This window comes from Scylla paramamosain, chromosome 39, assembly GCF_035594125.1.
Source record: "Scylla paramamosain isolate STU-SP2022 chromosome 39, ASM3559412v1, whole genome shotgun sequence".
NCBI classification, from domain to species: domain Eukaryota; kingdom Metazoa; phylum Arthropoda; class Malacostraca; order Decapoda; family Portunidae; genus Scylla; species Scylla paramamosain.
The window spans coordinates 7,890,336-8,034,514 of record NC_087189.1 but is presented as its reverse complement, the minus strand read 5'-3'; the positions used below and the strand labels follow the sequence as shown (position 1 = coordinate 8,034,514).

The 144,179-nt window shown below is 40.0% G+C and overlaps 2 protein-coding genes across 3 annotated transcripts; one reads left to right on the top strand and one right to left on the bottom strand.

Annotated features, from left to right (window-relative positions):
* The first annotated feature begins 33,282 nt into the window (after positions 1 to 33,282).
* LOC135092152 (piwi-like protein 1) lies at positions 33,283 to 74,683 on the top strand. The gene is made up of 21 exons (XM_063990416.1): positions 33,283 to 33,367; positions 37,529 to 37,701; positions 38,402 to 38,524; positions 48,288 to 48,417; positions 49,717 to 49,827; positions 50,485 to 50,578; positions 50,870 to 50,987; positions 51,929 to 52,134; positions 52,528 to 52,663; positions 53,224 to 53,379; positions 53,602 to 53,850; positions 54,227 to 54,377; positions 55,272 to 55,413; positions 60,179 to 60,335; positions 60,854 to 60,973; positions 61,081 to 61,249; positions 61,768 to 61,889; positions 70,504 to 70,658; positions 71,355 to 71,502; positions 71,614 to 71,720; positions 72,718 to 74,683. Exons 2-21 carry the CDS (start codon positions 37,540 to 37,542, stop codon positions 72,725 to 72,727), a joined length of 2,766 nt encoding a protein of 921 aa, XP_063846486.1. The 5' UTR covers positions 33,283 to 33,367; positions 37,529 to 37,539; the 3' UTR covers positions 72,728 to 74,683.
* A 21,427-nt stretch (positions 74,684 to 96,110) lies between these two features.
* LOC135092153 (zinc finger protein OZF-like) lies at positions 96,111 to 105,140 on the bottom strand. 2 transcript variants are annotated; one of them, XM_063990417.1, is made up of 2 exons: positions 104,920 to 105,140; positions 96,111 to 100,266 (listed from the first exon to the last, which is right to left on the bottom strand). In XM_063990417.1, the coding sequence occupies exon 2, from the start codon at positions 100,055 to 100,057 to the stop codon at positions 98,462 to 98,464; it is 1,596 nt and encodes a 531-aa protein (XP_063846487.1). In that variant the 5' UTR covers positions 100,058 to 100,266; positions 104,920 to 105,140; the 3' UTR covers positions 96,111 to 98,461. The 2 variants fall into 2 exon arrangements, with proteins under 2 accessions (XP_063846487.1, XP_063846488.1); XM_063990418.1 differs by lacking the exon at positions 104,920 to 105,140 and adding an exon at positions 103,535 to 103,862.
* Between the last annotated feature and the right edge of the window lie 39,039 nt (positions 105,141 to 144,179).

Below are 144,179 nucleotides of genomic sequence, written 5' to 3'. Positions count from 1 at the left end.
CTTGGAGATACGCCCAACATTCTTGACCTTTTCCTGGCCTCTAATCCTTCTGCTTATGCTGTCACCCTTTCTTCTCCGTTGGGCTCCTCCGATCATAATCTCATATCTTTATCTTGTCCTATCACTCCAATCCCTCCTCAGGATCTCCCTAAGCGAAGGTGCCTCTGGCGTTTTGCCTCTGCTAGTTGGGGGGACCTGAGGAGGTATTTTGCTGATTTTCCTTGGAATGACTACTGCTTCCGTGTCAGAGACCCGTCTTTGTGTGCTGAGCGCATAACAGAGGTGATAATGTCTGGCATGGAGGCGTACATTCCTAACTCTTTTTCTCGTCCTAAACCTTCTAAACCTTGGTTTAACACAGCTTGTTCTCGTGCTATACATGATAGAGAGGTGGCCCATAAAAGGTACTTAAGCCTTCCATCACCAGAATCTCATGCACTTTATATTTCTGCCCGGAACCATGCCAAGTCTGTTCTCCAACTAGCCAAAAACTCCTTCATTAACAGAAAATGTCAAAACCTTTCAAGATCTAACTCCCCTCGTGATTTCTGGCATCTAGCCAAAAATATCTCCAATAACTTTGCTTCTTCTTCTTTCCCTCCTCTACTTCAACCAGATGGCACCACTGCTATCACATCTATTTCTAAAGCTGAACTCTTTGCTCAAACCTTTGCTAAAAACTCTACCTTGGACGATTCTGGGCTTGTTCCTCCCTCTCCTCCACCCTCTGACTACTTCATGCCACGTATTAAAATTCTTCGCAATGATGTTTTCCATGCCCTCGCTGGCCTAAACCCTCGGAAGGCTTATGGGCCTGATGGGGTCCCTCCTATTGTTCTCCGAAACTGTGCCTCCGTGCTTGCACCTTGCCTAGTCAAACTCTTTCAGCTCTGTCTGTCAACATCTTTAGTGCCCACGTGGGAGTGATGTTCCCTTGTGGCACACGATAATTACTAAATCCTATCACCGGATTAAAAGAAATACAAATATTGACACTTTTATAGATTTTTAATTGATAATGGAATAATCCGAAAAATAATAATAATAATAAACGAATTCAGAAATACAAAATAAATGGTAGCGTATTCTTCATTTACATAAAAACTGCGATGGAGATATTTTCGCGACTACTGAGTTGCGGGGGAGACCAGAGAATAAATAAATAAATAACAAATATAACCAAAAAGTATGTATAGACCTGAGGACAGTCTCACACGGTGATCTCGAACCAGGTGGTTTCACTAGTCACGTGGAGAAAACCAACAAAAAAAGAACGAAAAAATGCGAATATCTATCCACTCAGAACAATAATTTATCAACAGGAATATCTGAGGAGAATCCAAGAGGGTCTGAGGAGAATCCGAGAGAGTCTGGCTTTAGTAAAATTATTGTTAAAACAAACACTTACTTAATATTACAGGAAATGGAGGAGGAGATTATCAGACTGCATGCTCACCTGAGGAGAATCCGAGAGGGTCTGGCTTTGCTTGTGAGGAAATCGGCGGGAAACTAAGGATAAAGGTTTCCAATGGGGAAATTTATTAAGAGTTATAATTTTGTTTTTAGTGGGGGGGGCGACTAGGTTGTGAGTTCAGGGATGAAAAATATGAATAATTAAGTTACTGTTTACTTTATAGTTGTTACTTTAAGAAGTTTAATTCAATGGACTTTTGAAATCAATTGGGGAATTAGTCAAAGTCTGGTATCTCTTCCTGGCTTGCGTAGCAACAGGGGTAAGAGGACGGCGAAGCAAAGAAGACTTATTAGATTCGTCAACCTCATTGGCGCGGCGTAATTATCTGGGATTTGTTTGAGCTGGCTTAAGACCTTACCATTATAGAATTAATTTTATCGTATTAAGGGCTCCCCATTCTCTGGGATTAGGTGAAAAATTCGCCTCTATAACCTGGCCAAGCAAGAGAAATTACGTTTATTCACGGGGTAAATTTATGATAGAAGTGGTCAACACAGTGACGCTGAGAGGGGGGGGGGGAAAGCAAGGACAAAAGGACACTGAGGAGAGGAGGGGAAGGGGGGGGGGTTAGTCACATGGTACTGAGACTCTGGTCATCCCCGCACATTACATGGGCCTTAGCCTAAAAAAAAAGTAGAAATATACATAATTATTTTTCCAGCAATACACATCTACCTTTCCTTCTTGCTGGAAGTTTGCCTACATTCAACCTGTTCCTAAAAAGGGTGACCGCTCTAATCCCTCAAACTACCGTTCTATTGCTTTAATTTCCTGCTTATCTAAAGTTTTTGAATCTATCCTCAACAGGAAGATTCTTAAACATCTATCACTTCACAACCTTCTATCTGATCGCCAGTATGGGTTCTGTCAAGGCCGCTCTACTGGTGATCTTCTGGCTTTCCTTACTGAGTCTTGGTCATCCTCTTTTAGAGATTTTGGTGAAATTTTTGCTGTTGCCTTGGACATATCAAAAGCCTTTGATAGAGTCTGGCACAAAGCTTTGATTTCCAAACTACCCTCTTACGGTTTCTATCCTTCTCTCTGTAACTTCATCTCAAGTTTCCTTTCTGACCGTTCTATTGCTGCTGTGGTAGACGGTCACTGTTCTTCTCCTAAATCTATGAACAGTGGTGTTCCTCAGGATTCTGTCCTGTCACCCACTCTCTTCTTATTATTCATTAATGATCTTCTAAACCAAACTTCTTGTCCTATCCACTCCTACGCTGATGATACCACCCTGCACTTTTCCACGTCTTTTCATAGACGTCCAACCTTTCAGGAGGTAAACATATCACGCAGGGAAGCCACAGAACGCCTGACTTCTGATCTTTCTAAAATTTCTGATTGGGGCAGAGCAAACTTGGTATTGTTCAATGCCTCAAAAACTCAATTCTCCATCTAACAACTCGACACAACCTTCCAGACAACTATCCCCTCTTCTTCAATGACACTCAGCTGTCCCCCTCTTCTACACTGAACATCCTCGGTCTGTCCTTTACTTATAATCTGAACTGGAAACTTAACATCTCATCTCTAGCTAAAACAGCTTCTATGAAGTTAGGTGTTCTTAGACGTCTCCGCCAGTTTTTCTCACCCCCCCCCCAGCTGCTAACTCTGTACAAGGGCCTTATCCGTCCATGTGTGGAGTATGCTTCACATGTCTGGGGGGGTTCACTCATACTGCTCTTCTAGACAGGGTGGAATCAAAAGCTTTTCGTCTCATCAACTCCTCTCCTCTAACTGACTGTCTTCAGCCTCTCTCTCACCGCCGCAATGTTGCATATCTAGCTGTTTTCTACCGCTATTTTCATGCTAACTGCTCTTTTGATCTTGCTAACTGCATGCCTCCCCTTCTTCCGCGGCGTCGCTGCACAAGACTTTCTTCTTTCTCTCACCCCTATTCTGTCCACCTCTCTAACGCAAGAGTTAACCAGTATTCTCAATCATTCATCCATTTCTCTGGTAAACTCTGGAACTCCCTGCCTGCTTCTGTATTTCCACCTTCCTATGACTTGAATTCCTTCAAGAGGGAGGTTTCAAGACACTTATCCACCAATTTTTGACCACTGCTTTGTCCCCTTTATGGGATTGGCATTTCAGTGGGCATTTTTTTTTATTAGATTTTTGTTGCTCTTGGCCAGTATCCTTCCTACATAAAAAAAAAAAAAGATCCTACTACTCAAGTGAAATTGAAATGCAAGCACTGTGACAAGGTTGTTAGTGGTAACATTCCACGGACTTCAAATTTCCATACTCACATGAAAGTAAGGTAACATGTAATTGTATCATATCGTCACCTTCATAAACAAACTACCTAATTCATTTTGTCAACTGTTCGGGAAACTGAAAAATAACTGCCCTTTCTTATTTTCACAATAATTCAGAGTTTATCTGTTTATAACTTCAGAATAAAAGGACAAAAACTGTCAAATGTTTTTTTTTTCACGTAGAAAGTAATATTTGTCGAAAGAAAATGGAAGTAAACTGACTTAGGTAAATTTGTTTATAATGTTTACACACGACTTAAGCATAATGTTAAAACACCAGTACATTAAAAATTACAAAACAAAATACGTAGACCATATGATAAAGAAATTCATCAAGAAACTCAGACCTTCTAAAAGAGAAACTCAAGGAAAACAACTGAAAACGTTATGATATTCTTCTCCAAACATTATTTCCTTGAATCTTTTCATCACTAAGATTTAGTGATTACTCGTGAGGCAAGGTGTCAAAAAACTATGGCAGTAAACTCGCATAACTGGCTTCATGGATTTAGGCAGAAGTTTCGGTGAATTTTAGACCACTTAAACCATTGGTTCTTAACCTGGGGGCGCGCCTTCCTAGGGAGGGTGACAGTAATTCCCAAGGGGAGGACGCGAGCCCTGGGAAAAAGGAGAAATTTTCTGATTATATTGATTAAGCTGGCGGCGCATTGGGAAAAATTTCCCTAACTGATGTTGGTTTTTGCTACTCATTCTGAGATCTGCCTTGAAGACAAACTAGTTTTACCTTCACACAGCGGGACGCCCAATAGCTGCCCATATCATTTGTTTTTTTATGACTATGACACTGTAGATGTATTGGCAGTAGTAATATTGTGAATGTTGTTCATTTAAAGCTTTGCTAATTTCAGTCTTCCACCAAACGGGCGTGGCTGACAGGTAGGAATGTTGGCTGTCTTTGGTGGTTTACGTCCCGCCGCCGCGCGTCTTGAGCTCTCAGTTATTTGCTATATATGCAATGTTACCAGGGGGAGCGGGAGCGAAACCTCTCAGGTTTCTCTCTCTCTCTCTCTCTCTCTCTCTCTCTCTCTCTCTCTCTCTCTCTCTCTCTCTCTCTCTCCTCTCTCTCTCTCTGTCTCTCTCTCTCCGTAAATTAGAAAGAAAGAGAGAGAGAGAGAGAGAGAGAGAGAGAGAGAGAAAGAGAGAGAGAGAGAGAGAGAGAGAGAGAGAGAGAGAGAGAGAGAGAGAGAGAGAGAGAGAGAGAGAGAGAGAGAGAGAGAATGCAAACCTTGATTTATACCTCATTAGTCAAGTGATTTGATGCAGACGAGGCCCCAGGTGTGTTGTTATGACACTCCCAGGCTGGGTTTAGTTAGGCTATGTTACGTTAGGTTTAATTATAGGTAGGGTTAGGTTAGACTTTATCCAAATTATCACCAGAAACTTTGCGTGGGAATCATAATGAGAGCATTTAAAAAAATATTACATGGTTATGTAGGAGCTATAACCGAGAGAGAGAGAGAGAGAGAGAGAGAGAGAGAGAGAGAGAGAGAGAGAGTCTTAACGAGACAGAAATCAAAGTTTGCGCTCTAGAGAAACTGTGAGACAGACAAAGATGTTTCGCTCGTAACATTGCATATATAACAGCTAACTGGCAGGTTCTAGACGCACGGGACGTAAACCACCGATGATAGTCGGAATGCTTAATGAAATGATATAATTACGAATATTTACAAATAAAGCATTTGAATATGTAACAGGAACAAAATTAGAAATAAATCATGCTACATCTTAATTTATCTGTAGAGTAAAACATACAAATATAAGATATATTTGAATCCTGATGTGAGCAGCAACATGCTAGACCAAACTGTTATCTGTACTCCTCAACAACCAAACTCCCCCAACGTGCCACTCATTTTGAATAGTGAAACAGAAAAGCAGTAGCAAAAACAACTAACAGTCAATTGACATTGTCCTAGTGTGCCGCCGCCATTATCTGTTAACCAGACCGTTGCTTCATAATGAAAAGTATTTTTCTTTCTTAATATAATGCCATATATATGTGTGTGTATATTACACCAAAAAATAACAATAGAAATAACAAAAAAAAACTCACTACCCCCCTCCCCTCAGGCTTCAAGATAAATCAAGATATATATATATATATATATATATATATATATATATATATATATATATATATATATATATATATATATATATATATATATATATATATATATATATATATATATATATTATGTATATATATATATATATATATATATATTATATATATATATATATATATATATATATATATATATATATATATATATATATATATAATATATATATATATATATATAATTACCGCAATGTATTGAGTTGTTTCTACTTTGAGAAACCTCATCCAGATGTCAAGGTGGATAGCAACGTGGAGGCAGTAACAACAGCAGCTGGTGGAGCCCTTGTTCCAATAACTGACTTTGGAATATCTATTACAAGGAAAAAAAAAAAAAAATGGTGCAATAGTGATCGCCGCCAAAAGGAAATGGACAAGTTACTCCTTCGCTTCATTGCCGGCTCTCTCCAACCTCTTTCAAGGGTTGAGGATGCTAACATTCAAGTTCTTCTTAACAAGGCCAAGCCCAGCTACAGCAGCCCAAGCCGCAAGGAGCTCAGCAGCAAGCTTATTCCTTCGCAAACTCAACAACTACAGGAATATCTCAATAAGAGGTGTTGTTCTGTTGGTTACGTCTGTATTACAGTTGCATGACCTTTGGACAAACAGACAGATGCGGTCGTACATTTGGGATCACATGTCACTTCAATGATAACTTCCAGCTCCAATCAACACTGTTGGCATGCACAAGATTCAAAGGGTCCCACACTGCACAAAAGATCCATGCCACGTTCACAGAAATCATCACTAGCTTTAACCTACAAACAAAGATTTTTGACAATTGTAACCGACAGTGGCACCAATGTGCTTAAAGCACTCGTGACACTTCCCGGTGTGGACGATGCGGACACTAATCAAGACAGTGAAGGCGAAGAGGAGGATGACACCTTTCACATTCCTGATAACAATGACAACATCCTGCAGCTATTGCCTGGCCATGTCAGATGTTTTGTTCACACTTTACAAACTACTATGAAGGATGGGCTCCAAGAAGCAGGGCCTGCCTCAGGAGTCACTGGAAATGCCTCACGTCTAGCGTCACACATTCGTCACTCTTGCACTGGCATCTGACATTTTCGAAGTCAATGCAGACTTCGGGACAAAAATGCAACGCTATGGCACAGCAGTAATAAGATGCTTCGCTCCCTTCTGAAGCCAAGCTTGATCAGCTAAACTGTCCAGTAAAGATTACCAAATATGAACTTAATCTCATCAAGGAAGTAACAGACATCTTGACGCCATTTGAAGTAGCAACTCTAGAGTGTCAGGGAGAGAATATTGTAACGTCAAGTAAAGTAATTCCATGCATTCGTGGACTGAAAGCTGAGCCTGAACAACTGTCACAGACATACAAGTCAAAGATGATTACTACTCTCAAAAGCTTCATCAAGAAAACACTGAAGATCTATGAAGACAAGGCGATGTTTCAGCTGGCTTCACTCCTAGACCCACGCTCACCACACAGGTGCTAGACACAGGTGCTCACCACAACAAGTCATGTTCATCACATCCCTACTGAAGTCTAAAGTACATCTAATTATGTCCACTACCACTGAAGAAAAGGGTTCCCTTCAGGAAAATAAGGAGGCCCCTACAAAGAAGTGCAGGCTGTTCAGATTCATGACACCATCAGCATCAACGAGCTCTTCCCTCTGTACATTAACATCAACTTTATCACAAGTACAATCCTACCTGAGTCAGCCAACAACAGAGGATGACAGTGACCCCTTTCTCTTCTGGGAAACAGAATCAGTCACCATTACCTCAACTAGCTATACTGGCTCTCCCGATATCTGTGTATCCCCACCATCATCAGCTCCAGTTGAGACACTTTTCTCTGTTGCTGGGAAAGTCTTTCGTCCTGAACGATGCAGAATGAACGATGTTCGCTTTGAGGAGTTGATGTTTATCAAGTGTAACCAACACTTAGTAAATTACACATCACATGACAAATAATCTAGCCTATAAGAAATCATGTGTATAAATATGTAATGTATGTATGTATGTATGTATGTATTTATGTATATATGTTTGTTTAGAAATAGATGTGATAGCAGTGGTGGCCTCTGGATGAAATAAAGGAGGGAAAGAAGAAGCAAAGTTATTTTAGATATTTTTGGCTAGATTCCAAAAGTCACGAGAGGAGTTAGATCTTGAAAGATTTTGACACTTTCTGTTAGTGAAGGAGTTTTTGACTGTGACTGCCCCTCGTGTTGTGAGACACAAAGGGAAACGGTCAGTGAGGTCACAGCTGGGTTTAATGATTAGTTCACAGCACCCCCCTGATCCATTGCTTTAGACCTCACTGGGAGTAATTATCGTTTTGGCAGGTGCCAAGTGATCTGTTTAGTTTTACTTTTTGTATGTATTTCTCATTTTTGCTATTATTTTCTTTCAGCTTGACAAGTTTATGTTATGTATGTTATGTCCGTGGGAGTTCCAAGTGTCACTGGTTGACTGTTTTATTATTTCATTTAGCTTATCAATGCAGTGCTTGGTGTAGCTATTTAGCATTATTGCTGTATTATTATATTATATGCTTTATTTACCTATGTTAATAAAAATAAAAATAATATTAATAATAATAATGATAATAATAGTAATAACAATGATAATAATAGTAATAATAATAATAATAATAATAATAATAACAATAATAATAATAATAATAATAATAATAATAATAATAATAATAATAATAATAATAATAATAATAATAATAGTAATAATTATAACAATAATAATAATGATAATAATAATAATAATAATAATAATAATAATAATAATAATAATAATAATAATAATCATAATTCTTCTTTTTCTTCTTCTTTTTCTTTTTCTTCTTTTTCTTCTTTTTTTTTTTTCTTCTTCTTCTTCGTCTTCTTCTTCTTCTTCTTCTTTATTTATTTTTTTATTTATTTTTTTATTATCATTATTATTATTAGTAATGGTAATAGTCTGACACATTTAATACCGCACACACCCACCCACACACACACCCACCCACAGACATTATCATGTAAAGAATAGGCTTAGCACGTAAATAATTCATAAAGTCAGAAAAAAAAATCTCTCAAAGTAAGTTGGTGCTCTCCTTCAAAAAATCCTGGACGAAATTAGGGGATGAGAGAGAGAGAGAGAGAGAGAGAGGAGAGAGAGAGGAGAGAGAGAGGAGGAGAGACGAGAGAGAGGAGAGAGAGAGAGGAGGCAGAGTGAGGCAGGGTAGGTAGGGGAGCGAGTAATATTCTGTCAACGATAGCCAGTCTTCGGCGAGTTACTGCGTCATGGGTAACTTTCCCTGTAGAATCATGAGTGCTGCATCTCAAACGTGCACTTTTATGGCCGGATTCTCTGTTTTGGATGCTGCCAACGCCTCCTGTTATCGTCCTCTGTTGGGATGCGGTCAGGGAGGCAGTGAGGGTGAATGTGACCGAGAAGCCCAGTGAATGGGGCGGTGAGAGTGAGAGGATCCGGTAGTTTTAAGCTTCAGAAGTATCACATCACTGACCTCTTTCCTACTCTTCTCACTCTCTTTCTCCCTCTCCCCCTCTCTTTATCTCTTTCTGTCTATGTTCTCTCCTCCCCCCCTCTCTCTCTCTCTCTCTCTCTCTCTCTCTCTCTCTCTCTCTCTCTCTCTCTCTCATCTCTCTCTCTCTCTCTCTCTCTCTCTCTCTCTCTTCCCTCTCCCTTTCCCTCCTGCGTGAAGTGGAAGTATTATTGGGCCAAAACTCCACACGATACGCCAGGTCACTTCGTTTTTTTTCTTTCTATTATTTTGACTTTTTTTCAGGCATCTTTTTTTTTAGTTCTTACCTTTACAGGAATGTTGCGAATATTTTGATTTTTTTTTTCTCAATTTTGGTTTCTTTTCGCTCTTATTTCATTTGTAGTAAAACGTGGATAGATAAAAAACGTGCGATAGATTAGATTTTTTTTTGTATTTTCTTTTATTTTCTTTATTTGTTTTTTTTATTTTCTTTCTGTTTTCTTTAATATATATATATATATATATATATATATATATATATATATATATATATATATATATATATATATATATATATATATATATATATATATATATATATATATATATATATATATATATATATATATATATATATATATATATATATATATATTATTTTATTTATTTATTTATTTTTTTCTTGCAACCTCTTATGCCGCCAACCTATGTTAGTCGCGTGTTGTTGCTGTGGTCGTTCTTGTGATGGTGGTCGTGGTGATGGTGGTGGTGGTGGTGGTGGTAATGATGGTGGTAGTGGCGTTTGTGGTGCGTATATGCCGGGTAGAAAGGAAGGGTTAAAAAGATTTATCCTAAAGGATAAACATATTCCTACAGAGGCAAAGAAAACTATATTTGAATCAGTCCTGGTACCAATTTTAATATATGCTTCAGAAAGTTGGACATTAATAACAAGAGACTGGAGGAGAATTCAATCGGCAGAAATGAGAACCTTAAGAGGAATAATAAATAAAACTAGAAGAGATCGAATCAGAAATGTTGAAATAAGAGAAATGAGTAACGTCAGTTAGAAGCAAAATAGAAGCTAAGCTAAGATGGCTTGTACATGTGGAGATAATGCATGAAGAAAGAATTACAAAGAAAAGATGGAACTGGAGGCCAGAAGGTAGAAGATCTAAAGGGAGACCGAAGAAGAGATGGAAGGACGGAGTGGAAGAAATCCTGGAGGCGAATGGGCTGGGGACGTTGGAGGAATTGAGGGAGGAAGAAAGTTTTGAGAGGACTAACTGGAGAAGAGTTCTGGCCCGCCTGACAGGCCGAAAGCCTACCTGGGAGCAAAATTGAATTGAATTGAATTGATTTTAATAGTCTTTTCCTAGTGTTGAAATGCTGCGGTGTGGATGTTACTCTTTTATGATTGCTTTTGCTTGTTGTTGTTGTTGTTGTTGTTGTTTGGTCTTATTGCATGTGATTGCAGTGTGATTGTAAGGGTTGTGATTTTTGTTGTGTTTGGTTGTTGTTGTTGTTGTTGTTGTTGTTGTTGCTGTTGCTGCTGGTTTTATTGCACTCGTTTTTTGCTGTTGCTTCCTTTGCCGTCGATGTTTACGCTACCGTTCTCGTTCTTGTCACTGACAGCCGGTGCAGCATTTCCAACATCTTATAGGAATGACAAACACAACATGTTCTTACTTGAACAGTGATTCATTCAGTCGTATGCAATGCACAATGCCTTGTTGAAGTGTTCAAAATTAATTAAAAATTTTTTAGGTCTGTTGGTTTATCTGCAAAATTTGTTTCATTGAGCAGAGTAGTTTTCAGAAAAATATTATATCATAGTTATTGCTGAATTAAAATAAATGATCAACGGGGAATATTTTTAGGGGAATATTTTATGTAATTTATTATGTGGCATTATTAAAAGCTTGTTCCTTATATATTATTTCATATCATGTTAAATATTTAATCAACAGGTCACCAGCACACAGTAAACAAGAATGTGACCCTAGTTTCAGGCTCTCATAAGAAATTATAATATAAAAAATATATATCTGTATATAAGCACAGCCTTTGCTCCTTTAAGGAACATTTCAGTCCCTCGTCCCTGAATACTATTTTGTATATAATTCTTAGTCTAAACTCTTTTCTTAACGTAATGACCTTCATCCAAGGAATGTCTTTAACTCACTGTCCTTAATCAAGAATACCTTCTCAATCTACTGTCCTTAATTCAGGCTATTTTCTTAACCTGCAATCTCTAGTCCAAACAATTACTTCATCCAGTATCTTTAATCCAGACTATTTATTTAGTCCAGTGTCCTTAATCCAGAATATTTCCTGAATCTAACATCCTTAATCAAGACAATTTATTTATTCCAGTATCCTTAATGCAGATTTTCGTAATTTATTATCCTTGATCCATACTATTTCCGTAATTTAACATCCTTAATTTAACATCCTATTTCTTTTATCCATCCTTTATCCTTAATCCAGGCTACTTTCTTAATCCACTATCTTTAATCTTTAAATTGCGCACAGAAAGAGACATCACAATACAACGCGAAAATCTAAATACAAAGGTATACAGTGTAATGAATGACAAGACGGTGATGGGAAATGTTACAGCACATGAAAGTGGTACATTATGTATTACAGCAAACTTAACAAACTCCAAAAAGCACGCCAAGATTTGACTTGCAGGAGAATGATGGCTCTGGCCAGGAGAAGTCTCTCTCTCTCTCTCTCTCTCTCTCTCTCTCTCTCTCTCTCTCTCTCTCTCTCTCTCTCTCTCTCTCTCTCTCTCTCTCTCTCTCTCTCTCTCTCTCTCTCTCTCTCTCTCTCTCTCTCTCTCTCTCTCTCTCTCTCTCTCTCTCTCTCTCTCTCTCTCTCTCTCTCTCTCTCTCTCTCTCTCTCTCTCTCTCTCTCTCTCTCTCTCTCTCTCTCTCTCTCTCTCTCTCTCTCTCTCTCTCTCTCTCTCTCTCTCTCTCTCTCTCTCTCTCTCTCTCTCTCTCTCTCTCTCTCTCTCTCTCTCTCTCTCTCTCTCTCTCTCTCTCTCTCTCTCTCTCTCTCTCTCTCTCTCTCTCTCTCTCTCTCTCTCTCTCTCTCTCTCTCTCTCTCTCTCTCTCTCTCTCTCTCTCTCTCTCTCTCTCTCTCTCTCTCTCTCTCTCTCTCTCTCTCTCTCTCTCTCTCTCTCTCTCTCTCTCTCTCTCTCTCTCTCTCTCTCTCTCTCTCTCTCTCTCTCTCTCTCTCTCTCACACACAAGAAAAAAGAAAAAGAGAAAGTACTAACTATAGTAGAGTAGAATAGAGAAAAGGAGAAGAGAGAAGAGAAGAAAAGAGAAGAGAAGAGGAGAGGAGAGGTGAGAAGGGAAGAAGAGAGAAGATAGGATAGAGGAGAGGGATGGGGAGGAGACATAGGATGGGAGAGAGGAGAGGAGAGGAGAGGAGAGAGTAGAAGAGAAAGGATAGTAGAGGAGAGGAGAGGGGAGGAGAGGAGGAAGGAGAGGAGAGGAGAGGAAAGCAGAGGAGAGAAGAAAGGAGTGGAGAGGACATGAGAGGAGAGGAGAGGAGAGGAGAGGAGAGGAAAGCAGAGGAGAGGAGAGAAGAGGAGAAAGGAGTGGAGAGTGGAGGAGAGGACAGGAGAGGAGAGAGGAGAGGAGAGGAGAGGAGAGGAGAAGAGAGGAGATAAGGGAAGAGACGAGAGAAAATGTAATTTAATATGAAGGCAAGGAAAGGGAAGAGAAGATAAAAGGAGTGAAGGTAAGAGGAGAGAAGTTATGAGGAGAGAAGAGGAAAGGAGTGGAGAGAAGAGAAGAGAAGAGGAGAGGAGAGGAGAGGAGAGAAGAGAAGATAAGAGAAAAGAGAGGAAAGAGGAGAGGAGTGGAGAGGAGAGGAGAAAAGAGAAGAGAAAAGAGGAAAAAAGAGGAGATGAGATAGGAGAGGAGAAGAAAGAATAAAGGAGAGAAGATAAGAGAAGAAAAGAGAAGATATGAGATAAAAGAGAAGAGAAGAGATAAGAGGAGATAAAAGGGGAGAGGAGAGGAGAAAGGAGCGGAGAAAAGAGAGGAGAGAGGAGAGGAAAAAGGAGAGGAGAGGAGAGGAGAGGAGAGGAGAGGAGAGGAGAAAGGAGACGAGAGGACAGGAGAGAGGAGAGGAGAGAAGAGGAGAGGAGAGGAGAGGAGAGGAGAGAAGAAAGGAGAAGAGAGGAGAGACGAGAGGAGAGGAGAGGAAAAGGAGAGGAGACGAGAGGAGAGGACAGAGGAGAGGAGAGGAGAGAAGGTTGGAGATGGGAGGAGAGGAGAGGGGGAGAGAGGAGAGGAGAGGACAAAGGAGAGGAGAGGAAAGAGGGGAGAAAAGGAGAGGGGAGGAGAGGAGAGGATAGGAGAAAGGAGAGGAGAGGAGAGGAGAAGAGAGGAGAGGAGAGGAGAGAGGTACTGCCGGAGCCAGAGCGAGCGAGAGCTTCCTGCTGCCCAGAGTCATCATTCTACCTGACAAGTGAAATTTTATCGCGCTTTTTGAGTTCCTTGTGTTGCCCTAATATTTTCTGTACCACTTTCATGTGACGCAGTATTTCACATCACAATCTCCTCATTCATTATATACTTTTACATTTAGATTTTCGCCTTGCATGATGATGTGTATTTTTTGTCCGCAGTTTAAGTGTTAATGGGGACTACTTTCTTAATTCATTATCGTTAATCCAGACTTTTTTAATCCCCTTTCATTAATCCCGAGCATTTTTAACATTCTATTCTTAATCCAGAGTATTTTCTTAATCCACTATCTTAAATTCCGAGTATTTTCTTAATTCCGTATCCTTATTCGAGAATATTTTCTTAATCCACTAGCCTTCATTATGACTATTTTTCTAATCCAGTATCCTTAATCCAGATGATTGCTTTAATCCGCTATTCTTAATTCTGACTATTTTCTTAATCCATTATCCTTAATCCAGACTTTTTTCTTAATTTACTATCCTTATTGTGAATTTCTTGATTCTACTATCATTGTTGCAGTCTATTTTCTTAATCCATTTTCCTTAATCCATATTATTTTCTTCATCTAATATCCTTAATTCGGAACAATTTGTCTAATGTCCTTAATCCAGACTGTTTCTGTACCCAGTTCACTACTCCTTTTTTCTTTTTTTTTGAGCTAATTAATTTTTCCCTCTCCTGATCTCCATGATACATAAAAAAAAAAAAAAAAAAATATGAGGGCAGTGAGGGAAGATGTCGAGGCTGAATTGTTTTCTGTTGAGCTTGAAGGTCATAGTCGAATCAACATAATCTATGGCAGCTCGTAATTGACAGAGCAGCGGTCGTCCAAACACGAAGTCGAAGTCGCTAACCCCCTGGTTGGTGTTCATCTGCAGTGTGAGTGTGCCGCTGCCAAGCTGCAGCATGACTCGTGTCGGCAGCGGAGTCTCGCTTCCTGTCCTGCGCCGCACCTTGTCCCGGCCGATCTTGGTGATAGAGAATGGTATACTAGAGCAGGTGTCCAGCAGCACCGTCAGCGGCTCCTCGATGCCTGGTGCTTGTGCGGCAAACGCGAATACTTTCCCTTTGCGCCCTGGCTGAGGTCTCCGCCGCAGACGTTCCGGGTGACGCAGGAACAAGGTGCTGCTGCCGTCGGAATGGAAGTCCTGCCGCATCTCAGCCTCCTGCAGGCTGCTCATGGACACCACTATCAAGTGGTTGTAAGAGGTGACCTCCGCCTCCTTTGGAAACACCAGCATGGGCGTGTTGACCGCAAGGCCGTCCTTCAGCACCACCTGCACCTCGGGCAGCATGATCACGTCCAGCAACAGGATGCCATTCCAGGTAGAGAGGAGTATTTTTTCTGTCTTCTCGCGGCCCGTGAGGAGGCCCGCTCTCTGGGCCAGTGACAGGAACATGATGCTGGCTGAGGCGCCGGTGTCAAAAAAGACAAGACACGGATGGCCGCACACGGTCGCATCCGTCATGATTCCTTTCTCAAGATGAACACGGCAGTACTCGCTCACACTGCTCTTCTTGTTGACTCTTTCGGCCTCCACCTTCAGCTTCAGCACGTTGTTGCTGTCCCGCCCTCCCCTCTTCCTGAGGTGATCAAGGATACGCTTATAATTCTCCAGCGGCCTCCTCTTCTTTGGCTCTTTCTCTTCCCTCTTCCTCTTGTTGGCCTGGGTCTCATGTTCCTCCTTTTTCTGCTTCTTCCACTTCTTAGCCTGGGTGTCATGGTCCTCCTTGGCCGGTCTCTTCCTCTTCTTGGCCTGGCTGTCATGTTCCTCCCTGTCCTTCATTTTCTTCTTCTTGGCCTGGGTGTCATGGTCCTCATTGTCCTGCCCCTTCCTCTTCTTGGCCTGGCTATCATGGTCTTCAATACTCTTCCCTTTCCTCTTCTTGGCCTGGCTCTCACGTTTCTCCGTGCTCCTCTTTTTGGCCTGTTCCTCGTAGTCTTCATTATTCTGCTTGTTCCGCTTCTTGATGCAGTCCTTAATCCGTTTACAGCACTCCATATTCCACCCTTTCCTTCGTTCTTTCCTGGCTTCTCCCTTGGTCTTTTTGTCTTGATTCTCGTGGTCTTCCCTGTCCTTGGTTATCTTGTCCTGCTTCTCGTGGTCCTTGGTGTCCTTCTTCCTCTTCTTGTCTTGGTTCCTGTGGTCCTCCGTGCCCTTCCTCTTCCTGTCCTGCTTCTCGTGGTCCTCCGTGTCCTTCTTCGTCTTCTTGTACTGCTCTTCGTGGTCCTCCGTGTCTTTCTTGCTCTTCTTGCTTTGGTGTTCATCGTCCTCCGTGTCCTGCTTCTTCCTCTTCTTGTTGGGGTCCATAATCGTAAACAAATATTCCATCCTCATCCGCGTCTTGGTTTTTAAGTTATTCGCCTTCCTCTGCATTTTGGGTTCCGTAACCCCTTGAGTGTTGGTTTTCTTGTGGCCGGTGGAGTCTTGCAGGTTTTCCAAGCTCCTCGTCTTGCTGTGGTGTTTGGTCTCTTTCCTTTTCTCCGTGTTCGTTTTCTCACCGTTGGTCTCGTGAGCGTCCATTGACTGTTGTTTCTTCTTCTTGTTGAATGTTGTAGTATTCAGCGGTGCGCCAGTCTTCTGTAGAAAATCCAGGCATTGGCCAGTCTTACTGAAAACCTGATGGGACTGTTAGTATACCCCAGCGCTCGCCTCTGCAACCACTCAGCAGCTTGGAGCTAAAGCACTGCGGCACCCACCAAGTGGACCAATCAAAGACCTTGGTTGTAGAATGTGATAAGGTCTTTAGCCAATCAGAGACAAGAATGAAAGAAGACAAAGAATTAAGACGTAATATATATATATATATATATATATATATATATATATATATATATATATATATATATATATATATATATATATATATATATATATATATATATATATATATATATATATATATATATATATATATATATATATATATATATATATATATATATATATAATACATTTATATAATTCAGTATATTTAATTCTCTTAATATTAATTTCTCTCAGTCAGTTATCTCTGCTATCTGAGTCTCTATCGATACATGAGCACCTATGCACTAATATCCCACTAACATTTTCACGCCACCACGGTATGACAGCCATTTACAGCCTTGGAAAACCTCGCCACAAATAACAATTCACACAACGTAACAGACGTTTAGTTTTGGGGTCAGCTAAAATGACTTACACTGCGACATTCTCGTGTCACTGTGTCGCCTAGCGCCGAGTCACGCCTAAATAGATGATCACCGCTGTTTAAGGGTTAAAATGAAAAGCTAGAGCTCTTACAGTTAAGATATTATAAATAAAAAATTGCAAACTAAGCAGTGTTGATAACGTTAGTAATAAAATAAAGCAAAGAAATAAACTTCACATATCCCTAACACTTTATTTAAAGGCTATGGATATAATATATATATATATATATATATATATATATATATATATATATATATATATATATATATATATATATATATATATATATATATATATATATATATATATATATATATATATATATATATATATAAAGGACCATCAGAAGTGTTTCCAGGTACAGTGGCAGGGAGGAAGGAACTTCATTCATTCATACTGAAAAAGAAAAGATTTTTGTTATACTATTATGCACCTCACACCTTCCTAAAACTGACACTCATTCTATATAAAGCATATTAAAACACATCTACACTTCTCTCCTTGCAATAACCTTACTTATCTCAGCTTTCACCTCAATATTTCTACCTCGCAACATAAACCATCATTCTGAAGTTCTCTCTCACTGACTGACAGTAAAACTATCATTAACAATTAGACATGTTACCACAGCTTATTCCACTGCATTCTCTTTCAACCATGCACCAACTTTTCCTACTTTACCTTGCATCTCTCTCATACAGCCATCTGTTAATGTACTAAACTTCCATAGAAACATGATATATTTCTACCTCAGTATTGTTCCTATAACATCCCTCTCTCAAGTTTCCCCTCCACCTTCACACATGTACTGCCATCCATGTAGCAAGACTTAATTCATTGTAATAATGCTCCTTCTACACATATTTTAATAACCTCTCAGATGGCTTTCTATTCATCCTATCATATGCTTTCTTTAGGTGAATGAATGCAATTAATGCTAAGGATTATATAAGTCATAGCTCCCAGTAGTAGTAGTAGTAATCAATTACTAAAAAAAACTCAAATAATTGACAGCAACCATACTGAGAATACAGAAGCACTTACCTGAGGCGGAGATTGGCAATGTAATGCCGGAATGGATGACCATTACGTCTAGCAGGTCTGGGTGGATTTTGCTCCACTTCATCTTTTTTTTTTTTTTTATGTAGGAAGGATACTGGCCAAGGGCAACAAAAATCTAATAAAAAAAATGCCCACTGAAATGCCAGTCCCATAAAAGGGTCAAAGCAGTGGTCAAAAATTGGTGGATAAGTGTCTTGAAACCTCCCTCTTGAAGGAATTCAAGTCATAGGAAGGTGGAAATACAGAAGCAGGCAAGGAGTTCCAGAGTTTACCAGAGAAAGGGATGAATGATTGAGAATACTGGTTAACTCTTGCGTTAGAGAGGTGGACAGAATAGGGGTGAGAGAAAGAAGAAAGTCTTGTGCAGCGAGGCCGCGGAAGGAGGGGAGGCATGCAGTTAGCAAGATCAGAAGAGCAGTTGGCATGAAAATAGCGGTAGAAGACAGCTAGATATGCAACATTGCGGCGGTGAGAGAGGGGCTGAAGACAGTCAGTTAGAGGGGAGGAGTTGATGAGACGAAAAGCTTTTGATTCCACCCCGTCTAGAAGAGCAGTATGAGTGGAACCCCCCCAGACATGTGAAGCATACTCCATACATGGACGGATAAGGCCCTTGTACAGAGTTAGCAGCTGGGGGGGTGAGAAAAACTGGCGGAGACGTCTCAGAACACCTAACTTCATAGAAGCTGTTTTAGCTAGAGATGAGATGTGAAGTTTCCAGTTCAGATTATAGATAAAGGACAGACCGAGGATGTTCAGTGTAGAAGAGGGGGACAGTTGAGTGTCATTGAAGAAGAGGGGATAGTTGTCTGGAAGATTGTGTCGAGTTGATAGATGGAGGAATTGAGTTTTTGAGGCATTGAACAATACCAAGTTTGCCCTGCCCCAATCAGAAATTTTAGAAAGATCAGAAGTCAGGCGTTCTGTGGCTTCCCTGCGTGATATGTTTACCTCCTGAAGGGTTGGACGTCTATGAAAAGACGTGGAAAAGTGCAGGGTGGTATCATCAGCGTAGGAGTGGATAGGACAAGAAGTTTGATTTAGAAGATCATTAATGAATAATAAGAAGAGAGTCAGTGACAGGACAGAACCCTGAGGAACACCACTGTTAATAGATTTAGGAGAAGAACAGTGACCGTCTACCACAGCAGCAATAGAACGGTCAGAAAGGAAACTTGAGATGAAGTTACAGAGAGAAGGATAGAAACCGTAGGAGGGTAGTTTGGAAATCAAAGCTTTGTGCCAGACTCTATCAAAAGCTTTTGATATGTCCAAGGCAACAGCAAAAGTTTCACCAAAGTCTCTAAAAGAGGATGACCAAGACTCAGTAAGGAAAGCCAGAAGATCACCAGTAGAGCGGCCTTGACGGAACCCATACTGGCGATCAGATAGAAGGTTGTGAAGTGATAGATGTTTAAGAATCTTCCTGTTGAGGATAGATTCAAAAACTTTAGATAAGCAGGAAATTAAAGCAATAGGACGGTAGTTTGAGGGATTAGAGCGGTCACCCTTTTTAGGAACAGGTTGAATGTAGGCAAACTTCCAGCAAGAAGGAAAGGTAGATGTTGACAGACAGAGCTGAAAGAGTTTGACTAGGCAAGGTGCAAGCACGGAGGCACAGTTTCGGAGAACAATAGGAGGGACCCCATCAGGTCCATAAGCCTTCCGAGGGTTTAGGCCAGCGAGGGCATGGAAAACATCATTACGAAGAATTTTAATACGTGGCATGAAGTAGTCAGAGGGTGGAGGAGAGGGAGGAACAAGCCCAGAATCGTCCAAGGTAGAGTTTTTAGCAAAGGTTTGAGCAAAGAGTTCAGCTTTAGAAATAGATGTGATAGCAGTGGTGCCATCTGGTTGAAGTAGAGGAGTGAAAGAAGAAGAAGCAAAGTTATTGGAGATATTTTTGGCTAGATGCCAGAAATCACGAGGGGAGTTAGATCTTGAAAGGTTTTGACATTTTCTGTTAATGAAGGAGTTTTTGGCTAGTTGGAGAACAGACTTGGCATGGTTCCGGGCAGAAATATAAAGTGCATGAGATTCTGGTGAAGGAAGGCTTAAGTACCTTTTGTGGGCCACCTCTCTATCATGTATAGCACGAGAACAAGTTGTGTTAAACCAAGGTTTAGAAGGTTTAGGACGAGAAAAAGAGTGAGGAATGTACGCCTCCATGCCAGACACTATCACCTCTGTTATGCGCTCAGCACACAAAGATGGGTCTCTGACACGAAAGCAGTAGTCATTCCAAGGAAAATCAGCAAAATACCTCCTCAGGTCCCCCCAACTAGCAGAGGCAAAACGCCAGAGGCACCTTCGCTTAGGGGGATCCTGAGGAGGGATTGGAGTGATAGGACAAGATGAAGATATGAGATTGTGATCGGAGGAGCCCAACGGAGAAGAAAGGGTGACAGCATAAGCAGAAGGATTAGAGGTCAGGAAGAGGTCAAGAATGTTGGGCGTATCTCCAAGACGGTCAGGAAAACGAGTAGGGTGTTGCACCAATTGCTCTAGGTCATGGAGGATAGCAAAGTTGTAGGCTAGTTCACCAGGATGGTCAGTGAAGGGAGAGGAAAGCCAAAGCTGGTGGTGAACATTGAAGTCTCCAAGAATGGAGATCTCTGCAAAAGGGAAGAGGGTCAGAATGTGCTCCACTTTGGAAGTTAAGTAGTCAAAGAATTTCTTATAGTCAGAGGAGTTAGGAGAGAGGTATACAGCACAGATAAATTTAGTATGAGAATGACTCTGTAGTCGTAGCCAGATGGTGGAAAACTCGGAAGATTCAAGAGCGTGGGCACGAGAGCAGGTTAAGTCATTGCGCACGTAAACGCAGCATCCAGCTTTGGATCGAAAATGAGGATAGAGAAAGTAGGAGGGAACAGAAAAGGGGCTACTGTCAGTCGCCTCAGACACCTGAGTTTCAGTGAGGAAAAGAAGATGAGGTTTAGAAGAGGAGAGGTGGTGTTCTACAGATTGAAAATTAGATCTTAGACCGCGAATGTTGCAGAAGTTAATGAAGAAAAAGTTGAGGGGGGTGTCAAGACACTTAGGGTCGTCGACGGAAAGGCAGTCCGACCTGGGGACATTTATGGTCCCCTCCCCAGATGGGGACTCCGAGGCTGGTGTAGGAGTCGCCATGATTTTAAAATTTTTGGAGTGAAGGGTGTGTGTGTTATTAGGTGCTTGTAGTTTTGTGTGGAGGAAGAGAGTTGTCTTTAGAGGGCAGGCTGTGACTGCCCCCTTGTGTTGTGAGACACAAAGGGAAACGTTCAGTGAGGTCACAGCTGGGTTTAATGATAAGTTCACAGCACCCCCTGCTTTAGACCTCACTGGGAGTAATTATCGTTTCGGCAGGTGTCTACTGCCTCCTCCACCATGGGAGTTGAGCATGGGGTTGAGCTACATTCTCCATCTCATCATCAGGCAGTGAAAGGTTTCGCTGCTTGCAGATACTGTGGAGACAGACAGACAATCTTGCAAGTCTTCTTTAGGCTCAGCCGCATTTCACCATGAAGAACGTGAAACCTGCACTGCAGCTGCCCAATGGTCATCTCCACAACACAGCGTGCTCTCTTGTGAAATCTGAAGCATTCACAACTTGTTAAGGAAGCAATCAGCAACACCCGTTATGTGTCATTCGTGTTAGATGTTGGATCACAGCAAACTCATAATTATCCTAACTTGTAATGGAAATACAGTTTTAGCAAAAGGATGTATTTACTTCTAGTTGTATGTGATGTATGGGTCACACAACTCTGTATTTATTTATTTTAGTTCATTCTAGTTAGGTTAGGTTAGCCCGGCAGAGTCAGAGTCCCAAAGAGTTAGGTTAGGTTGGCCCATGCAGGGTTATAGAGCTATATGCTCTATATATGCTTTATAAACAGATCAGTAACATTACATTGACACTGGTTGGTTTGCATTTCCTTACCTGTTATAATTAGCTTGTGAGCCAGGAAGAGGATTCAGATAGGATGGATAGCCACTATACCCCAGCACTATACCCTCTTGGAACTTCATTCTGCTCAAATAGTCCTTTGAGGCCTGATTCATCCAATATCCTGGCATAATGCACTGATCCAGGCCACCTTGCCAAAATGTCAAGTAATCTATACTTGGCATCACACACGACTTGAACATTTATGCTGTGGTAGCATTTTTTATTGATATATAAGTGTTCATCAACAGTGGGAGCCACAATTCTTATGTGTGTGCTGGCTATTGCTGCCTCAACGCCTGGAAAGCCACTGATTTCTATGAGTTCTTCCTGCTTCCATTGTACGTCTTGCCGTGTGTGTGGGAATTTCACGTGCTGGCGAACAATGTCTGGGTGAGACAATGCATCTGTCGTCTGGGTGATAACATGGCTGATTGTAGGCTGTGATATCCCAAAGTCATCACAGCTGCACTGATGCATTTTACCAGCGGCTAAATAGCCACCTTCATCTCAGGACTCAGCAATCGATTCCTTTCTGTCCTGTTCTGAAGCCGTTCTCTCAACAAGTTTGCCACTGCTATAATCCCAGCGCAATTGAGCCAAAATCTCTTGATAAGTTCGGCATCATTGTATTCTTCAAAGATGTCTCTTCTTGGGAAAAATGTACACTGCTTCCTTGGGTGTTGTTGTCCCTGTTCCGGCATCTTTATGCTTAACAACTGTTTGTTAAGAGGTAAAAGTCCTCCCAAAGACTTCTAACTTAACAGAACTTTTAAGGCATTAACAGGTTTCTGTTAGTGCTTAACAGGAGAATGTTAAGCTTCACAGCCCTTAATAAATGTTTGCTATGATTAACAAGTTTTATGTATACAGCCCATGATGATGCCTCCCTCTCTGTGGGAGCATCCATCGAGAGGGTGGCTGTGGCAGAAGCTCCTCCACCTCACCTGCCCTGACACTCCTTTCTTGAGTGTTCAGTGGCCGAGCCTCTGCTGAGGAGGAACATCTTGTCATAAATAAAAGATGGTTACTGTTTGTCACCATTTAAGATTCTGTTTTTTAAAGCTGGAAATTTATGGTCAATTTGTATTTTATTTCATTATTTATTTTTGTTTTTTCATTATTTATCTATTCTTCTTTCAGACTGTTGCTGGTGAGACTGAAGTAAAACCTTTTTCAAAACTAACTATAAACCCTTTTGGAAAACCTGCTACATTAATGAAAGTCTTAATGAAACACAAGTACAAAGAACATATCCTCATGAAACACAAGTACAAAGTGCATATCTCCAGACCACGTCTGTACCAATCCATCAAGAGTACAAAGCAGAAGGTTTACCTGTCACCAGTAGAACAGTTTGTGAGACTCAGAGGGCAAGGTGCTCCACCAGACTGGCCACCAGAATAAGTCTCCACAAAGCATTGCTCAAAAAAACTCACCAGAAACCAAATCTCATGGTGAAGCTACAACTGCATGAATGAATGTGGTCACCATTCATTCATGGGGGATGTTACTGTTTTTGCAAGCTAATGGTACAGTTACTGGAGCAAATAATGACTTAGACTGTGATTCCTTTTTCACTAGCAAGAAATGTGAAACCACTCAAGTCTTCTTGGAACAGAATCTTAGTACAGTCAACAGATGTGAGCAAAATTTGACACCTGAAAAAAAACCTACAGGCATTGATACCTGAAAAAAAAAAAAAAAACCTACAGGCAAAGATTTTGAAGAGTGGAAGCCCTTTTAGCAACCCGAGATTCAGTGTGTGTGGGGATTGACTAGCGAATGGTAGCTATGTGGGGGGAGAGAGAGAGAGAGAGGTGCGTCGTCCTACCGGATCGTTCCATTCCATTTCAAACCGGCGAGGGTGCAGGTGTGGATTCTGCCGGCGACTGCGTGACAAAGAGAGCTTTGGGTAAGTGCGGAATAGAATTCTACTAATTTGCTGCCAAATGCCTGTTGGTTTGTAGCTGGACTGCTCTCTCAACCATCACCTTTCCTAATCGCATCTGCCGGTTTGTTCTTATGCTGTTATATTTACTTGTTCAATTATTCATTTAGATGTGTGTGTGTGTGTGTGTGTGTGTGTGTGTGTGTGTGTGTGTGTGTGTGTGTCGATTCTTATTCTTGATTTGTTTTTGCTGTTGTTTTCTTCTCTCTCTTCCTCCTCCTCAGTCCTCTCTGTTCTCATTTCTCCTTTTTTCCTCCTCCGTCCCTCTTCTTCCGTCTCCTTTTCACGCCACCACCCTCTTAATTCCTCCTCCATTCTCCTGTTCCTGCTCCTCCTCCTCCTTCTCTCGTACTACGCTACCGCCCATTGTTAAAATCTAAACATGTTTGGGGCAGAGAATGTTATTACTTTATTTGTTGTTACAAATTACAACTTAACAGCGATAAACAAACAATGCGAGTAGTGTTTGCAAGTGTTATGACAAATTGTGTGGTGCTGGTGGTGGTGGTGGTGGTGGTGGAAGCGGCGACAGGATCTCTCTCTCTCTCTCTCTCTCTCTCTCTCTCTCTCTCTCTCTCTCTCTCTCTCTCTCTCTCTCTCTCTCTCTCTCTCTCTCTCTCTCTCTCTCTCTCTCTCTCTCTCTCTCTCTCTCTCTCTCTCTCTTTGTGTGTGTGTGTGTGTGTGTGTGTGTGTGTGTGTGTGTATGATTAACAGGTTATTGTGGAAGTTACTGAATTTCCATGATTGTCGTGATAGTTTAACAAAGAGAAACTGGGAAAAATTAACATCCTTGATTAATCATTTGTGGCCTTTCAAAAAAAAAAACCAGGAATGCTTTACCGCACGCACGCACACACACACACACACACACACACACACACACACACACACACACACACACACACCTGGCAAGAGATGAGTGTGTAGGAGTTACTAGAGAAGAAAGAGCAAGTTATGAGCAGGATGTTATGGACAAATGTACAGAGGAACCAACACTATTCTTGAGATATGTGAATAGGAAAATGAAAAACAGAGAAGGAATAAACAGGTTGAAGATGAACAGTCAAATGTGTGAGAATCTGACTGACTTGGCATCAAGTGGCCCTTCTCGCATTAAAAAAAAAAAAAAAACTCACCCACCGCTATTAGGCACACCTTATCTTAATTACTAACATAGTTGTGTGTGAGTTACACAGTTACTTACAAGAAAATTAGGTGGTGACAAAACAACAATTTGGATTTAGAAGAGGGAGGTTATTTGCTACAAACTTGCTGAGGTTTTATTCAGGAGTAGTGGATATAATAAGAGAGAGGGATGGATGGCAGGGTGTGTATTTTCAGACCTGAAGAAAGCCTCTGATAGAGTGCCACACAGGAGATTGTTGTGTGTGGAAGTTGGTGGAGCATGACGATGGTCTAAGGGGTGCCCTGCTGAGATGGATAGATAACTACTTGACTGACAGAGAGAACAGCAGTGAAAAATAAGGAGTCATCGTGGAGTAGCCCAAAGTATTGGATGTGTGACACTGGAGAGGCAATATGTGGGCAAGTTGAGAGAATCGGCAGGGAGGAAGTGGAGAAAGTGTGAAAAAACAGAAGAATGGGAAGGTAGCGGGGCCAGATGAGATACTCTGAGCTGTATGTATAGGAATGGAGGGAAGTGACTGATAGGACCAAGTTATTTCACCAGGTGTGGAAAGAAGAGAGTGCAGAGAATGTGTAATGAATGCTGGGTGACTTGCATAAGGGAGGTTACAAGAGTAAGAATGAACTGGGAAAACCACAGAACAATTGCATTAATGAACACAGCAGATAGTGTTCAGTGAAGTGTTGAATGAGAGATTGTGTGAATAGACTGAGAATTGGAGTATTAGGTGAAGAACAGAATGGATTCCGTGTGGACAGGAGAGCAGAGGATAACATGTTTGTGGTGAATGAAATGATTGAAAGAAAGAATAAGGTTGATTGATAGTGTCATGACAAAAGGACCATAAGGACACACTATTACTGCAAGTAGTCTGTATTTTAATGGACTGTATTATTCCTTGTAGCCACGAAAGCAGTTGTATTTTAGTTTATTTCTGTGTATTCTAAAGAGTTCAGTTTTGAGTTTGTTTCAAATCACACAGATGAATGTGCTAAAAGAGTAGGAGTTGACAAGTTTTGGGGAGACTAAAAGATGAATTTGGGTTGTTTGGTCTCCCACACTTATAAACTTAAGTCTTTAAAGATAAGATACAGTTGTTAATATCTTGTGTGGAATAGTAATTTATGATTCAGTATGGTCTCCCACACTTATAAATTGAAGTCTCAGGAGAATAAGATATAATTGTTAATATCTTATATGGATTAGCAGTTTATGATTCAGTTTGGTCACACACACACAGACAAACTTAAGTCTTCAGAGAATAAGATAGAATTCCTGATATCTTGTGTGGATTAGTGGTTTAGGCTTCAGTTTGGTCTCTCACACACAGACAAACTTAAGTCTTTAGAGAATAAGGTATAATTACTAATATCTTGTGTGGAATAATGTTTTGGATTCATATTAATTAAGTCATCCTCGCTCATAAACAGACTTGAGTTAAGAATATGATAAATAAATTAACTTCAGCCATTGACAACACTTGGAGAAAAAGATTGAAATGTGTTAGTCGTGAATACTGTAAAATGCATTGAAAGTATAAGTAAAGATGATTTTTAAAGCCAGGAATGCTCCAGAACAAAAAAGTTTTATCTTAACTAAAGGCACTGGGAATATTTGAGTCTAATGAAGATTTGTAAAGCCAGAAGTGCCCTAGAAGAAATAGATGTATATAATTGAACTGCTTTATCATTTACATTTACTAAAGGCATTACTAATATGAATATGATAAATTAATAATGTGATTTTACTGTTGCCTTTTAACAATATTGGTAATTTGAAGAGTTGAGGCTGAAAAAAACATCATTAATTTGCTGTGTAAGTTCTTATTTGTCTTTTGAGTTTTAATATTAAGTGTTTAATCTCTCTCTCTCTCTCTCTCTCTCTCTCTCTCTCTCTCTCTCTCTCTCTCTCTCTCTCTCTCTCTCTCTCTCCTCTGTCAAGATTTAAGTGTCTCTACATCACCATCTGTCATTTTCTGAGCTTCATGGTAGATATCATAACACCATCCAAGGGTTCTGTCTCCACTCACCACCAAACCTCCGCTCCATCACAGGCATACCGTGGAGGTTCTTGTGGCCACAGGAATGATGGCGTACTGACTCCATGCTGTCGTTGGAGGTGAGGCTGAGGGAGCTGCAGCCAATCCAGCATCCTGAAATGACCAGTAAGTGCTGTAATGCTGCCGCACCTCACTGTCTCACTTAATTTCCTCTCCCACTCACTCACCACCACGGGAGACGCACCAAAGGAATAAATAAGAAAAAGATCCATTTCTAGTTCATATTTAGCTGTCTGACGCACAAGGAAAGTCAGACAGTTCCCAGTTTACTGAATATCAATAAATGCTGTCTTTTAGTTAGATTAAATATATATACGAGAGAGAGAGAGAGAGAGAGAAAGAGAGAGAGAGAGAGAGAGAGAGAGAGAGAGAGAGAGAGAGAGAGAGAGAGAGAGAGAGAGAGAGAGAGAGAGAGAGAGAGAGAGTAAATAAACTAATAAATAAGCAAATAAAGCTAAACCAAGCCATCTCTTTATACAAGATACTGAAATACTTAGATTCATAATGGGTACTATCCGTGTTTCAGCCCCTCCAGTCCCTTCCCTCCTCCCTCCGCCCTCTCCACAGCCTCACTCGCTTGGTCTCTCCAGTCTCTTCATGTAGCGCCTTTCCCGGTCGTGCCTCTGGAAGTAAAACACAGCTGATGGTACATAACAAGTGGTCTGACACACACACACACACACACACACACACAGAAGGACCACACTGTTCTGAAACACTTCCACATCCGCATCCTCAGGTGTTTCTCCTGTTAATAATGTAGAGATCTCTTTGTCACTGAGCTACTTAACTTCCAAAGTGGAGCACATTCTGACCCTCTTCCCTTTTGCAGAGATCTCCATTCTTGGAGACTTCAATGTTCACCACCAGCTTTGGCTTTCCTCTCCCTTCACTGACCATCCTGGTGAACTAGCCTACAACTTTGCTATCCTCCATGACCTAGAGCAATTGATGCAACACCCTACTCGTATTCCTGACCGTCTTGGAGATACGCCCAACATTCTTGACCTCTTCCTGACCTCTAATCCTTCTGCTTATGCTGTCACCCTTTCTTCTCCGTTGGGCTCCTCCGATCACAATCTCATATCTTTATCTTGTCCTATCACTCCAATCCCTCCTCAGGATCCCCCTAAGCGAAGGTGCCTCTGGCGTTTTGCCTCTGCTAGTTGAGGGGACCTGAGGTGGTATTTTGCTGATTTTCCTTGGAATGACTACTGCTTTCGTGTCAGAGACCCGTCTTTGTGTGCTGAGCGCATAACAGAGGTGATAGTGTCTGGCATGGAGGCGTACATTCCTCACTCTTTTTCTAGTCCTAAACCTTCTAAACCTTGGTTTAACACAGCTTGTTCTCGTGCTATACATGATAGAGAGGTGGCCCACAAAAGGTACTTAAGCCTTCCTTCACCAGAATCTCATGCACTTTATATTTCTGCCCAGAACCATGCCAAGTCTGTTCTCCAACTAGCCAAAAACTCCTTCATTAACAGAAAATGTCAAAACCTTTCAAGATCTAACTCCCCTCGTGATTTCTGGCATCTAGCCAAAAATATCTCCAATAACTTTGCTTCTTCTTTTTTCCCTCCTCTACTTCAACCAGATGGCACCACTGCTATCACATCTATTTCTAAAGCTGAACTCTTTGCTCAAACCTTTGCTAAAAACTCTACCTTGGACGATTCTGGGCTTGTTCCTCCCTCTCCTCCACCCTCTGACTACTTCATGCCACGTATTAAAATTCTTCGTAATGATGTTTTCCATGCCCTCGCTGGCCTAAACCCTCGGAAGGCTTATGGACCTGATGGGGTCCCTCCTATTGTTCTCCGAAATTGTGCCTCCGTGCTTGCACCTTGCCTAGTCAAACTCTTTCAGCTCTGTCTGTCAACATCTACCTTTCCTTCTTGCTGGAAGTTTGCCTACATTCAACCTGTTCCTAAAAAGGGTGACCGCTCTAATCCCTCAAACTACCGTCCTATTGCTTTAATTTCCTGCTTATCTAAAGTTTTTGAATCTATCCTCAACAGGAAGATTCTTAAACATCTATCACTTCACAACCTTCTATCTGATCGCCAGTATGGGTTCCGTCAAGGCCGCTCTACTGGTGATCTTCTGGCTTTCCTTACTGAGTCTTGGTCATCCTCTTTTAGAGACTTTGGTGAAACTTTTGCTGTTGCCTTGGACATATCAAAAGCTTTTGATAGAGTCTGGCACAAAGCTTTGATTTCCAAACTATCCTCCTACGGTTTCTATCCTTCTCTCTGTAACTTCATCTCAAGTTTCCTTTCTGACCGTTCTATTGCTGCTGTGGTAGACGGTCACTGTTCTTCTCCTAAATCTATTAACAGTGGTGTTCCTCAGGGTTCTGTCCTGCCACCCACTCTCTTCTTATTATTCATTAATGATCTAAATCAAACTTCTTGTCCTATCCACTCCTATGCTGATGATACCACCCTGCACTTTTCCAAGTCTTTTCATAGACGTCCAACCCTTCAGGAGGTAAACATATCACGCAGGGAAGCCACAGAACGCCTGACTTCTGATCTTTCTAAAATTTCTGATTGGGGCAGGGCAAACTTGGTATTGTTCAATGCCTCAAAAACTCAATTCCTCCATCTATCAACTCGACACAATCTTCCAGACAACTATCCCCTCTTCTTCAATGACACTCAACTGTCCCCCTCTTCTACACTGAACATCCTCGGTCTGTCCTTTACTTATAATCTGAACTGGAAACTTCACATCTCATCTCTAGCTAAAACAGCTTCTATGAAGTTAGGTGTTCTGAGACGTCTCCGCCAGTTTTTCTCACCCCCCCCAGCTGCTAACTCTGTACAAGGGCCTTATCCGTCCATGTATGGAGTATGCTTCACATGTCTGGGGGGGTTCCACTCATACTGCTCTTCTAGACAGGGTGGAATCAAAAGCTTTTCGTCTCATCAACTCCTCTCCTCTAACTGACTGTCTTCAGCCCCTCTCTCACCGCCGCAATGTTGCATATCTAGCTGTCTTCTACCGCTATTTTCATGCCAACGGCTCTTCTGATCTTGCTAACTGCATGCCTCCCCTCCTTCCGCGGCCTCGCTGCACAAGACTTTCTTCTTTCTCTCACCCCTATTCTGTCCACCTCTCTAACGCAAGAGTTAACCAGTATTCTCAATCATTCATCCCTTTCTCTTTTAAACTCTGGAACTCCTTGCCTGCTTCTGTATTTCCACCTTCCTATGACTTGAATTCCTTCAAGAGGGAGGTTTCAAGACACTTATCCACCAATTTTTGACCACTGCTTTGACCCTTTTAAGGGACTGGCATTTCAGTGGGCATTTTTTTTATTAGATTTTTGTTGCCCTTGGCCAGTATCCTTCCTACATAAAAAAAAATAAATAAATAAAAACACCCTTAAAAACCCGTGTGTATAACTTCTATCAGTTGATGCCCCGCCCCGCCCCATCTGGCGCCGCCCCGCTCACCGCTACACTCTAAACTCTCCTCACACCATAAATAATCTTCACAATCAGTAATAATTCATGCCCTCACTACCAAGCTAGCACCTCTTCACTATCATTATTAGAGGAGAAACTCAAGCGGTGCACGTACAAGCGGTGAAATCGTAAAATAGTGAAATCTCCATTCATAATGTAGTCTCCCTTGTAGCTAAGCTCTTCTAATATCTCAAATTTTCCAGTATTACCGTAAATATACGTTATTAATATAAAATTGTACCGTAGATGAGTTAAAATCATCAAAATATCGGAGATTACCACCACCATCACCACTTCGCCGCCATCTTGGTCTTGCCTCTCACCGATAATCTCTCGTCACAGCTTAACTAACCTTATAATCCAGGATTCCATGTGACTAACAGTAAGATAGTATATTAATGCAAGTAATTCGAACAGTCAAACTCACGCGATGGGAAAAAAAAAGATGCAAAAATGTACATATAACGGAGATTACCACCACCACCACTACCTCGCCGCCATCTTGGTCTGGCCTCTCACCGCTAATCTTGCCTCACAGCCTAACTAACTTTATATTTCAAGATTCCATGAGAGAAGCACTAAGCTAGTACATTAATTCAAGTAATTTGAGCAGTCAAACTCACGCGATGGGAATAAAATATGCGAAAATGTACAAATAGCCACCACCACCACCTCACCGCCATCTTGGTCTGACCCATCACTATTAATCTCTCCTCACAGTCTAAATAGCCTTATATTCCAGGATTCTATGTGACTTATTGTAAGCTAGTACATTAATGCAAGTAATTAGAGCAGTCAAACTCACGTGATGGGAATAAAAGATGCGAAAATGTACAAGTAGCAGAGATTACCACTACCATCACCACCACCACCACCTCGCCGCCATCTTGGTCTGACCCGTCACCCCTAATCTCTCTTCTCAGCCTACCTAACCTTATATTGGTATTCTACGCCAATAATAGTAAGATAGTACGTAAATACAAATAATAATAGTAGTAAGAATCACGTGATGGAGGTGTAATAGGTGAAATAGTACAAATAGCGAAGACTACCACCACCATGTTGGATTTAACGAATGGAGTTAGGGATTTATTATACTTATTCAATTAATATATAAAAAGAAAAAAAAAACTTGACTAGAAATAAGAAAAATACAAGCTAGATTGATATATAAAAAAATAATAACATAACCAATAAATAAAAGTCAGCCTGTTATTTGCCTTAATCTCTGAAACTAACCGCGTCTAATTATAACACTACCATGACGGAGGAGTCGCTGCTGCAGCCGCCAACCTGCCGCGCCACACTACTAGCCATTGGCACCGCCAGGGTTGGATTCTTATGCCGCAGAGATTCATTCTCCCATTCTGAAGATTTTCGAGAGACAGGCGTGAAAGGCGTTTGATTTTCGGTTCCCGCGGTAACGGTGATTTTTTTGTAGGAGTGGTTTTCTTATTTGTTTTTTTGCCATGTTATCTAAAGTAAAGGTTACAGCGTATTAAAATTTTGTATATTTTTGTATATGACTAAAATTGTTTTCCGTTACCTTTGTAAAGGGAGAAATCGAATTGAAATAAGGCGTATAGATAGATAGATAGATAGATAGATAGATAGACATATTGATGAGAGAGAGAGAGAGAGAGAGAGAGAGAGAGAGAGAGAGAATAAATAATAGACGGATAGATAAAAAAATAAATAAATAAATAAAAATAAAAAAAATAGATGAATAGATTCCATAGACTTTTGTAACATCAGCAATTTCAAACACGGTGTACAAGGAAATTAGTTTATTGATCATCGTCACCTATTTTTCTCCTTGACCAATAACTATTTTTCCCTCATCAATTTTTAGCAATTGATTAATACACCATTTTCATTAGTCTCCTATTGAGAATTATATACATTACATATTCGAAAAATTACAAAATTGTGATATTGACAAATTAATTTATTGACAACTAGCTTAATCTCAGGACTTTTCAACATGCTAAAATATGTATTGTTTTATTAAGAATTTACTAATAGTTCTTCATCTTGTAAAGTAGGTTCGGTAAGTGATTTAAAAACAAAGGAGTTAATTTCTCTCTCTCTCTCTCTCTCTCTCTCTCTCTCTCTCTCTCTCTCTCTCTCTCTCTCTCTCTCTCTCTCTCTCTCTCTACAATTAGAATTTTTTTACTTGCCAGAAAGATTTATCATGAATATATATATATATATATATATATATATATATATATATATATATATATATATATATATATATATATATATATATATATATATATATATATATATATATATATATATATATATATATATATATATATATATATATATATATATATATATTTTTTTTTTTTTTTTTTTTTTTTTTTACCAAGAAATTATTTGTAATTCTTGTTCTTTGTGTATGTAGATAGTTTGGAAGTGAATTAATATATTTTCTAGTTTTTCTCTATAACCAGAGCTTTTCAACATACCAGAAAGATTTACCATGAATTTAAATTGCGTTTTTATTAAGAATTCATCATCAATTCTTGTTCTTTGGATATGTAGATGATTTAAAAAACAATTAAATTTCACTACGCTTCTGTCCGTCAGTCGCCATTATCAGGGCAACATTCAGCACAGTGAAGTGTAGAGGTCACCGCTTTCTTGTCCTTAAACCTTCAAAAATCACGGTAAATATCTTCTCCTTCACAAAGGAGTTAGTTTATAGATTGAAATTAAAGCTGAGGTACTTGTAGAGCGAGTGTATGGGCGGGAAGTTAGTGAAATAAGGGTGTAAATAGGGTAGGTTGTCAGCCGGCTTAGAGTTAATGGCGTCAGTGGTTTGAGTATATATATTATTTAAGGATAATTTAAATTTTAGCTTTTGGAATCGGTTATTTTGTGAATATATGATGTTTTTGGAAGGTTTTGGCAATTACTGTTGTGTTGATTAGTTAGTATTGAATAGTTAGGGTTTGTTAGATTACGTAAAGATGGGTTAGGTTCATGCCTGACAGTTAGAGGTGATTATTCTGCGAGCCTATAGGCCAGTAGTGTTTTCGGAAGGATGTAATAGCGCCTGGTGTGTTGTGGCCTGCTAATATTGGTGGCGTGGCCAGTCTTGTTAGGTTGATAGCAGTAGAAGTCCCGTTGTTAGGTTCTTTTGGGTCGTAATAATTGCATGTGTGTTGTCTGGTTAAGGATATTGGTGGTGTAGTTAACTTTGGCCAGGTTTAGTTACGTAAAATTAGGTTTTATTAAGTTAAGTAATATTGCATTATATTTTCATTTTTCTCAAGATTATATTAGGTTAAGTAGGGAAAGTACTGCACTAATCCATATATATATATATATATATATATATATATATATATATATATATATATATATATACTTTTTTTTTTTTTTGTTTTATTATAGTTTGAGCCATCACACACTACGTGGTAATAACCTACCTCATTTTGTTCTCACTATTCACATCATTTCTAATGATTACACTACTTGTCGGAAATTAATAATAACGCCACAATAGGCCTGGGAATGCACAGCGCTCTCAACTTTTTCCAAGTCCACAGGTAAACATAAATGGTGTATTGTTGCCTGAACTTCATTTGTTAGGTTAGGTTAGGTTAGGGTTTTATTATAGTTTAAGCCATTACACACTACTTGGTAATAACCTACCTCATTTTGTTCTTCTCACTATTCACATCATTTCTGATGATTACACTACTTGTCGGAAATTAATAATAACGCCGTGGGCCGTGGGTAGAGATTGGGGACATTGGCTTAAACTATAAATTTACCTTTTTTTTTCACCATTTTCCCCACCATTTCTCCTCTAACATGTCAGATAGTGAATGGCAAGGATTATTAAACTATTTTTTTTTTTCTTTTTTACCATTTTAGTTTTTCAATATTTCTCACCGCCATTTCAACTCCCATGTGTCAGACAGTGTATGGCAAGGATTAATACAAAGCTAATCCTATTTCTTAATCACCATTACTCAGTTTTTTTTTTTTTTTACCTTCGTTGTATATTTCAACGTCTAACCATATTTTTTTCACATTTCTCACCCATTTATCTATATTTTCACCATTTCTCACCTATTAATCCTCCTTGTTTATTTCAATGGTATTTAACCATATTTTTCCCCATTTCTCACAAATCAGTAAGCTAAGCCCATTTCTTATATTTTTCACCATTTCTCACTAGTTTTCATCCCTCCTTATATATATATATATATATATATATATATATATATATATATATATATATATATATATATATATATATATATATATATATATATCAACTGTCTAACCATATTTTTTCCTATTTTTCACCAATTAATAAACCAAACATCTTCATCATCATCATCGTTATTTTCGTTTAACGTCCTTATTTTCCCATTAGGGTGGGGGTTGGACGGGTGATGACTGCTTTTCACAACTGGCGATCTTGTGCCATATGTTCTTCTATTCCCAACAAATTCATATCCTCTGTCACACACTTCTTCCACTTTTTTCCTTCCCACTGGCCGTCAGCCTCCAACCCTCACCTCCACCTTGCTCAACACCCCTCCCTCCGCCCTTCTCATGTGTCCAAACCATCTCAGTCTTCTCATCTTCAGCCCAACAGAAAGGTCTTCAACTAAACACATCACCACCTCACTGCTAGACCTCTCGTCTTGCCACCTCACTCCTGCCATGTATCTCAGCATCCTGTGGTCACAGCTACGTAGAATATCTGTCAGTCTGTTTGTCAGTGCCCATGTTTCTGCTCCATACAGAAGAGCAGATCTGACACAGATCTGACACAGATCCCTTGACCCACAGTTTTATGCTGCAGTTCACCAATAAACTGGCAATTTCTCACCATCTTCCTCATGCAGCTGATGCTACTCGCCCTTATTGCTCTCTCTACACCCGCTTCACAGTCCAACATATCTCCCAAGTAGCAGAACTGTTGTACCTTCTCCAACACACCTCCATTTACCTCCAACCCGACATCCTCATCATTACCACCACCACCACCACCCTCATCACCACCACCACCACCACCACCACCACCACCACCCTCCTCCCGCACACATCTTGTATATATAAAGTTCTGCACCCCTCTGAGATTCCTCAGGCCTGAGCATTATTGATGACACCATTTATTACACCTAGTACACAGCACTGAGTTTGCTCCCACTCCTCTTCGACAACATCCACATGGCCATTTTCCTGACTGAATTCTTTCTGTAGCTTCATTTCTGGTCACCATTAGTTTTGTCTTCTCCATGTTTATTTTCAGTCCCCTCTGCTCCATCCCCTTCTTCCACCTATTAAATATGTCAAGTCACTTCTTCCCTTGATTCTGCTGTCAATACCAAATCACTGGCATAGAGTAGCTCCCACAGGCCATCTCCTCTTGCCAGTTTAGTAGCCTCCTCCAGCACTGTGATAAAGAGTAGTGGACTAAGAGCTGATCCCTGGTGTACTTCCACTCTTATGTCAAAGTCCCTTGATGTTCCTGCCAATGTTTTCACCTTTCAACATGATTCCACATACAAAGACATGACTGCAGTCACGAGCCTTTCGAGCACTTTTTGTCTCTTTAGTGCCCACTCAATTGCTCTCCTTGGCACTCTGTTATATGCTTTCTCTAGATCAACAAAGACATGGAATAGCTTCTTCTTCCTTTCACTGAACTTCTCTTGTATTTGCCTCATTATAAAAATTGCATCTGTTGTTGATCTTCCTGGGCAAAACCCAAACTGTCAATTATCCATTTTTTATCAGTTCCTCAGCCTCTCCTCCAATACCTTTTCAAACAGTTTCATTCCATGTTGCAATAGTCTAATTCCTCTATATTTTCTGCACTCCAAGGCATCTCCTTTCCCTTTATAGATTGGCACCATCATACTATTTTTTCAGTCTTCAGGAATGTCTCCCTTGTCAATTATGCCTCTAAACATCCTTGTTAATTCTCTTATAACATCTGCATTCTTTATTAAGTCACTGGTGATTCCTGTTGGACCTGGCTCTTTTCCACTTCATTCCTTTCAATGCTCTGTTCACCTCTTCCTCTGAGATTTCTTCTATTGGAATTTCCACCATATCCACCTCTTCCATGTTGTGTTCATTTTCCTCATTTAACAGGTTTTCAAGGTAGCACCTCCACCTCAAGTATTTCTTCCCCCTTTATCTTGATAATTCCTTTCATCCTTTATATATTTTGCTCCAGTTACACCTCTTCTCTTTCTTCATTTGTTTTGCAATTTTGAACATATCTTTTTGCTTCTCACTACTATTCCACTCTACATCCCAATATTCTCATACCAGCCTCTTTGCTCTGGCTCTCTCTCTTTTAGTCTGCCTTGCTTTCTCTGTATTCTCTCTTATCCTCATCATTCTGTGTTCTCTGTCATCTTTTGTATGCCCATTTATTTTTTCACCATTTCTCACTAGTTTTCACCTTGTATATTTCAATGCTATTTAACTATATTTTTCCCCATTTCTCACCAATTGATAAACTAAACCCATTTCTTTATTTTTTTGCCATTTCTCACTAGTTTTCATCTTCCCTATACGAGTATATTTCAACCCTATCTAACCATATTTCCCAAATTTCTCCCCAATTAATAAACTAAACCCATTTCTTTATTTCTATCACCACTTCTCACTAGCTTTCACCTTCCTTGTATACTTCAACTCCATTTAATCATATTTTCCCATTGCTCACCCCCAGTATACCCTACCCAAGAGAAAAGATTGTAAGATAAGAATTAACACAAACTAATCTTTTTACTACTTCAAATCCTATTGTATTTAAACTCAATTTACGACTATCCTTATTTTTCCAGTGTATTGCAGCATGGACAGCTCAGGCAAGGGGTCAGGGGTGGGTCGGGCACGGGGAAGATCCCGGGGCCAGCAGCAGCAGCAGCACCAGCAGCAGCAGCCTCCCTCAACAGATGCGCCTGGGGTGGGAAAGCAGCCCACGCCACACTCCCGCCCCATTACACCGTCCACCAAGGTGAGAGAGAGAGAGAGAGAGAGAGAGTTTCCTATCCTATTCTTATTCTGATATGTAAATTCCTTTAAAATGTGCATTACCATTTGTAAATACATGCAGTATAATATCACTTAAATCTTCCTTCCTTCCTGTTCTTTTTATTCTTAAACTATTTTATTTTTTACTTTTCTATTCATTTTTGCATCTCTTGTCACTTAGTTATTTACCATACCATTACTGTTATTACTATTACCATCTTCATTTTATCTGTTCATTTGGTTTAGTGAATTATTTGTACAGTAAAATGCAAGAAAAACTATGGGATAGTGTAATGAGAACCAATCAACACATTTCGACCACTCCATTAAGGCTGTTGATGTTTTTACGCCCTATACAAAGCATGTGGGTGAAAGAAACATTGGAGCATACAACTGTAAAGCAGGGACTGTTTTGGTGTTCATGACAGCACGTGCTTTGCTAACTCCACCTCTTCCTCCCTCTTGTTTGAATTCAATGCTTGAGATCTAGGAATTGACTGACAACCACATGCCTTATGACTCAAAGTGCAATGTTGAGGCATTTTGTATCTCCCTCTCAAATAATCTTTCCAGCCATCCTGAAAGTAAGAAGGGACATGCTAAGAGAGAGAGAAAAATCAGTAAAGGAGGGATAGAAAAAATAAACAAAGATAGGCTGAACTGACTAATACCTCCTGTTCCAGTTGATCCAGCCAGGCTCAGTTGCCCCTCTCCAAGAGGAGGGGTATGGGACGGGCCGGGCCAGAGGACGCAGTCGAGTGAGCCAGGAGGACAAGGGGCTTCAGGCTCATGCATGGGGAGGACAGGTGAGGGAGATACACACATACACGCACGCACGCACGCACGCATGCACACACACACACACACACACACACACACACACACACACACACACACACACACACACACACACACACACACACACACACACACACACACACACACACACACACATGATCTCCTTAAGGGCTAAAATGTTGAATATGGTTAAGGAGCAAGAAACATTGAAAAATGTGTCCACAAGGGAGGGGAGCATTCTTGCATGGTTGCACAGTGGGGGTAGACCTGTAGTTATAAACTGTCCTGATGACTTAGAAAAGGTTGGTATTTCTGCTCCTGATTGGAAAAAGTTAAATCTAGATCACTTAATAAGGGCCTAGGATGGCACTGGGACACATCACATACTTAGTTATGATAATGGTGTTAGTGTAAACAATATTAACTGTTCAGTTTGTTCCTCCTCTGGACTATATTAATGTGTTGTCTCTTAATGTCTGTGGTATCAAGTCAAAGTTTTTATCTATGGATTTTGTTAACCTTATTAAAGATTATGATGTGATTTGTTTATGTGAAACTAAGTGTGATGATATTAATATGATTAATGTAAAAAATAATATGGAAAAGTATTGGCTTTGACATTGTCTTTAAGAACAGAAGCAAATTAAGCAGGTTGAAATCTGGGGGTTTACTCATAGCCATCAAGAAAAATGTTAGTTTTTAGTGGAGACATGTTAGTAACACTTACAATTCTTTACTTTCAGTTAAAGTTGATAGAAGTAGTGTAAATTTTGGTAGGAAACTGGTAATAAGCTGTGTTTACATTCCCCCCTCACACTCTTGATATGGTAATGAAGAGCACTATGATGAGCTGGATGACTTATTCTTATGAGGATTATGTGCATGTTCTTTGTGGCGGTTTTAATGCTCACACTCTCACTATGTTTGATTTTCCTTCTGATACTGCTGAAGACCCTGTGTCTGTGGAAGTACCTCAAGTAAGTTTAACTGATTTTGAAATAGCTGAGACTAGAGTAAACCAAGACTTAACCCCAGATAGGAATTCATATGGGAAAAAGTTGTTGGATGTTTGTAAGAATCACCAAGTATATATATTTAATGGAAGGTTAGGGGAGGACTGCAGCATTGGCAAACCTACTACCACACACAATACAACTATTGACTATTTTTTTAGGATCACCAGTGATTATGAGATATGTTGTAGTTTTTAAAGTATTAGATTATGAACCTTTGTGGTCTAATGTACACTGTGGACTACATGCAAGAATTAAATGTAAGACACAAAGTACAGTGCCTGTTGTAAACCGAGAGGCACAAGAATCAAGACAATCAAGTGTGAGGCTAAGTAAATGGAATGTTGAAAAACAATTCTTATATGTGAGTGATATTGATGAAACTAAGATAAATGAACTGATTGTAAAAGTGGATGAATTACCCATGAATGATATTAATCTAATTAATTGTTTGAGCCAGCACTTGCAGCTTTCCCACCATATAAGAAAAGAACATTCATTAAAAAGTCCAATAATGCCACCTCAGTGGGATATGATAGAGTGATGGGCATCTAGAAAAGAATACCATAAAGTTAGACATTTGCATAGAAGTAGTGTAAATTTTAACAACATTATTGAGAAAACAGGAAATATAAAGCAAATCTAAAAAGAGTGAAGAATAAGGAGAGGGATAACTTAATAAAGGAACTTAGAAAATATAAGAGTGATGACCCTAAAGCATATTGGAAAATTTTAAATAGTCAGAAAAGAACTTATCAGACCCCCATAACACTAAATTAATTCTTTGAGCATTTTAAGCAGCTAGTGGGTGATGAAAATTCTGACAATAGCGATGTGAATACTACAAATGATGAAGACTGTGCAGATGCTGAAATTTTATCAGTACTTAATGATCCTATAAGTGAAGAAGAGGTAGTTAAAAAACAACAAATCCCCAGCATCTGATATTAAGTGAACATATTAAAAGTGCTAAGAATCTTTTGTGTCCCCTCTATGTTAAAATGTTTGATAAAATACTTGATACTTGTGTCATGCCAGCTGAATGGTTGGTGGGTACAATAGTGCCACTATAAAAACAAGGGAGAAATCCAGGATGTTAGTAATTACAGGGGCATCACCTTACTTAGCTGCATGGGGAAGCTGTTCACCTAAATACTTAATGAAAGACTTAATGATTATTCAAACACCATATATATCATTAATGAAACACAAGTGGGCTTCAGACATGGATATTCCACTCTGGATCATATATTTTTGTTGAAATGTGTAATTGATATATTTAACTGGAAGAAGAGAAAGCTATTTTGTTTATTTGTTGATTACAAGAAAGCCTTTTATATGGTATAGCATGAAGGTTTATGGTGTAAGCTTGTGAAGGAAAAGATGCAAGGGAAAATTCTAAATGTAATCAGAAATATGTACAATAATATCAGATCATGTGTCATGCTTAACCAAGAGATTTCAGACACATTTGTTTGCAATGTAGGGGTAAGACAGGGGGAAAATTTATCACCTTAGCTTTTTGCATTTTATGTGAATGATATTGAAAGTAAATTAATTGAATATAATTGCAGTTATGTAAATTTTGGTGATATTTTCTTAAACATGTATCTTAAACCATTTGTTATTATGTATGCAGATGATAGTTATTTTGTGTGACAGTGAGGATGGAATGAAGCAGGCATTGGTTGCTCTGAATTTGAATTTATATTGTAATGAATGGAAATTGAAGCTAAATTGTAACAAAAGTAGTAGTGTTTAGTAGGGGAAGACAAAATTTATCAAATTATGAATTTGAATTTGGTGGTGAAAATATTGAAGTAGTGACAGAGTATAAGTATCTTGGAGTGTTATTAAATTATAATGGGAGGTTTTGCAAAGGTGAGCTGGAGCTAAAAGAGACAGCCACAAGAGCAGTGTACTCAGTAAGTAAGTGTAGGAAGTTTGACTTGCCAGTGGATATACAACTCAAATTATTTACCACCATGGTGTTACCTATATTGACTTGTGCATCTTTTTTTTTTTTTTTTTTTTTTTTTTTTTTTTTTTTTTTTTTTTTTTTCTATATGTAGGAAGGACACTGGCCAAGGGCAACAAAAATCTAATAAAAAAAATCCCCACATAAATGCCAGTCCAATAAAAGAGTCAAAGCAGTGGTCAAAAATTGATGAATAAGTGTCTTGAAACCTCTCTCTTGAAGGAATTCAAGTCATAGGAAGATGGAAATACAGAAGCAGGCAGGGAGTTCCAGAGTTTACCAGAGAAAGGGATGAATGATTGAGAATACTGGTTAACTCTTGCGTTAGAGAGGTGGACAGAATAGGGGTGAGAGAAAGAAGAAAGTCTTGTGCAGCGAGGCCGCGGAAAGAGGGGAGGCATGCAGTTAGCAAGATCAGAAGAGCAGTTAGCATGAAAATAGCGAGATATGCAACATTGCGGCGGTGAGAGAGAGGCTGAAGACAGTCAGTTAGAGGAGAGGAGTTGATGAGATGAAAAAATTTTGATTCCACCCTATCTAGAAGAGCAGTATGAGTGGAACCACCTCAGACATGTGAAGCATACTCCATACATGGACGGATAAGGCTCTTGTACAGAGTTAGCAGCTGGGGGGATGAGAAAAACTGGCGGAGATGTCTCAGAACACCTAACTTCATAGAAGCTGTTTTAGCTAGAGATGAGATGTGAAGTTTCCAGTTCAGATTATAAGTAAAGGACAGACCGAGGATGTTCAGTGTAGAAGAGGGGGACAGTTGAGTGTCATTGAAGAAGAGGAGATAGTTGTCTGGAAGGTTGTGTCGAGTTGAGAGATGGAGGAATTGAGTTTTTGAGGCATTGAACAATACCAAGTTTGCTCTGCCCCAATCAGAGATTTTAGAAAGATCAGAAGTCAAGTGTTCTGTGGCTTCCCTGCATGATATGTTTACCTCTTCAAGGGTTGGACGTCTATGAAAAGACGTGGAAAAGTGCAGGGTGGTATCATCAGCGTGGGAGTGGATAGGACAAGAAGTTTGGTTTAGAAGATCATTAATGAATAATAAGAAGAGAGTGGGTGACAGGACAGAACCCTGAGGAACACTACTGTTAATAGATTTAGGAGAAGAACAGTGACTGTCTACCACAGCAGCAATAGAACGGTCAGAAAGAAAACTTGAGATGAAGTTACAGAGAGAAGGATAGAAACTGTTGGAGGGTAGTTTCGAAATTAAAGCTTTGTGCCAGACTCTATCAAAAGCTTTTGATATGTCCTAGGCAACAGCAAAAGTTTCACCAAAATCTCTAAAAGAGGATGACCAAGACTCAGTAAGGAAAGCCAGAAGATCACCAGTAGAGCAGCCTTGATGGAACCCATACTGGCGATCAGATAGAAGGTTGTGAAGTGATAGATGTTTAAGAATCTTCCTGTTGAGGATAGATTAAAAAATTTTAGATAGGCAGCAAATTAAAGCAATAGGACAGTAGTTTGAGGGATTAGAACGGTCACCCTTTTTAGGAACAGGTTGAATGTAGGCAAACTTCCAGCAAGAAGGAAAGGTAGATGTTGACAGACAGAGCTGAAAGAGTTTGACTAGGCAAAGTGCAAGCACGGAGGCACAGTTTCGGAGAACAATAGGAGGGACCACATCAGGACCATAAGCCTTCTGAGGGTTTAGGCCAGCGAGGGCATGGAAAACATCATTGCGAAGAATTTTAATACGTGGCATGAAGTAGTCAGAGGGTGGAGGAGAGGGAGGAACAAGCCCAGAATCTGTCCAAGGTAGAGTTTTTAGCAAAGGTTTGAGCGAAGAGTTCAGCTTTAGAAATAGATGTGATAGCAGTGGTGCCATTTGGTTGAAGTAGAGGAGGGAAAGAAGAAGAAGCAAAGTTATTGGAGATATTTTTGGCTAGATGCCAGAAATCACGAGGGGAGTTAGATCTTGAAAGGTTTTGACATTTTCTGTTAATGAAGAAGTTTTTGGCTAGTTGCAGAACAGACTTGGCATGGTTCCGGGCAGAAATATAAAGTGCATGAGATTTTGGTGATGGAAGGCTTAAGTACCTTTTGTGGGCCACCTCTCTATCATGTATAGCACGAGAACAAGCTGTGTTAAACCAAGGTTTAGAAGGTTTAGGACTAGAAAAAGAGTGAGGAATGTACGCCTCCATGCCAGACACTATCACCTCTGTTATGCGCTCAGCACACAAAGACGGACATGGAAGCAGTAGTCATTCCAATGAAAATCAGCAAAATACCTCCTCAGGTCCCCCCAACTAGCAGAGGCAAAACGCCAGAGGCACCTTCGCTTAGGGGGATCCTGAGGAGGGATTGGAGCGATAGGACAAGATAAAGATATGAGATTGTGATCATAGGAGCTGAACGGAGAAGAAAGGGTGACAGCATAAGCAGAAGGATTAGAGGTCAGAAAAAGGTCAAGAATGTTGGGTGTATCTCCAAGACGGTCAGGAATATGAATAGGGTGTTGCACCAATTGCTCTAGGTTATGGAGGATAGCAAAGTTGTAGGCTAGTTCACCAGGATGGTCAGTGAAGGGAGAGGAAAGCCAAAGCTGGTGGTGAACATTGAAGTCTCCAAGAATGGAGATCTCTGCAAAAGGGAAGAGGGTCAGAATGTGCTCCACTTTGGAAGTTAAGTAGTCAAAGAATTTCTTATAATCAGAGGAGTTAGGTGAGAGGTATACAGCACAGATAAATTTAGTATGAGAGTGACTCTGTAGTAGTAGCCATATGGTGGAAAACTCGGAAGATTCAAGAGCATGGGCACGAGAGCAGATTAAGTTATTGTGCACATAAACGCAGCATCCAGCTTTGGATCGAAAGTGAGGATAGAGAAAGTAAGAGGGAACAGAATAGGGGCTACTGTCAGTTGCCTCAGACACCTGAGTTTCAGTGAGAAAAAGAAGATGAGGTTTAGAAGAGGAGAGGTGGTGTTCTACAGATTGAAAATTAGATCTTAGACTGCGAATGTTGCAGAAGTTAATAAAGAAAAAAGTTGAGGGGGGTGTCAAGACACTTAGGGTCGTTGACAGAAAGGCAGTCCGACCTGGGGACATTTATGGTCCCCTCCCCAGATGGGGACTCCGAGGCTGGTGTAAGAGTCGCCATGATGATATTAAAATTTTTGAGTGAAGGGTGTGTGTGTTATTAGGTGCTTGTAGTTTTGTGTGGAGGAAGAGAGTTGTCTTTAGAGGGCAGGCTGTGACTGCCCCCTTGTGTTGTGAGACAAAGGGAAACGTTCAGTGAGGTCACAGCTGGGTTAAAAGATAAGTTCACAGCAACCCCTGAACAGTGCTTTAGACCTCACTGGGAGTAATTATTGTTTCGGCAGGTGTCTACTGCCTCCTCCTCTGTCAGTTGCCTCAGACACCTGAGTTTCAGTGAGGAAAAGAAGATGAGGTTTAGAAGAGGAGAGGTGGTGTTCTACAGATTGAAAATTAGATAGATCTTAGACCGCAAATGTTGCAGAAGTTAATGAAGAAAAAGTTGAGGGGGGTGTCAATATGGTAACCCCAAATCTGAAATTTGGGGTTACGATATTGCTAGGGAGTTAGAGTATATGTACATGAAATTTTTTAAACATGTTTTGGGTGTTCATAAGAATACTTGTAATGACATGGTGTATGGTGAACTGGGTGTATTTCTACTTGATATTTATATAAAGAAAAAAATTATAGGTTATTGGTCTAGGTTAATTTCAGATAAAAATACTAAATTGTGTTATGTAATGTACCAATGTCTATTACAGCTGGATAGGTTAGGTCTTTATACTTCTCCATGGTTAACTTGTATAAAGATAATTTGTAATGACTGTGGAATGTCTGGTATGTGGTTGTTGCAAGATGTTCTTAATTCAAGATGGGTGAAGAAAGCTGTGGAACAGAGATTGAAAGATCAGTGGCTTGTAACTTGGCATCATAATTTAGAAACAAAATCATTAAATAGCAATTATAGGGTATTTAAGACAGATTTTGGCAGAGACCAGTATTTAGAAAAGTTAACAAGGGTGACAGATTATTAGTGACTAAACTTAGAACTTGTAATAATAGACTTCTTGTAAATGTTGGTAGGTATCAAGGTGTCAGGATAGGGTATGTAACAAGTGTAATGTTGAGGTGGTAGGAGATGAATTTCATGTTCTTTTTGAATGTATAGGTGTGAAAATTGTGACTTTTTTTATATGTAGGAAGGACACTGACCAAGGGCAACAAAAATCCAATAAAAAAGATGAACACTGAAATGCCAGTTCCATAAAACGGTACAAAGCAGTAGTCAAAAATTGACGGATAAGTGTCTTGAAACCTCCTTCTTGAAGGAATTCAAGTCATAGGAAGATGGAAATACAGAAGCAGGTTGGGAGTTCCAGAGTTTACCAGAGAAAGGGATGAATGATTGAGAATACTGGTTAACTTTTGCATTAGAGAGGTGGACAGAATAGGGGTGAGAGAAAGAAGAAAGTCTTGTGCAGCGAGGCTGCGGGAGGAGGGGAGGCATGCAGTTAGCAAGATCAGAAGAGCAGTTAACATGAAAATAGCGGTAGAAGACAGCTAGAGATGCAACATTGCGGTGATGAGAGAAGGGCTGAAGACAGTCAGTTAGAGGAGAGAAGTTGATGAGACGAAAAGATTTTGATTCCACCCTATCTAGAAGAGCAGTATGAGTGGAACCCCCCCAGACATATGAACCATACTCCATACATGGATGGATAAGGCCCTTGTACAGAGTTAGCAGCTGGGGGCACCGGGCGGTGAGAAAAACTGGCGGAGACATCTCAGAACGCCTAACTTCATAGAAGCTGTTTTAGCTAGAGATGAGATGTGAAGTTTCCAGTTCAGATTATAAGTAAAGGACAGAACGAGGATGTTCAGTGTAGAATAGGGGGACAGTTGAGAGAACAGTGACCATCTACCACAGCAGCAATAGAACGGTCAGAAAGGAAACTTGAGATGAAGTTACAGAGAGAAGGATAGAAGCCGTAGCAGGGTGATTTGGAAATCAAAGCTTTGTGCCAGACTCTATCAAAAACTTTTGATATGTCCAAGGCAACAGCAAAGTTTCACCAAAATCTCTAAAAGAGGATGACCAAGACTAGGTAAGGAAAGCCAGAAGATCACCAGTAGAGTGGCCTTGACGGAACCCATACTGGTGATCAGATAGAAGGTTGTGAAGTGATAGATGTTTAAGAATCTTCCTGTTGAGGATAGACTCAAAAACTTTAGATAGGCAGGAAATTAAAGCAATTGGACGGTAGTTTAAGGGATTAGAACGGTCACCCTTTTTAGGAACAGGCTGAATGTAGGCAAACTTCCGGCAAGAAGGAAAAGTAGATGTTGACAGCCACTGAAAGAGTTTGACTAGGCAAGGTGCAAGCGCGAAGGCACAGTTTTGGAGAACAATAGGAGGGACCCCATCAGGTCCATAAGCCTTCCGAGGGTTTAGGCCAGCAAGGGCATGGAAAACATCATTGCAAAGAATTTTAATAGGTAGCATAAAGTAGTCAGAGGGTGGAAGAGAGGGAACAAGCCCAGAATCGTCCAAGATAGAGTTTTTAGCAAAGGTTTGAGCGAAGAGTTCAGCTTTAGAAATAGATGTGATAGCAGTGGTGCCATTTGGTTGAAATAAAGGAGGGAAAGAAGAAGAAGCAAAGTAATTGGAGATATTTTTGGCTAGATGCCAGAAGTCACAAGGGGAGTTAGATTTTGAAAGTTTTTTTGACACTTTCTGTTAAGGAAGGAGTTTTGGCTAGTTGGAGAACAAACTTGGCATGGTTCCGGGCAGAAATGTAAAGTGCATGAGATTCTGGTGATGGAAGGCTTAAGTACCTTTTGTGGGCCGCCTCTCTATCATGTATAGCACGAGAACAAGCTGTGTTAAACCAAGGTTTGGAAGGTTTAGGTCAAGAAAAAGAGTGAGGAATGTACGCCTCCATGCCAGACACTATCATCTCTGTTATGTGCTGAGCACACAAAGACGGGTCTCTGACACGGAAGCTGTAGTCATTCCAAGGAAAATCAGCAAAATACCTCCTCAGGTTCCCCCAACTAGCAGAGGCAAGATGCCAGAGGCACCTTCACTTAGGGGGATCCTGAGGAGGGATTGGAGCAATAGGACAAGATACAGATGCGAGATTATGATCAGAAGAGCCCAATGGAGAAGAAAGGGTGACAGCATAAGCAGAAGGATTAGAGGTCAGGAAAAGGTCAAGAATGTTGGGCGTATCTCCAAGACGGTCAGGAGTACGAGTAGGGTGTTAGGTTACGTAATATGTATATACCAAATTATTACATAAATAGGCCAACACAATTCAAATATGATTTGTTCATGCAAAGTACAAGTTCAAGTGTGATGAAGAAATTATCTTTGTTTTTGAGGATGGTGCTACGCATGTTTAGATAGTGTGCAAAAGAGGTCAATAGTTTTTTGTAATTTCTTAATTAGTAATAGTATGTATCATTATATATGTATACACATTTTTCATTCATTTTTTGCCATTGCTTACATTGTATTTCATTTGTATTTTTTTTTATGTAATATTATGCACATTCTGTATATAATTTATGGTGTTTGTATTCTTTTGCTGGAGAGCTGTGCTCCATATTTTTATATAAAGTCTGAGCTTAATAAATTCAATTCAATTCACACACACACACACGCACACACACACACACACACTCAAACTAAATATATGAGAGAGAGAGAGAGAGAGAGAGAGAGAGAGAGAGAGAGAGAGACTGGAATACCTATACACCACACATCTCTCCTTCAGGGCGGTCAGGAGGGCAGGGCGGCCTACAGGGGCAAAGAGAAGATGGTGAAGGGCTCATCAAGCAAGCAGAGGGAGGTATCTGAAGCCATGGGTGCTATGAAGATCCAGGGAGGCAGCTCTGATGATAGTGGTGAGTGAGAGAGAGAGAGAGAGAGAGAGAGAGAGAGAGAGAGAGAGAGAATGGATGTATTTGTTTGATTTTTTATTGATTTATTTATTTTTATTTATTTATTTATTTATCTTTAGTACTGTACTCAATTCCTGATTCTTTCTTTTTATTTGTTTATTTTATTGTATTTTATTTTTTTTATGTTCATGTCTGGTTCATATGGGAGTTTATTATTATTATTATTATTATTATTATTATTATTATTATTATTATTATTATTATTATTATTATATTATTATTATTATTATTATTATTATCTATTTTGCCACTATACTCTTTGTTTTAATATTTTTATATGTTTCTCTTTTCTTTGTGTGTGTGTGAGAGAGTTTTTATTTCTTATTTCAATATTCATGTTTTTTGCTTCTGCTTTTTTTCTGTTCACTTTTTTTTTTTTTTTTTTTTTTTTTTTTTTTTTTTTTTTTTCTCTCTCTCTCTCTCTCTCTGAATGTTCTTTGTGTTTGCTGTCTCATTTTTTGTTTTTCTTTACAGGATTTGCCAAGTTTTGTAATAATGTGTTACAAAGTTTTATAATTGTCTTTTATTAATTCCATATTATTTTGTTTTAGATTTACATATGTACACAATTTTTTACACACACACTAGTAATGCATTCCATTGATTTATTTATTTATTTATTTACTTATTTATTTATTTTTATTTATTTTATTTATTTATTTTTTGTGAACTGATATTTGTGTGTTTCCATGTTTTACTATTTTATTTTCAGGTTTTATCATTGCTTGTATTGCTTGTATATTTTGTGTTTGTTTCTTCTCCCTCTATCATTGTGCTTCTATATATTTTTGTGTGCTTTATTTGCAGGATTTTTTTTTAATTGTCTTTAGTAAACGAGAGAAAATATTACTTATGATAGAAAGCCAACTTAATATTATTCTTGTACCCATAGTTAGTCAGTAATTAAAGTAATCTAACCTTTCATACAAATCTTGCCATTTCTCAAACGGTAACCACAAAGATGAGAGAAAATATCTACAATCATTCATAACCAACCTAATTAATCTCACTCCATCTCAAATTAGTCAGTCCAATAAGTATGTAACAATTTCCCTTTTCCACTAATCATTATCTAATTAATCTTTCCAACCCAATTCTTTCCCTTTCCACTAATCATGATCTAATCTAACCTTTTCAACCCAGTCCTTTCCTCTTTCCACTTCTCATTATCCAATCTAAATTTCTCCTTTCCACTGATCATTATTTAATCTACCCCTTCCAACCCATCTTGCCGGTGAACAGAAGACAATGGCAATGGAAACGGGCAGTCGGTGGGTCGTGGTGTGATGCGTGGCAAGAGGGACATCGGTCAGATCGTGTGGACCAAGCCAAGTAGCATTACAGTGAAGAAAGGTGAGGATTTACCTTAGCATTTGCACTGGAGCCTGTTAAACTGTCACTGGTATCATGATAGCTTGTTAAACTTTCACTAAGATCATTAGAACTCTTCAGACTATCTCTAAAATCATGAAAACACCCTTGTAAATCTTAATAACTTTGCTAGAGCCTGTTAAACTATCAATAAATTCATGGAAACTCCTTAAGAACCCAGTAACTTCCGCTAGAACCTGTTAAATTATCACGAATCATGAAATCACCCTTAAAAACCCTATTAACTTCCACTAGAACCTGTTAAACTATCACTAAATTCATGGAAATGCCTTGAGAATCCATTAATTTCCTCTAAAACCTATTATCACTGAAATCGTGAAATCACCCTTGAAAACATTAATAATTTCCACAAGAACTTTTTAAATTATCACTGGAATCATGAAACCCTTGGAAACGTTAGTAACTTCCACAAGAACCTATTAAATTATCACTCATGAAATCACCCTTGGAAACCCTAGTAACTAAAAGCTATTAAATTATCTCTGGAATCATGAAATCATCCTTGAAAACTTTAGTAACTGCCACTAAACCCTCTTAAATTCGGTAAGGATATTGCACTGAAGTGTTTAATATCCTGTAGTTTCACTCTTGCTGTCATTGTTGCGTTGGGTGTTGCAGGGACATGTGGTCAGGTACTGCCTCTGTGTAGCAACCACTTCCCCTTTACAAAGATAGAAGGACTCAAGACTTGCCTGTACCATGTTGACTTCAGGTGGGTGACTTGCTTGTCTAGACTGCTGGTGAAAGGTTTGGCACACTAAGATTCTCTCCTCTTTCTTTTTTCTGTCACTTATATCAAAATATTTATACTTTTGGTCTCCATTCTTCTAATCTCCTTAGTTAAGTCTTCAGGCATGGTTTCCTAAGATCTTATTTTTACAAAGTTCTCTGTTAATCTCCATTTCCTTAGACATACAAGCTTTCTACCCTTGCCTTACTTTCAGTCATTGTTCATCCTCCCCTTCTAATCTCCTGGAATTGTTTGCTAAGTTGCTTCCCACAGCCCAGAAGAAGACCGCACTCCAGTGAGGAAGAAGCTTCTGGCACAGCACCGCACCACTCTGGGAGGCTACATCTTTGATGGCATGAAGCTATGCATACCCCATAAGCTGGGATCAGAGGTAAGCTGATGTCTGGCTGGGCTATGTATGTGTGCATATGTGTGTGAAGGAAAGATTTATTTATTTATTTATTTATTTATTTATTTATTTACTTTTTTACTTATTTATTTTTTTTAAGTGGAGTCAGTGTAAGATAAGATGTTCTAATTCTTTCATTGTGCATCAGTGTAAATAAATAAGATGCTCTATTTTGATTATTTTGTTGAGTACTAGTACTGGAAGTTGATTATTTTGTTGAGTACTAGTACTCGAAGTGTATGATGTGTTTTGATTCTTTGTTGTGAGTCAGCTTTATCTAGTGTACATTTAAACAAGAACAGTCACTTGTTATCTAGTTTGCCTGTGTATCATTTTCATATTTAAACAAGAAGCTGCATCATTAACTCAATATACCTTTCTTTCCACAAATTTAGAAGTTTTTCTAACTGAAGGATGGACAGGGCATTAAATTCTTCACAGGACATAACACATATATATCAGTATGCTTTATCTGTTTTTCCTCCCCATACAGGTGAAAGAACTGTGTCTGAATTAGAAGATCGGACTATTTCAGCTTAATATGACAACGTTTAACACCTACATTTAATACATGGGCTTCTGTGTTTACCTGTATGCTCGTCTCCCTCTCTCCATAGCGTACAGAACTTGTATTGAAATTGGAAGAAACTTGGGCTATTAATCTTGATAGGACAGTATAACAGAACTTGTGTTGAAATTAGAAGAAACTTGGGATATTTCAACTTAATGGGACAAAGTGTAACAGAACTCATGTTGAAATTTGAAGAAGCTTGGGCTATTAAACTTGATAGGACAGAGTATAACAGAACTTGTGATGAAATTAGAAGAAACGTGGAGTATAAGACCTACAATTAACACATGGGCCTCTGTTAATACCTGTATCCTTCAATATGCAATCCCTTCATGTTCTGTCTGTCTCTCAGGTAACAGAGCTGGTGTCGAAGCTAGAAGATGGTGGCACTGTGTTTCAGCTCAGACTCAAGTTTATCAAGGAGGTGAACTTCATGGACCCAGAATACATGCAGCTTATGAATATTTTGATGAGGCGCTGTATGGAGTACCTCAATTTGCAGCTTATTGGCAGGAATTATTACAATGCTAGTGCTGAGATTGTGGATGAGAAACACAAGTAGGGGTGCTTCTGTGTGTGTGTGTGTGTGTGTGTGTGTGTAGTTTTCTTGTGTTTGTGTAGTTTCTCTTGTTTTTTGTGTGTTATGTGTGTAGCTTTCTTGTTTGTCTGTGTGTTTCTAATGTAAAGATGTTTTTAAGCATGGAAGGTAAAGATTTGTAAGTATTGTAGTTTTTAATAGGTAATGTGATTGTATGTATATATATATATATATTTTTTTTTCCCTCAAAAGATGTAAAGTAAGATTTTTTAGGCAATGTACATAGGACAGTGCTTCTCTCCCTTCCCACCCTCACTCCCAAATCTTCCTTATTAGTACAGAAAACTCACAAAACACCACCTCAACTACCAACCACTTAAAAACCACATCTGTTCACTCACTCCCTCTCTCAGGATCGTCATCTGGCCAGGGTTCTGCACCACAATCCGCCAACACGAGGACAAACTCATGTTGAATGCAGACGTTTCCCACAAATTCCTGCGCAAAGAGACTGCCTACCAAGTCATGCTGCGTCGTGCCCCCAATCCAGTAAGTACAGCATGGTGATTTGATTACCATATACAACAGGGCAGTCTCATCCCTTTAATAAACTCGAACTCCCTGCCTGCTTTTGTGTTTTCTGCCTAGGACCCTTCAGGAATTAGTAACTAGTGCAGGGGAGCCACAGAATTCCTGATTTCTTATCTCTTTAAAGTTTCTGATTGTGGTCGAGCAAACTTTGTGTTGTTCAGTGCCTCAAAAACTCAATTTCTCAATTTCTATTAACTAGACACAGCCTTCCAGATAACTGTCCCCTCTGTAATGGCACTCAACTGCCCTCCCTCTTCTACACTAGTGGCAGAGCAAACTTAGTATTGTTCACTGCCTCAAAAATTCAATTCTTCCATCTATTAACTCATCACAACCTTCCAGATAACTATCCCCTCTGTAATGCCACTCAGCTGTCCCCCTCTTCTAAGTTCAGTGCCTCAAAAACTTGATTCCTCCATCTATCAACTAACTACAATTTTCCAGATAACTGTCCCCTCTGTAATGCCTCTCAACTGTCCTCTTCTTCACTGAATATCCTCGGTCTGTCTTTTACACAGAAAGAAGCCGCACTGGCCAACCTTCTGGGTGCAGTGGTGGTCACTAAATACAACAACAGAACGTACAAGATTGATGACATCGCCTGGGACCTCAACCCCCGCAGCAGGTTCCCATACAAGGGCAAGGAGATCAGCTACTTGGAGTACTATGAGAGTGTAGGCATCATTTATTCACTGCATCTTAGCCCTATCCCCTTCAGAAAAAGCCTCGTCTCTCCTCCCTTTCACTCAAAAAAACTACCTAGTGTCTCGTTCCCTTCAGAAATGTATCTCAACTTCTTCAGGAATACATCTTGTCCCCTTCAGTTAAGCCTCCTCCCCTTCAGAGTATCTCATTCCCTTTAAAACATCTGTGTCACAACTATCTCTCCCTTGCAGAAGTACCAGGTTAGGATCCGTGATGTGAAGCAGCCCCTACTGCTGTCCAAACCCAAGAAGAAGGACCTGCGGCGGGGGGCTGGGGACGTGTATCTGGTGCCGGAGTTGTGTCTGATGACAGGGCTTACTGAGGAGATGCGTGCTGACTTCAACATGATGAAAGACTTTGCTGAGTATCTTCGCACTGCACCAGACAAGAGGGTCCACTCTCTCATGGTACTCAACAGGGATCTGGCTAGTAATGAGAAGGTGGGTGTGAAGTTTTAGGTTTGTTATTTTGTTTTGAAGTCAGTTGTTGTTGTTTGTTCTAAGGAAGTGTGCTGTTCTGGGAATGTTGCTCTCACATTTTTTTTAGATAAGAGTTGTGTTTTCCTTTCTCCTTGTGTTTTTTGTCTTCTTTTCTGATTGTCATTCTCTTATCTTGATTTATTAATTCTTTTGCATCTCTTTCCTTATCTCGTCTGACTGTCCTCTCACACCTCTTGGTCTTCTGACTGCTATACCTCATTAACTCTGCTTATCTGTCATCTGAACCAGGAAAACATGATATCCTTATATTATTATTACTAACAAAACAATATCCTGACATTATTCTATGGGGATAAATGTTTTCTCTATTTCTCAGGTGAAGGAGGAAATGTCCAGCTGGGGTTTGCAACTCTCCAACAAATTAGTCGAGTTTCAGGGACGTATCCTTCCTGAAGAGAGAATTCTGCAGGGAGGGAAGTCCATTATATACAACAGGGAAACCGCAGACTGGTCTAGGGAAGTGCGCTGTGAGTATTGGTGACAGGGAGTGACTGGCTGTGATATAAGTCTTCATAGATGTTCATTTTGTCATCTTTATCTCCTGGTCTAGTAATGGGATGTGATAGAAGTTACTGGGTTTTTTCTAGTGGTGTTTTCATGGTTCTCATTGAGTCCTGGTGACTGGGAGGGGCTGAGTGTAATGAGTGTCTTCATTCTATTGCATTCTGTTGTTCCCTCAGCAGTACCAAGGGTTTTGTGGGGGTTTTTGGGATTTACAAGGGTGTTTTCATAGTTGTAATGGAAGTTATTGTAGTTTTCATGATTTTCAAAGGTAAGGTTAACAGGTTTTGATGAAAGTATTCAGGGTTTCCAAGGCTGTTTTCATGGTTCTAGCTATAGTTCTTTGTGTAGTGGAAGTTATTGGTGGTTTAACATATCTAGTGTTTTTAATGTTTGTTTTTTATTGTAATTGTTTAACTGTCCGAAATGGAAGTTATTGGAGTTTTCAAGATTATTTTCCTGATTGTAACAACTCAGAAGGCCCTCGTGGAAGTTGGGGTTTTCAAGAGTGTTTTTTTTTTTTTTTTTTTTTTTTTTTTTTTTTTTTTTTTTTTTTTTCATGGTTCTAGGAATAGTTCAATTGGGCTAGGGGAAAGTTATTGGGATTTTCAAGGGTATTTTCTTGATTGTAACAACTCAAGAGGCCCTAGGGGAAGTTATTGGGGTTTGCAAGCATGTTTTCATGGTTCTAATGATAGTTTAACTGGATGTATGGAAGTTATTTGAATTTTCAAGGTTCTTTTCATGATTATAATACTTAAACAGGCTCTAGTTAAAGATAGTGAAGTCTTAGAGAATTCTTTCACCCCTATTAACAGTTAAATTCTAATACAAGTCACCATTCCCCTCCACATCTGTAGCGCTGCGACTAAACATGCCAGTCAGTGTTGATAAGTGGGCTATTGTGTTTGCCTATCGCTACCGGGACGTGGCCAGGGAACTGTGTGCCACTCTGCAGCGTGTGGGGCCGCCAATGGGGATGCAGTTCAGCTCCCCTGTCATGTAAGTACTGCTGGGGGTGTGTTGGGGAGGTGCGGTTATTATTTGATGTTTTATTTATTTATATGGTTTATTTAGGGTGTTTATTTAGGGTTTTATTTACCTTATTTTCTTGTATTATGTTTGTGTTTATTTATGGGTACTGCTGGTTTGTGTGTGTTGGAGTGGGGTGTTAATTTTGTGTTGCTCTATGTATTTGTTTGTTTTATTTTGTTGAGATCTTAGAGAATTATAATGTGTTTATTCAGTGATTGTATTGGGACCTCACTGTTGTGTTTGTGTTTGTATTTCTTTAGTTTTATTTGCTTCAGAGTGTGTGTGTGTGTGTGTGTGTGTGTGTGTGTGTGTGTGTGTGTGTGTGTGTGTGTGTGTTTACCTAGTTGTATTTACCTAGTTGTGAAATACAGGACAAGAGCCACACTAAGTTTGTGCTGTCCTATCTCCATATCAACTTTTATCTAGATTTTCTTTAAATTTATGAATTGTCTTTGCACACACAGTCTCATCCTTAAGTTCATTCCACACTGTAATATTTCTGTGTAGGAAGCTATGTTTCTTGATGTCTCTTCTGCAATCATTCCTTTTTTATTTCCTTCCATGTCCTCTTGTGTCTCGTATCTGGTATCAAGAGGCCTTCTCAGTCCAACTTTTCCATTCCTTCCAATATTCTATATATTGCTATCAAATCACCTCTTTCCCTCCTTTTTTCTAGTGTAGTCAGGTCCAATCTCTTCAACCTTTCCTCATAACTATACTCTCTTAAGCTTGCAGGGATTTTAGTTGCAGCTCTCTGGATTCTTTCTAACTTTCTTGTATCCTTTTTCAAACTTGGCAGCCACACTAATGCTGCGTACTCCAATTTCGGACATATTGTTTTTATCAGTTTTTTTTATTATCTTCATCAATATAGGAGAATGCTATCTTGATGTTTCTCAGCAGATTATATGTTTCTCCTATAATTTTGTTTATGTGCTTCCTAAATGATAAATTATCAGTAATAATTACTCCTAGGTCTTTTTCTTCTGATCTTATAGAGATTTCCTCATTCCCTAAGCAATAGTTGCAACTGGTCTTCTCACACTTTCTTCAAATCTTATCACACTACATTTTTTAGCATTAAACTCCATGTTCCATCTCAATGACCATTCATTAATCTTGATTAAGTCCTGATTTAAGTAAGCATTGCAGTCCTCTTTATTTGTTACTTTCCTCATAATCTTAGCATCATCAGCAAAAAGCTTCATATAACTTTCCGCACCTTCTGTCATGTCATTTACATAAACTGTGAACATAATAGGTGCAAGTACCGAACCTTGTGGGACTCCACTTATTACCATTCTCCAGTTCAACTTGCTGCCTTTAATTACTGTCCTCATTTCTCTGTTTGTCAAAGTCACTCATCCACTTTAACAGTGATCCACCAAGTCCTCCAATTTTTTTCCAATTTCCATATTAGTCTTTTGTGCGGAACTTTATCAAATGCTTTTCTCAGATCTAAGTATGCAGTCGGCCCATCCATCTCTCTCTTGCACTATATTTATTACTCTTGAATAGATACTTATCAAATTCATGACAAGATCTTCCTTTTCTGAAGCAAAACTGTTTCTCTGTTATCACCTTGTTGTCTTCTAGGCATTTCATCCATCTGTTCTTGATAATCTTTTCACAGATCTTTGCCACCACACTTGTGAGAGATACAGGTCTATAATTTAATGGATCTTCTTTACTTCCAGTCTTGTGAATTGTGGTAATATCCGCCCATTTCCAATGTATGGTTACTCTACCTTTTACCAGGGTGGTGCTAATTATATTGTGCAATGCTGAGACTAATTGTGAGCTGCACTCTTAAAATCCAACTCAATACACCATCAGGACCCATTGCTTTCCTTACATTCAGGTCTTCCAACATATTCTTTACTTCTACTGATGTTTTAATCTCCTTTAGGTCAGTCCCTTATTCTAATGCTGTCCTCTCACCTCTGAAATCATTTTCCTTAGTAAATACAGAGTGGAACTATCTGTTAAACACTTCAGCTACCTCTTCTGGGTCATCCACTGTCTCTTCTCCAGCTTTTACTGTACTTATTTCATCTTTACTCTAATTTTCCATTGATATTTTTATAAAATAATTTTGGTTGGTCTTTACATTTCTCCACAACATTCTTTTCAAAATTTTTCTGCTCATCTCTGTGACTTTTGACATATTCATTCCTCTTCCTTATATAATTGTTCCACAGGTCCAGTCTCTTGATTCTCTTCCACTTGTTCCATGCTTTTTCTCTCTCCAATCTAGCTGTTGCACATCTATTGTACCAATCCTTTTTGAAAAAGTTCTCTGTTGATCTTTTGGGTACCCATTTCTCCACTCCTGTATTATAAATGTCCATGAAAGCTGTCCACTTTTCCTCTGTGTCCTCCTTTTGAATAACTATGTTCCAATTCACTTCACTGAAATGATTCCTAAGTTGTCCAAAGTGAGTCTTGCTATAGTTTAGCCATTCTCTTCTGTTGTCCTCTTTTCTTATAGTTAGGTTATGATCCATAACTGTGAACTGAATCAGCACATGATCACTTTTTCCTATTGTGTTTATGTATTTAAGGTCTTTACTATTTCTTATTCCTTGGTGAAAATTAGATTGAGCCTTGAAGGTGCTTCATTTCCCCTAAATCTTGTGTCATCTGTAACCCATTGTGTCAGGAAATTTTCAATAGCCAGGTCTAGTAGCTTGTTCCCCCATGATGACTCGCTGAGTTCTGTGGTCCAATTCTCCCAAGATATCTCCACAGTTAAAGTCCCCCATCAGGAGTATATGGTCATTTTCCTCAAGCAGCTCTGCCAAACATGTCCTTGTGTCCTCAAGCATTTTATTATATGCATCCTCACTCCAAGAGTTGGAATAGGGAGGAACATAAGTCACCACAATGTTATGGTATCTTCCAATATTCTGTCTTAAGCTTGTTTTCAATACTTCTGTCTCCTCCACCCCATATGTGACAGATTCCACTAATAAATCCTTCCTAACTAGAAGCATCACACCTCCCCATTTATTCTTTCTATTTCTCATGCAGAGGTTGTATTTTTCTTCACCAATATTTAATATATCCCCTTCACTTGCCAATTTAGTTGCAACGATTCCCATGATGTCCAGTTTCTCCCCTTTTAAATATATTTCTGGTTCCAACACTGCTGACATTAGTCCATTTATGTTTGTGTTTGCTACTTTTAGTCTTCCCCTTCTGCATTTACTTCCCTTCTGTACCACTCTCTCAACCTCATGTCCATGACCCTCCAAAAGAACTGTTTTTTCTCCACCTCTGATTGTTTTCCTTTTTTTTTTTTTTTTTTTTTTTTTTTTTTTTTTTTTGCTTCTTTTCTTAGTTAGTTTATAGTATCGCTCTCTTCTCTGGTTCTATCTTTTTTTTATCCACACTTGTTTGTATTCTTCCACCTTGGCCAGTTTCCAGGATTTACTAAGTGTTTCTTCAGCTGCCACTTGTGACCTAAACCTTATTTTCATAGGATGCTGTCCACCCTCAACATATCTACCCAATCTTTTAATTTCTTCGATCTCTCCAGTCAGCTCTTTTTCTTCTTGTAATGTCCCCACTAATTTTTCCACACATCTTTTCCTTCTTTTCTCTTTCAGTCCACTGAGGTGTAGACTTCCTTCAGGCTGAATACCACAACAGTTTCTTATCCACAATGTCTCACCAAGTTTTCTTTCTGTTTTATGATTTGAACAACTTTTTCTGTTAGCTTTGTGTCGTTTGTCTTGGTTTGTTCTTCACAATTTTCCTAAAATCAATCTTTTCTTCCTCTTGTTCTTTCTTCCAATTTTCCTGTTTTATGTTTAACTCTTCCACTTTGCCTTCATATTCCATTGCTTTCTTTTCACATATCGTTAGTTTTTTATGTAGATCGTCGATGCACCTTTCCGCACCACCTTCTCAGTGATCAAAGTTTCAACCTTCTCCATCTTGTCAAATCTATCCTTCATTTCGGTCTCCAGTGTGATAATTCTCCTTCCCATCATTGCTTCCACAACCCTTCGGTCCTCTTCCCCAAATCCTGAGAATGAGAAGTCTCTCTGTCTTGCCTCCGGGACAGTCCCTGTTGGTGTAAACAACATAGTGTTGACCAAAGTAGCCCCTCTTCACCACTGCTGCTGCTTCACCACTAGCTGCTTTCTACAGAACACTTTTGGGGACAGGACAGCAACGAGTAAAACCAGTGTGAACTCTCACCTCTATTTTCACTAGGGCAGCTCTCAGCAACATAGTTGGCTGGATTTTAAGGAGCGCCTGTTTGCGTTGACTTCTCTGTCTGCCATGACAGTGGTGTGTGTGTGTGTGTGTGTGTGTGTGTGTGTGTGAGAACTGGTGTATTGTGCATCAAATATTCACAGTTCAGAGTTGTGTCTTTCTCATGCCATTTTTTATTTATTTATTTGCTTTATTTTATTTTATTTTTTTATTTATTTTTTTTATTTATTTAGAAAAATGTATATATACAATCACCGAATTTTTATTTATTTTATTTATTTTATTTTTTTTTATTTATTTATTTATTTATTTTTTTTTAGCTTTCAAAAGATTAGATCAAGTTACATATAGGGACAGTAGATGGATGATTATTTAGTACAGAAAGTTTTCCATGTCTAAACTTAATGGCTTCATGAAACTTCCCTTTTTATCTCTGACATAATTTGCTTTCAGTTATATTTTGTTACATATTATCATCTCTTTCCATCTCCCTCCCTCCGAACAGTCACTGCCTTCAGAGCGAGAGCATGCAGGAGTGTGTGAGTGCCTTGGGTAATTGTGGTGGGTTTCAGTTGGTGCTGGTGGTGCTGCCAAACAATAGAATGGACTTCTACAGCGCCGTCAAGAGGCAGCTGGCCATCAACATGGGAATTCCCAGCCAGGTGTGTGTTGTTTGTTAGTCTGGAGTCTTGTGGGTTTTCTGTCTGGTGTGTTAGGGTCCTGTCAGTCTATCTGGTTTGTCAAACTTCCTGGGGCTCTGTCAGTCTATCATTGGCTTGCCAAACTTCCTGGGCTCTTGTCATTCTATCAGTGGCTTGTCAAATTTGCTGGGGTCTTGTCAGTCTATCAGTGGCTTGTCAAACTTCCTGAGGTCTTGTCAGTTGATTAGTGGTTTGTCAAACTTCCTGGGAATCTTGTCAGTTTATCAGTGGCTTGTCAAACTTACTGGGATTCTGTCAGTCTATCAGTGGCTTGTCAAACTTGCTGGTGTCTTGTCAATCTATTCATGGCTCATCAAACCAATGAAAGTGCTCTGTTTCTACTTACAACCCATTTAAAGCTCAGTAAAAGCATGTAATTCCTTCATACAGCTCATAAAAACAGCATTGTGCCCTCATGTGCTTCACAGCTGCAAGAAAGAACTTAACATACTTACAACCTTCCCTCATGTCTCCTGTAGTGTGTTCTGAGCCGCACACTGTTCAAGAAGCAGAGGCTGATGTCTGTTGCCACCAAGATTGCCATTCAAATCAACTGCAAGCTGGGAGGGGAGCCATGGGGTGTGGCCATCCCTGTCAAGGTGAGGCAAGGTGTCATTGTCCCCTTATGTCATCCTATCATAGTTCCCCATGCCTTCTATCAGTTCCTACCATCTCTCTACATGACAGCCTCTTCTGTATTTTCCAGAACACAATGGTGATAGGTTATGATGCCTATCATGAAAAGGGATCAAGAAATGTTTCCTATGGTGCTGTGGTGTCCTCGCTCAACCAGGGCTGGTCTCGTTACCTCTCCCAGGCTGCCACACACAAAAACCATGAGGAACTTACCAATAATTTTACCCTGGGAGTGAGGAGTGAGTGATAATTTGCATACAAGTTGTGTTTGGAAGTGTTGCAGTGTGCCTCAGTACAATTTTGCTCTGGTAGTCAGGAGTGTTTGTGGTGATGTGTATGTGTTATGTTTGGAAATGTTGCAGTGTGTGTCTGGACTTTTGACTTACTCCTCTGTCTCTTCCTTCCCTTCCTTCCTCTCATATACACAGTACTGTAGTCTTTCACTAGTCAAGCCTCATTCATTGTACACAAGACCCCTTTCCTTGCCTACTAACTTCTCTCTCTCTCTCTATCACCATTAAGCTTCTAACACCACTAGTCTCTCTCTCTTCCCTCCCTTCCTTCCTTCCTTTCTGGAACAGTACCCTAATTATCCTTCATTCATATTTCATCCAGCATACGCAGCAAGTCACCTGCAGTATCAAGCTTCTAAGACCCTGTAGTTCAATATACATGTCACTCTCTTTACAAGCTTGAGAGCTCCTGTTGTCTGTCACTATATCATGAAGATTCTAAGACCCTCTGTCTCCCCCTTTAGATGCACTGCAGAGGTATAAGCAGGAGAACGGAACCCATCCCTCCCGTGTGTTAGTGTACAGGGATGGGGTTGGCGAGGGGCAGATTGAGTACGTGATGGACCATGAGATTGCTGGCATCCAGGTAAAGTTGTGAGTGAATTGGTGAATGTGTGTTTAAAGTGACAGTATATATTTATTTATTTATTTATTTATTTATTTATTTATTTATTTATTTATTTATTTGTTGCTCTTCAAGAGTGAAAGTATATTTGTTCTTGGAGTGAGAGATCCACTTTATTTTTCATTCTTCAGGAGTGGGATACATGTTTGTTCTTCAGGAGTGAAAGATGTATAGTGTTTGTCTATTTCTTTCTTTAGAAGTGAATGATTTATATTTTTTGTCCTTATGGAATTTGAAGTGAAAAAGTGTGACATGTAGAGACAGAGATCCGATGCTATTAATATTCTTGAGATCACAGCAGGGCCCCACAACACACACACACACACACACACACACACACACACACACACACACACACACACACACACACACACACAATCTTAGACCATCTTTGCAAGCGGACGTACAAGGGGAGCTCCTGGACGACAGGGATACTACCTAGTTGTTGTGCTGGTTGAAAGTTTTATGACTCATTGCTGTCCCAAGTTAAACTTTAAAAGAAATTTGAAAGGAAAGGAAATAATTCAAAAGAGGTGGGAAACTATACTTTTTGGCATCCGTACCAAGAGCTGAAAGGTTTGTTTATGTCGGACAGCTGATCATGGCGGCCAGTAGGAAGAGGAGTCTTGGATTTTAGTGGTTTTGCAGAGGATGATGGCTAGTTGCAGGAGAAACTGAATGCAAGGAAATTAACCATGCTAGAGGTGAAGGTTGAAGAGATATGGGAGAAGGTAAGAGACCTAGAAATAAGAAATGGGAGGTTGGAACAAGAAAACAAGTCACTAAGAAAGGAATTAGAAAATGAAGAGAAAGTGCTGCAGAAAGAGATACATAAGGAAAACCAAATTAGAATGCTAGAAATGAAAATGGGAATGACGGATAAAATAATGAAGGCTAGAGAAATACAAATGAATATGCTGGAGGAAAGGATGAAAAACATTGACATTGAAGTCCAAGACAAAAACAGGGATAAGCAAATTAAGGAAAGCCAAGAACAAGTTTAAGGAAATGGCAGAAAGATCCATAAATAAGTGTGAGGAGTTGGAGAAAAAAGTGAGTTATACAGAAGTAGTGAAGGACCAGATGAGTAAAGAAGGCTTGACTAAAGAGGTTATAATTGTAATAAAGGAAAAGGAAAACCTGGTAAGAGACACTGTAGATAAAAAAGAAGAGCGTAATCATCTTTGGCCTGGAAGAAAGTGAGATAAAAAATTGGTAAAAAGAGAAGCAGAACAAAGAAAAACAGCTTGATTAGTACTGAGTGTGATAAACGAAGGGGATACAAAGTTGGAAGATGAAATAGAGGAGGTGTACAGGATTGGTAAATACAATCAAGGAAAAAGTAGACTATTGAAAATCAAACTAAAATCCCGAACAGCAGTTGAAGAAACACTGGCAAGTGCGTGGAAGCTAGCCAAAAGTAACAAGTTTAAACAAGTCTGGATTAGAAGAGAAATGAATGAGGAGGAAAGGAAGAAACTTAATGAATTGAGAAGTGAAGCAAAAGAAAGGAACGAACAGAGAACACAAGAGGAAAAGGAACTTTTTTCTGGAAAGTAATGGAGGAAGTGTTACATGTGAAGAGTGAAGGATGCAGAGGCACAGCTGTAAGAGAGGGAGGGACTTGGACGGGCATACACTAATGTGGATGGTTTAGCTTCAGTGATGGATGAAGTGAATGAATTTATAAAAGCAAATGAACCAGACATCATGGCAATGGTAGAAACTAAACTAAGATTCAGAAACACCAAATTTAGGAGGGGGGAAAGTACAATATGTGGATAAGAAACAGATGTGGAAAAGGAGGAGGTGGAGTGATGATGCTTGTTAAAAAGGGTATCAGGGTGGAAAAGGCAGAAGGCTTGGTGGAAGGCCTAAACTTACAACTAGTAAATGGAAGAAGAGGATTACGATATGTCACTGGTGTATGTCTCACCAAAAACAAAGACCTGGAATATATAAGAGCATGAACAGTTGCTGAGTGAGACAAAAGAATGGCTTGTAAAGAAAATTAAAGAAAACAACAAAATTGTTATAATGGGAGATTTTAATTGTAAAAAGATAAATTGGGAGGAGTGGAACACAAGAGGAGGAGAACACTCATGGGGAGATAAGGTTCTGAAACTGGCAATGAACAATATTATGACAGAGTGAGTTGAGGAAAACACTAGATACAGAGGAGGAGAGAAGCCATCAAGACTTGGTTTGGTATTATCAAAAGAAACATATTACAGAAAACATGAACTATAGTTGTCCACTTGGAAAAAGTGACCATGTCATAATAAGGTTTTGTATCAAAGAAAAAAGAGGAAAGTAGATGTGAAGATTATAAAAGTGAAAGATTAATTATGGTAAGTCAAATTTTGAACAAATGAGGAGATACTTTGGTGAAGCCGACTGGAGTACACTTATCACAGCAAGTAATGTGCAAAAGAAGTGGGAAGCTTTCATCAATATTTATGAAGAGGGAGTGAAAAGATATGTACCAAAAGTAGAGATAAAGAGAAGATATAACAATGACTGGTATAACAGAAGAGGTGAAATAGCTAGGGAGGAGAGGGAAACAGCATGGAATAGATGGCGGAGCAAAAATACGCAGGAGCTATGGCAAAACTACACAACTACAAGAAATGAATATGTAAGGGTTATTAGAGAAGAAAGGAAAAATTATGAGAAAGATGTTATGGACAAATGCAAAGAGGAACCAAAACTATTCTTCAGATATGTGAACAGCAAAATGAAAAATAGAGAAGGAATAAGCAGATTGAAGGTGAATGGTCAAATGTGTGAGGATCTGGCTGAATTGGCAGAGATAATGAACAGGAGTTTTCAATCAGTATTCACAAAAGAATTTGTGTGCCATTTGTGTGGCAGAGGAAGATGAGTGAAGAAATGGCTTTGGGGAAAATCTAAGTGACTGAAGAGGATGTCCAGAAACAGATGGAGGGACTAGACGTTAGGAAGGCCCCTGGACCTGATGTAGTGTTAGGATGGATACTAAAAGAGTGCAATCAGCAGTTGACATGGGTAATACATAATATTATTGAAAGCTCCCTAATTGAAAGCAGCCCCAATTGAATGGAAGAGAGCCAACATAGTGCCAATCTACAAAGGTGGTAGTAAAGAGGAACCCTTAAACTATAGACCTGTCTCTCTAACAAGTGTGGTGTGTAAAATGTGTGAAAGGTTGGTGAAGGATAAATGGATGCAGTACCTAGAAGGAAATGAAGTGATAATAAAGCAACAACTTAGATTTTAGGAGAGGGAGATCGTGTGTTACAAACTTACTGAGTTTTTATTCTAGAGTGGTGGATATAAGGCAAGAAAGAGATGGATGGGCTGATTGTGTTTATTTAGACCTGAAGAAGGCCTTTGATAAAGTGCCACACAGGAAATTGTTGTGGAAGTTGAAGCATAATGGTGGGCTAAGGGTGGGGATCTGCTGAGATGGATGGAAAATTTCTTGATAAAACAGAGAAATGAGAACGGTGGTAAAAGATCAAAAATCATCATGGAGGGAAGTCATAAGTGGGGTACCCCAAGACTCAGTACTTGCACCAATCATGTTTGCAGTCTATATGAATGATATGACGGAGAGTGTGAACAGCTACATGATCTTTTTTGCGGATGATGCAAAGTTGCTGAAGAAAGTTGAGAGTGCAGAGGACTGTGGAATGTTACAAGAAGACCTGAACAAGATATCAGAGTGGAGTTATACATGGGAAATGGAATTTAATTTAAAGAAGTGTAAGGTAATAGAATTTGGAAAAAGTACAAGAAGAGTAAAAGGAAATTGTGTTGAATGGTGTAAGGTTGAGTGGAGGAGAAGAGGAAAAGGATCTCAGTGTTGGTCACTGGGAACCTGACCCCGGAAAGACACATTAGCAAAATTACAGAAGAAACCTATAACTTGTTGAGAAGAATAAGGTAGGCCTTTGCATATATGGATGAAGAGATGGTCAGGAAGATGATCGTGTCGCTGATAATACCTAGACTAGAATATGCAGCAGTAGTGTGGTCGCCATACAAGAAAAAGGATATAAAGAAGTCAGAGAGAGTTCAGAGAGCAGCTACGAAGATGGTACCAGGTATCAGGGACTTGTCATATGAAGAGAGACTGGAAAGGCTACATCTACCAATGTTGGAAAAGAGGAGAGAAAGGGGAGACTTGATTGCGATATATAAAGCATATGAGGGAGTAGAGGAGGTGGACCGGAGCGACTTAATGGTCTGGGATACACAGGACACTAGAGGACATGGAAAGAGGCTGAAGAGGAGTGCTTGTGGAAGAGACTTCAAAAAGTATAGTTTCCCATATAGAAGTATTGATGTATGGAACAGTCTGGATGAGGAGATAGTAAATGCAGAAAGTATACATGGATCCAAGGCTAAGTTGGATGTTAAAAGATATGGAGATGGGACAGCACGAGCATAGCTCTTTTCCCATAAAGCACAACTAGGTAAATACACACACACTCACTCGAGTCATCATCAAGTAAACAAGCAGCGATCCAAGCTCCAGCAGAGAAAGATTTTGTTTGACCACGGCCACCACTAGGAGTCTAGAATGTGTTCCTAGGTGGGAGCTGTGCTCAAGTAGAGTTGTCCTGTCTCCAGAAATAAAAAATAAATAAATAAGGGGAAAATTTAAGTAATAACAGATGTAATAAAATGAGTAAAAGCTCCAGCAAGGCGGATGTCATATGTAGGAGCGGAATGTTGCCAACGGGGTTACCATTTCCAGGATTTGAGGAAGATAATGAACTACATGAAAAAATGCAAGGAAGGAAAGTGGTTTTAATGAAGGGGATGATCAGTGACCTCATTGAAAGAGTGAAAAAAAATTTGAAAAAAAAAAGAACATGACCTGGATGAGGAAAACAAAGAATTGAAAACACTGTGTGCTGATCTAAAAACAAAATTGAAGGAAAACAATGATATTGTTAAAAAACAGGATAATGAAGTGATAGGGATGAAAAGTGAACATCAAATCAGGAGGAAGGAAAAAGAGGAAGAAAAAGTTAACTTTACTTAATCATAGAAGTGCAAAAGAAGGAAAAGACAGATTTAAGTAAGAAAATTGTGAAAGTGATCAAACAGAAGGAATCAATGGTAAGGGACACAGTGGACAAAAAGAAATGTATTATTATATATGGATTAAAAGAGGAAACAGAGCCAGTAAGATACAAGAAGGAAAGAGAACAAAAAAAGGTAGCAGAGGATGTTGTAAGAAATATACAGAGAGAAGGGGAGGACTTGATAAGTGAAATTTAGGAAATACGTAGATTGGGAAAGTATATAGAAGGAGGAGAGCAACCACTGAAAGTAAAGTTTAGGGCACAAACAACAGCCATAGAAGTGATATCGAATGCATGGAAACTGGACAAGACAGAGCAATACAGGAAAGTTTGGATAAAGAGGGACGTGAATGAGGAGGAGAGACTCAAGGTAAACGATCTAATAAAAGAAGCCAAGGCAAAAAATGAGAACAGAACAGAGGAAGAGAAAAAGAAGTTCTATTGGAAGGTAAAAGATGAGAGGCTCAGAAAGTGGTATCTGACAAAAAAAAAAGAATAGAAAATGTAAATAATGTATGGAAAAATAAAAAGTGGACAGTGGCATATACAAATATAAATGGTTTAATATCAACATTGGAAGAATTGAATAATCATATTAAGATAAAGCAGCCCAACATGGGTATTACTGAAGTGAAACTAAATGAGACAACAGAAAATATAAGAATTGGTAATAGTAATTATGATGTGTGGATAAAACATAGAAATAATAAGAAAGGGGGAGTAATTATGATGTGTGGATAAAACATAGAAATAATAAGAAAGGGGGAGGAGTCATGTTACTTACAAAGAAGAGTATAACAGTGGAAGAGGTTGAAATGGGAGAAGGAATGGTGGAAGTAATTAGAATTAAAACAAAAAGGAAAGGAGAAGGAAGAAGAGATTTTGCAGTGGCTTATGTACCCCTAAAGACAAATGCATGGACACAAGAGGATTATAAATTATTGTTAAGAGATACTAGTAACTGTTTGGAGAGAATACTGGCAGAGAGTAATAATATAACACTTATGGGTGACTTTAATTGCAGGGAGGTATGCTGGGAAGAGTTGACCACAGACAGGGGAGAAGAATCATGGGGATATATGCTTCTGAATTTAATAATGACAAATACTGTGACACAGTGGATTGGAGAAAATACAAGATTTGCGGGTAATGAAGAAGCATCAAGGTTAGACTTGGTGTTTACAAAGGAAATGGACATCATTGAAGGAATAATTTATCAGTGCCCACTAGGTAAAAGTGACCATCTGTTAATTGAATTCAGTATAGGCAGTGGTCCAATAGAAAATAGGAATGAAATTTACAAGAATTGGAGATATAATTACAGGAAAGCAGATTTTATCAGGTTGAGGGAATATTTTGCAGAGGCTAAATGGAAGCAACTGTTCACGTCAAGTAGTACGCAGGAAAAGTGGGATGTATTCATGGAAATTTATAATGAAGGGGTCAGTAGATATGTACCGAAGATCAAAACAAAGGAAGTGAAAAAGAAAAAAAGACTTCAATACGAGATGTATAACAGCAAGAAAAGAAAAAGAAGTAGCATGGAATAGATGGAGAAAAAAAAGGAGGAAGTGAGAAATGGGAAGAATTTAAGAAACAAGAAACGAATATATCAGAATCCTGAGAGATGAAGAAAGGAATTATGAGAAAGATATAGTTAACAAATGCAAAGATGAGCCGAAGTTATTCTTCAGATATGTGAATGGGAAGATGAAAAACAGGCAAACAATAGATAAATTAACGAAAGATGACATTACATACAAATATACACGGTTACAAGCAGAATTAATGAACAAGTGCTTCCAGTCAGTATTCACCAAAGAAAGCAGATTTGAAGGAGAAAGAGCATGGCACAGAGACAATGTGATGAGAGAGATACAAGTGGACATATGTGAAATTAAGATTATGAAAGATTTGGATGTAAGTAAGGCTCAAGGACTGGATGGAGTGTCCAACTGGATACTTAAGGAATGTTGTGAACAACTGGCAGAAGGCATACGCAATACCATAATATGTTCTTTTAAGGAAGAAGAAATCCCTTTAGACTGGAAGAGAGCCAATATTGTGTCCATTTTCAAAGGAGGTAATAAAGAAGATCAATTGAATTACAGACCAGTGTCCCTAACAAGTGTGGTGGCAAAAATAGTGGAAAGAATATCTAAAAACAGATGGATGGAATATTTAGAAGAAACACATACATTGATTGGCAGACAATTTGGTTTCAGAAGTGGAAGATTGTATGTCATGAATTTAGTGAGCTTTTATAGTAGAGCAATTGATATAATTCAAGAGAGAGAGAGAGAGGGTTGGGCAGACTGTGTTTATTTAGACCTAAAAAAAGTATTTGATAAGGTACCACATCAGAGACTGCTATGGAAAATTCAAAATATAGGGGGTTTACAAGGAAACACACTGAAATGGATTACAGACTTCTTGAGGGATAGAGAAATGAGAACAGTAATAAAGGGAGAAAAATCAGAATGGTGTAGAGTTACAAGTGGAGTACCACAGGGGACAGTCTTATCCCCCGTAATGTTTCTGGTGTATGTCAACGATATGGTGGATGAGGTTGACATTTATATGTCTGCAGACAATGCAAAATTATTGAAAAGAGTGGAAAACAATATGGATTGTAAAATATTACAGAAAGATCTAAATAAGATAAATAAATGGAGTAAGAAATGGGAAATGGAATTCAATGCAAACAAATGAAAGGTGATGGAATTAGGAAAAAGCAAAAGAAGATTGACAAGTTCCTACACCATGGGAGAAGTGGAAATTAAGAAAACCAAAGAAGAAAAAGACCTGGGAATTACAATAAGTGATAATTTATCACCAGAAAAACATGTAAACAAAATAGTTGGGAAAACCTATGAGTTACTAAGAAAGATGAAAGGGGCATTTGCTTACATGGATGAAGAGATGATGAAAAAGTTGATGGAATATGTGATTCAATCAAAACTGGAATATGCCACAATTTTTTGGTCACCCCATAATAAAAAGGAAATAAGGAAAATAGAAAGGATCCAAAGAACTGCAACCAAATTGGTACCAAGTTTGAGAGATTTAACCTATGAAGAAAGATTAAGGAGATTGAAGCTTCCATCATTACAAGAGAGAAGAGAAAGAGGGGACCTGATTGCTATATACAGAGCTTTAAAGGGTAAGGATCAAGTTGACAAAGAAGACTTATTTGTGTGGGACTCAAGAGATACAAGAGGACATAGAGTGAAATTGAGGAAAACACCAAGTAGAAGAGATGTCAAGAAATATGGTTTCCCAAATAGAAGCATAGAAATATGGAACAACTTAGATGAAACAGTGGTACAAGCAACAAATATTCATGAATTTAAAGTTAAGCTAGATGTTTATAGATATGGAGACAGGACAGCACGAGCATAGCTCTTTTCCTGTAAAACACAACTAGGTAAATACACACACACCACTAAACATAAGGTAACACTAATTCCCACCACTCTTCCTCCTTCCTGGCACAGAGATGCTTTGACGAGATGTGCGAAACAAAGCCAGAGTTTGCATTCATCATCGTGTCTAAGAAGATCAACACAAGAATCTTTCTGAATAACAAGGGAAGAGTTGGGAACCCACCCCCTGGCACTGTGGTTGATGATGTCATTACCTTGCCAGAGAGGTTGGTACCCCTGTTGTAGTAGTGGTGGTGGTGGTAGTAGTAGTAGTAGTAGTAGTAGAAGTAATATTGAGTGCTCTTGTAAGTGGGATTGTGGTAATGTAACACAGGGTAGAGCAGAAAAACCTTATTTCTTTTAATGCTTCGACAAGCTAAAGTTTCCCTGTTGTATTATGTGTTTCGTCGCCACAATCCCACTCACTTGTCCAAATCTATACATGCTTTTGTGATTCTAGTGATGGCTTTAAGTCATGTTTCTGCATTATTACCTGTAAATATGTCTTAGATTTAATTATTTTGGAGACAGTTTAGCCAGTTTTCTGTGTCATTTAGAAAACATCAATTAGGAGCAAATTTATCTGTGAACTTTGAGAATTAGTGTGTGAATTTGACTTAATTGAAAATGGTCTATGAGGGGCCAACATTCCAAACTTGTGATTCTAGTGGTAGTTTAGCCAAGATTCTGCATTAGTTATAGGAAAAAACATCCATTAGAATCTTAGTAATCTCTGACCTTTGAAAACCAGTGTGTGAATCAGACTTACCATCTCAGCAGCCTTTGAAAACCATGAGGCCAACAATGAAAACGCAACATTCTACATCGTTACTGTGAAAACTCCCATTAAAACCAGGCAAATCACCCTCATTGACTTTAAAAACATTACAAAACAGGTCATAAACTACATTTCTCCATAACAGATATGACTTCTACCTGGTGCCTCAGAGTACAAACTTAAGCACGGTGTCCCCTACCTCCTTCAACATCATCACTGACACCACTGGACTTAAGCCAGACTACATGCAGAGGCTGGCATTCAAACTAACCCATCTGTATTATAACTGGCAGGTACGGGGTTTTGTTCCTTGTACCTTTTGTGTCTTGGATTTCTGCCTCGTAATTATCAGGTACCTGTTTTCCGTTCATGCACTCAGTAATTGATATTTTTCCTGCCTGCAGGGAACAGTCCGAGTTCCTGCCCCCTGTATGTTTGCTCACAAGCTTGCCTTCATGATGGGCCAGGTGGTAAATAGGGCACCTCATCAGAACCTCCTCACATCCCTCTGGTAAGTATCCTGCATTTGTCGCCCTTGATAGATCACTTACGTTGTTGCAGGATTAGAGGAAGGTGGTGGTGGTGGAATTAAAGATATAAAGTATGGTTGTGAATGTATGTGCATTTCTGAAATGTTTATGTATAAGTTTATTTGTATTTCCATTTATCACTGTGTTAATATTTTGTATTTTGTGTTATTTTTTTACAATTATTGTATTTAACATGTTATGTTTTTAAGGTAATTTCTGTAACTTTCCATCCATTACAGGAGTTTGTTTTGATATTTTGCACTGTTGACGTTTCACTTTATGCTTTTTTGTGTGTTTTCTGCATTGCATCTGATAACTTGTCACATCTCATGCCTTTGTTCTGTTTCTTCTTCAATTTTTACAGTTTGATAACTTTTTCAGTGCATCGAAGAAGTTGATATTCCTCTTGTTGCTGTATTCTCTGCCTTAATTTCGATCTTGGTGTTTGATATTTTGCAGCTCGTTAAATTTTCATGAGTTTTGCCGCTTAATTTCTGTCTGCAGTGTGAGTAAAAACTTATATTTTCACTTGCATCCTGTCTTAATTTCTGTCTTGGTGTTCAATATTTTGCAGTGTGAGTAAAAACTTATATTTTTGCTTGCATCTTGTCTTCTAATCGCTATCTCAGGCATTTTAATATTTTGCTGCACTAGTTAAAATTTACATTTTCACTTAAGTATTGTATATCAATTTCTGTTTCTGGTGTCTAATATTTTCCAGTGCGAGTAAAGACTTATATTTTCACTTGCATCTTGTCTGTTAATCGCTATCTCAGGTGTTTAATATTTTGCAGTGCAAGTAAAAACTTATACTTTAACTTCCATCTTGTCTGTTAATTTGTCTTGGTGTTCAATATTTTGCAGTGCGAGTAAAAACTCGTATTTCCACTTGTATCTGGTCTGTTAATTGCTATCTCAGTGCTTAATACTTTGCAGTGTGAGTAAAAACTGTTATATTTTCACATGGTTTGTTTCCAGGTACTTGTAAGGATGAATTGATGCCAGCTGGGAGTGAAGAGAGAGTACCATTCACCAAACCACTGAGAGGATTGTGTGGCTGTTGATTCATCACCTTAGTGCCCAAAATATAACATGATGTACTTGAGGATCTATATAACAGCAATATGACTGACTGCCTTGAAAGCAGCCTCACTACTATTAAGTCTGTAATACATTTTCATTCTTAGGAGTCAAAGGATGATGTAACAACGCCACACAGATCTGAACTAAAAGAAAACATGTGAAAATTCTTAAGTACATGGATACAAGCAAGTTTATGCGCACGCGCACGTGCGCACACACACACACACACACACACACACAAAAAAAAAAAAAATAATAATAATAATAAATAAATAAATAAATAAATAAATAAATGAATAAATAAATAAATAAATAAATAAAATAAAATAAATAAGTAAAAAATAAATAATAAATAAATAAATAAATACCTATGTTTACATAGAAAATACATAGAATACACAGAAATAAACTAAAATGCAACTGCTTTCGTGGCTACAGTAATAATACAGTCCTTTAAAATACAGACTACTTGCAGTAATATTGTGTCCTTATGGTCCTTTTGTCATGACGATCAATCCTCTGAGATGATTGATAGTGTCATGACAAAAGGACCATAAGGACACACTATTACTGGAAGTAGTCTGTATTTTAAAGGACTGTATTATAACATGTAACCACAAAAGCAGTTGTATTTTAGTTTATTTCTGTGCATTCTAAGTATTTTATATGTAAACTTTTTTTTTTTTTTTTTTTTTTTTTTTTTTTTTTTTTTTTTTTTTTTTTTTTTGTGTGTGTGTGTGTGTGTGTGTGTGTGTGTGTGTGTGTGTGTGTGTGTGTAAACTTGCTTGTATCTTCATATACTTAAGAGTTTTCACATGTTTTATTTTAGTTCAGGTCTGTGTGGCATTACATAACCCTTTTGACTCCTAAGAAGAATGAAAATGTATTACAGACTTAATAGTGTAGGGTAGTGAGGCTGCTGTCAAGGCAGTCAGTCATATTGCTGTCATTTAGGTCCTCAAGTACATCATGTTATATTTTGGGTACTGAGGTTACACAAAGTCTGAAAATGTTAGTTGAAGGGTGATGGAGAGTCTTGTTCCCCTTTCTCTCTCTCTCAGTAAGTCAAGGAGTTCAGTTTTGAGTTTGTTTCAGTTTACACAGATCAGTATGCTAAAATAGTAGGGGTTGACAAGGTTTGGGGAGACTAAAAAGATGAATTTGTGGATTGTTTGGTCTCCCACACTTAGAAACTTAAGTCTTTAGAGAATAAGATATCTTATATAATATCTTATATGGATTAGTAGTTTATGATTCAGTTTGGTCTCCCACACACAGACAGATTTAAGTCTTCAGAGAATAAGATATAATTTTTAATATCTTACATGGATTAGTAGTTTGATCTTTAGTTTGATCTTTAGAGATAAGATATAATCGCTAATATCTTGTGTGGAATAGTAATTTAGGATTCAGTTTGGTCTGCCACACACACAGACAAACTTAAGTCTTGAGAGAATAAGATAGAATTCCTAATATCTTATGTTGATTAGTAGTTTAGGCTTCAGTTTGGTCTCTCACACACAAGCAAACTTAAGTCTCTAGAGAATAAGATATAATTACTAATATCTTGTGTCGAATAATGTTCTGGATTCATATTAATTAAGTCATCCTCACTCGTAAATGAATTTGAGTTAGAGAATATGATAAATTAAATTAAGCTAATGACACTTGGAGAAAAGATTGAAATGTGTTAGTCTTGAATACTGTAAAATGCATTGAAAGTATAAGTAAAGATTTGTAAATCCAGGAGTGCTCTAGAACAAAAAGTTTTGCCTTAACTACAGGCACTGGGAATATTTGAGTGTAATGAAGATTTGTAAAACCAGAAGTGCCCTAGAAGAAATAAATGTATATTATTGGACTGCTTTATCATTTACACTGTTACTAAGGCATTACAAATAAGAACATGAGAAATTGATAATGAGATGTGATTTTTCTGTTGTCTTTTAACAATTATAAAGATAATTTTAAGAGTAGAGGCTGAAAAAACATAATTTGCTGTGTAAGTCTTGCGAGTTATAATATTGTTTGGAAAAAAATTTAAAAATGGCAATATGTACAGAATTTACCCATTCTCTCTCTCTCTCTCTCTCTCTCTCTCTCTCTCTCTCTCTCTCTCTCTCTCTCTCTCTCTCTCTCTCTCTCTCTCTCTCTCTCTCTCTCTCCATGACAGTAATATATATTTTTAAGTTTATAGCATGAATTGTTATGCTGGTCAACCTTAGTCTTCGTATTTAGAGGTGAGTCTATTGTAATCTTTGTTTTGTGTTATATAATCTCATTTTGTCTTTGTGTAATGTTTGCTTTATATTATTTGATTATATATATATATATATAGAGAGAGAGAGAGAGAGAGAGAGAGAGATTCATTTTCACATTTTCCTCTTCTCAGTATTTTTTTTTTTTATCTATTATTTTTATTATACAAGTATTTTTTTGTTATGCGTATTTTGTTAATATGGCGTTTGAGGTTTTAAACATTTCATCATATTCCTTATTTGTTTATCAATTTAACTATTTTAACTTACTATGACTTGTTTTAAGCACCTCTTTATAATTTCTTCGCATGTGACTCATTATTCCTGGACCTTTTTTTTTTTGTATGCTTTGTTTTTGTTTTGTTTACTTACTTGTCTGTTATATACATAGTAACATTTAGCTAAGTCACCCTTACAACAAGTAGTGACTAATCGTAAATATTTTTCCCAGTATGGTGAACAGAACCGGGGGAATAATAATGAATTATAATTCATACATTAAAATAAAAAAAAAAACCCTGTCACTAACAAAAATATAAAACTAACAAATAACTAAAGATCAAGCGGACCGAAACAGTACAAAACGCATTTTCTCGCAAATCAAAATGAATCATTAAATCTATTCTTGATATATAACTTGAATTAAAACAGCAAAAAATAAATCAAGACCAGGAAAAATACGAAAAAGACCAGAAATAAGCGCTAAAATACCTACAACAAAGAGAATCCTAAAATATTTAAGCAAGCGATCTCGTTCTTCCTGGGAATAAAATTTCAATCGGGTGTGGCCAAGGTAGCATTGTCAACACCACCTTAACTTCAAAATGTGATGTTTTTCTCCGGTTTCCCTTCCTCTTGGTGCAGGTTTCCCGCGGTGAGTAGAAAGACTAAGGTTAAAAAAAAAATTTATACATTCCTTGGGGTGCGGTTAAATTAAAGAATTGTGGAGATACGTTTTGGATTCTAATTTGAGGTTATTTGAGCTTAAGCTGGTTTTTGTTGGGGATTTGTTAGGCTTTGGGTTATTTTTTTCGCAGGTTTTTATTTCGGCGTGTTTGTTATCAGTGTGTGTGTGTGTTCATGTAGCATTTTAAAGTTGCCCTTTCTTTAGTTTTGAAAATTTCCATTTTTTTTTTTTTTTTTTTTTTTTTTTTTTTTTTTTTTTTTTAGGTGTTACATTTGAAAATCTCCAAACTATTTTTCAGGCGTGTGGCGTTATATTTCTTATTTGTGTGTTTCAGATGTGTTTTTCATGTTCGTGTGTGTGTTAATTCTCTCTCTCTCTCTCTCTCTCTCTCTCTCTCTCTCTCTCTCTCTCTCTCTCTCTCTCTCTCTCTCTCTCTCTCTCTCTCATTAATTCATCTTTCTCGACTCATCCATCTGTCTCCTCTCCCAACATCCATCCATCTTCCCGCCTCCCTCCCACCCTTTCCACCCACTGATCCTTCCCAGGCCAGTCAGTCTCCCCAGTTCGATGGTGTACAATCTCTCCCGCTGAACAAATGAAGTGCGATGCGCTGGGAGAAGCACTTTCAGTGAAACAGGTGCCGCCGCGCCCTAACAAGCCTTTAGTGCAGAAGTGTCAAACACGCGGCCCGCGGGCCACATGCTGGCCGGCCACACTCCTTAATGTGGCCCGCGGCACATCTGCTGCTCCAGTCTTTCAGAAGGCTTTCTTCATGTTTATATAACTAATCCGGTCTTTCGTCTCTTAAGGTTATCGCTTATAGTAATAAATCAGATCGCTCTCTGCCTTTTTACGTCAGAAATATTTATCATGTTTGAAACAAAGTCGTTTCAGCGCGTCTACTCTAGTGTATAGATATTAAACGTGAACGTGACGCGTCAGGTTCTTGCTTCACCCAGCCTTCCAGCACAAACACTAGTCCTTTGTCCCTCGAGTCAGGTGGACTGTTGGAGCGTTTCGTATATCCAATGTCTCATATACAAACATATTTTGAATCCCTTCATCATGTTTTCAAAGAAAAGAACAATTAATGAAGAACACCGTGTAGTGCAGGAAATGTGGATTTTTTTTTTTTTTTTTTTTTTTTTTTTTTTTTTTTTTTTTTTTTTTTTTTTTTTTTTTGCTGCAGTGAATGGAAAACCAGCCTGTTTGATTTGTAACCAAAATGTACCTGTGGCGAAGGAATATAACATTCGCAGGCATTACACAAGTACTCATGCTTCGAAGTATGATGAATATAGAGGAAAGCTGCGTGAAGGAAAAGTTAGGGAGTTAGAACAGTCACTCAAAAAGCAGCAGACTGTTAAAAAGTGTTCAACAAACCAGTGATGCTGTACTTCGGGCAAGTTATAGGATTTCACAAGAAATAGCTATATCATCGAAGCCTTTTTCGGAGGGCAACTTTATAAAGAAATGTATGCTGTTGGCCGCGGAAGATATTTGCCCTGAAAAATGTCAAGCGTTTGCAAACATAAGCCTCTCAAGAAATACAGTTTCAAATAGAATCATTGAATTATAAGAAAATTCTAGGTCAGCTCAAGGAAAAAGTTGTTAAATTTGTATAATTTTCTGTAGCAATTGATGAAAGTACAGATGTAACTGACACAGCACAACTTGCAGTTTATATACGTGGTGTAGATGAAAATATGCAGTTAACTGAAGAATTTGTGGAACTGGTACCAGTGAAGGGAACAACAAAGGGGGATCATATATTCTTGAATTTGGTAGGTGCACTAGATAGAATAGGTGTTGACTGGATGAAAACTGATTCTGGCTACAGATGGAGCACCTCAAATGGTAAAAAAAAAAAAAAAAGTGGTGTGACAACCAAGTTAAGGGAAAAACTATTAGTTGTGAACGCAGACCATCAACTTCACAGTGTTCATTGCATAATTAACAGAGAAGTGCCTTGTAGTGAGACATTAAAGATGAATCATGTCATGGATGTTTTTATTAAAGCAATAAACTTCATACGTGCACGAGGTCTAAACCACAGACAGTTCGACTGCTTATTGGAGGAAATTCACACTCACGGGCGAAATCTGCCATATCACACTGATGTTCGTTGGTTAAGCCGAGGACTCGTACTGAAACGCTTTTATGAATTAAAATGTGAAATTCAGAGGTTTATGCATGAGAAAGGAAGGGATGTGCAGGAACTTAGAGACAAAGAATGGGATCAAGATCTAGCTTTCATGGTTGAACACTTGCATTACCTGAATAGAACGCTTTTTTTTTTTTTTTTTTATGTAGGAAGGATACTGGCCAAGGGCAACAAAAATCTAATAAAAAAAATGCCCACTGAAATGCCAGTCCCAAAAAAGGGTCAAGGCAGTGGTCAAAAATTGGTGGATAAGTGTCTTGAAACCTCCCTCTTGAAGGAATTCAAGTCATAGGAAGGTGGAAATACAGAAGCAGGCAGGGAGTTCCAGAGTTTACCAGAGAAAGGGATGAATGATTGAGAATACTGGTTAACTCTTGCGTTAGAGAGGTGGACAGAATAGGGGTGAAAGAAAGAAGAAAGTCTTGTGCAGCGAGGCCGCGGAAGGACGGGAGGCATGCAGTTAGCAAGATCAGAAGAGCAGTTGGCATGAAAATAGCGGTAGAAGACAGCTAGATATGCAACATTGCGGTGGTGAGAGAGGGGCTGAAGACAGTCAGTTAAAGGAGAGGAGTTGATGAGACGAAAAGCTTTTGATTCCACCCTGTCTAGAAGAGCAGTATGAGTGGAACTCCCCCAGACATGTGAAGCATACTCCATACATGGACAGATAAGGCCCTTGTACAGAGTTAGCAGCTGGGGGGGGGTGAGAAAAACTGGCGGAGACGTCTCAGAACACCTAACTTCATAGAAGCTGTTTTAGCTAGAGATGAGATGTGAAGTTTCCAGTTCAGATTATAAGTAAAGGACAGACCGAGGATGTTCAGTGTAGAAGAGGGGGACAGTTGAGTGTCATTGAAGAAGAGGGGATAGTTGTCTGGAAGATTGTGTCGAGTTGATAGATGGAGGAATTGAGTTTTTGAGGCATTGAACAATACCAAGTTTGCTCTGCCCCAATCAGAAATTTTAGAAAGATCAGAAGTCAGGTGTTCTGTGGCTTCCCTGCGTGATATGTTTACCTCCTGAAGGGTTGGACATCTATGAAAAGACGTGGAAAAGTGCAGGGTGGTATCATCAGCATAGGAGTGGATAGGACAAGAAGTTTGGTTTAGAAGATCATTAATGAATAATAAGAAGAGAGTGGGTGACAGGACAGAACCCTGAGGAACACCACTGTTAATAGATTTAGGAGAAGAACAGTGACCGTCTACCACAGCAGCAATAGAACGGTCAGAAAGGAAACTTGAGATGAAGTTACAGAGAGAAGGATAGAAACCGTAGGAGGGTAGTTTTGAAATCAAAGCTTTGTGCCAGACTCTATCAAAGGTTTTTGATATGTCCAAGGCAACAGCAAAAGTTTCACCAAAATCTCTAAAAGAGGATGACCAAGACTCAGTAAGGAAAGCCAGAAGATCACCAGTAGAGCGGCCTTGACGGAACCCATACTGGCGATCAGATAGAAGGTTGTGAAGTGATAGATGTTTAAGAATCTTCCTGTTGAGGATAGATTCAAAAACTTTAGATAAGCAGGAAATTAAAGCAATAGGACGGTAGTTTGAGGGATTAGAGCGGTCACCCTTTTTAGGAACAGGTTGAATGTAGGCAAACTTCCAGCAAGAAGGAAAGGTAGATGTTGACAGACAGAGCTGAAAGAGTTTGACTAGGCAAGGTGCAAGCACGGAGGCACAGTTTCGGAGAACAATAGGAGGGACCCCATCAGGTCCATAAGCCTTCCGAGGGTTTAGGCCAGCGAGGGCATGGAAAACATCATTACGAAGAATTTTAATACGTGGCATGAAGTGGTCAGAGGGTGGAGGAGAGGGAGGAACAAGCCCAGAATCGTCCAAGGTAGAATTTTTAGCAAAGGTTTGAGCAAAGAGTTCAGCTTTAGAAATAGATGTGATAGCAGTGGTGCCATCTGGTTGAAGTAGAGGAGGGAAAGAAGAAGAAGCAAAGTTATTGGAGATATTTTTGGCTAGATGCCAGAAATCACGAGGGGAGTTAGATCTTGAAAGGTTTTGACATTTTCTGTTAATGAAGGAGTTTTTGGCTAGTTGGAGAACAGACTTGGCATGGTTCCGGGCAGAAATATAAAGTGCATGAGATTCTGGTGATGGAAGGCTTAAGTACCTTTTGTGGGCCACCTCTCTATCATGTATAGCACGAGAACAAGCTGTGTTAAACCAAGGTTTAGAAGGTTTAGGACGAGAAAAAGAGTGAGGAATGTACGCCTCCATGCCAGACACTATCACCTCTGTTATGCGCTCAGCACACAAAGACGGGTCTCTGACACGGAAGCAGTAGTCATTCCAAGGAAAATCAGCAAAATACCTCCTCAGGTCCCCCCAACTAGCAGAGGCAAAACGCCAGAGGCACCTTCGCTTAGGGGGATCTTGAGGAGGGATTGGAGTGATAGGACAAGATAAAGATATGAGATTGTGATCGGAGGAGCCCAACGGAGAAGAAAGGGTGACAGCATAAGCAGAAGGATTAGAGGTCAGAAAAAGGTCAAGAATGTTGGGCGTATCTCCAAGACAGTCAGGAATACGAGTAGGGTGTTGCACCAATTGCTCTAGGTCATGGAGGATAGCAAAGTTGTAGGCTAGTTCACCAGGATGGTCAGTGAAGGGAGAGGAAAGCCAAAGCTGGTGGTGAACATTGAAGTCTCCAAGAATGGAGATCTCTGCAAAAGGGAAGAGGGTCAGAATGTGCTCCACTTTGGAAGTTAAGTAGTTAAAGAATTTCTTATAATCAGAGGAGTTAGGTGAGAGGTATACAGGACAGATAAATTTTGTATGAGAATTGTTACTGTATGTAAAGCGTATGTACCTCATGTCATTATTCCTCAGCATTTATAAGTGAAATGTTCAATAGTTTTCTATTTGCATGAAAACGTGTAATATGTGTAAGTATCAGTATTTAATGCTATATTAAGCACCGAAGCCGATGCTCACTTGTTGGTAGTGTGGGGTTAACCTGCTAGTCTCCTGCAGGCATCACTCACGGCCAAGTCGCGCTCAGACAAAGACGGGCAGGATGGTGACCGAGGTAAATACTTTAATTTTGTAGTAAAAACTGATTGTCATAGTGCTAAATCAATTGCATGTATTGTTAATGAATATTGTAATATGTTGAAAGTGTTTAATATCCGTGTATAATGTTATTTTGTAAGAAATTGAGACTGAGAACTTGTTCGCAGTTCTTACGGTCATGCCTACCTCATCAATAAACGTGTCAGGGAGAACTGCCTTTCCTCGACCCTACAATGATGGGTGTGATCAGTAAAACAGATCACCTGAGAGCCAATTGATGCCCAGCCGGTGCGGCTACAGTAAGAACTCGACCTACAAGCAAGAAATTGGCTCCATGTGAAACCGTAGCAAGAGTGAGTCACAGGACGAGGGGACGCTGACGTAAGCCTATAGGTTGACCTCTGAGGCCCCGGGATCAGCTCTACCCTTGGCGACAACCACTCCCTTCTACCCACTGTGCCTCGCCACCATTTTGTAGAACCCATGGTCACAGGCAAGAAAATATAATAGTATGTATGTGCACTGAATTGAGTAGCCTAAGTGAAAATTACCCACAATTAGCTAGTATTAAGAGTGGTAATTTAATTGCTCTTTCAGTGTCTCAGTATTGACACAATTAAGTTGTTAAATATGTCTGATACTGAGGAAATTAATGCCGTAGATGGCCTTAGGGAAGGTGAGGGTGAGCAAGTGGACAGGGATCAAACTTGTATTGAAGAAGTTAGTGTCAGGGAGCGAGTGCCAACCGATAAAGGAAGAGAATATCAAGTCAGTGTAACCAAAGGAAGAGCAGAGTCCTGTAAGCGTAAATGGAGCAGTGTTACCAGCAAAATTAAGAAAGGTTAAATATTGTAATTAGCCCCTTTGAATTAGAGACGTCGCAGTGAGGCTGGTAGATACCTATCAGCGCCAGCATTTTTAATTGTCTCCGATTTCGTGGGGCAAAGGGGTGACTTAGCTAAATTTGAAATCGATGTGCAGGAAAAGTACAGCATGAATTGCTGCACGAGTGTATCTAAAATTAAAAACATAACCCTTAATATTAATATTCATACTTACTGGTGTATGATAAGGCTTTGTTAATTGAATTATAAGATAAAACTAAAAATAGGTAATGAATTTTTTTTTAAGTAAGTATAAACAGTAAAAATAAAAGGATGTTGACTTCGGCTTGTGCATTTTATCTTGGAATGTTAAAAAATATCAGATATCACTGACACGTCCTATATATGAAAGTAATCAGTGAAATAAAAAAAGAACAGCACTGCTGGCGGACGTACGACGTACTTATCTTGATCATGATTCTTCAGTTAAAGAAAGCGCGGCGCGCCGTTAGGGAGTGTAAAGTGTAAACAATAGCCTCTCAGTTCTGCCGATACAAAGGCCTTTACTTTGCTTTACTATATCCAGAATAGGGTATAGCTCGTTCTTTCAAGAATTTTCTTAATTCCGCTGTAGTCCATGATTGTGGCGGTGATGTATCCATTGTGCAGGGTAGTCGAGTGTCTGTGTTTTGGTTTGTTCGCTGCCCAAGTACCCGAGGATAGTGATCGTACCGCAAAAATAAAGTCTCTGATACAAAATTATATTTTCTTTACATTAAATGGATTTGCCTGTTGTTTAGTACATGAAAATGCAAGTATATATTAGTATACTTCCATTGAGGTCAGTAGAAAATTACAGATTGCCTGCCTTGATACACTTATAGGCTCTTTTAAGAATATTATCTGAAATTATGAATAGAGGCTCAAACAATGTCATGTGCTGTCAGTTATCACGAAATTAATTGACTTAAAATTCAGACGCATTACTGTGCAACGATACACCTTTGTAAGCTTGTAAAACCTTGCCCCAAAAAGTATTTATTTTCCGGCGAGAATTAAAAATTCTGGCGCTATCTGGTATCAAAACGCTCACTGCGACGTAATTAGAGACGTCGCAGTGAGCATTTTGATACCAGATAGCGCCAGAATTTTTAATTCTCGCCGGAAAATAAATACTTTTTGGGGCAAGGTTTTACAAGCTTACAAAGGTGTATCGTTGCACAGTAATGCGTCTGAATTTTAAGTCAATTAATTTCGTGATAACTGACAGCACATGACATTGTTTGAGCCTCTATTCATAATTTCAGATGATATTCTTAAAAGAGCCTATAAGTGTATCAAGGCAGGCAATCTGTAATTTTCTACTGACCTCACTGGAAGTATACTAATATATACTTGCATTTTCATGTACTAAACAACAGGCAAATCCATTTAATGTAAAGAAAATATAATTTTGTATCAGAGACTTTATTTTTGCGGTACGATCACTATCCTTGGGTACTTGGGCAGCGAGCAAAGCAAAACACAGGACCACGCTTACTCGACTACCCTGCACAATGGATACATCACCGCCACAATCATGGACTACAGCGGAATTGAGAAAATTCCTGAAAGAACGAGCTATACCCTATTCTGGATATAGTAAAGCAAAGTAAAGGCCTTTGTATCGGCAGAACTGAGAGGCTATTGTTTACACTTTACACTCCTTCCTAACGGCGCGCGGCGCTTTCTTTAACTGAAGAATCATGATCAAGATAAGTACGTCGTACGTCCGCCAGCGGTGCTGTTCTTTTTTTTTTTATTTCACTGATTTCATATACAGGACGTGTCAGTGATATCTGATATTTTTCAACATTCCCAGATAAAATGCACAAGCCGAAATCAACATCCTTTTATTTTTACTGTTCATACTTACTTAAAAAAAAATCATTACCTATTTTTAGTTTTATCTTATAATTCAATTAACAAAGCCTTATCATACACCAGTAAGTATGAATATTAATATTAAGGGTTATGTTTTTAATTTTTAGATACACTTGTGCAGCAATTCATGCTGTACTTTTCCTGCACATCGATTTCAAATTTAGCTAAGACACCCCTTTGCCCCAGGAAATCGGAGACGATTAAAAATGCTGGCGCTGATAGGTATCTACCAGCCTCACTGCGACGTCTCTAATTAGCCCCTTTGAATTAGAGCCCATGTCAAGTGAAGTAATAGAGGCATTTCATCAGTATTATGTGGAATACACAAAACTGGTGGAACCAGAGCCAGAAAAGTCAGAGGAGCTAAATGAAGAGCTGGAACACAATCAACAAGTTCACCATGAAATATTAGAAAGTATAGAATGTAAAAGAAAGGAGTTAAAGAATGACAGAGGATCAATTTGTTCTAGCAAACGGTCTAGGCATTTTAGAGTCTCATCTACTTCATCACGTTCATCAGCAGCACAAAGAAAGCAAGAAGCAGCAGCAAAGGTAGCCAGACTTAGAAAGGAAATGGAATATCATGATAGTTTAGCAGAGGCAGAAGTTATGTTAGCTAAGACAAAAGCAGATACAGAAGTTATGTTAGCAAGAGACCAGGCAATGTTTGCAAAGAAAAAGAAAGAGAGAGATTTAGAAGTTGCTAGTGCAGAACTTAATGCTCTTAGCTTAGTTGAAGAAGAAGTAAAAATGCTTCCAGGTAATGATGAAAGTGTAGAGAAGCAAAGTTATCTTCAACAATACATAGAGTCACAAAATGAAATGAAAGCACAAGCAATTGCAAATCAACAAAGTGACAATGCCATGCCTCACAAATATGTTACATTCCATGACCCACAGAAACCTTCTTCTTGCAATAGAGATAATGAATTGATGAAAAATGAAGTACATGGACAAATATTTAGTGAACCTCAGGTAATAAATCTCAACCCTACAGCTCAAAGTCTTGTACCAAGCTCTCGTAGACACACTCATAATGTTAACATGCCTAATAATGTGAGACAGAATCATCAATCCTTTTCCCATCCTGGGGGAACCTTTGCAATCAACATACCTGATCCCAAGTGGAGCCTCCCTCCAATAGAGCCTAACACTTTTGATGGAGAACCCATGGAATTTGCAAGTTGGTTGAAAAACTTTGAGACTTATGTAGAGTCTAAAACTTCTATTGGTAAAGAGAGACTTGCCTACTTAGATAGGTATACAACTGGTGAGGCAAAGGATGCCATTAAAATGTTAATGCACTTTAACTCTGATGCTGACTATGTGCAAGCAAAGAAAATTCTTAGTGATAGATTTGGAAACAAAAGCATCATAGCTGATGCTTACACAAAAAAGTTAATGAATTGGCTACCAATCTCTCCGCATAATGGTCCAGCATTAACAGCATTCTCAGATTTTTTGAAGTGCTGTTTAGCTGCAATGAAACACACTTCTTATTTGTCATTTCTGAATGACCCTAGAGAGCAGAGAAAGGTGCTAGCAAAACTCCCTGAACATATTGTTCATGACTGGAGAAAGCAAGCGATGATATATCTTGATACTAACAGTAATAACAACACTTCTAGTAGCAATGAAGAGCACCATCCACCCTTTGAAATGTTATGTGAATTTGTCCAGAAAGAAGCAAAAGGAGCAAGCAATCCATTTCTTTCCTGGAATTCAGTAAGTACGGAAGTAAATGACTGGATCAAAACTCACACAAGGGCAACCAATTGGAAACCAAGGGAATCAAACATCATGACAAAGAATAGAGGGAGTAGAACTTTCATGGCTAAAGCAATCGAGGAAAAACCAATGTGGTCATTCCAAAGTAAAGTAAATGTACAAGCCAACAAACAGTATCCCAAGGACCAGGAAAGGAAAGGACGATTCTGTCACTACTGTACAAAGGATCATGATTTAGATGATTGCAAGGAATTTGCCAAACTTGATGGTAATACTAGGTACAAATTTGCTAAAAATGGTTATGTACAGGGTGTCTAAAAATGGGTCACAAAGGAAAGGATTGTAGAAGAAGGAAAGTTTGTAAAGTATGTCAGAGATACCATCCCACAGCTCTTCACAATGATGATATGACAAGAACTGAGAGCCAAAAGGTGCCAGCACAAGCAACTCAGCCTAAAGATGATAAACCCACAGTAGTAGCCAATAAGGTCAAAGTTACAGAATCAGTGACACATGACATGCACACCATGATAGTTCCTGTATGGTTACATCATGTTAGTAATGAAGAGAATAAAGTCTTAGTGTATGCCCTGCTGGATGAGCAGTCTGATGCTTCATTCATCAAGGAAAGCACTCGGAATAAATTGGGAGTTAGTGGACCATCAGTGTCACTCAATATCCACACAATAAGTGGAAAACAAATCACTGATTCTATCAAAATTCATGGACTTAAAGTAAGAGGTTATAATGAAGAAGTGGAAATATCAATCCCTTCAGCATATTCAACAGAAAACATTTCAGCTGGACGGAGTCAGATACCAAGGCCCGAGACTGCTTGCGACTGGCCCCACTTAAAGGCAATCTCTGACAAACTAATGAAATATGACCCAAACGTTGACATAGGACTCCTCATTGGTCTTGATTGTGCAGAAGCCATTATGGCAGAAGAGCAAATAGCAGGTGATAGCAAGAAGCATCCCTATGCTCGTAGGACAGAGCTAGGTTGGGGGATCATTGGTAAAATCTCACCCCATTCAAGTCCACTGGAGGATACAGTTGTAGTCTACAGAACAGTGACACAAGAAGTAGAAATCAATGAAGAAAAAGAGGGTTAATTTTTTAGTGGTTCCTACTAAAACCAAAGAGATGATTAATCCTTCTCAAGTGAGAGATATGTTTGAACTTGACTTCAGTGATAGAAAGTCAGCTGACACTCCATTATCATATGAAGATAAAAGGTTTATGAGTAAGATGAAAGAAGGAGTACATCAGCTGAAGGATGGCCATTATGAGTTGCCCCTTCCTCTTAAAGATGATAACGTCAAGCTTCCAAACAACAAACTATTAGCAGAGCAGAGACTCAAGAAGTTAAGAGCTAAACTTGAGAAGGATAATCAACACAAAGGTGATTACAAAGTGTTCATGGATGATATGATTACAAAAGGTTATGCAGAGGTTGTACCAACAAAGGATTTAGTTAGGAATGATGGTAAGGTCTGGTACATTCCACATCATGGAGTCTATCATCCGAGAAAGCCAAAGAAGTTGAGAGTTGTCTTTGACTGTAGTGCAAACTACAGGAACCAGTCATTAAACAGTCACCTGTTACAAGGCCCAGACCTTACCAGCAAACTTATTGGAGTGTTGTGTAGGTTTAGGCAAGAAAGGATTGCACTTGTGTGTGATATAGAAGTAATGTACCATCAAGTGAAGGTCAACCCAGAACACAGAGACATGTTAAGATTCCTTTGGTGGGAAAATGGTGACCTTAATAATGAGATAGCTGAATACAGGATGACAGCTCACCTGTTTGGAGCTACTTCATCTCCAAGTGTAGCCAACTTTGCTCTTAAGAAAGCTGCAGATGACTACGGGTGTGGATCTGATGCAGCCAAGTTTGTAAAAAACAACTTTTATGTTGATGATGGTTTGAAGTCAGTAGCTACAATGGATGAAGCTGTCACTTTTATTCAGCAGAGCAAAGAATTATGTTACAAGGGAGGTTTTAACCTTCATAAGTTCTTGTCAAACAACAAAGATATATTAGCTGCAATTTCTCATGAGAGAGCAGATGGAATTAAAAGTTTGGATTTTAGTAAGAATGAAGACACACTGCCTATAGAAAGAACTTTGGGAGTTGAGTGGTGCATAGAATCTGACACATTTCAATTTAGAATAAAGCTGAAAGACAAGCCACTCACCAGGAGAGGCATTCTGTCAACAGTGAGCTCTATATATGATCCATTAGGTCTAGTGTCACCTCTCATACTGACTGGAAAGCAAATTTTACAAGAATTATGTAAGAATGCAGTTGAATGGGATAATGAGGTGCCAGATTATGTCAAACCTAAATGGATAAAGTATCTCCTGATCATGATGGCCTAGTAAGAAAGGGTAAGGTCCTGGTGTCTGACTGTAATCTCGACAACCAAGGAAGACACATAAAGGCAAACAGGACCATCATAGAGAGGCCAATACATAGTCTAGTATTGCTGTTAGAAGGTAATGCATAATAATAGACCAGAGCATCCCCGCCAAGGAGCCAGTGTAACAAAACATATTATGTGCTAATCCTAGTCTTAAGGTACACACTAATGTTAATTTAAGGTAAATTGTTACACAATTTAGGGGAGCCATGTTACTGTATGTAAAGCGTATGTACCTCATGTCATTATTCCTCGGCATTTATAAGTGAAATGTTCAATAGTTTTCTATTAGCATGAAAACGTGTAATATGTGTAAGTATCAGTATTTAATGCTATGTTAAGCACCGAAGCCGATGCTCACTTGTTGGTAGTGTGGGGTTAACCTGCTAGTCGCCTGCGGGCATCACTCACGGCCAAGTCGCGCTCAGACAAAGACAGGCAGGATGGTGACCGAGGTAAATACTTTAATTTTGTAGTAAAAACTGATTGTCATAGTGCTAAGTCAATTGCATGTATTGTTAATGAATATTGTAATATGTTGAAAGTGTTTAATATCCGTGTATAATGTTATTTTGTAAGAAATTGAGACCGAGAACTTGTTCGCAGTTCTTACGGTCATGCCTACCTCATCAATAAACGTGTCAGGGAGAACTGCCTTTCCTCGACCCTACGATGATGGGTGTGGTCAGTAAAACAGATCACCTGAGAGCCAATTGATGCCCAGCCGGTGCGGCTACAAGAATGACTCTGTAGTCGTAGCCAGATGGTGGAAAACTCAGAAGATTCAAGAGCGTGGGCACGAGAGCAGGTTAAGTCATTGCGCACATAAACGCAGCATCCAGCTTTGGATCGAAAATTCAAGGTCGCAATAAATTGGTGACAGATTTACACAAATCTATTCGTGCCTTTGAGCTAAAGCTTAAACTTTTCGAACGCCAACAAGCAACAAGTAATACTTTCCAACTCTGAAGTCCCTGCAAGGCGCACCAGAGTTTCATGGTGATATCAACACCGAAAAATACTGCAACAAAATTTCCAAGTTAGTGAACGAGTTCAGAGAAAGATGTGCAGACTTTAAAAACTTTCAGCATGATTTTTCTATTTTCCGCAGCCATCTCTGTTAGTGTTGATGAGGTACCAGAACAGTTTCAGTTAGGAGTAATTGAGCTCCAGTGTAATTCTGTGTTGAAGGATAAGTTTTCAACAGTTGATATTGAAACATTTTAAACGTATTTTGGGCTAACATATCCCCTAATTAAATGTTTGGTCTCAGAGATTGTCAATGTTCGGCAGTACCTATGTCTGTGAACAACTCTTTTCTGTGATGAACTTGATTAGGTCTTTGACCCAGGTCTCAACTAAATGATAAACATCTCAACTCAACACTGAAGGTAGCCACTGCTCAATCCTTAGTGTCAAACAATGATGCACTTGTACAGGCCAAGAAGTTTCTGGGAGCAGCAGTACTGAAAATTAAGGTAAATAATTGGTTGATTTCCTTTGCACCTTTGTTTTTTGGTTACATCTGAACACGAGTGTAGATAATATCGTCCTTTATTATTATTATTATTATTATTATTATTATTATTATTATTATTATTATTATTTATTATTATTATTATTATTATTATTATTATTATTATTATTATTATTATTATTATTATTATGTTTATCATCATTATTATCATTATTATAATACTTCTTAAATAAGTGGTATCGATCTGCTCGTAATTATCTGGACCGCGTACTGTATACTCTGATGAAATGTGGCCCGCTTGGATAAATGAGTGACAAACCTGCTTTAGTGAGTCTGGAGTGCATTCAGGTAAGGGGAGACTTGTATATTTGTTTGTTTGAATATTTCCTTTTGATCAGGTAGGTTTGTGAGTGGATATGTGTATTGTTGGGGAAATTAGGCTGGTGTGGGTGTGGGTGGTAAAGGGTTAAGTGTGTTTGTTTGTATATTTATTCATTTATTTCTTTATGGATATTAATGCATCTCTCTCTCTCTCTCTCTCTCTCTCTCTCTCTCTCTCTCTCTCTCTCTCTCTCTCTCTCTCTCTCATGTAAAATCACTTTCTTTTAGCTGTGTAAACCTCTTTTCCTTATTGTCTTACCTCCCCCCCTCCTCTCTCTCTCTCTCTCTCTCTCTCTCTCTCTCGTGCAAAATTTAAATCACCATCCCCCATTGTGAACCTCTCCCTCTCTCCCCTTCCCAGGTAATGAGTTATGAGGAATGTATGTTACTCCTTGACCAAAAGAAGGTTGACCTGGTAGCCTTGAACCCCAACGAAATCTTCATCGGAGGGCGTTACCATTCCCTCGTGCCCCTCATGAAGGAGTCGATGGTACGGGTCGCAGTGGGTGGTTGGTGATGGTTGTGGTGGTGGTAGTGGTGACGGTAGTGGATTTAGTTATTGTTGTGGTAGTTGCTGTGGTTATATTGGTAATTTGTGTTGTTTTGTGTTTTTTTTTTTTTTTTTTTTTTTGTGGCGGTTTTTGGTTTTGGTGATTGCAGTGTGGTTTAGTGAAGTTGCTGGGGGTTTTCAAGGGTGTTTTTGTGGTTCTATTGGATGTTGTTGGGCTTTTTATTGGGTATTTTTGTGGTTGTAGTGGAGGTTGTGATTTTTTGGGTGTTTTTGGAGTTCTAGTGGGTGTGGGTTTTTTTGGGGGAGGTATTTTTGTGGTTGTAGATGTTTTTTTTGCGTGTTTTTGTGGTTGTAGTGGATGTTGTTGGGTTTTTTGGGTGTTTTTTGAGTTGTAGTGGATGTTGTTGGAGTTTTTCGTTTTTTTGAGTTGTAGTGGATGTTGTTGGGATTTTTTTCTTGGTGTTTTTGGGGTTCTAGTGAAAGTTGTTGGGGTTTTCAAGGGTTTTTTTGGGGGGTTCTAATGGAAGTTGTTGGGGTTTTCAAGGGCATTTTCATGGTTCTAGTGGAAGTTATCGTAGTTTTCAAGGATATCTTTGTAATCCCAGGAACATTTAAACAAGAGATGGCCAAATTACATATTAATACTATTATTATTACTATTGTTCCTACCCTAACCCAACTAACCTAATGTAACTTCTCCAAAACAGGCCACAAGAATTACTACTCTGTGGTGATCACACACAAAGGTAACCTAACACACATGAGAAGCCAACACGACCTGAAGGGCAAGGTGGCTTGCCTTCCCTTTGTGGCCTCTATGGGGGCTGGGTCATCCCTATTGCCAATTTAAGGGGAGATTGGGGGGATGTGTTGTGAATTGTGGTTGTAAATTGAAAGTCTTTGTTTTCTCTCTCTCTCTCTCTCTCTCTCTCTCTCTCTCTCTCTCTCTCTCTCTCTCTCTCTCTCTCTCTCTCTCTCTCTCTCTCTGGTCATTCAAGGTGAGAGAAAGAGAGTAAGAGAGAGTTCCTCCTCCTCCTCCTCCTCTATTTGTTGACCCTGATGAAAAAATAATAATTAAATAAATTAATTAAATAGATGAATAAATAAACCGAAGGAGAGAGAGAGAGAGAGAGAGAGAGAGAGAGAGAGAGAGAGAGAGAGAGAATTTATAACAAAGATCCAGATTTTACAAATAATTCCTCCCTCCTCCACCTCCACCTGCAGTTGATCCACACAGGTACCATGAAGGTGTTGGACTGCAACAACCACATCAAGTCCACCTCGGAGTTCTTCAGCGGAGGATGTGCTGTCAATATTCTCACCAACAAGTATAACCCTCTCGGTGAGTCTTGTGTCCACCTCTTCCTCTTTATTCCAACCTTTATCAATCGTCTCTCCCTCTCTTCCAATCTTTCTATGTTTATTTCTTCTTATAAGTTTGGTAATTTTTCTAATCATCTCTCCTCTCTTTCAATCTCTCTATATTTATTTCTTCTTATAACTCTTTATTGGTTCCTTTTCTAACCTAGACCAATAATATAGACATTTTAGTCTTTATTCACTTATCTCTCATTCTATTTCCAGCTCCTTATATCAGTTTCTCCTTCTTATAACTCTATTTTGCTTCTCCTCTAAGCCAAACTAGTAATCTATGACATCTCTTCTTCCCTTTTCATTTCCTTATATTTAATATGCCTTCCCACTCTCTCTTCCTATCATATCTTCTGGCTTTTCTGTGCATTACTCTTTATCTACATGCACATATCTATCCTAGCCTCTCCCTATAAGTCATCTACTACAGTTTTAATAAATAACTACACCTAGATTCTTATTTTTCTCTTTCTATAATTTTTCATCTCTCCAGCTGTTTCTTTCCCACATACCACCTTCTGCTGCTATTTTCATGCTAACTGTTCTTCTGATCTTGCTAACTGCATACCTCCCCTCCTCCCACGGCCTTACTGCACAAGACTTTCTTCTTTCTCTCACCCCTATTCTGTCCACCTCTCTAATGCAAGAATTGACCAGTATTCTCAATTATTCATCCCTTTCTCTGGTAAACTCTGGAATTCCGTGCCTGCTTCTGTATTTCCACCTTCCTATGACAAAGTCCTTCAAGAGGGAGGTTTCAAGACACTTATCCTTCAATTTTTGACTACTACTTCGAACCCTATTCGTGGACTGGCATCTCAATGGGCTTTTTTTTTTTAATTAGATTTTTGTTGCCCTTGGCCAGTGCCCCTCCTACATAAAAAAAAAAAAATGAATTAATTTGTGATAGCTTTACCAATGGTATTGCCTCACCTATCATTCATCAGAGGTTGCAGGAAAATAAAACCTTGTATTTAGAAACTACATATAGTGAAACTTGTACTTTAAATTTTGCCCAGTGTAATAATGACTCATATGCTTCCCTAATTGCTCAAACAGCAGCAACAGTTTGTTGGAGAAAGGCAGCATCAGTTTTTTGTAAATTTAGAGGGTATGTCCTCTGGGGACTGTTCTGTAGCTACTGATTATTCTCCTAGAAGGAAATGCTATTTTTGTGGTAATCCGTTTCACAAAAGGATTAATTGACCTGCACATGATGCTTTATGCACATAATAAATGTAGCAAGAGAGGCCATTTTACAAGTTTGTAGATCAAAGCCTTCAGTAAGATCTGGTACTACTGTTGCATTGTTGGACCCTACTTTTCTCACAACTGCTGCTGCATTTCCTCAGAATCTTAGATGCAGCAACTGAAGTAAATGTGAATGGGCCTTGGGTGACTGATGTACGTAGTTCAGATAATTTCATAAGTGACAGAATACTATAAAAGCTAAACTGACAATATGTCATGCAAGCAAAAAAATTCATTGGCATTATCATCACTGTATCCAAGTTCCCCTAGTTAGTGTAAAGTTGATGCCAAGAATATCCATGTACCCACTTAGAGGTTTTAAAAGATTATTTTTGTGTTGTGGTATCACCTTTGGTTATGATTTTAGAAACAGCACAAGAGTATGACATTTCAGCATCGAGGAATTAAACTCTGAAATTCACATTAGGTGCAGATTCACACTGTGCTCCGGCAACAACAATGATTGATGAGCCATCACCATTTCCAAATCTGCCACAAGAATGTAAACCTATAGCAGTGAAATCAAGACATGATGATCAATTGTTTATCAAGGAAGAAGTATCCCATTTATTTGTCAGAAATTTGAGCCAAGTTTATTTCCATGGCATGGTCAGATTAATTGTTGTGGTGAAAGATCCATTTAACAGGCACAAAAAGAAACTTAATATTGATTATTCTCAAACCATCAACCAGTTTATACACCTAGATTCATATCTGTGAGCATATATCACCAGATTAAAGAGAGTGTGAAAAGATTTACTGCCTTTGAGGCCAATCAGAAAATGTAGAATTCCATTTGGTGTTACTAATGGGGTAGTTGCTTTTCAGCATGCCATGGACAAACAAGTGGATGAAAATCTGATTGATACTTTCCCATATCTGGATAACATTACTGTGGCTAGATTAACTCAGGCTGAACATGATGAAAATGTTCAGTAAATCTAAATCAATCATGTCCATATTTCAGTGTTCTTGGGTAATGTGCAGGAGTTAATATTATGAAGCCTGACGGACTATGTCCACTCCAAGAAATACAATCCCAAAAAATGTAATGTTATAGTAAAGAGCATTAGGGTTATTTGCTCATGCTACATGGATTCCAGATTTCTTTGGAATCCAACTTTTGGCAAATACAAAAATCTTTCCAGAATGTGATTCATGATGCCATGACTCAAACACCTTGCTGGGCTGTTTTTACTGTCTAGCTTAACAGACATACATAAGACTTTTTGCCATCCAGAAGTAACTAAACCTTTGCACTTTATGCTGTTAAGAAATCTCCCTTTTCCACCGAAGATGTAAAGAAGACATGCATTTTGTAAAGTTTGTGCACAACCTAAGCCAAAGTTGTCATCCAATGGAAAGAAAACTCAAAGAATGTAACACTGCAGCATTGATTTTTAAGGGACCTTTGCCACTTGCAACACTAATACATACATCTTCATGATTGTTCTTGAATATTCTCACTTTCCTCTTGTATTCCCAAGTTCAAATATTTATACAAGAACTGTGATTAAGTTCCCTGAAGCAGTATTTAGCCTTTGTGAAATGTCCTCCTTTATCCACTCAGACCAAGGTACTTCTTAAAATGTCTCAAAAACCCAAGATGTATGCCTCAAAAGAATGTTGCAACAATCCCTTATCATCCCATTGGCAATGGCCAAGTAGAACAATACAATGGCATTATATAGGTCATTTGTCTATCTTTTCAGACTCACAGTTGGGAAAAATAGCACTGGGAAGTAGTACATCCCAAGGTATTGCATTCAATAAAATTTCTTATGCACTGCAACTAATGAAACCCTTCATGAATGCTTTGTTTCCCAACAATGATTCAATCATGGAAGATCATTACCATCCTGACTTTTGTCTTCAGGGCTATTGCTACTGTGACAGCATCCTTGAGCTAGCAAACATAAGCCATTAGTAGGTTAGGTTGAACTTATTGATGTGAATCCAATGTTAGATATCCAGATGGATATGAATCAATAGTATCTGTTCATGACCTGGCTTGGAGTCCATAGAGTCCAGTAATTCCTAAGCAAGAAAATGAAATAGATGTGCAAAATTTAACCAGGTCTTCAGGTTCACCCCAAAGTCCGCAATGTAACACTTCAAATACCTCAGAATTCCAACACACTAAGTTCTCTAATGGTAATCCTCAAGTATGTCCCACCACACTCACTGAATTAAGGAGGTCTGTCTGTGTTACGGTCCCCGAATTGTTATGGGTGGGATTTTTAATTTTATTTATTTATTTTTATTTTATTTTTTTTACACAGTATCATATTGTAATCATGTTTTATAATGGAAGTTCTTCTGTGTAATGATATACCCACTGTCTCTTTATATTTTTTAGGACAAGAGAATGCAATATTATTTAATGCTATTGGCAACATTGTTTGGCACATCTTACATCATGCACCATATGCCACACTCGTCATCACGGGATGAAACTTTCCTAATACTTTAGTTGCCTAACATGCAGGTATCATTTACACCATTTATTAATTATGTTCTCACATGATTATGCATATACATTACTGATAAGTATAAATCATTTTATTAATTACTTCATGTTTCTTATGCTACATGGGATGTTTTATTTGTGTATGTACACACACTATTAGGCTTGCTCTGTTGCAGGCATGTAAAATTCAGTAATAAGCTGAATAAATCTCAGAAGTTGTCACAGTTTCTTGGATAATAATAATAATAATAATAATAATAATAATAATAATAATAATAATAATAATAATAATAATAATAATAATAATAATAAAAATGACAAAGGTGCCACAAACTGTATGCACTGCACATTACCTCAAGATATTACAGCCATAACTAGAATCATGAATCTGAATAATTATGAATAAATTCATTCATGACTGAAGTAGTTTTACCCACTCAACTTTAATATTCACACAGCACATTTCATAACATAATGATGAAAGAATTACAAACCCCTAAAATATCTGGTTTATACAATTATCTTTTTTCTTAGTGATGGTGTTGATGATCAGGTATATATAACAACCTTTTTCTTGTGCTTTATTAAATATACAGCCAACTGCTTGCATTTTTATACAATATATACCTTTGAGAGAAGCATGAGTACAGGCTAATATTAAGTAATGTATTAAGGGCTGCTTCCCTCACTCTCTCTTTTTCCTGTTACACAGCAGCATCCATTCAAGTACATATAAAATGTGTGGCACTGTGGCCTACATCAATAAACTCCAACATGTTCCTCAGCAGTGCCTAATGTCCTACATGGCAGTTCTGGTACACTTGTAGGAACAAAAAGTACAGGAAAGGAGCAAGCTGGAGGTAAGTCCAAAGAAGGAAAAATTATATGTAACTAAAAGCAGCAAAATCACTTCCCACATTAGATTAGTAGTGAAGGTCATACAGTCCTGTAATGCTATAGGAAAGATGTTACTACATCCACAAAGCACACCAGCAGAAGCTTGGAACAGACTTGTCAGGTTGTGCTGCTGAGCCACCAGTAAAGACTTGGAAGGAAACAAGATATATCTAGGAAATTAATTGAATCACATGTCAATTGTTCAAGCGAACAAGTAGTACTGAGGGTGTTGAAATTATATCTAAATTAATATGTCATTTGAAGCTTGGACAATAAAGACATAATATATGATTTTAAAAGTTGTGCAGCAGTAAAGAAAGAACTACATGACTGCTGAGGATAATATTTTGCAAAAGGACAAACTTAATTTTATCAAGGCTCATTTGAATCAATGGAATGAAATGCAATCTCATCCCAACTAGCCATGATCCCATTGCCATCCATCATTCACATATGTTCAGATGAGGCAATGGGTAGCTTATCTGTCACCAGCCAATCATATGCATCCCAGCAGAGTGAGAGAAACTGTCTAAAGTCAATCTGAAGACTGTTGTTGTAGCTGAATGCAAAAGTTTTCAAGAATGTGCATGCAGTGGTATACAACTGCATTACTTAAAAAAAGAAGAAAAAAAGTCTGGTCATAGCTGCATTTCTTCTCTCCTATTGGATTGAATGTTAATGTCATATTTTCATCTTTATCAGAACACTGACCTTACCCAATTTAGCATCCTCCAAAGTGGCAAAAATAGTTTGAACTTCTCTGTGGAGATCACATCCCAAGTACTGACCCCCACCAAATAACAGAAGTACTTGACCTTCATGTCACATCAAACTAGCTCAACACATTCTCACTGGGAGGTTAGCATGTGTTGGCAAAAACCATAGAAAAAAAATAAATAAATAGAACATACATGAAGGAGGATCATTTGTTTGTTGTTTCTCATCCTTAAATACTGCTAGTATCTTTTCTTATGTAACTGTGGAAGTATAGATTTACAGTTGAGAGAACATAAGGAGTCCTGCTACCACCATCCGCTTTTGCTTTTCCTCATTAAGGTAAAATCTTACTTTCTTGCTTGATTCCTGCTAATTTGAAACCTTAACACTGAGTTGATTTTTGCATCTTCTATCAGAGGTTGCATCTCTCTTCTTAAGGTAAATAAGTCTGGTCTACTTTTATGTAAAGTCAACTATACCATCTTAACACTTTCTCAGTTGGCAGTCACTTTCACAAATTTTGAAACATTAATTTTTAAGGCTTTCAAATTACATCACCTCACTGGAAGAGTGATTTGAAGTAGCAGTCACTTAGCTCTAGCTAAGTCAAATGGTCAGGCACATCAGTATTTCAGTCAGTTGATCAGCAAGTCAGTCAGTTAGTCATCTGGCTAGAGGATTTATAGTAATAGATACACAAAGGTTGAACATACTATAGCATTAGTAGTGGGTACCTTCTCTGTACTGTACACACACACACACACACACACACACACACACACACACACACACACACACACACACACACACACACACACACACACACACACACACACACACACAGCCCCTCTCTTAGTCTAGGATCATCAGAGGCCATAATTTCTAAGTCTACATAATCAGCATATTGTGAGAGTATTTACACTGTAACGTAATGTCTAGAGTTACCTCTAAAGTCAATCCTGCAGTATACATTCATACGAACATGTATACATACACACACTGACACTGGCTCTGCAGGTCAGGATTTCATGTTCAAAACATGTGTCTGGGACTTCAAAAGTGCTACAAAGTTTTGGTAGTTTTCAATTCTACACACACACTACACAACAAAGCTTCATCTTGAGAGATTAAAGTTGGTTTCCTTTCTTCTTTTCATCATTATGACAGTCAGTGAAAAAAAGAAAAAAGTTACTTAAATGTGTTAATATTCAATTTTTTCTAAGAATATCTTTAATTTTTTCCCCTGCTTTCTGTTTCAGGTCTGTGGCACTCTTTCAAGTCTGAAAGAAGGAACAAGGGACCCTATTACAGTGGCCAAAGAGTTCTCACTTTGTCCGTGAGTTGGCCTGTTAGCTGGCCATAAGGGTAGGCAGGCTGGTAGGGCTGTGGGTTGAAGATCTTATTGGCCTCCTCATAGTTTGTGACCTTGTTCTCGTTGGACACATTGGAGACATTTGGCACATTGGGAACAAGGACCAAGCTGTTCACATGGTTCTTCTGAGTGAACAGTTTAGCATACTCTTGGTAATCAAAGCCTTTCTTCTCAGAGTGCATGAACCTGTGGCTGTTGAGGTGACTCTCCAGACTGAACCGCTTCCCACACTCATCACACTCAAACTTCTTGCCCAGGCTGTGCACAAATTGGTGACTGCTCAGATGAATCTGTTGGGCAAACCGTTTACCACACTCATCACACTCATACATTTTCTCCTCACTGTGCACAAACCGATGGCTGTTGAGGTGACTCTTCTGAGTGAACCGGCGGCCACACTCTAGGCACTCATACTTTCTTTCCTCGTTGTGAATGAACTTGTGGCTGTTAAGATGGCTCTTCATGGAAAATCTCTTACCACACTTCTCACATTCATACCGCTTCAGGTCATTGTGGAAGAACCGGTGGCCATTGAGGTGGTTCTCCTGTGCAAAACGCCTCCCCCAGTCCTGTGTGTCTGTCTTTTTCTCGTCACTATGAATGAATCGATGACTGTTAAGGTGAACCTCCTGTGTGAACCTCTTGCCACATTCCTTGCATTCATACTGCTTCTCCTCGCTGTGTACAAAGTGATGGCTGTTCAGGTGGCTCTTCTGGGCAAACCGCTTCCCACACACCTCACATTCAAACCGCTTCTCCTCAGTGTGCACTATACGGTGACAATTCATGTGACTCTCCAGGGCAAACCGCTTGTGGCATATGTCACACTCGAACCGTTTCTCCTCCGTGTGTACAAATCTGTGGCTATTGAGATGGCTGCGCTGGATGAACCGCTTGCCACACACCTCACATTCAAACTTCTTCTCGCAGTGGACCAGCATGTGGCTGTTCAAGTGGCTCTTGTGAAAGTAACGTTTGTTGCAGATCTCACACACAAATTTCTTCTCACTGTGAACCAACATGTGGCTGTTCAAGTGACTCTCCAGAATGAAGCGCTTACCACAGATCTCACAGCCAAACTTCTTCTCACTGTGCACCAACATGTGTCCATTGAGGTGGCTCTTCTGCACAAACTGCTTGCCACAAACCTCACAGTCAAACTTTTTGTCAGTGTTGTGAACAAGCATGTGTCCTGTCAAGTGGCTTTCCATTGTGAACTTTTTGCCACAAAGCTCACACTCATACTTCTTCTCCCCTGTGTGCACCAACATGTGTGAGTTGAGGTGACTCTTCTGAGCAAACCGCTTGTGGCAAGATTCACATTCATACGGTTTCTCTCCAGATTGTAGCCACATCTCAATCTGGGAGCGCAGTTTATTCTGTTCCTTGGCAGCACTGGAGTCATCAAAATGTGTCACAGTCCCATAGGTGGTGCCAGGATGCTGCTGTGGATGCTGGGCTACATCAAACACTGTCTGTGTCACCTTGTTCACCTTGTCTGGGTAGAGTGGTTGGTGGGGCTCCGCCATGACGCTGTAAAGTGGTGTGGAGGCACAGCGGCAATGGTATGGGTCACAGAGGCTACACCTCACTCCTCCATGTTGACAACCCTCCTCCTCCTCCTCCACCTAATACCCTCCAAGTAGATGATCCAGAAGATTAGTGTGACAAGGTCCTCGCTGCTCCTGTTGGTGCTGCCAGTTCCCCTGTTGCTCTATGTTCCCCGCCACTCCACAATCTGAAAGAAGCACATTCTAACTAAATGTATTCTCTCTCTCTCTCTCTCTCTCTCTCTCTCTCTCTCTCTCTCTCTCTCTCTCTCTCTCTCTCTCTCTCTCTCTCCAAAAAAAAATACCTACCTTTCTTCCACTTTATACTCCCTACTTTTACTCATGCCTCCTCCTCTGCCCACCAACAGAAGAAATTTTAAAGCTTTCCCTCAATCCCCTCTAAAAAATATCTTCACTATCTTCTTTAATGTAATATATTAATATTATATATTACAGTACAATGGTTTTTTCTTTATTTTCATTTTTTTTTACTCTTTTCTCAATTATTTAGACAAATGGTGTGAGACGCAAAAGGGAGCCCTCATATCAAGAATGAGAATGAGATGTAAAGTAAAAGTGAGTAAATGAATGAGTGTGCCACATAATCTAATTAGTCAATCAGTTTGTTGGATGAGAGAGAGAGAGAGAGAGAGAGAGAGAGAGAGAGAGAGAGAGAGAGAGAGAGAGAGAGAGAGAGAGAGAGAGAGAGAGAGAGAGAGAGAGAGAGAGAGAGAGAGAGAGAGAGAGAGAGAGAGAGAGAGACAAGCAAAAAGAAACAGGCTGGCAGACAGACACAGATGGACACATATACTTGATCTGGTGAATGTGTAGCTGGGTGAATAGGATAAGGGAGTGAGTGACTCATTTGCTCACTCAATCACCTGCTCACTCACTACATTTGTCAATTTAAAGACGGACTGAATCAACTAGTACATCAGTACAGAAGTTCAGAGTGAGTGAAACCACCTGTTATTCAGTCAGTCAGTTTGAATGAGTTATAAGGGAATACAAAGGCAGATCAAACAGCAGCCTTGCTGATCTCTTGAGGTTGTTTGTGATAAGCCACATTATCTAATCTAAAATAAGATATATATGATAGTAACAATGAAGAAGGCTTGGTAGGTGAATGAGTCAGTCAGGCCATCAGTTAGGTGAGTGAATGAGTCAGGTGAGTGAATGAGTCAGTCCTTCACTTTGGTCAGTCTGTCAAATAAATTCATCAGTTTGATGAGCCAGCCAGTCAATCTGGTGGATGAGTGAGTGAGTAGAGCTTAATGAAAGGGTGAGTCAGTAAGTAAATCAGTGGTGAGCAAATTTGTTATGAAGTCAGTCAAGCAGTCCTTCAATTTGGTGAGTGAGTTGGTCAGTCCTTCTGTCAGGTTTGGGAGTCACTTTGTTAACCTAGTGAATGGCAGAGTTAGTCAATATGTCTGTTTGGGGAAAAAGTCAGTATGTTAGTGTGGTTAGTTAGAAAATCTGTCAGTCAGGTAGTCAATTTGATTAGTGGTCAGTCCTTCAGTTTGGTAATTCAGTGAATTAATCAGTCAATGAATTAGTCAGCCATACATTGTTTGATGAATAAGTAAGTGTGTGAGTACAAGTCAGTCAGTCAGTCACCTTAGCAAGAAAGATTAGTAGGTAGGTGAATCAGTGAGTCACTAAGTTGATCAATGAATTAGGCTGGTGGATGGATGAGTAAGTTGATGAATGAAAGAAATAACGAGGAAATTAAAAAGTAAACTCAATGAGTCAGTTTAGCTGAATTAATTAGTCATTCAGTTCGTTTGTTTGGTTAAAGAGTGAATTATAAAATTGAATCGGTTTGATGAGTGAATTTGCCAGTCAGAGTTTGGGGGGGTGGTGAACAATTTACCAAATCAATTCGTTAATTTGGTAAGCGTGTATTAATGTGTGAATAATTAAGATAATTCATCTTTTTGGGTGAGTGAGTAACTGAAAGTCACCATCAACTTAGAGACAAGAACTATGTACATATGAACACACTCAAAAGTTACCGGAGGCCGAGGGGCAGAGAACGGGACAGGAAGAGAATGTGAAGGGAAGCCATAATGAGGAAGTCAGTATAAATAAAAATAAAGCTGCAGCAAAATTACAACTGAAATATGGTGAAAGTAGCAATGATAATACAAGTAGGAGAGAGAGAGAGAGAGAGAGAGAGAGAGAGAGAGAGAGAGAGAGAGAGAGAGCATGACACAAGTGGCGCATGACGCGTATAACACTGCACCGCTATTGATCGTGTTATGATAGTAGTAGTAGTAGTAGTAGTAGTAGTAGTAGGAGCTGCAGATCACTAATGTGCTGGTAGTTTGTGGTGAATTAGCAGCTTAGAAACAGTAGTAGTAGTAGTAGTAGTAGTAGTAATTGTTGTTGTTGTTGTTGTAGTAGTAGTAGTAGTAGTAGTAGTAGTAGTAGTAGTAGTAGTAGTAGTAGTAGTAGTAGTAGTAGTAGTAGTAGTAGTAGTAGTTGTTGTTGTTGTTGTATGAAACCAAGAGAGAGAGAGAGAGAGAGAGAGAGAGAGAGAGAGAGAGAGAGAGAGAGAGAGAGAGAGGGTGGAGGTGGTGGCGAAGACGTTTGCAGCACCGGAGGTAGTGGTGCCTGACAGCGATATTTGCTGCTGTTGTTGTGGGAGGAGGGAATAGTGGTAAGAAGGTAAAGTAACGAGTAGTGGCGGTGCAGGGTATTCTACAGGCTTATATATATATATATATATATATATATATATATATATATATATATATATATATATATATATATATATATATATATATATATATATATATATATATATATATATTTTATATACTTACGCAATAACTACTAGTGTAATAAAAGCACCACCACCTGTATTGGATACGAAAATATTAGCACGGCCTAGCTAAACATACCCAAGACAAGCCACCCTTTCCTACAGCGAATAAAATAAGGGATAAATAAATAAATAACATAACATAACATAAAGTCAACAGTAAAAGCGATATCCTTCAATTTCTACGCATGGGTGACATGTCTTACTGCTCTTATCTTTCCTTCACGCTCCTGAATAAGCTACAAGCAGTTCTTGCAGTGCAGTAAAGGAGGAAGAGGAGAAGAAGGAGGAGGAAGGACGGAGAGGGAGGGACAGGCTTTGTGAGGTGGTGGTGGTGGGAGTAGTGGTCGAGGGAAGGGCTTGGACGTGAGTATTTGTGCGTCCGAACTTTCTCACCCGACATGGGTCAGATGGACAATAATTCTATATATATCCAAACAGCACAAAGTAAAATAAATAATACAATAACCACAAAACTTACCACTGCAACTTTCACTTAACAGCGCCAACTAGTGAATAAAAGGGATATATGATATAAAAGATTATGCTGAAGCCGCATCCAGCAGACGAACATACGCACTTCCTACATGGCGGGAGTTGCTGGCTAGGGGAATACAGACAATAATTACCCGTCCAGCCTTTCTCCAGCTACACCTCCGCCTCTCCTCGATGCACCTGTACCACCGCACCACTATTCCAACCACCCACGTCACACTGGACCACGCAGAACACCGTGCCACTGTTCAATATATGAGATAACACGCATCCTTACTGAAACAGGGAGATAGAGAACGAGAAAAGCGAGGAAGGAGGAGGAGGAGGAGGACTTGGAGAGTATCACGGGGAGAAGCATGAGGAGGCACTAGGCAACTGCACACACCCAGCTCCGTCCGTACATACACAAAAATTCCGCTCAAGAATTTGATCCCCATACTTTGAGGCTGAGTGTCATAAACCTTCCACCTTCCCTCTACCTCCACCCTTCGGAGAAGCTCCCTGCCACGGTTTTGTTCTTCAGCGCCATGCGATTTTTCTCTGGTATATAGTGAAAGCTGTGTATAGCTAAGGCGAGCAAGGAAGTGGAAAAGGAAACCAACCATGATATGCATAATGCAAGAGGAACTGAGAAGAGGGGGCGCATTCACTAATTTTCTCTTTATACATTTTAATATTAAAGGCGGACATGTATATACGTAATCTGTGTTAACATTCAACCATTTAACAAGTGATGCATGAGTAAATCTTTTTGTGCTGACCTTAATAAGTCAATGTGTAGTGCCTGAGTAATTTGACTCCTGCAATGGTTACCCACGATTATATATAAGTAATTCTCTCTCTCTCTCTCTCTCTCTCTCTCTCTCTCTCTCTCTCTCTCTCTCTCTCTCTCTGATAGGGAAAGATAAATTAGGGAAGGCTAGAACGAACAGGGAGGGAGGGATAGAGATGTGTAATCTCCAATTAACAAAAACAGAACGAAAGCAAAAAGCGGCGAATAAAATGATTCGGAGAATAGGTGTCTGAGGTGAAGATGTGGGAGTGGTGATGGTGGAGGTTATGGAGTGCCATCAACTGCCGGAGTGATCGCGCATCTGGCATGGCACCCTCACCAACACCACCGCCGCCGTCGCCACACTGTTGCCAGCCTGAGCACACTTAAACCCCCTGACGGAGGCTGCGCGGGTTGCAGTGCGCTGAGAGGGCCTGGGAGAGAATCGAAGCCTAGGCGATCGTTACCCGTCACCAATTCACGTCTACACCTGAACTTAAATGGTATACAGATACACTATGAACCAAGAGGCGGAGGTGTAGGGTGGCTTTGAGCATAGTTAGGTAGCAGATTGCAGGGCAAATCACTAGGGAAACAAAGAGACACAGGGACAGAGGTTGGAAGAGGTGTTTCACTAGCGGCATCTCACAATGGACTCGGAGGAGGGGGGGAGTGTGGAAGTCTCGAATATAATGTTAGAAGCTCGTGTTTCCCGTGTTCGACGCAATGTCACATCTATCTACCTACCTCGGGGCCTGACGGGCGGGTTCCTGGGGTGGCTGCCGCGCTGATAGACTCCCGGCTTGCATGGTTCACGGCAAAGGCGAAGGAAAACGGTTTGAAAATGGGTTCTCCCGAGGTAGACGCCACCTTTGGGCACCAGTCGGGCCGCTCCGCCTCCCTCCTCCCTCCTCCTCCCTCACTCGGTGCCTGGAGGTCACAGGACGTTTTCTTAGCGTTGGCACCACTGCTTTTCACGTCCGTTTTCTGTTGTCGCTTCGTTTTCTCCCTTTTCTCAGGGTGTCTATGAAAATAATTTCTCTCTCTCTCTCTCTCTCTCTCTCTCTCTCTCTCTCTCTCTCTCTCTCTCTCTCTCTCTCTCTCTCTCTCTCTCTCTCTCTCTCTTGCATGTTGTGGAGAAGCAATACATCAGGAAGTAGTCGTGTAACACAGCGTTTGTTCGGTGAGACACAGCGTACTAGCTCAAGTAACAATGCAAAGAATACTGGTAAGAAGTCTGAACCAGAAAAAAAAAAAGCACAGTCCCAGTTTGCAATAAATAATGAGAAAAAAATAAATAAAAGGTTTTATTCATCCCGTAACACACACACACACACACACACTATAGCAAGAACACATAGGGAATAATGGAGTAAACATTCCCTAACACGACCGAATGCATAATATCAATATAATCACAAGTACCTACAAAATACATTTTAATGACTCATGAATGACTCTCCCATCTCAAATTTTTGTTCTGCTAGTTAGAGATAAAATGGAAACTATTTGTTTTCGAATTGCTGTTATCTTTTATAGTTACTAAATACTTGCAGGAGGAGATGGTGGTGGTGGTGGCAGTGGTAGCGGTTGAGAAGGTTAACAAGAAAAAAAGGAAGAGGGGGGGAGGATTAGGAGAAGAAGAATGATTCAGGTTACATAATAAGTGGTTTATGTATACATTTCTTAACCGATGCAGCAATAACCAAAGATAGGAATGAAAATGTGTCGCATCATGTAGCTACAGAAAAAAAAAAATGCTCCATGGCATTATAAAACATTTTAAAACTGCCAATAAATAGATCAATAAGTCCTCAACAGTAGTAGTAGTAGTAGTAGTAGTAGTAGTAGTAGTAGTAGTAGTAGTAGTAGTGGTGGTGGTAGGGTTTATGTAAGATATAAAATCTAAGAAAAAGCAGACTGGTATTCTTACCACCATCTTCATCATTAGTGCCTTTCTTATCATTAGCATTAATAAAAGCAGTATTAGTGCCGTGATAAAACTATTATATATATATATATATATATATATATATATATATATATATATATATATATATATATATATATATATATATATATATATCCACACGAGAGAGAGAGAGAGAGAGAGAGAGAGAGAGAGAGAGAGAGAGAGAGAGAGAGAGAGAGAGAGAGAGAGAGAGAGATTCTAAAACCACCAAATTGACTTTACTCATCAGAAAAATTAAATAGAATAATCATGGTGAAAGCACAACAAAGAATAATGTGTATCATTAGCTGCGAGCATAAGGGAAAAAGAGCTATATAGCTTCCCTTCCCAGTAATCGATGATTGTTTGTACGCCTGGCAGCACCACAACATCATTTTTCCCTTAACTGTTACTATCGACCCAGACGCTTTCAAATCATACACACATATCATGAACTAAAAAATGTTGTCTTTCCCGTGTTTCCTTTCATAATGAACCTTCATTAACCAGAATCAAAGCCTGTAAAGTAATGTCTTGGAAACAATATCTTGGTCATCTCTCCAGACATTGGTAACACTGCTTCAAGAGGCATGACGTCACTGCTCGGTACTAGCAAACATTTTCAGAGTTGCTGGCCCGATATCCCTTTCATCCTCCTTCCGTCCTTCACGTGTGTGTGTGTGTGTGTGTGTGTGTGTGTGTGTGTGTGTATATATATATATATATATATATATATATATATATATATATATATATATATATATATATATATATATATATATATATATATATATATATATATATATATATATTCTTGAGTTTAATTCCGGTTCGCTTACCGCAAGGAAGTTTTTTTTTTTTTTTTTTTTTTTTTTTTACCTCTCCACACGTTTTGTAAAACATTACACTGCTATAGTTTTTTTTCCCTTTAAACATTTTGCATGTTACATTTCAATCGAACCATCTTTGTAAATTAATTTCACAATGTTAGCATTGCTATTCTGATTCGGAAACATAATATCGAAAAAACAAATTAAAACTGATACCAACATGATATTTGTGATCATTACTGAGTCACTTGATCCACTCACTTGATTGACCGTCCATTTTCAACAGATTTACAATCAGTAGATACTAAAATTATCAAGTATTTGAGGCGCCTAGAGCCGAAAATTTAAAACGGAAAAAACACCATGAAAGTTTTGTGAGTCTCAAAATGTTATATCTCTTCAATGGATAACGATAAAAAGTAATGATTGGTATCGAAATATTCAGCGATTTATGCCCTTTAGATTTAGATGAATGACATTATTAAGTTACAATTAAATTATTAAAAATAAATAGGTGACTGTGTTTTCTTCGGTATAATTTTGTCAAGGGTATCACACAGCTACATTAAAATCGTATTTAATACCCACACATTGTTTTTAGCCTTTTTTTATCAAGTTATTTGATTTTCTATATACTAATAGGGGAATCACAACTATCAAAAGGTCTTATTGTTAGTGAACCTATCATTTTTTTTAAAGGAAAACCGTAAGCGACATTATGTACATCGTAAGATGAACATAAACGAAGAGAATGATACAAGCTTAAAAAAAAAATGTAACTGGAACAAAGTAAAACAAAAGAATTAATAAACGTTATAATAAATATATCGGTATAAGGGATAATAGAATATAAAGAAGTAATAGTTATCCAATGCTTCCAAAGCTCACATAGGCTTCCCCATGTTTCTCCATCTTTTAGTGATTTTTTTTTTTTTTTTTTTCATTCTGCTGGATTACGCTCCCTTTTTCTTTCTCTGGAGGGTCATGGCTCCTCAAGGGGTACGCTCTTGTCCGCCATAATAATGAAAATCTTACGTGTTGTGTAAAAGGAAAATCAAGGGTACCAAGCAGGTGGGAAGAGGGGGAGAGTGTGAAGCCTGTGGGTGTGGTAGTAGGGAAGTGTCCCGGCGTGACACGTGAATCACAGCACGAGCTGTCATTTGCTCGTGTCAGCTAGCTCTTCCCCGTGCTGCTGTGGCCAGGGGGTTACTTCTCTCTGGTCCCAACAGCTGAAAGTTATCACTCAAGCGCGTCAAGAAGGTTACGTTGATAATTTCACTTGGATGGATTTTTTTTATCCTATTGTGGGGTTCATTCTGACGTCCACACTCTATCCCGTCATGGTATGAAGGTTGGGGAAGACAATCCAATAAAAGTAATAATTAAGGGCACGTCAGTTACGTCACTCTGGTTCTGGGAGACTCATTTAATTCATTGTAAATGAGCAAAAGACACTTTTTTGACGTTTTTTCTTTTTTATTTATAGTTTAGTATATATATATATATATATATATATATATATATATATATATATATATATATATATATATATATATATATATATACACACACACACACACACACACACACACACACACACACACACACACACTTCATTTATCTATTATTTTTTTTACAGTTCTGTGTTAAGACATGCTTCACAAGGGAGGGGATCAGAAATATCTCAAGGTAGGACTGTTCTTCTAATATCGACCCGAAATATCCCTCAGCTTTTTCTTCATTAACTTCACAAACATTTTGTAGCCTTAAATCTAATTTTTAATCGGTGGAACACCATATCTCCTCTTCTAAACATGATTTTTTTTTCTTTTTTTTTCCTTACTTAAAAACAGGTGTCTGAGAATACTGACAGTAACTCCTTCCCTGTTCCCTCTTACTTTCTCTATCCTCACTTTCAGTCCACAGTTGGATGTTGCGTTTATGTGCGCAATGACCTAACTTCCTCTCTTGCCCATGCTCTTGAATTTTCTGAATTTTGTACCATCTGGCTACGACTGCAGAGTTACTCTCAAATTAAATTCATCTGTGCTGTATACCTATCACCTAACTCCTCTAAATATAAAAAAAGAAAAAAAAATCTGATTATTTAGCTTCCAAAGTAGGGCACATCCTGACCCTTCCGTTTCGCGAAAATCTCCATTCTTGGAGATTTCAATGTTCGCCACCGGCATTGACTTTCCTGTCCCATCACTGACCAACCTGGTGAACTAACTTTAACGTTGCTATCCTCTAAGACATAAAATAACACCCTACTCGTATTTCTGACCGTCTTGGAGATGCACCTCAGTCCTACCAGTTCATATTTTCAGTCTTATTTTTTTGTATTATTACACAATTAAATAAGAAGCAGTGAAATCTTTATTTTGAACTTTAAAGAGGGAGTAGGGTCTACATACACAAACATACATAATGCATGTATATATTGTTTACACACACACACAATCTCTCTCTCTCTCTCTCTCTCTCTCTCTCTCTCTCTCTCTCTCTCTCTCTCTCTCTCTCTCTCTCTCTCTCTCTCTCTCTCTCTCTCTCTCTCTCTCTCTTCTTGCCAGCTGCTTAACTATGTACTTAATTACTTATGCATTATTACATATAATACATATATATACAGTACTAGTACACATTATATACATGTACATACATACTTTTATGCATTTACATGCTAAAGGTAGGTGTGGGCGCCCATAATCCACCACCAAAATGTTTATTGCTTTACTTAAGCAACAAACAAGGTGTACCTTAAATGGCTTATAGTATACCTGTAAGCTATTTTCACGCTAGGTGGTAACCATATAACCAAGCCCTTCTCTCCTATCCTCTCCTTCCTTCTCTCCCTCCTTCTCTCCCTCCTTTCCCTCCGTGTTAAGATCATAAAATTTTGCCTGAGCTGTTCGCTACACTTGTTTTTTATCTTTTCTCTTTCTTTCATAGGAGTGGATTTTACAGGGTTTTACATAGTCGCGCATCCGACCTTCAGTCCCTGTGCCACTTCTTCCTCTGGCTGATGCGACCCAGAGCTTTTTTCTATCCCTCCTACTGTTTTTTTTTTTTTCTCTCTCTCTCTCTCTCTCTCTCTCTTTAGTCGCTATCCCACTTTGTGTAGGCAGGACAAAGGGATGAATGGTGGCTGCGATTTTCCCTTCTCTCCTTATTGCCATTGCTACTGTCAGGTCCCCATTGTAATTGGCGACCTGGGGGTATACCATAACAAATGCCTTGCCTGGTGTTGCGGCTCCTCCAGGTGGACCTATTATTCCGCTTTGTTTATTCACTTTTATGGAGTTTATATTTTACTTAATATTCCTCATTACTCTTGATGGTGATGTTCATCCTAATCCCGGTCCTAGTAATCACTGCTGTAAAGCCCTATACATCAATATTAAGGGTCTGAAGGCCAACTTACAAGGTGTTGCAGTAGTTTCACCTCAATATGACTTAATTTTTTGTTCAGAGACTCTCTTTTCGAGCTTCAGACATGTCTCCGAGATTCTGATTCCCAACTTCAAGAGGCCTCTCCTTCTGAGACGTGACTCTATCCCTAGAGCTCGAGGGATGTGTGTATACATGCGTCCAGCATGCAGTGCTTCACGTATTGCCAAATTTGAGTGGGGCTGTCATGAAATGATGCTGGTTAAAATTTGTAGCCGTTTTAATAACTATTATATCTTTTCAGTATACAGGAATCCCGATCTTGATGATAGTATTTATGACCGTCTATTAAGTTCTATGGCGTCAATTCAAGAATCAGACTCTAAAGCTTCTTTTGATTTTGTCGGTGATGTTAATGCGCATCATCAGGAATGGTTGAATTCCATCTCCCCAAAAAATCAACACGGATGGGCTGCTCTAGACTTTAGTAATCTCTCTGGATGCGAGCAGATCGTTCAGAGTCCAACTCACGCCTCGGGTAATAGCCTAGATCTCCTTTTTACTGACGCCCCTTCAGCGGTGACTGTGCAGGTTGTTCCTCCCCTCGGCAGTACAGACCACTCTGGCTTGTCTTTCAATATTCAGACTTCATTTCCGATTCCAGACGAGCCAGTCTCACGAAAAGTATTTTTGAAGTCACGTGCCAACTGGGCTGGTGTCAATGCTGATTTTAATAACATTGTATGGCGGGAAGTTTTTCAGGCTGATAGTCCAATCGATGCCCTTAACAGTGTATTATTTGCCATAAGTGAAAGAAGAATTCCCTCTAAAGTAATTGGAAGTCGTCACAAGGACAAAGCCTGGTTCAATGATGACTGCAGGCGTGCCCAGCGTGAAAAACAGGTTGCTTACTGTGAATGGTCTCGGCTGTGCTCACATGAGTCATGGGAGAATTACGTTCGTCTGTGTTCAATAGCCCAGCGTACATATTCCAGTGCCCAGGATGAGTACAATGAACACCTTAAATATGCTCTGATTGACACCTCCCAGCCACATTCATGGTGGTCAGCTCTTAAGTAGTCCCTCTTCGGTGTGGACTCAAGTTTACCTCTTCTTTCCTGCACAGATGGTTCAATCTGTCATAATTAAAAGAACAAAGCCAATCTTTTAGCCTCTGTAATGAAGAGCTGGAACTGCCGCCGTCTTGTCCCCAGGATATAAAATTAGGCTCTTTTGCTTTTAAGTTTTCTGAAATCTTAAGATACCTTCATGACTTAGACTCGTTTGGCGGTTGTGATCCTCTGGGTTTTTTGCCTCTTTTTTACAAAAAGACTGCTTCCCCTCTGGCTCCAAAGTTGGCAGTTATTTTTAAAGCCCTTTTACGTAGGGGGTTCTTTTCCGGTATGCTGGCGTACTGCAAATGTTACTCCTATTCCAAAGGGCTCCTCACCCTCCATTCACCCCGGTGACTATAGACCCATCTCCATGACCACGGTTCTGTCTAAGATCTTTGAGCGTCTGCTGGCCAAGCGTCTCAGCCGTTTTTCAGATATTAATAAGTTGTTGCCATCTTGTCAGTTTGGTTTTAGAAAAGGTCTCAGTACTTCTGATGCTCTTGTTTACATAACACACGACATTCAAGTTGCTCTTGATGCTGGTTATGAATCTAGAATAATTTCATTTGACTTTAGCTCTGCATTTGATCGTGTTAACCACAAGGCCCTCCTATCTAAAGTCAGATCTCTTGGTATTGGTGGCCGCTTCCATCAAATTATTTCAGAGTTCCTAACCGATAGAAAGCAGCGTGTGACTGTTGATGGCTGTTTCAGTTCCTTTAGTCCAGTTATATCCGGTGTTCCGCAAGGAAGCGTCCTGGGACCTATTCTTTTTATTATTTATACATTTGACATGTGGTGTGCGATTGAGTCTGATATGGTTGCTCATGCTGACGACACCACTTTATATGCGGTAATTCCTTCCCCTCAGGATAGACAGAGAATCGCTACGGTTCTCACTCGTGATGTCTCAAGGGTTATGTCTTGGTGTGATCGGTGGGGTATGAAACTAAACCCGAGTAAGTCTCACAGTATGGTTATTAGTCGATCAAGAACGCCTGTTCCTCCTCACCCTGATATTGTTGTCAATGGAGTGCCAATTCCAAATTGTTCCTCACTGAAGTTGCTTGGAGTCACCCTTGATCCCAAACTCATTTTTGAGTTGCACTTGCGTTCACTTGTGTCGTCAATCTCACGAAAAGTTGGTTTATTGCGTAAGTGCAGTCGGATATATTCCTCTGATGATATTGTCAAAAGCTGCTTTTACTCTTTCATACTGCCTCATTTTGAGTAGTCATTCTGTTTGGATTTCTGCAGCTGAGTCTAACTTAAAATTTTTAGATAGAGCACTCAACCAGATTAAATTTTTTCTCCCTAATCTTGAGATTAAACTTCGGCATCGTCGTTTGGTGGGGTCACTGTCTTATTTCTTCAAAATTATGTCTAATGTCAACCACCCGTTGCACTGTCATTTGCCTGCTCCCTTAGAACCGGCACGTGCTGCAAGACACTCCGTGAGCCTGAACGACTGTGCCTTGTCTGTGAGTCGATGTAATACAACACAATTTTCCCGGTGTTTCATCCCAGCGTCCGTCAGACTTTGGAATACACTTCCCACTGAGATTGTCAATGCTAGTAACTGTGAAACCTTTAAAAAACTTGTCAATACCTTTCTTCTCTCTCAGCACTCTACCTACTAGATCTTTCCAAATCTTCCTATTCTATGCTTTCTTCCTGTTACTAAACCTTCAATTATCAGTGAAGTGCCACCCACTGGGCCTTCGGGCTTATGCATTCGTGCTTTCCAGTGGGTCGCCTTCGTTGATTCATATAATAATAATAATAATAACAATATACATAATCACTATGTAAAATTCTCTCTCTCCTTCTGCCCTTCCGCAAAACTCTTCACACATTAGGTTGTATAAATATGAAAGGAAATTAATAAAAGGTGTAATTTTAGTAAATAATTAAGTAAACATGCACTGATTCATTTTCTTCAACTGTGCAAGCTCTGTGCCCTGCAGTCTGTACCGTATAAAATGTATCCATCACATCGTCTTTTTGTGTGGTGCGGATGCAGATGCGGATATTTATTTCATCACAAATGAGGATGCGGATGTTTATCAGAACTTCGGATGCGGATGCGGATGCAGATGTTAAAAACTATGCGGATGTTCCGCGGATGTGGATGAGGATATGGGTATCCGAAATCTGCTTATTCTTGGGCTATACGCGATAAAGGCGGCCTACAAACGGTACTTGAGCCTTCCATCACCTGAATCTCATGCGTTTTATATTTCTGCTCGAAATCATGCTAAGTCTGTTCCAACTAGCCAAAAACTCCATCAATAGAAAATAACATCTTTCTTGATCTAACTTCCCTCGTGACTTGTAGCACCTGGCCAAAGATATCTCCAACAACATTTTTTCTCCATCTTTTCCTTCTCTGTTTCATCCTGATGGCACCACTACCATCACATCTATCTCTATAGGTGAACACGCCCAAAGCTTTGCTAAAAACTCTACCTTGAATGATTCAGGGTTTGTTCCTCCTTCTCCACCTTCCGACTATTTCATGTTTCCCATTAAGATTCTTCGCAATGATGTTTTTCATGCCCTCGCTAGCCTTAATCCTCTCGGAAGGCTTATGAACCTGATGATTAATTGATTGATTGACTGAAAAAAGGGAAAACGTCTTGTTCTCCGAAACTGTACCTCCATGCTTGCACCTTGTTTAGTCAAACTTCCAACTCTGTCAACATCTACCTTTCCTTCTCGCTGGAGGTTTGCCTACATGCAGCCTATTCTTAAAAAGGATGACCCTTTTAATCCCTCAAAGTCTCTCCCTCCTGTCTCTCTAAGTTTTTTTTTTTTTTTTAATCTATCTTCAACAAGAAGAACCTTAAACTTTTGTCACCACAATCTTATTTCTGATCGCCGGTATAGGTTCCTATCTTGACCGTTCTACTGGCGATCTTCTGGCTTTCCTTTCTGGTCATCCTCTTTGAGGGATTTTAGTGAAACTTTCGCTTTTGCCTTAGACATATAAAAATTATTTGATAGAGTCTGGCACAAAGGTTTAATTTCCAAAATATCTGCCTAGGGCTTCTATCTTTCTGCAACTTTATTTTATTTTTTTTTCTGAACTTTCTATTGATACAGTAATAAATGAGCATTGTTCTTCTCCTAAGTCTGTTAATAGTACTGTTTCTCAGGGATCTGTCCTGTCACCCTTGTGGAACACCATTGTTTAGAAGTTTAGGATAAGAACAGTAGCCATCTGCCACTGCTGCAACTGGACAACCAGAAAGGAAATTTGAAATAAATGTGTAGAGAGGTGGACTGAAACTACATGAGGGAAGACTTGAAGAAATTAAACATTAATGCCAATCTTTATCATTTTTTTTTTTGTGTGTGTGTGTATGTATCTATGGCAATAGCAAAGGTTTCACCCATATCATTAAAATCTTCGTAGGATTTTCCTTTACGGAATCCATATTGATCATCACACAGAAGGTTGTGAGCATATAGTACTTTATGATTCTCCTGTTCAAGACGGACTCAGAGCTTTAGAAAGACAGAAAATCAAACCTATAGTTCGGTAGTTAGAAGGAATAAAGCGGTCACCTTTCTCAAAAACAAGTTGAATGTAGACAACCTTCTAGCAAGACGAAAAGGCAGAGACAGAAAATCCTGATCAGGTAAAGAACAAACCCAGAAGCACAGTTACAGAGAACTGAAAGATCAGACTCCACCAAAATCACAAGTCTTCTGAGAGTCACGACCGTAGAGAGCACAAAAAACATCATAACAAAGAATTTTTATAACAGGCATAATATTGTCAGATGTGGGATGAGCCGTGAATCATCCAAAATAGTGCCGTTAGCAAAAATCTGAAAGAGTTCAGCTAGCCTATAGAGATAAAGATGGTAGTGGAACCATCTGGATGAAAACGAAGAGCAAAAGATGCTTTTATTTATATGCCATCCCTTGTAACGTTTTACATATGTGAGAATTTTTTGCCAAGTGTAGGAGCTGGCGCCACGCGCGGCAACTATGTTTGGTTAGGATTGCACCATGAAGCATGACGCACACGTAGTAGCAATGGCACCCCATCCCGTTCCATGGCCATTTGTGATCTCAGCCACGAAGTAAACATTAGTGCTTCCGCCCTGCCTTTCGTTCCACCTCTTTCTGCAACATGGCGCAGTATCTTATGGACCCCTAGGAGGTGCTAGGAAGTGGCGAAGAGCCATCAGCTCGTCAGCAGTCCCCTTTAATATAAATTATAGTCAGTGCCACACCGGCTAAGGGCAGCAGGTACTATCACCACTCCTGGGTGACCATTCAGAGTGGCCCCATGGGCAAACCGTTTGCAGCAGTCCAGCACTTGCTTCACCTAAGCGCAACCACACTAGCCACAAACTGGTTACAAAGTAGTTTCGTTCTGGCTTGCTGAACTTTCACTGTAGTAAGCCAGGACGTACTCCTTTCCTTCCTTCACCTGCGACAGCACTGCCCTGATGCCCTCAGCACTAGCACCGGTGTCTAGCAGGAACGGGAGAGTGGAGTCAGGAAATGGCAGCATTGGAGCACTCGTCAGCGCCACCTTCAGGCCATCAAAAGCGCCCTGGCACGCTTCATCCCAGACGAAGCGGGCGTTCTTTCTGGTACACCGATTCAGGGGTGCAGCGAATGTGGCGAAACCCTCCACGAACCACCTGTGATAGCTACAGAGACCGAGGAAACTTCGTACGCCCGTCGCCGACGTTAGGATGGGCCGCTCCGACACAGCCGACACCTTGGCTTAGTCCTCGTGCACACGACCTCGCCCCATTATGTGCCCGAGGAAGTGTACTTCATGCTGAAAGAAGGTGCATTTCTTGGTGCTCAGTTTCAGGTTCGCCTCTCGCAGGCGGCGCACTACCTCCTCCAGTCTTTCCAGCTCCTGTTCGAGCGTCCCTGCGAACACCAGGACATCGTCGAGGTAGACTGAGGTGGACTTCCACTGCATCCCCACCAGCACCTTCTCCATCAGGCACTCGAATCACCCCGAGGCAATGCACAGCCCGAACGGCATCACACAGAATTGCCACAATCCCTGGCCGAAGAAGAACGCCGTTTTCTGCTTATCTGCCTCTGCCATCATAACTTGGTGGTACCCTGACTTGAGATTCAATGCACGCCAGCCAGGGCGTCCAGGGTGTCATCAATCCTGGGCGGAGGGTAGGAGAGGTGGACAGAACAGGGGTGAGAGAAAGAAGAAAGTCTTGTGCAGCGAGGCCGCGGGAGGAGGAGAGGCAGGCAGTTAATAAGATCAAAAGAGCAGGTAGCATGAAAATAGAGGTAGGAAATAGCAAGAGATGCAACAATGCGGCGATGAGAAAGACGCTGAAGACAATCAGTTAGAGGAGAGGAGGTGATAAGACGAAAAACTTTTAGACAAGATAATTCCACCCTGTGTAAAAGAGTGGTATAAGGCGGGGGTGAGAAAAACTGGCGGAGACGACTAAGAACACCTAACTTCATAGAAGCAGTTTTACCTCAAGATGAGATGTGAAATTTCCAGTTTAGATTATAAGTAAAGGACAGACTGAAGATGTTCAGTGTACTAGAAGAAGGGAACAGTTGAGTGCCATTGAAGAAGAGGGTATAGTTATCTGGAAGGATATACTGAGTTGATAGATGGAGGAATCAAGTTTTTGAAGTACTGAACAAAACTATGTTTGCCCTGCCTCAATCAGAAATTTTAGAGAGATATGAATTCAGGCGTTCTGTGACTTCCCTGCGTGAGCTGTTTACTTCCTGAAGGGTTGGACGTCTACGAAAAGACGTGAAAAGTGCAGAGAGTTATCATCAACGTAAGAATGGATGGTACAAGAAGTTTGGTTCAGATCATTGGTAAATAGTAGGAAGAGAGTGAGTGACAGGACAGAATCGTGAGAAACACTATTGTTAATAGACTTAGGAGAAAAACAGTGGCCGTCTATCATAGCAGCAATAGAATGATCAGAGAGGAAACTTGAAATGAAGTTACAGACGGAAGGATAGAAACTGTAGGGGGTAGTTTGGAAATCAAAGCTTTGTGCCAGACTTTATCAAAAGCTTTTGATATGTCTAAGGAAACAGCGAAACTTTCACCAAAATCCTCTCCACGAGGAACCAGTAGGCACCTGCCGAGACGATAATTACTCCCAGTGAGGTCTAAAGCACTGGGTCAGGGAGTGCTGAGAACTTACCATTAAACCTAGCTGTGACCTCACTGAACTTCTCTCGTGGCTCTGCAAGCCTCCCACCCATCTTCACTCCTGCCTACGCTCGCCCCTCCTTCGTCGCCGCTTGCACCCTGTCTTCTTCGCCTCCCCTGGCTGCCTTATCGCCGATGCCGTCCCTCCTCTACCCTGATGGCGGCCGCACCCTCGGATTCATTTCGTTGGCGGTATAGTAAACAAACAAGCATTAGTTCCACAACACTACATTTTTTTTCACCTCTCTCTCTCTCTCTCTCTCTCTCTCTCTCTCTCTCTCTCTCTCTCTCTCTCTCTCTCTCTCTCTCTCTCTCTCTCTCTTCATTATTTTTGTGTGTGTTGCCTTTACGTCTTTCCACTTCCTCCCGTGGTGTTAACCCCCTTCTGTTGTGTATGTCCCGTGTTCCAGCTCACCTCTTAACATCTAACGCTCGTTTGGGCAGGGTTTATTCTTACTCTCCTTCTCCCCTTACCCACGACATGTCTTCTCCCGAAACCAGCTCTCAAACTTCTCTGCTCCCTTCTGTGGCCTTTCCCTTCCCTCCAGCGGATTCTGTTCCTTTCTGGACTTGTGACGACGCTAATTACTCTGTATTCATCTTCCTACGTCGTGTATCTGATGCTTTTTCTCTTTTTTCTCTCTCTTTCCGAGATAAATTTACTTTCATCCACTTGCTCATGTCATGTGATATACTAACCCTGTTGGTGCTTGTCTCGAGGATGATTTTTATTCCTTCTGCACTGACTTCTCTTCCTTCTTTTCCTTCTGCAACCATTTCATTCAGGAATTTGTGTGTGCAGCCGTTTCTGGCCTCTGTGTCTCTTACCTGACTGATCTCATAGGCTTTTATTCCCATTCCTTGCCTCCTCGCGCTGCTGCTGGCCTTGCAGGTCGCTTTCGAACTTCATTAAGTTATTCCTTAGATTATTTCACTTAGCTTTCTGGGGATTCATCTATGTCTAAGGCCAATATTCTCAATCTTTTTTTTCCTACCTTCTGTATACTAACCTTCTCACGCCGGCTGCTGCTCAACTCACTGCTGACGTTCCTTTTCATCCTGACACTTCCATACCATAATTATAGGATGAAGGTTGAGGCGAAATTACGTAACACTACCACTTCATCGATGTTTGAATCATATTATACTCAGATGTCCGCTGCTATCCTGAGTTCTCGCCCCTCTCAGCCTTTTCCGACCCGCTCCTCCATCCCTCCTCCTCTTACTTCTCCCCTCTGTACCTCACAGATTTTTCTCTCCCATACGTCACCTCCTCCTCCGGCCTGTACTACGTCTAATGCGTCTAATATGTCTACCCTCATCCGAGGCCAATAATATGTACGATGGATGGCAGCCAAGGTCTTGTTGCCACCTGGATGTCCAGCCGTAGGTTGGTCGTGCACAAGTTGTAGAACTACTGGAATGAAAACTTCTGGAATGTCCAAAAGATCTTTGGACCCATCCCCTTTTAGCCCTCGTCTGCATAAGACATTGTGTAATGATAAAAAGAACTAAGGAAGTTACATGTAAGGAGGGCAAGGTAGAAAGATGAAAGATCATCTGATTCCAGAGCATAGATTATTTTTCCTCATACCTCATGTTTACGCTGTTCCGCGCCTAGTCCCTGAAGGGACTAATGTTTGCGAGACGATGCCCACCGGAATATTTCGTGACAGGGCATCTGCCACCACGTTCGCATGTCCCGGGAAATATTTGAACTGAGAGGAATATTCTTGGATCGTCAAATGCCAACGTGCAAGCCTCCCACTGAGATTTCTTCCCTTGAAAAGATTAGTGATGGCGACGTGGTCCATGAAGACTGTAATTGTATATCCCAGTATTTCATCACGGAAATGAGTAAGCGCCCAGATGATAGAGCTTTCTGATGCGTGACAGAGTAAATTGCTTCCACGGAGTTAAGAACCCTACTCGCATAAGCAATCGCACGATTTTTACCCCTTTTGGTCTTTGCATCAATACTGCACCTAACCGTAGAGAAGAAGCATCTGTGTAGAGTTCAAAAGGCAGTGAAAAGTCAGGGAATGCTAACACTGGAGCTTGGGCTAGAGCTGTTTTCACCTCCTGAAAGCTGCGCTCTTGTGCCACTCCATTGAAAGGAAACGTCCTTTTTGAGTAGCTGATTGAGTGGGGTGGGGATGCAAGAATAGCAAAATCCTTAATGAATGGTCGGTAATAACCTGCTAATCCAAGGAATAATCATACTTTTTTTTGTAGACTTTGCTGTGGAAAGTGTTTGACTGCAGATACTTTATCGTCCATTGTGTGAATGCCTTCACCATCAATACCGTACCCCAAAAAGATGATCTTGAACTTCAAGAACTCACATTTTGACAGTTTTACCTGAAGGCCAGCTTCCTGCAGTCTCTGTAAAACTGAGCGCAAAGTTTGAAGGTGTGACTCAACTGATTTACTAGCAATGATTAAATCATCCAGGTAGGCATATATGGAGTTTTGTAACATAACTGCAAACAATGTATTAATCACTTGCTGAAAGCAAATGATTAATACAGGAACAGGTCTGAGACCAAACGGCATACGCAACCACTGGTAGTGCCCTGTTGGCGTGCTAAACGCAGTGACTTCTCTGGACTCCTTTGGCATGGAAACCTGCCAGTAACCAGAAAGTAAATCCCAATCTCTGAAAATGGCATTACCACACCCTGAGGATATTAACAAGTCACTCAAGACGATCATCCACGGTTACCTCATTTACTTTCCTAAAATCAATGACTGGGTGATAACTACCGATCTTCTTAGGAATGAGGAAGAGGGGACTATTCCATGAAGAATGTGAGTGTTTGATCACTCCTTGATTTAGCATCTCTGACTTGCTCGTCAACAATTGCCCTCTGGCTATGTGGTAATCTGTAGGCTGGAATGTAGACTGGTTTGGTATATGGTTTCAGTAGGATACGGTGTTCTGCGTGATCATTACTACCAAGGAGTTGGCCAGGCAACGCTATCACGTCACGGTATTTTTCAAGAAGATCCAGTAACGAGTGCTTCAGGTCTGGGTAGTCCACAACACTGACAAGCAAACTTAGGGTTGGCCCCTATCCCAGCTCGATGTCAGTAGAGGACCGCATCACAGCGACACAAGCTGTAGTAAACTCTAAGGGCATTGACAACACTTTTTGATCATACACCAACCTGTCCACAAGGTAGACTCCATATTTCACACGTACTGGTCTCCCCGTGGTATTTACTACTAATACTAATGTCACATGACCTTCACGAACAGTGGAAGGAGTGAATTCCATCGCAAGGCGCAGGAGTCACTATTGACTGGAGAATCAGAAACCATAATGGGAATGTGCATTGCTACGAGATCCAGAATTTCATGGTTACCTGCAACAGTAGCTTTAACGCATTTCCAATTTACATATGGACTGTAGGTTGTCGAAGGTACATGAACAGAGGTACTCTCGTTATGCTTCATGCAATTACAGAGAGAGAGAGAAGAGAGAGAGAGAGAGAGAGAGAGAGAGAGAGAGAGAGAGAGAGAGAGAGAGAGAGAGAGAGAGAGAGAGAGAGAGAGAGAGAGAGAGAGAGAATTTGAGCTTGCCAAGCTCCGGCTAGCTATGGAGTCTGCAGGAGCCAAACCCTCTCTCCTGCTCCTTGTTAGTAGCGTTCGAGGACCCAAGCTTCCCAACATTGCCTCCTACTTGACCCAGTTCGAGCGGATAGCTACGTTATTAAAGGTTGGGGAGAATAGTCTTGCTGTTCGATTGGGCAGCTTGTTAACCGGAAAAGCGGCCGAGCCATATTCCGCCCTCGATACTAATACCATCAGCGACTTTACTTTCATTAAACAGGCACTACTGACGTGGGTTCAACAAGACCCCGGAATGCTACCGGCAGGACTTCAGGAGCAACAAGATCAACATCGGAGAGAATTATCGGAAGTTTTCCATCCGCCTGCTTCAGCTGTTTGACTTTTAGCTTGAAGCTTCGAAGATTCCTAGCACCTTCGAGGGCTTACATGAGTTAATAGTCCTTGACCAGTTTCTCGCCTCTCTTATCCCAGAACTTCGTCTCTTCATTAAAGAGCATCAGGTCACCGCGCTCACGACAGCAGTGGAGAAGGCAGACAATTGGGCGTCGGCTTACAACGCCTGCCCGAAGCACAACACTAACAGCGCTTCCAGCAAGTCTTCTTTCTCCACGAAGAGAGCCACCTCCACCGAAAGTGACCCGAAGAACGCTTCCTCTCAGAACAAGTGCTATAACTGCAGAGAAGGACATTTCAGGAATTGGTGCCCCAAGAATCCTCGAGCCTTCAAGGACAGAGCCAACCCATCACCAAAACACAGAGTAGGGTTCTGCATGAGTGACCAACCTCTCATTAACTATACAGTGCCGGCACCATCAACGATTCTCGGTCTTCTACCATCATTTGGGACACTGGTCCTGTCCATGGGACACTGGTCCTGCCCAAAGGTACCAGTAGAGGATTTCTTATGTCGAGTCAGTGAGTTCCCGATTGTACGCTGTCTTATTAGCTGCCCCTACTATGAAGGATGGACCGACGCTGTGCGAGCCCCCCATAAAGCGCTGCATCAGGAACATCCCCGGAGCCCGCGACCCCAATCACCCGACTTCCTCTCACGGTGAATCCCTCTTGTCAACAGCTGGGATTAATACTAATTCTCAACCCTCACCTCAGCCGACACTTCGACCTTCACTAGGTAGCGTCAACACCTCAGCCCCAGAGAATGCCAGTGGAACCTCACACCCTCAAGCTAACATGGTCCAGACTCGCAGTCAGAAGATGCGACGAGTACACCCATTAGTGCCTCCTGATCTCAAACCCCTAACGGTGACCCCAACTTCAAGAGACTTGTCCCACTCTCGCCGGTATTTGGGACAAAGCCACGTCGGGAGAGGAAGAGCGCTGTAAGGATAGGTCAATTTTCAATTATCTCTGGTCAGGTGTCTGCTGTACTGTGTCTGTCTTCATGACTTACCATGAAAATTGATAGTCACTCTTGTTGTCCGTAAAATTGATAAAGTCACTCTTGTCGTCCGTAAAGACTGCCGCCCAATCATTCTGTCTGTTGGCCATGAAAATCCGTTAGCCAGTCAATTCTCCCACAGAAGGTGAGTGACCAGTTCTACTGGCCAGGCATGTTCGCTAACATTCGGGATTTTTGCCTTTCATGTCATGTCTGCCAGCAGATGTCCGCTAAGGGGCGAGTTCCATCTGTGCCCCTCCAGCCTGTACCCATAATAACTGAACCTTTCTCCAGGGTAGCGATTGATCTCGTGTAGCTGCTAAGGGGCGAGTTCCACCTGTGCCCCTCCAGCCTGTACCCATAATAACTGAACCTTTCTCCAGGGCAGCGATTGATCTCGTGGGGCCACTATCTCCAGTATCCTCAGAAGGGCATCGCTACATTCTGACACTCATTGATTAAACAACCGGATTTCCTGAAGCAGTTCTCCTTAAGGAAATCGACGCTCTGTTTGCCGTCGAAGCTCTTCTTTCCGTATTCTCGAAGGTTGTTATTCCCTGAGAAATACTATCAGACCAAGGTGCGCAGTTTACCTCCCTACATAAGTTGCTAGGGATCAAGCCTTCCTTCACCACTCCGTTCCATCCTAGTGCAAATGCACGCATTGAAAGGCTACATAGACCTCTTTTTGTCTCCCTGTGTAAGTTGTGTGCTGACAGACCCCATGAATGGCACCGATACTTGACAGTTACTCTCTTTGCCCTCCGGGGGTGCCCCAGTGACTGGACAGGGTTCTCTGCCTTCGAAATACTCTACAGGAGGACGGTGAGAGGACCCTTATCAGTATTACGAGACCTGTGGGAAGACCGCACCCCGAAGGACGACAAGCGATCAACCTTTCTGTATGTGGTCGAGCTGCAAGACAAGCTTGCAGATTCGGCTAAAATCCCGGACGAGAATGCGGATGTCAGTGCCTCCCGCTACAAATCTTATTTCGACATAGTCTCAAAGCCTCCAATTCCAACCCAGTGATGAGGTACTTGTACTGCTCCCCAGTGAGACCAGCAAGCTCCTCGTGGCGTGGAAGGGCCCTTTTAAAGTCCTGGAAAGGCGAGGTAAGATGGACTTAAAGTTCTGGAAAGGCAAGATAAGATGGACTATCCCATAGATTGCCCCGAGAGTCCAAAACTATACCACGCCAACCTACTAAAATGCTACTTCCATCGTTCGCAGAACTGCTAGATGAAGATTCTGAGGGAGTCGAGGAAGCTTCAGAGGACGGGGAAGGGCTCGCCTGCGCCACCAATTTAGAAAATGAATACTCGAGATTGCCAGTGACTTCTGACGGTGAACCGGATGAAGCAGATTCCAGGGCTAACTTCAATCCTAACCTGGAACCAGAACGAGAAAAACTGTTAGACCTCGGCAAGTTTGAGGAAGTCTTTTCAGATATCCCGGGCTGCACTTCCATCACCCATCTCGACTCAAAGGTCTACCCGTTCCCTATCGGTATCATGAGCTTCTGCAAGGCTTTCATTCCACAGGCCGCTGACTTTATTGCCCCCTTGTCAGATTTACTGAAGAAGTCAGTGCGTGAACCCCTTACTTGGACTAATGAGGCATTCTCCTGCTTTAATCACCTCAAGTTTGTACTGCCTTCCAGCCCCATTCTGAGTCTCCCGGACGCGAGCCTCACTTTTGTCCTTAAGACAGACGCCTCCAACAGATGGATTGCTGCCATACTACTTCAGTAGCACCTTGGGCACCCCCATCCCGTTGCCTACGCCAGCTGGAAACTCCTCCCCCACGAGGCCAAATATAGCACCCTCAAACGTAAGTGCCTAGCTGTTGTTTTTTTATATACTTCACTTTGACTACTATCTCAGGGGTCGAGAGTTCATCCTTGGAACCGACCACAAACCACTCCCTTACCTCCACATATTCAAGGGAAAGAATGACCGCCTTCTGAGATGGGCCCTAAACCTTCAGGGCTATAAGCTCAGAATAATTCAAGTGGCTGGAGCTGACAATATTGGGGCTGATCTCCCCAGTAGGGTCTAATTTTCTATGTATCCTTTCAAGTAGTGTTTCTCTGCAGAGCCTACATGGGGTAGACTCTTGATGGGGGGGGGGGGGGAGAGTCCTGTAAGGAGCGAAACACCACTCCCACCTAAACGAGCCGAGGAGGAGCAGGGGAACCTGGTACTCTTCCCCTTTCCACCACCTGGGAGTGCAGATGGTCTGCTCACCGGCGCCCGTCCCAAAGCTTCGAGTCATTGGCTGTTTTAGAGTGTGTGGATGCTTCGAACAGCTAAACACGTCTCAAGGTTTCAAAGCTCCGCCTAGTTTCAGCGTGTGTGTGTGTGTGTGTGTGTGTAGGCTTCTTGTAGCCTCTTTCCGAGGTTATTTGCGGACCCTGTAAATCCAGCTCCAGCAAAACAGACCCGATGCCGAAACTAGGCACACATGTTCTCCCTTGATTGTCATCTCGGTATCCACTGCGACGATGCGCATCTTCTCGGTCATCACTAGTGACAGGTTGTGTGTGTGTGTGCGTTAGTGTTTTTCCCATGTCACGGCGACGGAACGGGGAACGGTGTTGGGAAGCTTCAGTGCCAGTGTCCTTGCATGAATGTGTAGTATTCGTGTTGAGAAGCTTCAGTGACAGTGTCCTTGCATGAATGTGTACTATTCGTGTTGTCACGATCCTGGTTATCTTTCCAAGAAAGTGGACGTTACACTGATCCCGGAGAGTTTTAAAGGTCTAGATTTTTAAAAGCTTCGAGTACCTACCCGACCTATCCGAAATCGCCAGCTATTACACCCTCTCACTTAACTCTTGACTTGGTACAGTACACCAGTAATCAATGTTGGGTTAGAAAACAGTTATTCCATAAAATAAACAGATATATTAATGCTAATAATAACTCGCAAACAAATTGAGGTAGTACACATTAATATATGACATTCCTGTCACTTCACAAAACACAAAATCCCGTTTACACCTTTATAGGCCGCTGAAATATTTTCCCCAGCTGCGGGAATTTCCTTAGACGCCGTCATTGCGTCATCATATAACAATTCCCGTATTTTACCTCCTCAAACCTCAAGTCATCACCACCATCACCGTAGATCACCTATAACACCATAACACCACCCCCAAAGGCACCAATGACGCCACAACACCGCCACAGCCCCAACCACAAGATGGTTACATAACCAACACCACTCACCAACCAAATTTCTGAGGGCAAGAGCTCTTGGTACCACAAAAGACTCACCAACCTGATCCTGGATCTCAGGTTATACCGCCTCATCACTAATACCTCCACACACGCGCACTATCACTACTCCATACCCGAATTTATTCACCACCCTCTCTGTTCTCCCTCAGGGCCTCTGGCGCTCTGAAATTCCGGTGATTCAGGTGCGAGAGACAAACAGACTGGTGTCGCCTCTCGCTTCAACACATCCCACCTCAAATACACCTCATCCCTTACATATACATACATACATATATAGAACTTAAATTACGAAGAGGATAATACTACATGATATAAAATGAGTAAATAAGCCTTATACTAACATAACTAATAAAGACATGTTCAGAAGGAAAACAAAACACGGGGGACACTAAGAAAACGTGTTCCTTTTCATGGTAAACTCAGCTAATAACATGACGTCTCTCTCCCCACCCCCCGTTCCCAAAAGAGGTGTGAGGCACCTGATTAGGATGCCTCACGACTAGATGAGGCGCAAGACAAGGCATCGGCAATTACATTCTCACTGCCTTTTACATGGTGAATTTCTAGGTCATAATCCTGCAAGACCAGACACCATCTCATCATCCTCTGATTAGTGTTTTTCATTTTATGCAGGAAAATCAGGGTGTTATAATCATTGAAGACCTGCACAGGCTGCCCCGTCCCTTTGACGTATACTTTAAAATGACCCAAACTCAGCACTAGGCCCAAAGTCTCTTTCTCAATAGTGCTGTAAGCCCTCTGATATGGTAACTCCTTCTTAGAATAATAGCCTATGGGCTGCTCAACTCCCTTATGATCCTGCATTAACACACCACCCACACCATTCTGACTGGCATCTACATATAACATATGTTTTTATTTTTTATTCTTTTTCATAATCAGGCATGTGCAGCACTGGGACACTGATTAACATTAAGAATTTCTTAATTTCCACAAAACCTTCCCCACAATGCTTATCCCAAAAAAGTTTTGACTTACTCAGCAAGGCAACATCCGAGAAATTCTTACAAAAACGCCTGTAATACCCACTGGCCCCTAAGAATCTCAGTATCTCCATGTTGATGGGTGGAGGGAGATCTACAATGTCTTTAACCTTGGCTTCTACAGTTCTCACTTCACCTTTCCCTACCATGAAACCTAGGTATTCCACATTAGCTTGCACAAAATGACTTTTCATCATGATTGGTATCATCCATGCCATGCCATGGCATGCCATGGAGTATGTTCTGAGATGTCTCCGCCAGTTTTTCTCACCCCCCCACTCATACTGCTCTTCTAGACAGGGTTCCACTCATACTTCTGCTTCTTCTAGACAGGGTGGAATCAAAAGCTTTTCGTTTCATCAACTCCTCTCCTCTAACCGACTGTCTTCATCCTCTGTCTCACCGCCGCAATGTTGCATATCTAACTGTCTTCTACCGCTATTTTCATGCTAACTGCTCTTCTGATCTTGCTAACTGCATGCCTCCCCTCCTTCCGCGGCCTCGCTGCACAAGACTTTCTTCTTTCTCTCACCCTTATTCTGTCCACCTCTCTAACGCAAGAGTTAACCAGTATTCTCAATCATTCATCCCTTTCTCTGGTAAACTCTGGAACTCCCTGCCTGCTTCTGTATTTCCACCTTCCTATGACTTGAATTCCTTCAAGAGGGAGGTTTCAAGACACTTATTCATCATTTTTTGACCACTGCTTTGACCCTTTTATGGGACTGGCATTTCAGTGGGCATTTTTTTTTTATTAGATTTTTGTTGCCCTTGGCCAGTGTCCTTCCTACATAAAAAAAAAAAAAAATACTTCCTCCAGTAACTGCACATGTTCCTCCCAACTCTGTGTGCAACAAAATGTCATCTATATACACAGAACATCCCTTCAATCCTTTCAGTACTCTATTCATTAATCTCTGAAAAAAAATACCACTGTTCTTCATCCCAAACGGAAGAACTTTTGTAATGATACAATCCATGCATGGTGACAAAAGCTGATATGGCTTTTGTTCTCTTAGTAAGTCCTACTTGTCAGTTCCCTTTCAACAAGTCAATTTTTTGTTAAGAAGTTTGCATTACCGACATGATCTATACAATCAACTCTAGGGATAAGGTAAGCATCAGGTTTTGTCACCATGTTAACCTTCCTATAATCCGTACAAAAACGGAAACACTCTTCACCAGGTTTGGGCACCAGTACACATGGTGAGCTCCATGGACTTTCATGTTCCAACATATACATCACTTTCTTTCTCATGATTTCTCTTTTCCGTGGATCAACTCTGTAAGGATGTTGTTTGATGGGTTCAGCCTCCCCAACTGTTTTTCTAGGTGCATCAAGGAACCAAGAACTAAATTTTTCAATAATCTCCCTAATCTTTTCCTTCTTTTCTAACTCCATGTATTCCAGTTTAATTCCCCAACACGGCTGAGTTCTCTAGCACCATTCCCTCACACCTACTTTGTTTAATTTCAGATCACTCCTCCTCCACCTCAGTGGTCACATTCACGACATTCACACCATTCCCCCACACCTACTTAGTTTCATTTCAGACCACTCCTCCTCCACCTCAGTGGTCACATTCACGACATTCATGATGCTTTTAACTCCTACTTCACTTTCCTTTTCTCTTTCCTTTTCATGGAAAGGCTTCAACATATTTGTCACACAACTGGTTCTTTTTCTTCCTCCCTGGAGTTTTTACAACACAATTCACATCACTCACCTTTCTCTGAATTCGATTATCTTAGTCTTCCCGTAGTTTGCCTTTATGTAAGGAATGGGTTGGTTGATTTCGCTTTCGACTTTGTAATCAATATAGGACAATTTGGCTGTAACACCATAAGTTAGTGCTTCTTATATTAATTATTATATCCTCATAAGCTTTATGGATGAAGCTAGGAGCAGCTAGGACAAGCCATTAGTTCTAGTTTAGGTATAGTGAGGTTTTTTAGTGGTATAACTTTTGTTTTCCCTATTATCAAGTTCCCTTACACATTACAATGAAGGTATACACAAGCTTCATATGCCTTATTACTGGCATCACAAAAAATGTGTAAGTCTGCTTCCTGTTGTATTATGGATTTCTGTTTCACTTGTTTTGAGTTCCTTGTTAAGTAGATCCCACAGATCACAAAGTTCATCGGGTGGGGTCTGATCCCATGATGTAAGAATATTCTAGACTTGATTGTCATGGGAAACAGTAAGTCTAGTGGATCAAACAGTTTTGACACCATACTTAAGCATGATCTTTTTTTGTAATTTATCAGGATCATTAGAGTCACTGATTTTGAAGGTGAGTGTGTCTGTACCTGGCTTCTAGATTGAATTTAATATTTTCACTTAGTCTTGTTTCCTTGAAAACATTGTCTATTTCAAGTTGACCTTGCAGTTTAGGGCCATTTGTTGCCCATTCTCTTAGATACAGGTGGGTCTTATTAAATATTCTCTATCTTTCAGTATTGTACTAATAGATCTTCCTCATGATTGTCTGTTCCCTGTATGCTGTCAATATATAGCCCTTGTTTTATGTTCTTAATAGTGTTCTTGGATGGTGATGAGCAATGGTGCCATTAAACTTTCAGCCCCAGGGGAACATCCTGAATTGGATTTTTACGAGGCAGGAGTATCTGGCATGTTGGGTGGGGGGTGAGATTTCTTAAGTGGATTACTCTACCGAGCATGTAGGTTGTGAGAGACGGTCGCTGGACCGCCTCACTTAAACGTCTGGCCTGGGGGTATAATTTTGGCTGCTTTCACACAGAGGTGGCACGTCGCACATGGCATGGCACGTAGCACGCCACTTGAAAACGAACATGAGGAAATCTATGAAACCTTTCTCACCGAGGTGGCGTGACTCGTCGCACGTGCCACGTGCGACTTGCATGCTACTCCGACATTGAACATGTCCGTTTTTTTTTTTTCAAGTGTGCGACTTGCCACCCCGGGCTGTGACGCCAAATTTTAATGGAACTTCCACTTCCAAACTTATTATTAGACGATGTAGTATTACATTTTTTTATATTTTAATATCAAAATATACAATAAAATGAAAACTTTTGGATGTATGGCACATGTTGATTAGTTTTCAAGAGATTTGACAGATTTGCGCCAGCACATGTGACAACACTGCCTGATGGGAGGGACACGCAGCCTTGTAGGAAACCGTTGTCTTTTTTGTTGTCAGTTGTCTTTTGTGCTTGCTCTCGTGCACAACTACGAGTATGCCTCTTCCAGACAACGAACTATTTAACATAAAATTTGTAGAAGCTGTGGAGAAATACAAATATTTGTATGACACATCACCTCAGTACATCTCGAAAGATGAACAAGACAAGGCATGACGCTGCATAACAGAGACTTTTTTTTTCTTCTTCTGCGGGTGACTACAGCACCAATCAAAGCAACAATAACCTCCTCATCCGATGATGCCATCTTGTGCACTGTGGACTGCCACCCCGCGTGGCGACGTGCTACCTTGGTCTGAAATCACCGTGCCACTCGTCACTTGCCACTTGCCACCTGCCACTTGCCACGTGCGACGTGCCACCTTGGTGTGAAAGCGGCCTAAATTGGGTTTTAGGAGGCAGGAGTACCTGTCAGGTTAGTTGGAAGTGTGTAGTAAAATTTGCGTGTCTGGTCTTGTTCACTTAAGCTCCAATGGAATATTATGTGAATCAACTGATTATTGGTAGAACATTAGCTAAATAAAACTTGTTTGCTTTGTGAGACCAGGTGAGCTGTCTTTCATTTCTTCCAATTACACACAACCCTTTTGTTAAATACGAACTATGCCTACAAAGTTAATACTCCAAAGAGAAGACAGTGCCTGAAAATAAAACCATAGTAGCGCTACCATATATACTTTATTTTGATCCTCAGACTTCCTTCCAAGTGGAAAAGATAAATATTTTCAAGGTATGGTAAAGTGAGAAAGAATATAAACATCACCCGATTATTAAGTTGCACTTACGTTCACTTGCGTCGTCAATCTCACGAAAAGTTGGTTTATTGCGTAAGTGCAGTCGGATATATTCCTCTGATGATATTGTCAAAAGCTGCTTTTACTCTTTCATACTGCCTCATTTTGAGTACTGTCATTCAACCAGATTAGGTTTTTTCTCCCTAATCTTGAGATTAAACTTCGGCATCGTCGTTTGGTGGGGTCACTGTCTTATTTCTTCAAAATTATGTCTAATGTCAACCACCCGTTGCACCGTCATTTGCCTGCTCCCTTAGAACCGGCACGTGCTGCAAGACACTCCGTGAGCCTGAACGACCGTGCCTTGTCTGTGAGTCGATGTAATACAACACAATTTTCCCGGTGTTTCATCCCAGCGTCCGTCAGACTTTGGAATACACTTCCCACTGAGATTGTCAATGTGAAACCTTTAAAAAACTTGTCAATACCTTTCTTCTCTCTCAGCACTCTACCTACTAGATCTTTCCAAATCTTCCTATTCTATGCTTTCTTCCTGTTACTAAACCTTCAGTTATCAGTGAAGTCACTGGGCGTTCGGGCTTATGCATTCGTGCTTTTCTGTGGTCGCCTTCGTTGATTCATATAATAATAATAATAATAATAATAATAATAATAATAATAATAATAATAGTAATAATAGTAATAAAGATAATAATAATAATAATAATAATAATAATAATAATAATAATAATAATAATAATAATAATAATAATAATAATAATAATAATTAAGGAAGAAAAATTAAAAATAAAATTTTAGTATTAAAAAGACTATGGCACTACATTTCATATTACTTAGTGTTATTTACAGTAAACTGAAGATTTATTTTTTTCCTGTTAATATGATAACAATATTACAGATGACATCACCAAGAGCCACACACTGTAGGATTCCTCATCCCAACTTGTTGTCTGGAGGAAGATTTCTTGCTACATGGACATCTTGGTGGAGGTAAGATTCACTGAAAGTGTAGTGATCTTTCATATCTTTCAGGGTTCACTCCCAAGTGATCACTGGTTTCCAATATTTCTAGGGAAGCATCTGGTATTCTTAAAGGTTGTGTGTTTTATAGGTTTCTGCAAGGGAATCTTGGTTTATATCTGATGATGATTACAAATATCTATTTTCATAATTCTTCAGAAAATGCCTATTGCATGCATTTATAAATGATTTTCTAAGAATTCAGTAATATTATTTATGTGCAAACAAGATTTAATTTGAAATGTTTACAAAAGAACTAAATAGATTATCATGTTAATAACCTCATTCCTTAGCTCTCGGTATTGAATCGTTGAAAACTTCCTCACTCTGAGAAAGGGGGCACCATGTACAGTGCTGAGCAAAGGTGGTACAGTTTGGGAACCACTGCCATAGACAGATAGGTATACTGCATAGTATAGATAAATAGGCATTACTTTTTTTTTTTGTGTGTGATGTTATCAATATCTAAAATTGTCAATTACTCTTTGTTATTATTACAGATGTCATTGATTGGAGACAATATTCTTTTGTGTAGAATGTCACATTTCTCTTTTCTTAGTCTTTTTATCACTTGTTAAATCTGTTAACTTATTTTTCCCATTATTTTTTTCTTCTTGTAGTTAGTCTAAATTCTGATTCACTCATAAATACTCTCTTAAAGCTCCTATTTGGCATTTTCCTTTGAGGGCTTCTTCTTTCTGTTATTATACTTTTATATTATATAGTTTTTGAGGCCTTCTTCTTTCTGTTATTATACTTTTAGTGTGCAGTATCTTGAAAATACTTTGTGCTCTTACTTACACTTTTCCAAGACTCTCCTTCCCAAATGTATGACTTCTTCTCTTATCCTCATATATTAATTCCATCATGATTTATATTCTATTCAATTTTTATGAAAAATAGTGATATATTATCTACTATAGTTATGTACTGACATTCAGTTCACTGTTAGAAAGGAGACAAAGTGAAGATATTAGAAGAATGTGTGGAATATGTAACATCAAGGAGAAGGCAAGAGAAGCACGACTAAGATATTTTGGACACGTGATAAGGAGAGAAGAGGATGAACCAGTGAGGAAGGCAATGATGGTAGAGATTAGGGGGAGAAGGAGAGTTGGGAGACAGAGAATAAGATGAAGAGACGTAATAAGGAGTGATATGAACAAGCTGGGAGTGCAAGAAGATGATGCAATGGATAGAAACAGATGGAGAAGGATAACTCGAGCGGCTGACCCTGCAGTACAGTGGGATTAAGGTCGTATGAAGAAGAAGATTCAATGTAAATACCTAGTTGAGAAATGAGATTAAGATAACAACAGGAGTTTTCTGTTCTGGGGCATGAAGTTTTCTCACCCAAACCACACATTGAGTAAGCACCAGTTGTTGCTAACATAACAATGGCATAAATCTCTGTTATCTGGCCTCCCATTTAGTCACAATTGCCCTAATATGGTTTTCAGCAGTTCTTTTGTGAGGTATTCAGCTCCTGTCCTGTGAAACACTATCACAGTTAGTCCTTTGCAGAGTTTTTAAGAAGATTCTGAAGCAACTGACAGTAGCTCCTTTTCTGTTCCCTCCTACTTTCTCTATCCACATTTTCAATCCAAACCTGGATGTTGCGTCTACATGCGCAACAACTTAACCTGTTCTGGTGCCCATGCTCTTGAATCTTCCAAATTTTCCACCATCTAGCTACGACTATTTGTCTATCTCTCCCCTAACTCCTCTGACTTTAAGAAATTCTTTGATTACTTAACTTCCAAAGTGGAGCACATTCTGACTCTCTTCCCTTTTGCAGAGATTTCCTTTCTTGTAGACTTCAATGATGTTCACCATCAGCTTTGGCTTTCCTCTCCCTTCACTGATCATCCTTGTGAACTAGTCTTTAACTTTGCTATCCTCCACGACCTAGAGCAACTGATACAACACCTTAATCGTCTTCCTGACTGTCTTGGAGATGAACCCAACCTCTAATCCTTCTGCTTATGCTGTCACCCTATCTTTTCTGTTGGGCTCCTCCGATCACAATCTCATATAATATATGAGATTGTGATCGGAGGAGCGATAGGACAAGATACATATTATGTATCTTGTCCTATCGCTCCAATCCCTTCCCAGAATCCCCCAGGGTTCCTCTGGCGTTTTGCGTCTGCTAATTTGGAGGAACCGAGGAGGCATTATGCTAATTTTCCTTAGAATAACTATTGCTTCCGTTTCTGTGTGCTGATCGCATAACGGAGGCGATAGTGTCTGCCATGGAGTCGTATATTCCTCACTCTTTCTCTCGACCTAAACTTTTCAAACCTTGCTTTAACACAGCCTGTTCTCGTGCTATACATGTCAGAGAGATGGTCCCCAAAAGATATTTAAGGCTTTCATCACCTGAATCTCATGTGCTTTATATTTCTGCCTGGATTCATGTCAAGTCTGTTCTCCAACTAGCTAAAAAACTCCTTCATTAATAGAGTTCCAAAATCATTCAAGATCTAACTCATCTCGTGACTTCTGGCACTAGACAAAAACATCTCCAATAACTCAGCTTGTTAATCTTTCTCTCCTTTGCTTCAACCTGATGGCACCACTGCCATCTCATTTATTTTTAAAGCTGAACTCTTCGTGTGCTAATAACTCTACCTTGGATAGTTCAGGGCTTGTTCCTCCCTCTCCTCCAGCCTCTGACTACTTCATGCTACCCACTAAGATCCTTTGCAGTGACGTTTTCCATGCCCTCGCTGGCCTTAACCCTCGGAAGTCTTATGGACTTGATGCGGTCCTACTGTTCTCCGAAACTGTGCCTGTGTCTGCACCTTGCCTAGTCAAGCTCTTTCAACTGTCTATCAACCTCTATCTTTCCTTCTTGCTGGAAGTTTGCCTACGTTCAGCCAGTTCCTAAAAAGGGTGACCGTTCTAATCTCTCAAACTACCGTCCTATTGCTTTAATTTCATGCTTATGTAAAGTTTTGAATCTATCCTCAACAGGAAGGTTCTTAAACATCTATCACTTCACAACCTTCTATCTGATCGCCAGTATGAATTCCGTCAAGGCCGCTCTACTGGTGATCTTCTGGCTTTCTTTAGTCTTGATCATCCTCTTTTAGAGATTTTGATGAAACTTTTGCTGTTGCCTTAGACATATTATAGAGTCTGGCATAAAGCTTTGATTTCCAAACTACCTTCCTGTAGCTTCAATCCTTCTCTTTTTAACTTCATCTCAGGTTTCCTTTCTGACTGTTCTTTTGCTGCTGTGGTAGATGGTCACTGTTCTTCTCCTAAATCTATTAATAGTGGTGTTCCTCAGGGTTCTGTCGTGTCACCCACTCCCTTCTTACTATTCATCAATGACCTTCTAAACCAAACTTCTTGCCCTATCCACTCCTATGCTGAGGATACCATCCTGCACTTTTTCACATCTTTTTGTAGACGTCCAACCCTTCAGGAAGTAAACAGTTCACGCAGGGAAACCATAGAACGCCTGACTTCTGATCTTTCTATAATTTCTTATTGCTCAGGGCAAACTTTGTATTGTTCAATGCCTCAAAAACTCAATACCTCCATCTACTAATTCAACATAACCTTCCAGACAACTATCCCTTCTTCTTCAATGACACTCAACTGTCCCCATCTTCTACACTGAACATCCTCAGTCTGTCCTTTACATAAACTGGAAACTTCACATTTCATCTCTAACTAAAACAGCTTCTATGAAGTTAGGTGCTCTGAGTCGCCTCCACCAGTTTTCTCCTTATGCCCCCCAGCCACTAACTCTGTAAAGGAGCCTTATCCATCCATATATGGAGTATGCTTCACATGTATGGGGGGGTTCCACTCATACCATTCTTTTTTTTGTCTCACCAACTCCTCTCCTCCAACTGACTGTCTTCAGCCTTTTTCTCATTGCCGCAGTGTCATCTCTCCCTATCTTCTATCGTTATTTTCATGTTAACTGCTCTTCTGATCTTGCTAACTACATGCCTCCCCTCCTCCCGCGGCGTCGTTGCTCAAGACTTTCTTCTTTCTCTCACCCACATGCTGTCCACCTCTCTAATGCAAGACTTAACCAATATTCTCAATCATTGATCCCTTTCTCTGGCAACCTCTGGAACTGCCTGCCTGCTTCTGTATTTCTTCCTTCCTATGACTTGAACTTTTCCAAGAAAGAGGTTTCAAGACACTTATCCTCCATTATTTCATTATTCTATTTGGAATTCTCTATGGGACCTAGCATTAAGTGGGCCTTTTTTTTATTTTTTTGTTCCCCCTCTTTCATAAAAAAAAATGTCACTACATACATAGATGCAGCATTAGTATAGAAAACTACTTAGTGTGAAATGCTTTTGTATCTTTGGATACAAAATTATTGTTTACCTCTTTGCTCTCAAATTTATGATCATGGGATTCTTTTTATTTTTAACCTTATAACATTAGGAGAAATGTTACTTTTTACCCATTGCTATGTCATTTTGGTTTAGGAAATTTAGTTTCTATTGTATTTCAAGAAAAACTGTCCTGAAGGTATGATGAATTAATGTGAGATCTGTTCTCTGACACAGATAATCATGTAAGGAACTTGTGTAAGCAAGATGTGAGAAATGACATTGGCCTCCATTAGGTCTTATAGGTTTGTGTCCTTTAGAACATGGAATATTCATAAGTTCCATTAGTGCTTCCCCGATATAAGAAAATGCATTGCCAGTAACATTGCATATGTTGGATGAACCCAGTAAGGTGGTGTGTTTACTTTATTTTATTTATTTTTGTTTTTAATATGCAATGCAAAACAGCTTTTGGGCTTGTGCCTTGCCATTTCAATTTCCCATTACTGTACAGAAACCTTTTATATGGAGGTGCTAATTGTTGTTTTAGTGACAGAATGTATGTGTGCCGTGTGATAATATAGTCTTAAGTGTGTGTTCTGGGCTTGATATGTAGATACATGGAAGTAATTCTACCTTAATGATAGTATCTCTAAAATATGTAAAGAGCAGGCTCTCGGGGATCCTTTTCTTTTTCTATGATGATGATGATGATGATTAATATTATTATTATTATTATTATTATTATTATTATTATTATTATTATTATTATTATTATTATCATTATTATTATTATTATTATTATTATTATTATTATTGTTGTTGTTGTTTTATTAATAATAATTTTATAATAATAATAATAATAATAATGATAATAATAATAATAATGATAATAATAATAATAATAATAATAATAATTATTATTATTATTATTATTATTATTATTATTATTATTATTGTTGTTGTTATTATCACCATTATATTTTTCATTATTATTATGAATCTTATTATTCTTATTACTATCATATATGGATATCTATATAGTATATAGACAGATAGATTGATAGACAGTGGTGCCACTGAGAAAAGGAAAGGATGGCTGCAAAATCTTGAGAGCAATAATGAAAGGACTCTTCTACTGTGAATCACAAGTTTAAGTGGGGTAAGTAATTCCTGATGCTTGAGAGAGAGAGAGAGAGAGAGAGAGAGAGAGAGAGAGAGAGAGAGAGAGAGAGAGAGAGAGAGAGAGAGAGAGAGAGAGAGAGAGAGAGAGAGAGAGCGAGCCAGCGAGCGAGCGAGCGAGAGAGAGAGAGAGAGAGAGAGAGAGAGAGAGAGAGAGAGAGAGAGAGAGAGAGAGAGAGAGAGAGCGAGCCAGCGAGCGAGCGAGCGAGCGAGAGAGAGAGAGAGAGAGAGAGAGAGAGAGAGAGAGAGAGAGAGAGAGAGAGAGAGAGAGAGAGAGAGAAAGAGAGAGAGAGCGAGCCAGCGAGCGAGCGAGAGAGAGAGAGAGAGAGAGAGAGAGAGAGAGAGAGAGAGAGAGAGAGAGAGAGAGAGAGAGAGAGAGCCAGCGAGCGAGCGAGCGAGAGAGAGAGAGAGAGAGAGAGAGAGAGAGAGAGAGAGAGAGAGAGAGAGAGAGAGAGAGAGTGCGTGTGTTTCATTAATTTATTGCACATGGAAATGCGCCAGTCAACAGAAATACATCATACAAATACTCATGACAATATAAACCGATAATTCAGATAATCATATCATGAAGACAAACAAGTTATGGTAAAGCAGAGTTACAAAACATAAGAATCAGAGGCAATGACAGTAAATATAAATGAATTAACAATAGAATGAAGTTGAGCGTAAATAAGTTGAAACTAGGTAATACAACATAGATGTTTTTTTTTTTTATGTAGGAGGGACACTGGCCAAGGACAACAAAAATCCAAGAAAAAAAAAAGACCACTGAGATGCTAGTCCCATAAAAGGGTCCAAAGCGGTAATCAAAAATTGAAAGATAAGTGTCTTGAAACCTCCCTCTTGAAGTAATTGAAGTCATAGGAAGGTGGAAACACAGAAGCAGGCGGGGAGTTCCAAAGTTTAGCAGAGGAAAGGATGAATGATTGAGAATACTGGTTAACTATTGCACTAGAGAGGTGGACAGAATAGGGGTGAGAGAAAGAAGAAAGTCTTGTGCAGCGAGGCCGTGGGAGGAGTGGAGGCATGCAGTTAGGAAGATCAGAAGAGCAGTTAGCATGAAAATAGCGGTAAAAGACAGTTAGAGACGCAACATTGCGTCGATGAGAGAGGCTGAAGACAGTCAATTAGAAGAGAGGAGTTGATGAGACGAGAAGCTTTTGATTCCACCCTGTCTAGAAGAGCGGTATGAGTGGAACCTCCCCAGCAGGTATGTGAAGCATACTCCATACATGGACGGATAAGGCCCTTGTACAGAGTTAGCAGCTGGGGGGGGGGGGGGGTGAGAAAAACTGGCGGAGACGTCTCAGAACACCTAACTTCATAGAAGCTGTTTTAGCTAGAGATGAGATGTGAAGTTTCCAGTTCAGATTATAAGTAAAGGACAGACCGAGGATTTTCAGTGTAGAAGAGGGGGATGGTTGAGTGTCATTGAAGAAGAGGGGATAGTTGTCTGGAAGGTTGTGTCGAGTTGACAGATGGAGGAATTGAGTTTTTGAGGCATTGAACAATACCAAGTTTGCTCTGTCCCAATCAGAAATTTTAGAAAGATCAGAAGTCAGGCGTTCTGTGGCTTCCCTGCGTGAAATGTTTACTTCCTGAAGTGTTGGACGTCTATGAAAAGACATGGAAAAGTGCAAGGTGGTATCATCAGCGGAGGAGTGGATAGGACAAGGAGTTTGGTTTAGAAGGTCATAAATGAATAATAAGAAGAGAGAGTGGGTGACAGGAACACCACTGACCTGAGGAACACCACTGTTAATAGATTTAGGAAATGAACAGTGACCGTCTACCACAACAGCAACAGAACAGTCAGAAAGAAAACTTGAGATGAAGTTACAGAGAGAAGGAAGCTGTAGGAGGCTAGCTTGGAAATCAAAGCTTTGTGCCAGACTCTATCAAAAGCTTTTGATATATCCATGGCAACAGCAAAAGTTTTCACCAAAATCTCTAAAAGAAGATGACCAAGGCTCAGTAAGGAAAGCCAGAAGATCACCAGTAGAGTAGCCTTGACGGAACCCATACTGGCGAACAGATAGAAGGTTGTGAAGTGATAGATGTTTAAGAATATTCCTGTTGAGGATAGATTAAAAAACTTTAGATAAGCAGGAAACTGAAGCAATAGGACGGTAGTTTAAGGGATTAGAACGGTCTCCCTTTTTAGGAACAGGCTGAATGTAGGCAAACTTCCAGCAAGAAGGAAAGGTAAATAATGACAGAAAGAGCTGAAAGAGTTTGACTAGGCAAGGTGCAAGCACGGAGGCACAGTTTCGGAGAACAATAGGAGGGACCCCATCAGGTCCATAAGCCTTCCAAGGGTTTAGGCCAGCGAGGACATGGAAAACATCATTACGAAGAATTTTAATAGGTAGCATGAAGTAGTCAGAGGGTGGAGGAGAGGGAGGAATAAGCCCAGAATCGTCCAAGGTAGAGTTTTTAGTAAAGATTTGACCGAAGAGTTCAGGTTTAGAAATAGATGTGATAGCAGTGGTGCCATCTGGTTGAAATAAAGGAGGGAAAGAAGAAGCAAAGTTATTGGAGATATTTTTGCCTAGATGGCAGAAGTCACAAGGGGAGTTAGATCTTGAAAGATTTTGACATTTTCTGTTAATGAAGGAGTTTTTGGCTAGTTGGAGAACAGACTTGGCATGGTTCCGGGCAGAAATATAAAGTGAATGAGATTCTGGTGATGAAAGGCTTAAATACCTTTTATGGGCCACCTCTCTATCATGTATAGCACGAGAACAAGCTGTGTTAAACAAAGGTCTGGAAGGTTAGGTTGAGAAAAAGAGTGAGGAATGTACATCTCCATGTCAGATACTACCACCTCTGTTATGCGCTCGGCACACAAAGACGGGTCTCTGACATGGAAGCAGTAGTCATTCCAAGGAAAATTAACAAAATACCTCCTCAGGTCCCCCTAAATAACAGAGCCAAATGCCAGAGGCACCTTTGCTTAGGGGGATCCTGAGGAGGGATTGGAGCGATAGGACAAGATACAGATATGACATTGTGATCGGAGGAGCCCAATGGAGAAGAGAGGGTAACAGCATAAGCAGAAGGATTAGAGGTCAAGAAAAGGTCAAGAACGTTGGTCGTATCTCCAAGACGGTTAGGAATACTAGTAGGGTGTTGCACCAATTGCTCTAGGTCGTGGAAGATAGCAAAGTTGAAGGCTAGTTCACCAGGATGGTCAGTGAAGGGAGAGGAAAACCAAAGCTGGTGGTGAACATTGAAGTCTCCAAGAATGGAGATCTCTGCAAAAGGGAAGAGAGTTAGAATGTGCTCCACTTTGGAAGTTAAGTACAGTAAAATCCCTCTTATCCGGCATCAACGGGACCGCCGACATGCCGGATACTTGAATATTGCCGGATACTTGAATAGAAGTGAAATTATGTCCACAATCACCACCCTACACTCATGCATCTTACCATATCAAAGATCAGCTGTTCTTAATCAGCAGCTGATCTGATCAGCTGCTTAAGTGTAAGCACAACACACTTCCTCTTTTCTACAACTTTAGGCCTGATGAAGGCGTCAGGCGATAAACAGTGCACACACAGGACTGAGTCACTGAGTAAACACAGTGCAATGGGCCGCGGGTGGCGCGAAGGAGTGCGCTCTGGTGACGAGGGGGTAAAGTATGCCTCACGCAGGAATTTTAATCGATTTTATGAGTACATAATGATTTTTTATTGATTTTAAGGCTCGGGGAAAAATGTGCCGGATACTTGAAGCTGCCGGATACTCAAATGCCGGATGAGAGGGATTTTACTGTAGTCAAAGAATTTCTTATAGTCAGAGGAGTTAGATGACAGGTATACAGCACAGATGAATTTAGTTTGAGAGTAACTCTGTAGTCGTAGTCAGATGGTGGAAAACTCAGAAGATTCAAGAGCGTGAGCACGAGAGCAGGTTAAGTCGTTGCGCACATAAATACAACATCCAGCTTTAGATCGAAAATGAGGATAGAGAAAGTAGGAGGGAACAGAAAAGGGGCTACTGTCAGTTGCCTCAGACATCTGAGTTTTAGTGAGGAAAAAGAAGATGAGGTTTTAGAAGAGGAGAGGTGGTGTTCTACAGATTGAAAATTAGATCTTAGACCGCGAATGTTGCAGATGTTAATGAAGAAAAAGTTGATGGGGGTGTCAAGACACTTAGGGTCGTTGTCAGAAGGGCAGTCCGACCTGGGGACATTTGTGGTCTCCTCCCCAGATGGGGACTCAGGCTGGTATAGGAGTCGCCGTGATAATTTTGAAATTTTGGTTGAAGGGTGTGTGTGTTATTAGATGCTTGTAATTTTGTGTGGAAGAAGAGAGTTGTCTTTAGAGGGCAGGCTGTGAGTGCTCCCTTGTGTTGTGAGACACAAAGGGAAACGTTCAGTGAGGTCACAGCTGGTTTTAATGATAAGTTCACAGCATCCCCTGATCCAGTGCTTTAGACCTCACTGGTGATATTTGAACTTCAAAAGGCAAGGTGTATGAGTATAAATATATAAAGGAATAGTTAGTGATTGAAAAATTATGTAGAGCTAACCTGGGTGGCAGGTTATGGGTTATGATAAGGTCCAGTTGATCGTCCTGCAGCAGCTATTGGCACACGTTTAGGAGAGGATGCCTGCGTGGGAGCAGGTCTTCAAGAGCAGGACAGTGTAGGCAGTAGTGTTGCAGTTTATTGGAATTAGGAGAGTGGTACAGGGGGACAGGAAATGTAGTTAGGCTTGTTTGCCAAGCCCGCAACCTGCCACAGAGGTCGGTAGCCAAGTCTCAGCTGCGCCATTGTGTTTTCGAACGCACAGGCCCCAACGGCGGTACTTGAAGCGATGGTGACGAAATGTATCATAATGGTGAATGGTGACACTGGCCATCCGCTGGTCATCCGTCCTGATGCTGGTCAAGAGTAGAGAGGCTGCTCGGATTCTGACCTTGAGGCACTGAAGGGAGGACCTGGGGTCAGTATGAGGGGCAGGCAGTCCACATGCAGCTTTGCCCAGGCGATCCACAGCATCACTATGAGATAGTGATACAAATGAGGGGACCTACACAAACTTGATATCGAGTAACCTGTCATGAGCCAGAACCAGGCCTGTCAAGATACTGTTCACCAGGTGACGAAAGACAGGGTTTGAAGGACTGCCTGTGAGTCGCAAAGGAGACTCACAGCATCCAAGATGCAGTGCAGCTGATAATGTGGAACTGGAGTTAGTTGGCAGCCGAAGCCCAGCCCAATCCACTTCTGGTGGTTTCGCGTCAGGAGAGAAGATTGCACATCTCACTGTGCCGTCCGCCTGCACAGACCCATCTGTTTACATGTGGTGCAGCAAATCGATGGTAGTGAAGACTTTCGTTATAGCGTCCAATGCTAGTTGTTTCTGCAGGACGGGAGAGTACGCTTTTCATGTGGGAGTGTAGCAGATTGCCGGGAATAGCTACATCCAGGATGGAGGATGAGGGAATAGGCCGGCAACAGGATGTCCAGACGTTGCAGCTGTGATGGGAGTTTTGAGAAGAGCGCAGCCACCCAGCTGCAGTCAAGGCATACGAGGACAAGGCTGAAGACAGATTCTTATGACTTGTGAATAGTGAGTGGAGACATAGGGAAAATGGAGGCACTTGATGGTGAAATACGTAATATTTAAGCATACTCGTATCCTTTCCATCAGGGGAGGAAGGTCGAGCTCACTCAGCATGTTGACTATCCTGGTGGACATCGGACAACCTAAGATGAGTTTCATTACTGTGTTCTGGAACTTTTCGAGAGGTTCCAATGTCGTTTTAGGTAGTTGGGCAAGTGTAGGGGAGATGTAATCAATGACTGATGGAAGAAAAGGTGTGTATATTGTCCTGGCCACGAAGATGGAGATGCCAGTTATTAAGGAGCCAGGTGCCGGTGCAATCGAGTCAGCAGGTCGTGTACTATGGGTTAAACTTGCTGACAGGCAAGCGAGGCTGGAGGAATTCTCATTGGTGCACCCAGGTAAACATACAAGGATGGCATTGTTCCCCACTGTAAAGACTGGAAAGATTCTCGGATTGCGAGGAGTGAAAATACAACTCTTTTTGGGTGAAATAAGGAAGCCATGCGAGGAGGACGAGACAGAACGAGCGGAGGAAATGTAAGACTTCCGGTGTGTGTGCATGGATACGAATGTCATCAGCATAATAAGTGATGGTAAGGCCAGGCACTACAGGGAGTAAAAAAAGTAGGTGGTGTATCAAGACGTTAAAGAGGAAAGGTCTAAGGACACCACCTTGTGGGGATGCCAAAGCTCAAACCCTTCAATAGAACTATGCACACCCTTGAACAAGACACGGGAGGTTCTATTACGCAGGTACTTCCGCACCCACCCAAAGAGATTGCCCTTAACTCCGAAGTCCACGAGCTGGTCAAGAATCACATCCTTCTTTGCAATATTGAAGGCACTTTTCAGGTTGATGAAAGCAACAACATGGTTCGGGATGAGGCAGTGGTGCGTGCTACATTGTAGGAGGAAGCCGTGAAGTCTGGGAGATGACTTATTCTGGAGCCTGAACATAAGTACCCAGGGAGCCAAACCCATTTTTTCCAAAATTAGTTCCAGTGTGCTGTAAAAGGTTGACTTATCAAAATCACATCTACAGGTGTTTAGGAACATGTTTTAGAGGGCCAACTCTGGGAAAAAAAAAAAAAAAACCTGCTGGTAAATTTTGGAAGGTCAAAAAATAATATAACCCCATAAGTTCGAAAATTGTAGCTTTAGTCCCTATACACTATCTTTTTCAATGTAAAAGATTGCTCTCAATTCTGTTTTAACCAGAAATTATTGTAAATTATTCGCATATTTGGTATTTACTTACTTAGGTCTTGA

Coding starts and splice junctions, on each gene's coding strand:
- LOC135092153 (XM_063990417.1), bottom strand. CDS start 100,057: ATGGCGGAGCCCCACCAACCACTCTACCCAGACAAGGTGAACAAGGTG.
- LOC135092152 (XM_063990416.1), top strand. CDS start 37,540: ATGGACAGCTCAGGCAAGGGGTCAGGGGTGGGTCGGGCACGGGGAAGA. Junction 53,851..54,226: donor ATCTGGCTAGTAATGAGAAG/GTGGGTGTGAAG, acceptor TCTATTTCTCAG/GTGAAGGAGGAAATGTCCAG. Junction 60,336..60,853: donor ACATGGGAATTCCCAGCCAG/GTGTGTGTTGTT, acceptor TGTCTCCTGTAG/TGTGTTCTGAGCCGCACACT.